The sequence below is a fragment of the Epinephelus fuscoguttatus genome, linkage group LG8 (genome assembly GCF_011397635.1).
Source record: "Epinephelus fuscoguttatus linkage group LG8, E.fuscoguttatus.final_Chr_v1".
NCBI lineage: Eukaryota > Metazoa > Chordata > Actinopteri > Perciformes > Serranidae > Epinephelus > Epinephelus fuscoguttatus.
The window spans coordinates 39,894,058-40,038,236 of record NC_064759.1 but is presented as its reverse complement, the minus strand read 5'-3'; the positions used below and the strand labels follow the sequence as shown (position 1 = coordinate 40,038,236).

Here is a 144,179-nt window from a genome sequence, read left to right as displayed (position 1 = left end):
ATGTATATGTATATATATACATTTGTGTGTTTAATCATGGGTTGGATCGGGAGACTTTTATTAACGGATACAGGCAGATCTGGCTATAACTTAGACATACTGATAGGTAACAGGTCAGTTCTGGTACTTAGCTTTGCGGGAATGGGTAGGTGGGTTTTCAAAAATGGACCCATGCCTTAAAGTGATACACATACCAATAGAGTGGCCTACTTCATTTGATAATCTTTTTTCTTCTTTATTTGATACTCATCATTGAAGCATTCAGTTACATAAAATGCCACCAGATGTCATACACGTTAAGTATAGCTGTTTTAATGGCATCTCGGAACACTGAACTGCCAACTCTGTCAAATACACCGCACTTGACTTCACCACACTACAGACTATATGGGTTGTGGCTGCTGTGGCAGTGGGCCAATCATGTCACATTAAATCAAAGATTGCTTGCAGTGATTGGCTGCAAGCACAGCCTTCAAACAGTCTTTTTTTCTAGATGTGTGTGTAAAAGAATCAAATAAGGGTATTGGTTCACTGGAGAAGTTTCAGTAATACTTGGTAGTGGGTTATTTTGGTTTACATCTTAAGGTATCAAGTACCGATACCCAGCCTTACACGGAGGTACTTCATTCTCTGCTAAAGATGCCATTATACCACAATATCATTACCTAACAAATAGCGGTTTGCTGCTATGTTAATGCTCTGAATGTCATTTGGAGCACCTTTAATCAAGTAGTTGTAGTTGGCTAAAGTTAACAAAACCTTCCCTCTTGAGATGGCAGATTTGGAAACATTTATGTGAGTCATATGGGTAGTTATGGATGCACTAGAAGTTGTTGGACCCTTTTTTTAAAAACCAATCAGTCTGCTTATTTGTTGTAGCAGGGCGATTCCTACATTCCTCCCATTTACATCTGCATAGCTCCTGCACAGCCATTTTTACCTGGCTGGTCACTGCCGCCCCACACATCACTTCCTGTTGTGTCTGGCTTTCACTTTCCATGTAAGGAAGATGCCAGCACTGCAACACGGCTGAGTTAACTGTCATATCCAGGCAGTCAGACTTTTAATACCCCCTTAATACCACACACTTAAAAAAAAAAAAAAAAAAAAAAAAGCTGTTTTCACATGTGTGTGGTTGCTGCCCTCCCCGATGCCGTTCAACTGGCAGATCGGGAGTTGGAATTCTTATTCAAGGTATGTGTATTGTGTTTGATCAGGTCCTGTGTTAAATTACTACTTGTTGGCTGTGTACTGATCTTACCACCTGTTGACGGCAGGTACACAAACCCCCAGCATTTAGTGTTTGTAGAGTTGCAGATTGAGAGTTTCCTTTTTTTCATTTTAGGACAGTTTGTTACTGTTTTGCCCTACCCTATTTTGCCTAGTGTTTTGTTTTGCTTATTGTGTCATTTTGCTGTGTCTCTTATTTGGCTTTATTTAGTATTTTGGTTTTGCCTAGGGTATTTATTTTGCCCTATTCTGTTCATCATTACTAGTAGTATTATTAGTATTATTTTTCACCTGTTGCTTATATTGTTTATTATGCTTTAGTGTATATATTTTTAGCTTATTCTGTGAGGTGAACCCACTGTACCTCTGATCCCATATGTTTTAATGCTGTTTCTGTGCTTATTTATTTAGTAATAGCATTCAGGCTGTACTGTTTCTACGGCTGGTCACTTGGTTTACCATGCACCTGCATGCAGATAAGTATCCCACAACACTTAAAAGTGTTAGTTTGCAGTGAAAGTGGGTATTTGTGTGTGTGCATGATCTGAGGGGAGCATGTGGTAAGGTGGAATTGGAAATAGACTAGCCCACACGCAGTCGGCCTGTTTTATTTATTAAATTTTTTTGTAGATTAATCATCTTTCTTTTTTCATTTCAGTGCCAGAACCAGCCTAGCATTTTTTGCACTATAATCTGTGTTGATTTGTAGATGATAAAATGTCTCAGGGGACCCAGGTTAAGGGTAGTTTAATTATGCACCAAACCAAAGTACAGCAGAGGGTGTTGGGATTGCATTAGTTTTGTAGGTAGGTGAAAGTGTGACTTGATGAAAAGAAAGTGAGTAAAAATATTCTTTGTTGTCGCCTCTCTGGTGAGATATTGTTTATATGTTTATATTTATGCATGCAATAAAGATCTTTATTATATATATTTTCTGAAATGTTTGTTGCCAACTGAGGCAATCGAGAAAAAGCATTGAGCCACAGCAGCCTTAGCTGTGATGTTTGTGCCCCACACTTCCTACAGATCACTTGTCACATTACCCACCCACTTCTATTTATTCCAGACAAACCAGATGTGTAAATTGAATGTGTGGGCTGGAGGAGTTTTTCCCTGAAACAGCCACTGGATGTTTAGAACCACACATACACAACAGTTTACTTGAAAAGGCATGACACTACTATCCTTGTGTGATCAGTCATATTGACTAACAGATGCAATATGAACATGTAAAGCGACTGATTCATGGCATCATGGAAAAAAAAACATGAAAACCAACTCATCTAGCTTGTGGATGAGGGAGGAAGTGAGAGCCAAGCAGATGGAAATGTATAGCACGTGGGTGTTTTCAAGTGAAATAAGCTCTAATTATGCTGTAAAACACAGCCAGAGGCAGCAGAGAACAATGCAGGACCTACGAAGAGAGACAGTGTGACTTAAACACTATCAGCTGTGCTCACACTGTCAGCTTATTCAACCACTGTTTACACCCCTAATCTGGCCTCCCTCTCTCTCTCTTTCTTTAAGTCATTATCACTCTCTCTTTGCCCCTCTTTATCTCACTCTGTGATAGTGAAGTGTGGGAGAGTACATATTTGCCTTCGAGAGGTGAGAAATTTCACCATCACTTGTTGGTAAACATGGGCCTCACTGTAATCACAAAAACTGTGGTATGAGGCGTCTCTAACAAAAGTGGCAAAAAATAAAGAAGTGTGCAAAATCTGGAGGAGTAGTGGGGAAGTATTCTGTTTCAGCAGAGCTATAGTTCTTTCCACAGTTACAAGTAAGCTAAAAATATCATAATTTAGTAACATATGCTGTGTCATTTTGAAGGCTCTTCTCATGCACTTACATGCACTTAACTACAAAAAGTAATGTACCAAAATCTGTATATCCCATGTAATCATGAACCAGTATTATCTAAATAATCCATGTATTTGGGAAGGCTTTGATCACACTCACTGACCAATGTGCTGACTGCAGTAAAAATGGAGGTAGTATTAACACAAGAAGTCCAGTGTCACAAGGCACTTTGGGGTGCTGTATGGGTCACAAAACACAGGACTTTCCCCCAGGAGACTGGTGATCGGAACTGTGTGAAACCAAGTGAACTTTGAGTCACTATAATGTGCGGCGTCACCATGTTTCTTTTCCTAAACATAACCACAGTAACTTCACTTACCTACACCTAACCTACATAACTTTATGTTAAGTACATAATGTCATTTGTAGGGCGATAATTCATTAGATATCATAAAACCATTGCATGAGGATAGTTTAATTTTGTCTTCAAATTATTATAAGTGCAATCTTACTGTATGACAATAACAACATAATGCAAAAGTTAAGGTATAACGTGTTGGCTATGTCAACGTGTGCATATACTGTTGAATCAATCAATTCGATCAATCAATTTTATTTATGAAGCCCAATATCACAAATCACAATTTGCCTCACAGGGCTTTACAGCATACGACATCCCTCTGTCCTTAGGACCCTCGCAGCGGATAAGGAAAAACTCCCCCCAAAAAAACCTTTAACGGGGAAAAACATGGTAGAAACCTCAGGAAGAGCAACTGAGGAGGGATCCCTCTTCCTGAGGTTTCTACCATTTTTTTTCCTGTTAAAGGGAAAGTTAAAGTTAAGGCGGCAAAAGTTGGAGTAGACCGGGCGGGAGGGGTCCAACAACCACCAACTTTCAAGTGCAAGGTCTGTGTTTATTTCCCATGTGATTGTAAAGCCTGTTCTTTTTTCCTAAACCCAACCACATGCATGCACTGGCCAAACATAACCACATAGGATTGTTGCTGAAGGAAAAAAAAAAAGTCAATTTGCAGTGTTGTACCGACATAGTGCTTTTATTTTGAAAGCATTTTGAAAACAGACAAAACATGTAACAGACTGGAGTTGACACAGCTTCCCAGAACCCAGAACTGCACTTCATATGTCGACGTGAAAAGTCCATGACCAAATGTTGATATGTGACGAGGTCAGAGTGAGAATGTGTTTGCCAATGGGGTAAGCCAATCAATGTTGCCAGAACTCGCGAGACAAATAAGCAACCAGACCTGTGAAAACAAGCCCAAAACAAGCGACTTTTTCTACGGAGCCCCCCAAGGTTCCGGTGAGAGCAAATTAAATAAACTGTGTGCACGGTTTTACAGTCCGTGGGGACGGATTTTAAACTGTGGGTACAGATTGTCAATTTACATCCATGTGGACAGATTGGTAAACTGTGCGCAGTTTTGCAAAACTGTACTCACAGCACACAGTTTATTTATTTTTCTCCCCTGAGCTTCAGGACAATGACCACAAGAGGGAGTTAAACCACCTTTTAACATTATTTAACATTAGAAAACAGATGGGATATCAAATATAGACTGATGTACCAAGTACATTATATACACAGTAAACCTCTGGTAATTAAAATGTGCACACACAAATAAATATCATCCTGAATTCACAAAGTCTTTATTTATTATTGCTTTTTATGCACTCAACTTCCTTTTTTCTTTTAGTTACAGGACTGATGTTTTCCTAACCAGAAAAAAAAACACATTACCCTGCTCTGCCTCTGATTGGCTAGTACTTGTTGCCAGGGTCAGAGCCAATTAGAAGCAGGATGTGGGTGGGAAAAAACTCTGCTGTCTCCTATGTGTATGGGGAAAGGGGAGGGACAGAGGTAACAGGCAAGACAAACTATCCTACGTTTAAATAACATACCGAAAATATCTGCTTGACAACTTATTATGGAGCAACTACGCTTTAGAAACAAGCCCAAAAAAAAACGTGACCCACGACTACCAATATTTGTAAGCGACTTTACAGAAAAACAAGCCCAAAGTCGCTTATAATAAGCGGACTTGGCAACACTGAAGCCGATTTTGCTCAGCTAGAATACTTAAAACTAGCACAAACTTCTAGCCACTGAAAGACCAAAATGGGACTTAAAACTAGACAAATATGAACAGATTCAAGCAAGTTGTGCTTATTACAAGCAATGAAAACTCAGTTATTTAAAACACACTTACTTAAAAGAAGTATTTTGGTCTCTCAATTGAGCTGACTTTAAGAATTTATATCTACATTTAGGGTAATATTAGCAAAAAAAACCCTTACGATAGACTAAATGTCTTCCAAAAGCACAATAAAATTAGTGACTTTGTCTTAAATTGAGGCACCAGAAGCATTCTCATTTTAAGCATGTTTTTTTTAGAACAAGAAATACTCTGAAACACAGCCGCTTCATTGACAAGTATTTGACAAGATTAAAGGGATAATGCACCCAAAAATGTGTTTTAGAGTCCTCACAACACTTACGGAAATCCAATGTCCGATGTCTCACAGTCTCGCACAAGCGCACACACGTCAGCACAGTGTACACAGAGGCAGTCAGAGCTACAGGCTACAGTGAGGCTAAAAACAGAGTTCAAATGGCGTTTTTCCAAACAACTTCTTATGCTGGGCTTCAGGACACTTGGATCACTACGGACGAGCAGTATGGAGATATTTTATGGTTTCAATTCTGTGTTCTTGGACGTTTGAATCTGGGTCGCCATCAGCCATTTGGTGTGCAGTTGTGCTGCTAGCCACTTCTCCCTTGGATTTCCGTAGGGAGAGACAACGGTAACCACAGTAGCTAAAAGATAATTTGCACTACGGTCTTTTAGCAAAGGACAGCCCAACATGTCTGAAGACTTTGAAACTGAGGAGGAACAGCATTTCTTTGTTGAACTGTATTTGTTTGAGCCCGTGTATACGGACGGAACTCAGGCTACTGGACGAAGCAGCCGCCGCAGCTCATGAGTCTCAGCCAGCCGCAGAATACCGGAGTCAAGCACTGGAAACCTGGTGGTGTAGTTGTTTCAAATGCAAAGCAATGCCAACGGATGAGGAAAGTCTTTGCTGCTCAGACTGGGAATTGGTGATGCCTGCACTTGAGAATCTGGACATCAGTACTGACGAGACTGCTGCTCTTCAGAGATCGCCGATCACCCTGAGCACGCACATATGAACGCAGAGCACAGAGAAGCAGTCAGAGCTACAGGCTACAGTGAGGCTAAAAACAGAGTTCATATGACGTTTTTCGAAACAATTTTTTATGTCGGGGCTGCAGCACACTTAGATCACTACGGACGAGCAGTATGGAGATAGTTTGTGGATTCAATTTTGTGTTCTTGGACGTTAGTCTGGGGCGCCGTCAGCCATTAGGTGTGCTGGCTGCTCCCCCCACCAATCTCCGCAAAGGATGTGAGGACTCTAAAACTTCACCAGGGCCTCCGTCGACAAATAGGTGAGTAGATAATGGCTGAATTTTCATTTTTGGGTGCACTATCCCTTTAAGGTGACCAGACCAGATGAAAATCGGGGACATTTTCAGTGCGGCGGTGAAAAATCATTAAATATTATCATTATGAAATAAAAAACGGGGACAAGTACTTTTTCATGTGTTTTGACCAGCTTTTATTACAAAAAAAGATTGCAATCAAACAAATGAGTGACATCACCAACCATCCATCCACTGAGGAAGATAAAAATATCTTAATCTTATTAGCTTGAGTTAGGATGGATTTTTTTGGTCAAAGGTTTCAACTCATAACTGAATACTGAACTGATATTTATGACACAAAAGGTGGCAATCAAAAAAAGGGATGACATCACCGCGATCCCCTCATTCATCCACCTCCGTGGCCTCTGCCTCAGGAGCCTGGGTAGAATAAGAGCAGAGGAGTACATGAGAAAAACTGCAAGAACAGAGCCAATAGTAAGTGAATAGTTTCTTAAAGAATTAACATCAGTTTTGGTAATATACTTATATAATTTAGTCATTGTGCTCTTTTTTATATGCTGTAATTACCTCTGTTTGAAATGTGCTACATCAGAGGTTCGTAAACCTTTCAGACCATGTATTACTATGTACCAAACCAAATTTCCAAAGTGCAACTTTCTACTGCAGATATGATTTTTTCATACAATAAAAATAACTGTATCCCCCATGCAACAGCATCAGTAAGGCTAAACAACATCAACAAAATGCTACTTTATTAAAATCAAAGAATAGCCTACATTTATAAAGTACACTCACAAAAAAAGAGATAATATTGTCATCTCATGGTAATCTAATATAACAAGTTACACCTTCACTAACAACAGTGACATACAAAACAGTGACATAGGGCATCATCTAATCAGATGGTCTGCATTTATAACTGCTAAATTCATTGGTTACCCACACAACAGTGACTGGTGCCAGCCCGACACAAAATACAGCAGTTAAGTTAACAGACACAACTATTAACCATTTACTTATTATTTATTTATTATTTTAACACAGTCTCAGGTCCCTATGCCTCCAGGAAAATCCTATGCTACCAAAGCAGTCTTCCACCTCCTCCTTTTCTAAAACAGAGCCACATAGACTACAATGTCATCACTTGGTAATCTCACGCTAACGTTACAGATTCACCAATGACAGATATAAAAACAGTGACATAACGTTAACGTTCACTGACTTTTATAACGTTACGTTAGGTCTTCAGTTCAGATTAAACAGACGCACTGCATGTTACAATCATACTTAGCCTACTTTACCTCACTTCACACACACACACACACACACACACACACACACACACACACACACACACACACACACAGAGTCAAGTCTACTGCCAGCTCACACAAAATAAATAAGTTCATACACAACATACCATTTAACGCGGCCGCTGGTCTCCTCTTCTGTCCTTTTTGCCGCCTCTAGATTGTTGTTGTTTATGCTGCTGCGTCTGGTTGTGCTTCCTGATAACATATGTACGTCATAAGACTGCTTTTCTGGCGATGTGTTTACTGACTACCGTAATAACTGGTGTTTGAGTCTGCACGCATTTTCCCCCCATTCAGTGTCAAAATTGGGGACATTTTCGGGGACAGCTTTTACCAGGGACAGGTCACCCAAATTGGGGGCTGTCCCCGGAAATCGGGGACGTCTGGTCACCCTATTGTGGATTCAATTTTGTGTTCTTGGACGTTAGTCTGGGGCGCCGTCAGCCATTAGGTGTGCTAGCCGCTCCCCCCGCCGATCTCCGCAAGGGATGTGAGGACTCTAAAACTTCACCAGAGCGTTCCTCAGCATGAGGGTGAGTAGATAATGGCTGAATTTTCATTTTTGGGTGCACTATCCCTTTAAAACAGGCTGAGTTAGGCTACTTAATGTTTCCAACTGTCCAGCATCCAGTACAGACAGTTGTAGGCTGTTTTTGTTTCATATTATGAGGAAAAATAATTTGTTTGAATTTCTGTCATTAAAAATTATTTTGTTTTGTTTTTTTGTAATGGTAAAAAAGAGTAAGAGAGAGAGAGAAATTCCAACAGACTCCCTGCAATGATGCTAACTGGCATGTGTTGATCACCTTCTTCACTGGGATGTGGAGGGGTAAAGTTACGGGGAGACAGGGCTGCTGTTTCTGACTCATCTGTTGTCGAGTCTTGTAAAAGGGGCAGGGACAACTGATTTAAAGGTAGGGTCTGGAGGATTTTCCAGTTGCTGTTTGTAAACACACATTCAAATTCGGCCCCCCTATCAGGCTCAACTCGGCCGGGTGTATGGAGCCCGGAGGTACAGAAGAAGGCTTCACAGAAGAGGTTCAGGCAAGGCTCGTGCTGGTGCACGCTCGGACACGCTTGGGCACGGCACCTGCGCTCTCTCGGAAATCTCCGCTCAGAAGCGGTCTGAGCTCACAAAAACATCAAAATACAGTTAAAGGGCAGGAGCTCTGCAAACAGAGTCACCACCACACATGAGTAGAAGCCCATAGGTGATGATTAAGCAGGATTTCATTTGTATATGTCTATATTTTGTTTTGTTTGAAAATCCTCCAGATCCTACCTTTAATATGAATATCTTGCTAAACATTTACCCGCACTGATTAAATGTAGGTTAAAAAGGAGTGAAATGTAGGCTAACACTAGTCTATAGCTAGCTTATTTCACTATGGACATTAAGCTAACAGGTTCATTTCTACCACTCAGACTATAGGCTATCCACCTGTCTTGGAGAAAAACTGGGTCACATATTGACACCCTTTCTTTTGCTTCTCTTCTCTCTCCTTTCTCTCTTTCCTTTTGTTAAAACCGGATTTTCTGTTAGTACTAGGTAGCATGATGATGACTGTAGCTTCTAGCGCAACTGCTGACTGCTGCTAGGCATGTCACCCTCAGTGCGCTAAGGCAGGACCAAACCATTTCATGCAGATACAGTGGGGGGGTCAGTCAATATGGATGTTTACTTTTTGGTCAGTGGAGATATTTAACTTTTACTGTATACAAGTATAAGCAAAGAAATCATTAATTTTACTATTTACTATTATTTTACTATATTTGAAAAAAAATTCTTAATGATGATGGTTTAATAATTTTATATTAATTTTTAGCTATTTTGGGGGCTCCTGTCAGTCAGGGGCCCTTGGAATCGTCCTAACTTTTCTCCCCTACACAGCGCCACCGTGTGTTGGATCAGAGTTGTTAGGGCAGTTATACTAGGGGAGGATCCCCCAACCCCCAAGACAGAGGTCCAAGGTAACCCCCAAACTTCCTTAATTCCTAGAAACTGGCTCCTGGACTCCTGTCACTTTGCAAAAGTGCCCTCTGGGCTAAGCCAGTTGAGTTACCCCACGTTAGCATGTGTACATGAATATCTCTGTCCTCATCATGCATGTAGATGTTAGAGTGTGTGGTGTCAGACTAAAAACAAAACTCAATCTCAGTTTGTAAGACATGCATCCCCCCTTGTTCAGATGTGTTCTGTAGTCCATTAGCATGTGATAAAGTGAAAAAAGTAAGCTGATTAGTTCTTGGAAAATATAGGCCTAATGAAAAGTCTCACACAAACACAGAAACTTTGGCTTAACTTCCACCAAGCAGAGTTGTTCCATGTGAAAGTTGAATCTACCAAAAGTAGACCTTTACCTGCCCATCGGTGATTAGTCTGTCTGACCTGACCTCCTGGGGCTACATGTGATATCATTAGCACCCAGTAAGCAGTAATTAATGAACCTTGTTCTACTTTATTAGTTCTGTCAGCGACAAGGCACGGATCAATTACTACAAGTATGCTACTTCCATTAATTACCATGAGTGTAGAACATTTAAGAAACTATCAAAGGTCAGACTCATTATGGAGGACAGTTTTTAGCGTCAGCTCTATTGTCTCCTGCTTATTGTTGGTGCTCAAGACAAATGAGACCTCTCAGGACAAATACTGATATTAAGCTATTTTTGTAGAGACTGGACCTGACAAGTTACATGTAATAAAGAAACATGGTCAAATATAGACACAAGTGTCAAAAAGTGGGGTCCAAGCACATCATTTTGGCATAAAATGGATCAAAGAACTTTTAAAGCACAATTTCACCAGAACAGGAGGATGCACACACCAAGGCTCCCAAGCTGGATTTAAACTTCCTGTTTTAGGAACTAAACACTAAAACAAACCACTGTAGCTTTTGGCAAACATTACTCAAACAAGGGGAAATTTGTTTATGCACTATATTCAGCTGTGCATTAATCCTCATTTGGTACTGGTGTAAGAGGAACTGAGTCAAAATAAACTGCAGTGTGTGTTTATAGTAATGATGGAGCATGTTGCCCAGTGTGGCTCTATGATGTTTAATAATTATTGGACATGCCAATTAAGAACATACAAAGGACAGTAGAGATGTGGATTATGTGGCAGGAGTTTCAGTTTGATTTGTTTTCCCCCACTGCAAAAAGATGTCATGACTGGAATGTCCAAAAACAATTAGACTATCTTGGTATATTTTGAGCGCTGCATGAATATTCAGTGCTTTCATATGGTAAATGGACTGCACGCAGCTAGGAGCTAACGTTAGGCTAACTTCAGCTAACATTAGCTAGAGATGTTAAAGATAACTTTATATTTCTTTCCAGCAAAGTGACAATATGTTGCCTCAAACACGATGTTGACTTACCTTAAAACAGACACTTTTCTCAGTTGAGATGTGGTTTAAAGTGTAAAAAATACACCTCATCGCCCAGCCTCTCAGGATACCTTGTGTCGGAGTTACATGTACCCCATGCACACCGTTTGACCATTGTTAAACTTCAAATCTCTGAAAAAGCTCATAAAACCGAACAAAACTGGCTTTCTGTAATGCATTTCAGTGGGGTCCATGTCACTGATCCGACATCCCATTAGTCCGACGGTCCGCGGTGCTGAATGGCTCCCGGTGGGCGTATTTCTACCTTGATGGTGCGCCGCGACCGGCTCTGGGTCAGCTGGGAAAGGCTTGAGGCGAAGCAGGCTCACAGCTTATGTGTTTGTCACTTTCTTTTTCATTTTAACCCACACCATGATCTTTTCCTGACCCTAACCAAGTGGTTTTTGTGCCTAAACCTAACCAGACCTTAACCACAGGGCATCATGATGATTTCGGAAGAACAGGACTTCGGAACAATGGGTTTAATATGGTCAGAACAATGGGATGTCGGACCAATGGTCTGTCGGACCAGTGGGCAGTTCCCTTTCAATGAACGTCCAGGCAGAGAATGTCTGAGTGTATGGGAATGGCTATACGCACTGTGATTGGCTCATTGCATTTGAGGGCAGGACTTAGCCATAGGTCAATTGGTAGGCTCACTATCAATGGCGCTGCTTGCAATTGCTCAGATAGGGAACTTGATACCTTTAATACTGATAATATGTGAAAACACTAATTTAACAGCAGTAAAGATATATTTTTATAGTTTCACATAATATATCAGTTTTGACATTGGTTTATATGTCTTCAGTTGAAAACTTAAATGTCTGCTGTGCACCTGATTGGACATGTGAAAAACTCCTTGCAAAATGCATGTTTAAAAAAGGAACTTTTTTTCACTGAAAACAAAAAAATCTTGATTGACCTAGTCATAATTCATGCATTAAAGGGTTGATTTTTCTCTTATTGTAAACTTGTACATACATAACATTCTTTTTTAAATTTCATTTTAAGAAAGCTGCAGATCATAAGAGAATTTAAAAAAATATAAGAAATATGTAATAAGATAAGTGTTTACAAAATATCAATTCATAGGATATAACTTAGTGATAACTGATATATTAAAGTCAGAGGATGTATTATACCATGATAGGAAACCACATTGTATACCATAAGTAACTTTCTTGAGTCCTGTTTTGGGATGAGCTGTACAAATAACTGTATTATTATCATAACTTTTAAGGCCAAAACACACCGGTAGCATGCGACACGCGTCAAAACAGCCGCCCCCATTATTTTCTATTTACAAACCCACACCGGTGGTGTCTCGACGCTCGTCAAAGTGCCGCACCGCGGCACTTTATGCTATTGTCCTATTTTTCCAGCGTTGCCGCCCTTGAAAAAGCGCTATTTTGTACTTCCCAGCCTAGCGGACTGGCGTGTGCAATAGAAATCCGGTTGATGCCCCGCAGCGCGACGCTTTTTGTGTGTGTTGGGGGCGGCACTTGACTCGCGTCAATGACGCCGCCGTCATATGACGCCGCCATCATATGACGCCGCCGGTGTGTTTTGGCCTTTAGGCTCTGTTGGAAGTGGAAGAGCTACAGCAAACACTTTCACCTCTGGGTATTTCACAGTGTTAGACTGCACTAAACTTCTCACCCTGAGGACATTATTTTGAAACAGAAGCCTGCTTTGACAGGCAGGCTCTGCTGTCCCACAGCTTTAATGGGCTCTCAGTTGGTTTTGTCCTGCTGAGAGTTTCTCCACAGGGTCGCTCATACTGCCCTCACACTGACAGGGCCATTCCTGCTTTTCCTCCCCCTCCTACTGACCCACCATGCTGAACAGGGGTTGCCACAGCAGCTAGGATGTATTGACATCTCTGAGTCTCAGGAGACACGACCAGACACATTCTTGGCCTTTAGAAGCAGTTTGACTGATGTCATTTGTACACTACAAAGCTAAACTGCTGTGATGACTGAAATGATTTCCATTTTACAGATTCACAAATGGATAGAGCTGCACCTCGCAAAACCAGCCTAAAACTATTAAAGGGAAACTGCAAAAGATAGTTTTGCATTTTATTTAGATAATTCCAGATTATAAACATCCAGCAAGTGGTGAATTTGATTCATTTCATATCACAGTGAATAAAATCAAACTTCCTTGAGTTGTCTGTATGATTTATTGGTTGCTGACCTGCTATGAACATGGATCTGAGTAAGACACAGCCAATCCTGTTGAGCAGAATCACTTCAAACATTTGGGGGAGAATCGATAGGCTGAATGATGAGTGAGTCCCTGAGCTGGGGTCAGAGGTAAGGGGTCAGCAGGACAGCCAGCAAGAAGCTGGGAAGCAGTGCATGTTCAAGATCTCACTTCTCACAAGAAAAGGGTATATAACAATTTAGAACATTACTGGACCTGATGACTATCAATGGAAGATATATATACTGTACTAGCAACATTTATCTAGCTGCTACTACTAACGGTAGGATAAAGGAGGATTTATTTGATGTTTTACATACTGCTCTCTGTCATTACCCTGGATTGCCTTCTCTGATCAGATATTTAAAGATGCACTAATGGATGTTTTCATATTAACAGTGGATCAAATAACTTTGTAGGGCTCACTTGTAATGATGAGCCCATAGAGAATTATCAATCAACAAACAGCCCCCTCAGCTCTACAGCTAATCATTTAAGTTTTCTGTACAGTGATTTTGCTTTTTAACCCACTGTAACCGATTATGTTTGTGACCACAAGAGATGATAACTGAGCCATTACTGTATGAACTGACTTGTATCTCCATCAGTATAATGTATGTATGAATGTGTAGGTGACCAAATGTTTGTTCTATGGTTTGTTTTTGTTTTCTATGCTGTATGTTGTGTTTGTTCTTTCTATAAAAATAAAGTACAAAAAAAAAATAAATAAATAACCCACTGTAACCATGCAGCACCAAATAGCAGAGGGACGGGTAGGGATAGGGATAGGGTATATTTAACTGTTTGCAAACCAAAGAATCACCTTTATCCAAAGGTGAAGGAGAGAAAGGCAAAACAAAAGAGAGAGCGAATATCAGACTTACATTCATCAGGTGAACTCAAATGCAACTCCACATTAAAGCTGAAATCAGCGATGAATGAGCCATCACACCTTGCCACATGTCAGCCGCTACTGCCCATCAACACAAACAAAGACAACTATGGTTAAATGCAATAAGATGAAAGGACTGGACAGAGGTGATCATCAAAAATGCTGTGCTTCTAATCAGGTCAGGGGAAATCTATTTACTGTTGTATGGATGAATAAAGTTATGTTTATTAAGGGTTATCATGTCCACCTAATCAGAAATTGAGGAGGTATTACAAGGAATATTGGATTTCTCTGTAACGCTAACTTTTTAGCGCACTAGCTAACATTATCTTTGATTGCAAAACAAAATGGAGGAAACCATTCAGGTTTCGCCCTCCTTTGTCAGATTGCCATAGTAATCAACCACAAAGCTGGCCATCCCACCTTCATCAGTCCTGTCAAATCATTCATTCACTGAGCGAGAGCAGACGGGTCGGCCAGTATGGTCCTGCTGGTCTGTGTTTACTTATTCAAGTAACACTCGCAGTCCCAGAGAGTGAGTGACCTGACATATGGTGCATTCGTAAATTCAGTCTGATGCTCTAAAATGAGAGCGCTGCTGGTCAAAGAAACAGAGCGTTCACAGAGCTGCTCCGTTTCCCACAACAGAGTGCTAGAGTGTGCTCTGCCACTCTGAGTGTAGTGCTCTGGATAATCAAACGATAAACAGCTAAAATTATGTTCTACTTCTTTCATAATTGCTTTATAATAATGATATTTTTATAAAGTTGGCTTTTAGAGCTTTTGAGGCATATATAAATCATCACTTAGTTGTAGGCCAGTGTTAATCCCAATTTAGTCGAGGACCTAATACATTGGTCCAAACTAGCTTTCATACTTGTAAATATAGTTTAAAACCAGGATGCCACATATGAGATCCTAGATGAAAATACCTTGGCTTTTGCAGTAATCAAGACCTTGATGTGAGAGATGAATTTAAACAGCTGCGCTCACAAACTGTAACAACTGATGTGTCTGGCAAATATTATTGAAAGTGTTGAAGTGATAACACCAAGTGTGCAGCACACAGAATAAAATGGTTGCCAAAGCCATTTGTTGATATCTGTCTCAGCTTCATGTGTTGCCATGGAAACTCTGTGTGCTGTGGCATCACAAGCTGTCTGGTCATCTGACCCAATGAAGGAAACACAGGCCAGTAGGCTATGGCACACATACAGCCACATGGCAGTGTGTCAACGACAGCAAACAGTCCATTGGGTGTGAATGTTTATGAGAAGACACTGGCAATAAGACTCAAACATGTAGAGGAGGAAACAGATGGACATTAAGGTCTAATGGGTTGTTTTTGGTCAGGCCCAAGTGTTTCTCATGCTGCCTGTCTTCACAGCTACAATGTAACATCCTGGCCCAGATGGAGAGTCGAGCAGGAAGTCAGAGGAAACCATTGTTATTTTTTTAGGATACCATACAAAAAAATAGCCTATGTTGAACACCATTTCTACTGGAAATAAAATCAGGAGAACTACTCAAATATGTCTTTCTCATATAGCCCAGTAATGCAGCTTTAATCCATGTGTATACTGTATACCTGCAAACAATAATCCTTCACAAGCAGCAACTTGTTGCTTAAATAAATGTAAAAGCTGAGCCTAGATGAGTTTACCTACTTCACATTTTGTATAGGGAATCATGTGGTCAGATTTCTGAGAAATTTGTCATTGTCCTGTATTTGGGGCTGATGTAATATTTTTAGCTCTAAAACATTGATTAAACAAAATGATTTCCACAACAAGAATGTTAAGAACAAAATCATAAAGTTAGTGTTATTTAATTATCACATTACAGGGTTCCTACATCTTAAGGGAAGTTAGATTAAAGACTTTTTAATGCCACTCAAAATAAGATTTAAGACCAATTTTACAATAACCAAAACTGAAGAAAAAGAAAACATGAACTGACATCAGTTACTTAAGGTTAGGTACAATGATGCCCTAATATTTATTGTAATGAAAGACATGACTTTTTTGGTGATGTTAATCCAAGAGAAATTTGGTAAATCTGTATATTTTAAAAATGAGCTTTTCACTTTGTTGAGATGTTAGACAGTAGCTCGGCTAAAGAAGTGGCAGTGATGTCACAGGCGCCTTTCTGAAAAGTTAGGAGGTCTTCAACTTAAAGTGTTCAGAGCAGTAGTATAAAAAGATAAAGTGCTCTGTAAAAATAAGCCTGCTCCACATCGTGAACAACTGCAAAAACAAAAGCACTGAGAAGAAAAGGCTATGTGGACACAGGCGCTGGGAAGAAAACATGGAGATATGACAGTTTTCATAAATGAGTGAAACCAAATGCCTTTGATTCTTAACTATAATTAACATGGCTATAACCAATATTTTTATATGAACATTAATTTACATGTGACAGCAGGCAGCCGTTTAATGATAAGCTCTAAAATCCCACTGTACAAACACACTGTGACGTCCAACTCATCAAATACTGATGCTTTGCTCAGTGGCCCTACATGTCAAACTATAACACTATAGGTGCCACTCCAGCGTAAGTTTTGAACACTCAGAGATGGCATCCCAGTTTATGCTTGTTACATGCATTGTGTCTTTTCAAAATAAATTTCCATTTTCACAGGAAATGTACAGTTTCTGTACAATAAATACATGCCTTCTTTTTTCATAAAAACTGTCATGAGTTTTATGAATACAAGCAGTCTCTCTTCAAAATAAACTTACAATCTAGGTAAAAAAAAATGTCTTTAGTTTTAGTTCCTCAAGTTTCCTTTGTTGTTGTTTGTAATGTAGTTGCATACATCATATATGTCACGTGACATATGTCAGCACACCACATTATTATTTAAATTACTTGATTGACTTTTGCTTTCACGTGGGAAACAAACAGCAGTGTCCTGGGTGAAAGTCCGGAGTTTGACCCATCCACCTCCCCTCCTGCTTGCCCTATGGGGACACACTCTTCATACAACAGCAGTTGCTCAGAGCATCAAAAAATCTCACCATCCAGTACATCACATACTGTCGCTAAAGGGTGCCTCGGTGCACCGGTATCTCATGCCCAAAGCCACTGACCAAGGGTCGATATTCGATGAGTCTGCTCAGCACTAAACAGCAGACAAAGTTAGGGAAAGTGGCAAATATAGCGAAGCATTTAGCATTTAACATTTAACATTGATCAAATGGACACAAACACAACTCCAAATGATTTCTAATTTTGCTTAGTATCTCTGGATGTGTAAATAAGAAACTGTTTGCTAAGAAATTTGCCATATCAACTTTAAACATGACAATAATTCAGTGTCTATAGCTTGTTTCTGCTGCCTCAAAGAATGCTAAAAGGTGATGTGACGGGGAACTGTAGAACTGTATGATAATTTTCTGTGGGTTTGTACTACAAGCAACACCTAAAGACAATAAATAACCATTGAATCCATTCTTAATACAAACATAAAAGCATACTGCAAGGCTAATTGGAGCAGGTGATTGGGAATGGCAGGAACAGAGGGGTGACTGCAGGACAGAATAGAGTGGCAGGATATGAAATGACAGGAGAGTTAGTATATGTCCAAGGAAGAGAGGAACTACAATCAGGTTGACTTGTAACAGAACCTTCCCCAGGGACAGCTCCTGACTCTCCCTTACAGACTCCATTGTTGAGAGATGAAAAATGGGGTGATTTTTCTGGATTCCAGCCACAGAGGTAAGTCCAGTGTAACCAGCCTGACCCTTTTTCTGGAAGGTAGTGATTGACAGGAGTGCGATACTCCTTTGGTCACAGTTGGAGATATGCAGGAGTGTGGCCCAGGCCCTTACTCAAGTCCAACAGCAGCAATGAACACACTAACACTGATGGTACAACCTGGTCAGAAATATGTGAAACAACCACAAACTCTTAACAGCATGGAAGCAATGCCAATGGAGTTATTAGTATCCTTTGTGGTGGTGGATACATGAATTCCCTGGTTCAACGACGTCACGTAATGGAGGGTGGTTAATGTTACAACCCTACAGGTAGTATAAAGAGCAAGAATGTCTGCGTAGGGAGAATGTTGGGGTGGTGGATGGACCAAACAAGCACAAGACTTTCACCCAGGAGACCAATGTTTGAGTCCCGTGTGAAATTCAAAGTCAGCATTGACTCGTTCGACTTAACCTACTTGCATCCTTTATGTTGTAATGTCATCTTTCGTAACATACTTAGGTACATCATACTTCTGTACCACACATAACAAATGTAGCTATTTAAATCAAAATCATGATCTTTTTCTAAACATAAAAGAGTAGTTTTGGTGCCTAAACCCAACTGTGCCACCATCATGTAATTTACAACAGGAAGGCAGTGTTAAGAGGTCGGGGTCGGGGCGTCGGCGGCTTAGTGGTAGAGCAGGTGCCCCATGTACAAGGCTGTCGCCGCAGCGGCCTGGGTTTGACTCCAGCCTGTGGCCCTTTGCTGCATGTCACTCCCTCTCTCTCTCCCCCCTTCACGCTCATCTGTCCTATCGATTAAAGGCTTAAAAATGCCCAAAAAAATATCTTTAAAAAATAAAAAAGAGGTCAGGGTCATTTCACGCATTTCTGTGAGATTGTGTTGGACAGGATGTGGTAAAAGTGTAATTAGCTACAGTAAATTGTTTATTTTGGACTGATTACAAAAATTGCATTGATGAAACATTTTTTCTGTGTTGGCACACACATCATTATCCATGGGTCATAGCCAAATCATCTGCTGAGGTCTCCTATCCCCTTAAAAACAAATGGACCAGGTGATTAAAAATGGTTAAAAAAAACAAAACACAACACTGAATAAAGTAGTTTCACATTTTTAAAAAAACAGTTTTTCCAATGCTGCTCATCACACAGCAGCTGCTGATTATGGTGGCTGACATGAAAATGTGAATGGCATTATCTAGAGCCAGTGTTTGATATTGGTATTTGGCTACTGTAGAAACATGGTGGTGCAACATGCTGATCTCCGTAGACAAGGATCCGCTCCCTATGTTGATATAACAGCTCATTCTAAGGTAACGAAAACACAACAAATTTTATTGTCAATTGATTATACATGAAAGAAAACACACTTATTAAATTATATTCCCTTTCTGCCAATTTATCCTAAATTCCAAACACTGGACCTTTAAACTGTTTTTGCAAAAAATGAATTTTAGATTTATTAAAATAATAGGATTTTTGTTTTGTTTTTTAAATGTAGCATGCTGCGCAAACTGCTGTACACTTTACTTATATTCCATCTATCCCCTTTTCATTGCTCAACAGCTATAGAGTGAAAGGAAAAATAGGCAGTTTTATAGTGTTCATCTGGCAGATAGTGTAAACTGATGTAGTTTATATGAAGAGAGGGCTTGCAAGGGGGAAAAACAGATTCAAAGGCCTTTTATCACCACTGCATGGCTGCTCAAGTACAATACTTTAGACAAGATAATGATGACAGTTAGTGGCTACAGTCTTTTAGGGCAAACACAAGTCTAAATGATAAAAAATCTTGTGTAGATTCACACTTAACACTCTGTCCACTAATTTCCACCCTGCTGGGTCTTGTGGAGGACCACCCCACCCCCAACCTCAGCGGTCTGGTGGCCCCACAGGGCAGGCTTGTGGTCCTCAGCCAGTGTTTGTGAAAGGGCCCCAAGCTGCCCCGCACCGTGGCAAATGAGGCGCGTGACTCATCAGACCAAACATGGGATTAGCTGGTAATGATCTGGCAAATGGTTTTGAAATAATAATTATCTGCCCCTGTGCTGGATCTACAGAGAGAGAGAGAGAGAGAGAGATAGTGGAGACATGAAGGGAGAAAAGAGGTGGAATACAAAAGAAGGCAAGCAATGGCAAGTGGAGGACAGTGATAGAAAACAGGACTACAGACACCAACAAACATGACACTTTTAGATGCACTTGTCACATCACTAGCAGAGTATTTAGATCCAATGTGTGAAAATGACTTTAAATATAGCCCTCTATGTGTTTGCAATGTCTAACAGTAACGGGGAAATACTCTGAGTTGGCTCATCTGTGCTCATGGAAGACAACAAAACATCAATCACAAGCAACAAAATCAAGGAAATGTTCTGGGCTGTTGAAGTGTTGTTGATCTTTGCTGCCATCTGCAGGAGGCTGTGTAGACAAACACTTTGAACTGCATGCTGTAATTCACTTGTAAGCCTTAAAGGTCCCCGTGGGGCTCTGGGTGATGGTAGCAGTATTTAAGCATGTTAGGACAAAACAGATAAAAAGAGTCTGTAGAAATTATAAATACATAAGAATGAAACAAAACAGGGAAAGTTAGGAGCTCCCACAGGAGTGGTTTTGATTCAAAAAGGAATCAAATCACATTTATTTGTCACATACACAGTCATACAACATGTAGTGAAATTATTTTATGGCAGAACCCCAGAAAGCAACTAACAAATAGGAATATTAGAGTAGAATACTATCAAATAATTTTCAAAAATGAACGATGAAATAATATAAGAAAGAGAAATTAGACAACTCGTCAAGTACCGCCACTTTGTCAATGATTTCTGTGTCGGATGCTGACATACAGAGCGACATTACATGGTGGTATGCTAAACATCGGGCAGCAGCTATTTCTGACACTGCCAGCCACGAATGAACTTGTCAGATACCCCCACTTTGGCAACTGATGTCTGTATCAGACACTGACAAGCAGACACTTCGTAGTGGTATAAAATGCACCAAATGACGACTATTTCCGACATTGCTGGCACCTATTGCAGTACAAAAAGCGATTAAGTCCCTCAAGGTTGGGTGGGAGGGGAGTTAGCAGCCTGTTCTCATTCTGAAGCTGTTGAATGCTGACACTTCGTCAGTGATTTCAGCGTCAGACACCAATGCCAAAAGCTACCTTTTGTGGCAGTATGATATGTCACCGGGTGATGACTGTTTGTAACGTGGCTAGATGGAACCTTTCGCGATATTATAGTATGCCGCCAGCTGGCCAGATCACACCTGTCCCGCCGGTATGATATGCAGACGGACAGCATCAGTTCATAACGTGGTTGGACAGCACCTGTCCAGACAGTATGATACCCCTCTGGACAGTGCTTGAAACACTGCTGGTAAAGACATAATAGAGCTGGGATGTCCTTATAAGATGGGTGGTGGATGGGTCCAACAAACCCCTTTCACCTGTGAGGCTGGTGTTTGCTACCTGTATGAATTTACAACCAAACTATGTTTTGTTCTTTTTTTTTTTCTTTTAACTTAACCACATGCTTTTGTTGATGTCCCGGCTTTGGTTGCAGCATCTCAGAATATCAACAGCAGATGAAGGAGGATACTTAGCACGTAATATGTAGATGTGACCTCAGACAAAGAGGTGACATGTAACAACTTGGGATGAGAACGTATTAGAGATGGATGTTACAAACAAACACTGACTTTTAACTTTTAACTGTTCATTTCCTGTGTGAAAGCAAGAGTCAGTTGAGTTATTTTAATAACAATGTAGTATGCTAGTATGTGTAGCATGCTACAGTAGTAACGTATGTCACATGATGTCACGTGACGTGGCATGATGTTGGTAAGAACCATGCTAATTTTAAAGGATCCGTGTGTAGGATTTAGGGGCATCTATTGGCAGAGATGGTATATAATATTCATGACGATGTTGACTTTAGTTTATAATCATCTTAAAGTAAGAATCTTTGTATTTTCGTTGCCTTAGAATGAGCCATTTATATCTACATATGGAAAGCGTCCTTTTCCACAGAGTCCGCCATGTTGTTCTACAGTAGCCCAGGACAGTCAAATCAAACCTCAAATCTACATAGGGCCATATGCGATTTTGTGTCAGCCACCATAGTTCTCCTGCACACTTGGTACACGGAAGAAGTTTCAGTTCTGCAGCCTCACCACTAGATGCCACTAAATCCTACACACTGGACCTTTAAACAGTGCTCCTTTTGTCTTTCTTTCTCATTTGATCACTGTACCAGATTTTGCACGATATTATTAATAAACGTGTGTTCTTCACCATATAGTTGCCTTGAGCATCATATCTTTTTGATTGTTTAATTCCGACATCTGACACATGAAGTCATATGAGATGCAGCCCTTACCAATGAGAACATCACAGTTTAATATGATGGTAGAGAGTTTGGACTGAGGGTTATGCAACACTGTTTTGTTGTCTCCCTGGTTTGGTGCTGTGATCCTACATGATTCCGTATGATGTGGACATTGTTGCATTAAGCTGAGTAAATGTAATGATGCTTTAAGTTTTTTAGTATATCTGTGTCAGTGCATACAAGCTGTACCAGAATCCTCTCTGTTGTCAGATTTGTATTGTAATAAACTCATATTCAAGTAAGGACAACTGAGGCTCATTGAGTTTGTTCTATTATTCAGCTAAGACTGACCTGAAGTACAAGTTTTCCACATCACCCCCATTTCATATGTTCTATAATTACTGCAGGCACATCCCTGTGAGCATCTTTATTTAATTTGAATTATAAAAAGGTGTCCAATGAAAGCCACAGTTGTGTAGATTTTGTGTCATTTGATAGACTGTGACTGGTGGAAGCACTGTGCTTTGGTTTCTATATTGATATGACTGGGTCAAGTTTGCAGCAGGTAGTTCAGTGTACATAAACATGAATGTGAAACATTAGTGAAAAGGTCATCATTCTTGAACATATGATTCACAAACAAAACACTGTATCTACACTGAACTTAAAAACCTGACATTTATGGTCCATGTAATCTTCATATTGTAAATTGATTTTATGTTCAAAACATACATTAAAGAAATATTTAAACATACAATTTGCTTCTGCTTCAATTTTTCACTGGTTTAAATTAAAGATCTAAAACTTTTTCTGACCTCAAAAGATATATTTCTCTTAGCTGCTAAGTTGTTAAAATGCATGCCAGCATTAGCTCTCCTGAGGGAATGAACTTTCAAAATAAAAGCCTCAGTTGGTAAGGGGTTTACAGAGAGGCCTGGATGGAGCTGGAATTTCAAACTAAAAGCCCCCACATGGTAACAAGAGTTTACTAGGAGGGCATGGGAAAAGACTTGATTTTCAACATAAAAGCCTCTAGATGGTGACAGGATTTTACTAGTGGCCCTGAACAAGGCTGGATTGGCTGGCCCAGGCAAAGCAGAATTGTCAATATAGTCATAATAAAAAAGCCCTTATATTGTAATATAATCGAATTTGAATTTCAATTTTTTTTATTTCAATACTTGTAGTGACATAACACAATATTTAACTCTTCAGTGTACTCTACTGTAAAATTCTGTTACTCTCCATGCTTTTATCTACAGACTTCATTTAAGCTTTAAACAGGTCACGAAGTAATTCTGCTTCTCCTGTAGCCCACATTTTTTGATTGACTTGTGCATTCTTTCAGCTACAGAAATCATGTAAATGTCAAAATGTTATGCTCTTTAAGGACATTTTTGTTTGTATCAAACTTTTTTTAATGTTGTATGCCTTTTAAAGTACAAATAATTTTGTCGCATCATGACATCAACAGCTCTGTCATGTCTTTACTAGCTGCATATGGACTTTTATTTTGAAGTCAGAGAACTCCTGTCCTTGAATCCTATTAGCAGATTAGCCTTTCATAAGCAAACCCTTCAGTTGCCCTGGAGAAAGTCTAGACGGGTATCCTGTATTACACTGTAAATGAATACAACATCATAGCTGTGTAAGATACCATGTTTTCACAATGTCAGATGGAAACCAGAGAGATTCAGAAGAGGACGACGATGATGATAATGACAGTGAGAGTGGACGAAATGGTTCATCTTTAATTGCCGTATTCAGTAGTTTCATTTCAGGTGGGTTACTGGCCTGTTTCATGTAAGTTTAAATTAAAAGCATAGAGCAATTAACACTGTTTATAAGGACTGTGCTCAATTTAAGTATCTCAACCATTTTGGAGAGCCAGCATGCACAGTAGTCTACTAGAGCATGATTGCACACCTGGAAGTAGGCCTACTGCAGCCATTATTATTAATATGAAACCTGTGCTACTCCTGCAAATTATCTGCGTGATAAAAAAAAAGACCATATTCCTCAAAGAACTTGCATTACTTTGTTGTTACTTGAAGCATTTGCTAAGTGCCGGCTTCCTTCTCTCGTATCCTTTGCAATGTATGATACGAACAGTAGAGGGCAACGGAGGGCCGTCGCAACTTGATGACAACATTTGTTGACGTCGTCGTCAAAGTCTGCGACAATTAATGTAGTCTTTACACCGTGCCGAAGCACGAAGGCAGGAGTTAGCTCGCAATTTATCACTAGACAGCGAGTAGCTTATGAATTTGCTTGTTAATCATTTTATTAACACGGTAAACATTAATTTTAGTCGACAGTATATAACTGGTTGTTATTAGTTAGCATGGTAGACAGCACGCAATGCCATTTTAGCTTAGCTTAGCTTAGCCGTTTGGTTAAGCAGCATTGCTCAACACAGTTTCAACAGAGATGTGTCAAAGAAAAGGAGGAACTTGTTACGTTGTCGGTAACTTTTAACAGCTGGGTGTGGCTACAGCACTGTCGTTCATGTACCATTGTAGTGAATTCCTGTTGGTTAAATAGGTTTTCTTCGGAACTGGGGCTGCTTCAGAAGCGTTCACAATATGTTGAACATTCCGAGCCAGTCGTTCCCTGCGCCCTGCTCCCAGCAGCGGGTCACTCCGTCCGGACAGTCCGGGAGGAACAAGGTAAGTTATCACTCTAACCACAGCAGAGAAAAACAGTTTACCTTTATGTAGACTCGGTATCAAACTCTCTATCTAGGGACTGTTACTCGTCAGAGGAGGTGGGTGGCTGAAGTGTGACTTGGTGTTTTTTGCCCCTCTTGAAGCTACAGATATTTTTCTGAGCCTCCCTAAGGGACCGGTGGAAAATGCACGACCCCCCCCCCACCCCACTGTAAATTGATGATTAGACTTTAAAACTTATCTTGTGATAGTTGATAGTTAAAAGTTTAGGAAGAAGTGCTGGAGACAGCCTCAGTTTTTCACTCTTATCATGCATACTGGTTTGTTCATGCAAAGGGTTTAATTTTGGCCAAATTTGAAATGAGATGTGTAGAATAAAGTGCTATTGGTAAAATATAACGTACTTTAAGCTCAGATTTTGTTAATGTTTTTTTTATGATAGGCAGTTTCTGGCTGGTAAAAATGATGTAATTTTTGTGATTTTTAAGAAATATCATCTTATGTAATTTTTCTTTAAATCAGCTGTAAAATAAAACCAAAATACAACCAGTTACAGTTGTATGCCCCTTCCCAAAGTCAAAATAAAAAACATGAGTCCATCCCCAGTGCTTAAAAGATATTTGACATATGTCCCCCTTTTTGCACCACCCCTCCCCTCTCATTAATAACAAACAGTCCCTAAGCTAAATTCCTCAGAGATAAAATCATACATAAAATCAACAGTATAGCATCTGATCATTTAAAATAATAGCAACAATAACAGCTGGTCTGTTATTTCACTTTCTCTGTATTGCTTTGGCTCATTTCTTGAAATAGTGTTAACATTCACATGTGTTGAAACAGATTTTATCGTACTTCAGGGATGGACAAAATATTGGAAGGAACACCATCACCATCCTCTGGTTAACAACAAACCATTCCCCGATGACATGTGCATGGTGGAAGCTTACATTATTCCACACAGTTACAAAAGTTAGCAGGTCATGCCTTACCAAACCTTTCTCAGCCTCAGAGATGAGATCTTTGTATAGGGTGTGCAGGAGTTTTTGGTTGTTGTATGGACCAATTTAGGGAATATTTGTACTCACACCATTCTCAGATATTACAGGATACATAGTGATCCAATAGCATATCCACCTGGGCTCAGTGGCCTGTAATATTTTGGCCAGATTGAAAGCAGCCTCATCCACAAACACAAGGGTGTGAGAGATTTCACTTCCCTCCTCCATTATAATGTCAAATCAGTATTACAATAGAATCATAATGCCTTGAGTTCTTCTCTGTGTCTTCAATAACTGAATACAGGCCTATATATTTTAAGTATATACAGGCCATAATGAAGGAAAACCACCACTGCTTTACTGTACATACTGAAAAGTGCAGGGCAGACAGTGGGTGCCTGCTTAGTTATAAAACTTCAAAAGTTTATTACCATGCATGACTTTCTGAGTCTTTCAGGGTCTTGTGTTCGACACAAAATACGTGTCGCTTGTAGACTACAGCAAGCATAAACCTGGCTTAATATTCTGTTACCACATTGACTCAGCATGACTTTGCACTTAGTTAAATTTGGTCCTAACATGCCTTCACACACCCTCCAGAGGAAAAATAAATAACCAGATTATTCTCTGATTCTCCCCTCCTTAATCAGGTGGCCTTAAAGCCCGGCCACAGTTTAATGGACTGGATTCGGTTCTCCAAGAGTGGCAAAGATCTGACAGGGCTCAGAGGACGCCTGATCGAAGTTACTCAGGAAGAGCTGCAGAAACACAACAAAAGAGAGGACTGCTGGACGTGCATACGAGGTGAGCCTGCAAGGTGGTCTGACATGGGACAAGGGCTCATTCACATTCAAGGGGAACACATGAATAAGTTAACCTGCATGGCAGCTGCAGTATTTTTTTTTTTTTTTTTTGGGCTTTTTAGCCTTTAATGTATAGGACAGACAAGTGTGAAGGGTGAGAGAGAGAGGGAGTGACATGCAGCAAAGGGCCACAGGCTGGAGTTGAACCCGGGCCGCTGCGGCAACAGCCTTGTACATGGGGCGCCTGCTCTACCACTAAGCCACCAGCGCCCCAGCAGCTGCAGTATTTACCAGGCTGGAGAATAGTTGCAGTAGTGTTTTGTATATGTGATGGCCGGCTGAACTGGCACGGATAGTTTTGCCCTCAGGGCGCAGTCTTTAAATATAAATGTCAATCCCTAAATTGACAGTTATACAGGTTTTTCTACTGTGGTTAATAGTGATTTGAGTGGCACAAAATCACTCTCCAAATCAAAAATTTATTAATATCAGAACATTTTTAATGTCATTATTTTAAATCGGTGTCTGTGCTGTTACCCGTCTGTCAGCAGAGGGCACTGGATCATGATACAAGCTCTGTATGTTTTCAGGTATGGTTTACAATGTGACCCCCTACATGGACTACCACCCTGGTGGAGAGGACGAGCTGATGAGGGCAGCTGGGATAGATGGCACTGACCTGTTTGACCAGGTATGGAAGGTGATGGAGAAAGCAGAGTTCTGTTGTTTCCATGTAACTGTTAAAATCTAAAGTTACAAACGGTAAAGATGCAGTCCTGCCTTTCTAGGTATTAAAGTTAGAACAAAATGACTTGTTTACCTTGAAGGTTTTAATAATCCAATAGTTGATATTTTTTAAAGACACTGCAATCATTTTATATATCTGTGAAGTTTACTTTGATAAAATTCCAGTAGGTATAGTTTTAACAATGAGTGAACACAGTGGTCTGCCAGTGCACAAGTGAAGAGAGCTTCTCTGCTAATGAGCTGCAGCTCTTACTGAAGGCCACAGGCTTACCAGTTTGTGTAGCCATCCATCCGAAAATCTTAATTCTAGTTTGCTTTTCTTTCTGTTTTCATGTTGCTCTTTTTCAAAATACGTTTTTCATTTTATACAGAATTTGCTACTAATAAAATATGTTTTTCTGAGCTTTGAGCTGATAAAAACATTCCTCTGCCTGCTGTTTGTAAGTCATCAGGGCCGAATTAAAGGATGTCTGCCTGAGCAGTGAATATAACTTGCCCTGAAACATGCCCCAGGATCTTGGGAGGACTAAAACATATTTTGTTTTGGCTGTGGGTATGGGTGACTTGATTGGTTTACATGTGTTCCCGTGGTAACGTGTGTGTTTGTACATAGGTTCATCGCTGGGTGAACTATGAGTCCATGTTAAAAGAGTGCCTGGTGGGCAGGATGGCAACTAAGGCCACAACACCTATTAAAGGTACACACACACACACACACACGCACACAGTGAGCACTAAAGGCTGTGCTTTACCTGAGTTGCAGTGGCAGCAGATCAGTGTTCCATTCCCACTAATGCAGTCACTGTGGGTTCACTGTGTATGCCACTGTGAAGTCAAATAATACAAGTAACTAACTTACGTATACATAAAAAATATTATTCAAAAATAAATATTTGATGATATTTGATAAATTATTGCCTTGAGCACAGTTATTTAAATAAACAAATTAATTTTTATCAAACATGATTTGTTATGTCGTGTTCATGCATCAAAATACTGTACCTCCTAGTCCCAAAAGTAGTACCCAGTATGTGTCACTCTGAGAGCTTCTATAAAGTCAACTTGTTCCTGTCAGATGGTTGATAAATATGGGCCCTGATGCTGCTCTGAACGTCTTGTGCACAGAAATATGACAAATGAAGATAAAAAGGGATTTACAAAAACACACACCTTTATTTGTTTATTTATTAGGATCCCCATTAGCTTTGCCCTAAAGCACAGCTAGTCTTCCTGGGGTCCACCTTATAAACCTGTTACACATTAAACCAATTTAAAACAATGCAGTACCTAAAAATAAACACACGCCTTACTGATGTGTAGGGCAGCTTGATTGTCATATAGTATCAAAAGGAGTGAAAACCCAGTGGCTGCCTGGAAATCTTTCTCAAGAATTATGATATGTCTCAGTGGTGGTTAGCATTCATTTGTGTTTATCTCTCCAGCTATCATCTCTCCTGCACCTCCGACTGGCCTCGCCCCACCCACGTCAGTGGCTCCTCCTCCAGACAAAGACGCTCGGCCTCGGTATGGAAGAACTTACGAGAAAACAAATATTGTACAGATGTCTCAGAATGTCACAAACTACATACTCAGTGACATTATTATTATTATTATTATCTACTATCTGTTGTGTAGATTCGACTGGTTCCAAACTGATGCGACTGTTCATCTGGTCATTTATGCTAAGAGGAAGGTAATTACCCATCAACCATACACACATCCATGAGGCATCATATCAGTCACTTAGCTCTGGTAGCATACGGTGAAAACTGCAATTGAAAATGTCAGTAGGTGGTAATGACCCGTCTTGATCTTCACCTTTGTCCACCAACCATGTGAGGTTTGGGAGGGGATGATGATTGAGCTGCCTTTCTCTGTCTAATCATTAAGCATAACTTTGGTCAGAATTTTTGATGAAAGCTTCAAGCCTGTAAAAGCTACTCAACTAGTCGATTGTAGTAAATGTTTGAAGGGTGAAGTTACATTTTAATAGAAGTTTAAAGTTGCCTGGTTGAAGATGGCACATTGATGCATATTGTTTTTTCCTGTTAGATTCCCAGCTCAGGCTGTACCATTGTTGACCTTAAGGCGGGTGTTCTACGACTGGAAGTGCTGTTGGGGAAAATGTCCTACCTGATACATTTATGTGAGTAGAGTTATGACTTCTAAATTTTAATGTGCTGTCCTCTGCAAGAACATAAGTGAGACACACTGAGGTGCAGCACATATAGTTTACTTCTTTGCTCTTGCTCCTGTAAAGCTCTTTGTAACTGCTGTTTTTGAAAAGTGCTACACTGTACTAGTGTATAAATAAAGTTTGCTTGCTTGCGTGCTTGATAGTAGCAGGATTGCAGGCAGCAGAACATGCACTGTATGCATAAAGAATGAAAACTGGTAGATGCAGACAGAGAATAATATCACATAACTCCATATAAAGATCCTTTCAGAGTTATGTGCCTGCTCCTCATCAGTGAATATATATATATATATATATAAATATATATATATATATAATGTGTGTATATATATTTATATATATATATATATATATATGTGTGTGTGTGTGTGTGTGTGTGTGTGTGTTTGCATTTGCATTTTTTTGCAGTGATCCCTCAAATGTGGTTATCAAACACTTGTGACAAAGATATGTAATTGGAGATGTGAACATTAATGGTGTCCTCCTCAGCTGTGTTGTAACATTAGCTAGCTCAGTGGTACTTGGTCAGTTAGGAGTAGCTGTATGCATCCTTCTATGCAGTGTTATGGTTGGGGATACGGGTGTAGTTCACTGCACTCTGCCATATTTTTATTTACACAAAACAAGCCCATGTTGTGTGTCTGAGAGACTGTTGCTAACTGTGAGTTTTTTAAAATGATAATACTAGGCATTTGGAATTTTATTGTAAAACCGGACACTTTTTCACCCCTATTTAGGACAAAGTCAACAAACGTGAAAATCTGCAGTAAGATCCTGCACTGTGCTGGGTCACCAGAAATTTAGGAGGAGTGTAACAAACACTACCATTGCAAAACGTATAGTGTAATTGTTATTTACACTGTTTAGATTACAGTCTGTTATATATATTAACACTAGTTTGCTGTATTATTATGTATTAATAGAAGATGTTTCTTTTATTGGAATCTTCCATAAGTGAGGAGGACTCTATGATTCACTGACTGTTTTACTGAAAAATATGGCTGCTGAAGCTAAGAAGCATTTGAATGTTGTATCTGCGTTTGCTTTCAAAGTATGCTGTCAGACAAGGTGCTGACATCATGGCACCAACCAGGATTTGCATGCAAGTGTAATAATGGACATGGAAACACTGTACACTATATTACACTGCTTGGCACATGACTGGTTGTAAAATCTACTGATTTTAATGCTCTTTCAGGTCTAGCTGATGAAGTTGAGGAACAGGTCACTGGTAAGACAACAGCTTGATTAGATCAAAAAGAGAAAGATAATATCTGCAAAATCTGTGTTACTGTCATGTTATTGTTTTTAAATTGTCATTTCTTCCAACAGTCCACACTGCCTTCTCAGTGGGAAAGATCCAGGTCAGCATACGCAAACAGAATAAAGGAAAATGGACAAGTCTTGGTCAACCACTGGAATTTCACAATACATTTCTACGCAAAAAAGACAGAGGTGAGAGCCGCTGTACATCTGGACATATTACGCACTACAACTAGCTTTTGTCTTAAGTGGGAAAAGTTACAATCAGCATTCACTCCTGGCACAAATTTTTTACACAGAGTGCACTATAGCGCCACAACAAAGTTCCTCTGTTTTGCTGCCTTTGCATTTTTACACAGAAGCAAACACCATTGGCATCATGCAGCTCCAATATGCGATTATAGACAGCATGCCGTCATCCCAGATGCAAAAGAGCCGTGACGGCGTAGCATTTAACACAACAGCGTTGGCTTCTAGTGTGACATCAAACATATGTATGTGTCAGCAGAGCTTTATAAACAACAACAATTGCAAAACAAGGCAGTAACAATCATTTATCATCCCTATATGGACGCTGATCTTGACTCCATGATCCCCGTGCAGAGGGTGAGGAGCTCCTAATTGTTTTCCCAATTTGTGGACATTTACAGCTGCTGTTCTTCCTCAAGTCAGCAGCTAATTCTTTGACTTTTTAAGTCACACACATAATACATTGTTTAAACGTCACACTGTCCTACCCATGGTCCCGTCCTACCCATTGTCCTGCCCATTGTCCTGTCCTGCCCATGGTCCTGTCCTGCCCATCGTCCTCTCCTACCCATTGTCCTGCCCTGCCCATTGTCCTGTCCTACCCATGGTCCCGTCCTACCCATGGCCCCATCCTACCCATTGTCCTGCCCTGCCCATTGTCCTGTCCTGCCCATGGTCCTGTCCTGCCCATCATCCTGTCCTGCCGGCTGTCGTGTTTATACGAACACCATTGCGGTGCTGTTACTACCATCCATGGCAGCTTAAAGGCAAGACCACTCTGTATCCCAGCTGAGTGATCGTACCTTATATACAGCAAGGTGAGGCGGGATAAGGACATGATACTCCCACCTTGGAAGGGCAGTGTAAAAGCAGCTTAGTAGTCCCAGGTATTTATCGGCTCCATCTCCCATCAGCAGTGACGGAAATATGACACCCCGGTGGAAGTGCTAATTTTCCCCTCTTTACTGGCATAATGCAATAGCCATCTCTGTCCAAGCAGCACACAAAAATCATTCCAAATTAGTTCGTACCAAGTTTGAAAGAGAGACTGAATAAGTAACAGATATACAAAAAGAAGTAATTACCGTTAACATGTTGTAAGTTGATAATGAGTCTAAATCAATGATCTCCTTTTTACAGCTCTCTACTATAGGGATTGTGTGTTGGTGTCTAAGACTGCGGTGAACCACAACACCCATGTGTTCAGATTGCAACTTCCACGTGGGACTGTCATGCATGTGCCTGTTGGAAAACATGTCTACCTCAAAGCCCTCATTCAAGGTAAGGAACCAGGCAGACAGACCACACTACTGAATATAGTGAGTGTTGTCCTCTATACTTAAGCAAAAACAGTTGTTTTTCAAACAAATTGAAATAAACTTCTTCATATTAACAAGAAAAACATATATGCTGCTACCTTCAGTCGTGAATGTGAAGTACACAGGATTCCAGTAGGACCCTGCCAAAGTTTCATTGTGATATACTATATCATCCACAACCACCAGGCACAGCAGGTCCCATTGCTGCCTCTTAAAACAGTCTGCTTGGAGCTCCTAGAGATATCTAATGTTGCTACCTCTCTGGCCTAGATCTGCCCTCTAATCCTTGATACTAAGCATATGAGTCGTGCTACTCTGCTAAGGCTATGTGTTTCATTTTCCCTGGGCAATGAAAGCTTCACAGCATAACATGCAACAAAGGTCCCAGAATTACTTCATTCGGCATGTGCAGTAACCAGTTGTCTACCAAGGCACTCCAATAATTTTTTTATCAAAATGAAATGAAATTTTATCACTTGATGCATGTTGTACGTGTAAACATTCAGGTTTTTCATGCAATGATAAATAAATTAGCTTTAAAACAAACGCAGTGAAATCATGATTTAAGATATTATGGACACCACTGTCAAAAAGTTCTGTCACAACAGCTTGATTGGGTCCAGTCAGATGGCTGAGACAACCACTGTATATTATTTTAATGGTCTTTGGTCCTTTTAGATTGTAAAAAGTCCTCTGTACAAATAGATGTTATTTTGTGCTGGGGTTTTGTAAATGGTGAACAGAAATGGCAGAAAGAGACAAAGATCCCTCTGAGCAAAATAAGCATCTAAAAGTTTTGCATCAAATGTGTGCAGATTTAAATAGAAACAATTTCCTGTTTCAGTGTCAAGTGCACAGTACTGCCTCTAACAATTTAAAATGAACAGGCAACGCGTTGCTCTAACAAAATTATTCTTGAATATCTGGATGTAGAAATATCAGACGAACATACTGCCACAGTTCAAACCTATTAAATCTAAGTACTGAGTAGACTGCAGAGGGCCCCAAATGAAAAAATGGACTAACTCAATATTAAGAGCTCATTTTCACTGGTGTGTCTCAATAGTGGTCGAGGGTCACTGACACTAGACTGGAAAACAAAGTTAAGATCCAGGTTCCAAAAGTATTTTTCTGTGATGCAGCACTGTTGTAATCATTTAATTCAAATCTATTTCAAATGTAAATGATACATTTGGTGTGTGAATTATACTGTTTTTATCTCTTAAATAGACATTATTGAAGGAAAGAGGAAAAACATCACTACAGCAACTGACCCCAAACTTTTGAATGGATGTGTATATGTTGTATTATGATGTCCATTAGGTGGCACCAAACAATGTCAAGTAAGTCTTAAATGCCATGGAGAGAAAATACTGTAGGAAGAGGAATATTACTCCATTTAGACATTAATTACCACATCAGTACAGATGCATGGAGGATCTCTACTGAGACACCCTCAAAGCACTGTTAATGCATTGAGTGAGGAGGACTGAAGCTGCTCTGGAACAGACTGGAATTAGCTAGATACTTTATTTAATAATATTATAAGAAGTTTGATTGAATTGTTATTTTTGTCCATATCCAGACACAGAGGTTGTGAGGCCATACACTCCGGTAGATCAGAACCTGGCAGCTGCCTCCCACCAATCCTCACAGGAATCAGACCTCTACCTCATGATCAAAGTTTACCCTGACGGAGTGTTCACCCCACACCTCAACAGCCTGCACATTGGTAAGTTGCAGCCAACATGTCACAGTGTGTCATGAGAAGACAGGAAAGAGGATGTGTGAGAGAGTATATTAAATAAAGATGAAACGATGAAAAAATATTGAATGTACAATATGATAAGGCTAATGACTCACTGAATTAACAAGATGCATGCATATGCATACCGCCACTGAATATTTAAAGGGAAAATAATGTTGTTTTTTTTTCAACCTGGGCCCTATTTTCTGATCTCCTTTTGTCTAAATGAGTGATAGGATGTTCCATATTTGACATTTCTCCAGTATGAAGCTAGGGCTGACCTGCCTGCAGCCCGTGAGCGTGCGCTATACTAATTAATAGGGCACTCAGACAGTGTCAAACAATGTCAAAATATGTCCACTAAAAGTCCATTTTTTTCACACAGATAGTCTCGGATTGTTAGTGTAATTATCCGACAACATAACGGAAAGGAGACATGAACGTCTGTGTTTACCTTTAGCTGGCTGGCTGCCTGCTAAAGCCCACATTCAGAACCAGTCATGGCCGCACTTTAGGCCAGAAAATAGATCTACTAGCAAATATGCAGTTGTAAACACCACTTTGTATGTTTATTAATTGCTTTTAACTCGTTCCAAATTGCCTCTTAATCATCCGGCTCCGGACATCTCCCTCTCTCCCCCAGCCACTCCCCTGGGAGAGAGTCCGGTGGTCCCCTATGAGCCCAGCCTTCGAGACCTGCAACACTTCGTTAAATGTCATTCAGTTCATCAAAAAATATCCCAATTAAAATTAGTAGCATAATAAGCAGATATGTTCTAGAGGAGAGTGGGCAGAAGCTCTGTGTTTACTTTTTGCCTACTTATAATGAACAGCTGAAGATTTAGTAAAATGTTTTTTATCTTTCTCTTTATGGTTCTGGTATTCATCCGGCTGGCTTAATTGTCCCTCAATGCACCCTCTCCTTGTTTCTCTTTACTTCCCCCTTCATGCAGAAGGACAGCTAACAGCTGAAGGAAATGGAGCTCTTAATTGAATCACTTAATATTTTCACCGAACTGATCGCTCTGACCCTGAAACATGCCCGAGTTTCTATTTAAAGAGTCATAAACATACCCACTGCTCTGCTGCCATCAAGCATAGCAGGTATTTTCAAATACCTGCATCATAACGGCTCAAATGACAATTATTTTCCATTACTGCTCTCCTGGTGATGTTACATAATGCTAACGTCCTGCTCTACCTTTATATGCTCTCCATTAGGAGCTACTGTAGGCTAGTTTTAGAGGTCAAGTGGAAGTGCACTTCTCTGTGGTTATTATGTAATTTCTAAACTGTCACTCACATGTAATGTCCCTGTATAGGCCTATAAGGGTCACACTCTCTTGGATGTTCTAATTGTTTAATTCAATTGATATATTCATATTGACATCACTGAATCACAGTTTTTAGGAATGTTCACATCAATCAATTAAAAAGTATAAACTGAATGAAAAATGTTGCCAATTGTCAGTGTGTTTTCACTTCTTTTCGACACTCTTAACTTTGTTTAATTTTTGCTTGCACTGTGTGACCTGTAACTATATGCTGTTGTTCACTTATCTGTTGTCACTCTCTAGGTGACTGTATATCCGTTAGTGGTCCAGAGGGTCCCTTCAGTCTCCGGCCCCTTCGTGATGTCACATACCTCTACCTATTAGCAGCAGGCACAGGGTTCACGCCCATGGCTCGCCTCATCCAACTGGCTCAACAGGACATTGACACCATCAGGTGGGAGCTATCAGAAGATTCAGATCAGGAGGCACAACACTTTAACCATGATTCCACCAAACACTTAGGATATGGTACCCTTACAACCGAATGTAACCCACATGCACATGCATCTAAACTATAGATCTGTTTTGCGTCTCCAATGTATACAGTGCTCTTAATGTAGGTGGGGCTTTTACCTGATGGTAATAGCCACTGTTACCTGATGGTAATAGCCATGTCACTGCTCCACCCAGCTCTCGCTGCATTTGCTCTTCACAGACAGGGGAGAGGATCGTCTGCACCTCCCTAATTGTCCACAGAACAGGGTTGGCAACATTTTAAGAACCAAAAAGATCAGGTGGGAGTATTTAGAGGAGGATTTTGCACTGCCAAAGTGCACAGGAATGAGACTCTTTTTTTTCAAAGTGAGGAAGTAGAATTTGCAGTTTGCATAAAACAGGAAAAATTCATATACATTTGTTCAACGCTTGAAGATCCAATCTCTACCAGCACGGTGAATTCAGATTTTTTTTTCTCAGTCTTAAGCTGCTAACTGTTAACTAGTAAAGATCAAAAGGCAACAAAGCATCCTTTAATTTTATAGTTATAGTCATTTTATAGAGTTGGCTTTAGTATGAACACTTTCATACAGTGGTTACAGTGGAACGGTTCTGTTGGTACCATCCACAACTTATTCATACTAATATTTTTTTTTTTTTTTTTAAATTGTCTTTCACTATATTGCCTCTGTATTTACACGTGGAAGCCCCTTTACTTAACATGCTCCCTGGGCACTTTAACATAAAAGTCACAATGTCAATCTTACGAGGTTGGACCAGGAACATATCTGTATCATCTTCAACCGAACACAAGTCTGAATTATATGCAGTCAAATTACCATAAAGATTACAGCAGGACGAGGGGACACATGCCGAGTGAGTGAGTGCGTGAGTGAGTGAGTGAGTGAGTGAGTGAGTGAGTGAGTGAGTGAGAGAGATGTGTATGTGTTTTTAAAGAAGCAGTAGTCTTCATCAGTGCACACCTAATCTAAATGTCAATGTTAAATTTAAGTATTGTTGTTCTAGCTTTAAATGTGAAGTTAGAATTGAGAGTGTTGTAGGACTGTGAGGTGAAATATCTCTGTGTCCCTATGTGAAATGGTCATATTAAAAGATGTTTAATAACATTTAATGACAATTGTATCTACAACTCATAGGAAGAAATGTATTTCCCCTGTAGAGAAAAAAGACTCCTTGTCCTCACTGTTGTCGTCAACCTTTCCCATCCAAAGCACTCAGTACTGTTTGCGTCACTGATTATCAATCCAAGGCCCTGCCTGATAATCCACAACATGTTTGTGTGTCCTCAGAACAATCAAGCTGCTCTTTTTTAACCGACGAGAGAAGGACATTCTGTGGCGCTGTGAACTGGATGAACTGGCTGCAAATACTGAGAGGTACGGCAGCTGTGTGTTTGTGTTTAAAGCCTCATAGTGTTTGTCCCTGTTACACCACAGCCTGCAAATGTTAGTTGTTAGAAATGAAATTTGTGAAGTGTGTAAGGGAGTGGTGTGAGGACAGCACAGTGTGGGCTGCTGTGAATTAAGAGATTTCTGAGAAAGAAGCAGAGGAGAAGACAATTCACAGGCAGAGAGAAGGAGAGAGAGGGGGAGTTGTCACCAGTTCACCTGTTATTGATTATAAAATGATAATTAGTGTCTACAAACATTTCCCAATATGCCTTTATAACCATTTATATTTGGGGAAAATATATCTGTGTCTTTTTTCAGTTGTATTTAGGTGCATCCACTTTAATAATCCATGTGGAAACGCTGATATGGCAATACATTAAGATAAAGTGCACCTATTACAATATACAAACTATAAATAGTTTTGCATTGACAGGATGATCCCACGAGGCTTCTGGTTGGTTGCTCCTAACTTTAAGCAGATTTGATAACTACAGTCAGTGGTAATTTGGTTGCCACTTTACAATAAAACATTATGTGCTGCCTGGTGCTAAAACAACACGCTGCATTGTATGCATTATAACATAATTTTAAAAAGAAGGAGAGATAAATTGGAAGTGTATGAATTGCCGATTAGCAGAGATGGGGCACTCGAGTCACAAATTTGAGGATGAGAGACTTGCTTGACTAACACTGAAAAAGACTCAACTTGACTTTGACTTTCTGTTCATGACTTGAGACTTGACTTTGACTTGAGACAGATGACTTCAAAAGTACTTGACTTAATTTAATATTTGTATTTTTCTAGATATTGAGAAGTTATTTTTCATTTCTAACTGTGATGACATATATGTCGCAGCGTGGGAGGACCTGCCGGCTGATATCCATGCCCACACTATGACAGCACTGTTCTTCTGCCTGCAGCTCTCCTCAGAGAAATGGCAGTACATACAGCAGCATCATGAGCATGAGGTTCTGACACAGCCACAGTGTGTAACGACTCTTCCTGCCTGCTGTCCTAACATAGGTTCACTATCTTTGAGAGTGTGTGTCAATTGCCATGCGCATCCGCGCGCCATGAGATAGTTTCCCCAGTGATTTTCTTTTTTTTTTTGGCCTCCCGTCCTTGCTCGGCTTGCATTCGGGGATTTTAACAGTGTTATTATCTCACCTGCTGTTGCACAGCAGCAGGTATGTTATGTAAGTGGAGTCTTTCACCCTGACCAGAGGGCTTGGAGCCGGAGAGGAAGTATTTTAATCTTTTACTCTGATAAAAGTTACAAGTTAAAATCCTACATTTTAAATATTAGTTAAATAAAAGTGAAAATGTACTAAAATTGTTAGAAGTAAAAATACTGTAAAAATGTCCACTGTGACTGTTGTAGTCTACTACTATGTATGATCTCATTAGATGATTCTGACTAAGCTTATTTGTTTGGTGTGGGAATAAAGCACGGGAGCAGCAATACATCGTGTGCGACAAATCCTGATTTCTCAAGTTTTCCCTTTGATGTCAGCACCGATTGAAATAAGTTGATTCGGAGGATGTGCATTCTTTATATTTGTTTCATTTTTAACTATAAACTTATAATTATTTTTTTTACAGGTTAATCTGCTGATTATTTTCTCCATTAATTGATTGGTTTGGTTTGTTAAAATTCTGTGAATAGTGAGAGATAGTGTTACACTTAACAAGAGCCCAAAGTGACATAATTTCATCTTCATAATTTTGTCCAACCAACAGTTCAAACCTCATCATAAAAATTGCTAAATAATAAAAAGTAAAAACATCCTCACATTTGTGAAGCTGGAACCATGAAATGTTTTTGCTTTAAAAACAACTTAAATGATCATCAAAATGGTGAAAATTTTCTGTCAACTCATTACTTGACTCATAATTCCAGCAGTACTTGAACATTTTCATGTGTTTCAAGTGCAAAATTTTATTTAAAAGTAGGATTAAATGTAACTGGGATTAAAAGTAACTAATAATTAAAGCTGTGAGAAAAATGTAGTGGAGGAGAGGTAGATGGTGGCATGAGAAGAAAAGACTCAGATTTGTACTCACAGTAGCTGAGTTAATGTGTTTAGTTTAGTATCTTATATTATCTATATGAGTTTCTGAGTATGACTTGACCTGACTTACCTTGACTTGCTTGAGACTTGAAGGTTATGACTTGAGACTTGCTTATGACTTGCACATGTGCGACTTACTCCCACCTGGCGAATAGACTCCACCCATGTGAAGCATCTTCAGGAAGTGTACATAGGCCCAAGGAGGACAGGAGATAGGACAGGATCCCCTGGATGCTGGTAGTAGAGCAGTATAGCCTTAGTTAAATGTAGGTCTTAAAAACAGAATTAATGAATTCAAATTTTTTTTTAAAAAAACAACATCCAGGGATTGATTAGGTTGAGGAAAGCAGACAGTAGGTTCATTGGTCAGATTCACAGAATTGTGAATGTGGAGACGTTGACAGCGTGGAAAAGCTGAAGTGTGATGTAAAAGATAAAAGATAACATTTGTGTTGAGGCAGTTAAATCATGAGAGACTTATTTTAAAGTGAAAAGTAATTTATTACAAAACACACAATAAGATGAATAGTGAAAAGTTCTTTGGTGATTAGACCCTGAGTATTTAGGGGGTAAAAGACAAAAAAAAAGACAACTGACAGCAACACACAGGAGAACAGCTTTAAAACTTGACAGCAACGATATGATTATCTTAGAGAAATTGTGGCAAAATCTGGTTGGATTATTTTGGGGTGACACCCATAGGAGCAGAGAGAGTTGTGAATGAAATTGGAGTGTAAAGAGAGTCTGTCTGACTGAACTCTGCAAAGCATAATGTGTGAAATGCAAATAACTCTCAGTTTTACAAATTTTTCTGCTAAATCTGAACCTCAGTGTCTTAGTATTTGTGTGTGTGTGTGTGTGTGTGTGTGTGTGTGTGTGTGTGTGTCTGTGTGTGTCTCAGGTTTCAGGTGGAGTACGTCCTCTCTGATCCGTGTGAAAGCTGGACAGGCCTGAAGGGACGGGTGGATGAGTCCATGCTCAAGGATTTCCTCAAAAGGCCAGATGGCTCCAAATGCTATGTGTGTGTGTGCGGCCCCACTGCCTTTACAGAGCTGACTATAGGGTGTGTAATGAAACCTGTATCATTGTTTTAGTGCTCTGAGAAAAGAGTGCAGTTGAAATTTTGACTGGGAAATTTCAACCTCTGACTTTGATGGAAATACAGTAGAAGGTTGTGGTGACAGAACTACACAATCTTATTAGGTAACTGGTCTGGGCTCCAGTATAACCGACATTTCAGCATACATTTAGAAAGGGCCTGTCTGGTTCAAGCTTTGTGACGTTTTGTTGACCAACTAAAAATCTTACATTTTTCAAAAATTGTTATAGTGAGATAGTCGCTATTCACGGATAAGAGTTGTGAGCCACAATATCTCCATATTGGAAATTTGCCGTTAAAGGTCCAGTGTGTAAAATTTAGGGGGATTTAGTTGCAGATTGCAACCAGCTGAAATTTTTCCAGTTAGAATTCCATCAGTGTTCAGGAAGTTTTTACCAGGAGCTAAATTGTCTACAGATGTCTCCTCCTCTCCAAACAAACACACCAGGTGAATCAAAACCAGTTAAAACACTGAATAAAGCAGCTTCATGTTATATACCAGTGTTTCTTTGACGCCATTTGGCACGTCGGAGACGGCCAGCCTTCTCAGCATCTGCAAATGTTTGCTCACCTTATTTTTGATCCAGAGGTTCAGTAGGTTTTTACCATGATCTGAATTATCCACAGAGGTCTCTCCCTCCCCAAAACAAATGGAGCAGGTGAATCAAATCAGTAATAATACTGAATAAAGCAGCTTCACATTAGAAATAAGTGTTTCTCTGTCGCTGTTTGGCATGTCGGAGATGGGCCACTAACCTAGCACCTGCTAATCTGTGCTCACCTTGTCTGTTTTTTTAACTGGGAGCTAATTTATCCACAGAGGTTTCTTCCTCTCAAAAACATGATTTAAATCAGTAAAAACACTGAGTAAAGCAGTGTCACATAAAAAAAATCAGTGTTTTCTGACACTCACATTGCTGAGGGGCTGCTTCTTACAGTGGCTGAAGCGAAAACACAAAAATGTGAATGGCCCTATCGAGAACCAGTGTTTGTCCATTTTTGTCCATTCTGGGCTACTGTAGAAACATGCTGATCTTCATAGATGAGTATCTGCCCCCTAGATATAAATAGGCTCATATTAAGCTAACGAAAACACAACAATTCTTAATTTCACAAAAAAATTATGTGAGTATACCTTAAAGAAAACAAACATATTCCATATCTGCCAATATATCAGCCTGAATCCTCCACACTGGACCTGTGAATGGGTGTGATGGTTATTTGGAGAGACACATAGTAGTTACGGATTTATGGCCCAGTCCCAGATACACAGCTTGAAAAACTATGTATAGGTTGAAGCACTTCACACCGCAGACTTGAGTGATTCTTGATTGTACCATCTTTGTCTTGCACTCAGCAGTTTCTTACCTTACTCTCTTTTCCTGTTTGTTTCTCTTTCAGGTTGTTGAAGCAGCAGGGCCTCAGTGAAGAGGAGCTCCACGCCTTCCAGGGCTGATGTGCTCGGCTCCGACCCAGTACCACTCTGCAAAGACTGTGTGCCTGTGAGTGAGTGAGTGAGTGAGTGAGTGAGTGAGCGAGACCATATTTATAAACTTGTGTTTGTGAGAAATGAATGGAACATTGTATTTCTATGCACCAAGGACCTGACGGTGCTTATAGCAGGCATCACACCTCAGGCTTTGATGGGCTGTAAAAAATCTTCTGATTCTGGACAGTTTGGTCAGTGTTTGTTAATATAACTCTGAAATAAAAGGTTAAACATTGTAAAGGTGTAGAATAAAAGCAGGAAATGTGAGAGAAATGACTGAGATGATGTAAACTGCTGGTGTATATGCAATAATAAAATAGAAATAAAATGACCAGAGTGTAGCAAAGGATCTTGTGAAGTTACAGTATTCATGGGTGTTAACTGTTCAGTTACATGGACGCAGTTGCAGGAGAGTTATAACCACTGCAGTGAAATAAAATGCATTAGTGTGACATTTTTAAAGGTTGCTGTCTCATTCATTTATCCTGGGCCAGTTTTCATTACTATTCTGATTGTTGTCTTGACTCACCACAGTTTAATTTTGAGTCATCAAATTGACCTTTATGAGAAGAGATTATTTGTTTAACCCTTTTTAAGAGCACCCACAGGCTAAAACCTGCTTCTGCTGCCTTATATACAGCGAACATTGTCACACACAGAAAGGAAACACTGTGATGTAACACTGTACCATAGTGTGGTGTTATATGACTGTTCAGATGTGGTGAACAATGCACACGTTTCACAGTTAGCAATCTGCATAAATCTGACACCTGTCCACCTTCCGAACCAGAAGTTCACTGCACCGCAATTTCCCAGTAAAGATGGCATGGAGTTCCCTAGGGACAGCGGGTAGACAGTAACCTTGTATTTTAAGGTTCATAAAATATGCTGAATTCATGCATATGTAGGAAATGACAATAGTCATTCCTGCTAGCTTACATCATAATGTCTGCTGTGGCGGCAGATGCTGTATGTGCTCATGTCAGTGGCCAGGGTAGGCACCGTTTTTCTCTCCTGATGATGTTACACTGTGATAATGTGATTGTGCTACTGATCGATACTGTACTGACTCATTTTAATGATAATCTGATGATATTTTATTATTCAGGGGACAAACTGTGTTGAAAAAATATTTTTACCGGTGGCTGCCATTTTCTTACTGCATATATTTGTTCATAATCTCAATAAGCTAAAAGATAACATAAAAACTCTTCTCAGAATAACAAAGAATAAGTATATTCCTCAAAATGTTGAACTGTGAAATTTCTACAATAAGTTTTTTAGGATTATTCAAAGAAATTCTATGTATAATCCATAAAATGATCACCAGTCATTCCCGGGGACTTAATTGGAAATATCTTAACATAACTGCATTTCTTTTTCTTCTTTTTTTCAAATTCAGTGTACATTGTCTGGGCTCTATGTTAGCAGCACAAACCTACATCAGAAAGACATTAAAACACAGATTTTTTTTTTTTTTAAACCTGCTTATCTCAATGATTTTACAGGTTTAAATCACTGTCTGTCTAATAGTAGAACGAATGCCATAAAACTTTATTATTATTATTATTATAATCCAGTGCTGACACAGATCAAGACACAGGTTAAAGTGCAGCCACAAAAATTGGTAAAAAAGACATTTGACATGAATGCTTTTTAAACTCCGCTCCGTTTCGTTTGCCTGTAGCAAGTGTATGCGTAATGACGTGAGGCATTACATGGTATCGGATTGGTCATAGGCTGTACTTGGTGATACCTGATACCGCATTTTAGGCAGTATCGGAGGCATTTCCGATACTGGTATCGATATCGGTACTGAATGAAATCCTAACCCTCTGAAGTAACTAGTAAATATAATTCATAATAAATAGTAAAGTAAAATATACAGAATTCCCACTGAAATGTAGTGGAGTGAAAGTAGCATAAAATGGAAGGACCTAAAATTGCTCTTAAGTACAGTCACTGAGTAATGTACATAATAACATACAACATAGTGCTTTCCACCACCAGTATGGTTAGTTCAGGGAAAACTGGATGTGCAGACCAGTCAAGAATATGTTCAAACGAAGTCTGTTAAACTGGTCGAAATGTTTTACTCTTCAAGCGCTTTTTAGATTGCAACTATCAGAAGTACATTACTGACACAGCAGAACATTCGCTTGCATTCTGAAGCAGAAAATGTTTTTAAGCCTTTTTTATCCAGAGGACTGGTCGAAGGTCTGCTGAACAACAGTTAAAGGTTGAGTAACAGCAGCTACCCTGTGAGTGAGTCATGTATCTGACCAGGCTTTTTAATATTCATCGCAGCTGGATGCAGCAGGTCTAATATCTCAGAGGGGATTTCTGTAATGCACCTGTGTTTTCCCCAACGTGCTCAATTAGATGAACCCAGCTGCTGCTGTGCATTAATCACTGAGGAAGAGCCCAGCAGGAGCAGAACATAGCAGCAGCAACTCAGTGTCATGATTACAGTTCATACTGACTGAGCTGGAATGGACAAGTATAAACACTTCTGCATTCATTGATGACCTGAGCATTCAATAATGTAGTAATGTAGTGTGTACTGACTGTAAGCTGATAAACTGAAGCTACATGGTAAAAGCGACGTTTTTTTTTTTTTATGTGATCTCAATCCACCAGTCTGTTTCTGAAAGATGAGCAACTCAAACATTTAATGTTTTTAAGGGAAAGTTCAGATTTTTTTTTAAGTGGGATTGTATGGGGTACTTATCCATAGACAATATATTACATAGGCTACAGTAGATGACAATCAGGGCACTCCCAGTTTGGAGAAGCAGGCAGGACTACTGCCACAAAAGCAAAGCAATGTACTGCTGTGAATGGGAGGAGCAACACAATGTATTTTAGCTACTTAAAAAAGTCCCACCTAAAAAAACCACACAATATCAGTTTAAGTGTATGCTATATTTAGAATATTTTCACCGCTTTATCTTACTGTCAGCCAGTAATTTACAATGAGAAAATGAAAAGTGATATCGCGCCTTTCAAAGCCAGACTCCATTGAGAAAAACAGTGATTTAACAGTGTTGAACAGAGGAGCTGCTGGTCTACCACTGCCCCTTCAGTTATTTTGTTTGTGTTATTATGTGACTTTGGTTGGTTTAGATTCACCAAAGTCCCACAATTACAAAAAGTAACTAACTGATCAAGGCAGTGGTGGACCAGTAACTCCCGTGCTCAGCAAGCTACAATTACTGTTTTTGCCAATGGAGTCTGGCGTCTTTGACGAGATCAATCAATCAATCAATCAATCAGTCAATCAATTTTATTTATAAAGCCCAATATTACAAATCACAATTTGCCTCACAGGGCTTTACAGCATACAACATCCCTCTGTCCTTAGGATCTTCACAGCGGATAAGGAAAAACTCCCCAAAAAAACTTTAACGGGGGAAAAAAATGGAGGAGGGATCCCTCTTCCAGGACGGACAGACGTGCAATAGATGTTGTACAGAACAGATCAACATAATATATTAACAGCAATCTGTATGACACAATGAGACAGAAGGGGAGACAGAGACAGAGAGAGAGAGAGATGCAGGACAGACAATAATGTTAATAGCTTACAACAACATTAATTAAAGTAATAATATTATAATTATAATTCTGGCTACTGTGGTACAATATGTTGAAAGTATATATTAATATCTGATGGTATACATATGTGACAATAATCATATGTGTATAATAACAGTAGAAATGTGACTAATGATAACAGCAGGAGGAGGCATCTGGCAGGACCACGGCAGCAGCACAACCACACACGTCACGCTATCTAGGCACCGCTGCAATATGAGTTAATCTGAGAGACAGTGGAGCACAAAGGCTCCAGAGAAGAAGCCGAGTTAGTGACATGCAGTTACAGGACATGAGAGAGAGAGAGAGAGAGAAGGAGAGAAGGTGCCCGGTGTATTATAGTGGGTCCTCCGGCAGACTAGGCCTAAGTCAGTCTAACTAGGGGCTGGTACAAGGCAAGCCTGAGCCGGCCCTAACTATAAGCTTTAGAGGAAAGTCTTAAGTCTAGTCTTAAATAGTCACAAACATCTTTATAGATGGATCATTAATAAGCAGTTCCCTAATAATTCCTAATGGTAGGTAATCAAGAGTTAGTTTTTAGTTTTTTGAGAGTTTTTCTTTTTCTTTATTATTTTTGAAAATAGCAACATTTGTCCTCCTCATCCTTTTCCATGCTTTTCATCCCAATTTCTGACAGACAAAGGCTAGATAATCAGAATCCAAACACAATTTTATTATTAGAGATACCAAACTTCAACGTTCTATCAAATAAAATTATTTGGTCATATATGTAATTGTTGAATTTGTTGAAGGTTTAATTAGTTCACTCATGAATGAGGTCATACAGGTCAGTTGACTTAGATAATGTAAAATCAGGCAAAGGCTGTTCACCAGCATTATTTAACCTGGAATTGTGTTTAAATTTGGATGTGTGTGACTTTTGATCTCATAATGTCAAATATATTAAACCAAAAGTGAAATGTCATCTTAGTTACATTCCCCACAATGTATGACTCAACTTTTACAGAATTGTATTCCTTTTACTCTCAACATAATCAATAATTCCAGCTTTACCCAGCACATCCTGGCCCTGAATAACAACATCACAGAGACTCTTATAGTAACACCTAGACACAAACCCTGAGGGAAAATCTAAAGATCCTGCCAGCTGAACAAGCAAGGCCTCCGTCACCTCCCCGAAATGCATCTCAGGACAGAATAATAATGATATACAGGGGAATAGATAATAGAATCCTCTCTGGCACAATATATAGTAGAAAAACAAACACACATTATTCGGGCTGTGTATTGGCAGAAATCTGGCGAAACAAAACATTTCATAATACAGGGTTATGATTCAATATATTGCGATATATTGTGATACAGTAAGCAAATGGATATATTGAACATTTTTAAAATCTAATTTCAGGAATACTGTCACTGTATTAAGGACACTGTTGCTAGTATTGTCATCTCACAACAAGAGGGTTCCTGGTTCGAACCCCATGATGGGCAAACCCCTCTGTGCAGAGTTTGCATGTTCTCCCTGTCCCGTGTCAGCGTAGGTTTTCTCCGGGTGCTCTGGCTTCCTCCCACAGTCCAAAGACATGCAGGTTAATCGGGTGACTCTAAATTGGCCGTAGGTGTAGATGTGAACGTGAATCTTTGTCTATCTCTATGTGTCAGCCCCGGCAACCTCTCCAGGGTGTACCCCGTCTCTCACCCAATGTCAGCTGGGATAGGCTCCAGCCCCCCCCCGATCCCAACAGGATAAGTGGTTCTGGAAAATGAGTGAATGAATGTCACAGTATTAAGGCCACACCACCATACACATAAAAAGGTTGATTTGACAACTTTTTGTGCAATCAAAGCAGAAGGAACATTTCTCTATGTCAGTTTTTGAGAATCAATACAGTATACCAAAAATCGTGATACTCAAGTGTGTTGATACTTTCTTACACCCCTATACATTTGCACTGTTCAGTCACAACACAATCACACATTCCGAAATGTAAAATGTAAACAAGTACTGAAGCTTCAAGTGTGTGTGGCTTCTACCAGCAGGTATCTATTTATGTGAATAGAGGAAGGTTGCCAAATGATTGAGCGGATACACACTGTACTGTCAGGGGAAATATAAAGTGAAATTTATTTCCTTCTCTAAAAGCTGTCAGCTTCCTGTCACCTAGTTTTACATGGACAAAGAGAGGAGAGGAGATAGAAAGAGAGAGAGAGGGCATGCGCAGGTGGGGTGGGGGTGGGGGGGGGCTCCACAGAGGGAGAGAAAGAGAGTGTGTGTGTAAGTGTGTGTGTGTGCGCGCATGTTGCTTTGAGGCTCAAAACCAATGTGTGCCATCACATGCTGAGATGATGCGAGATGTGAGTCAGATGCTTGGAGGAATCTCAGAGCCTCAGAGGAAACTGTCTGTAGCTCAGTCTGGTACCCAACTCTCTCTTTTTCTCTGAGATGTCAGGTGCTGACAGTCCAAATGGCACCGGTGCGTCTCCAGTCCCGGACTATGAATGGAGATATGAATACTATGATGACGAGGAGCCAGTATCTTTTGAAGGACTCAAGGCACACCGCTGTGAGTAGCCGTTTGTTTGTACCTCTCTGTAAAACTGAAGTGAAAGTTACCTTTGTCATCTCACTGCCATAACCTACTGTTATGTCATCTCTGGAATTTTAGCAGCAACCATGTTTCCTCACTTAGATGACCATTGTAATAATAATAATCATCATCATCATCATCATCATCATAGTCATAACAATAACTAGAATTACCACCTCGTTGTTATATGCCTCTGTGAACCAGTCAAGTTTCTCTTACAGTTTACATCCATGTCTGTGAAAACATGGATGTTTCGCACACATCTTCCCCTCAGCAGCACAGAAGATACAATCAGCACAGTTACAAGATTAGTGTCGCCAATTCAGTATCTAACAAACAAATTAACAAATAGATAGATAACAAATGTCCCCCTTCTGTTCCTGAGATATGCTGCTGTGGAATGTCCAAAAAAATGTCACAGTAAAGTTGGCCTTTGACCTCTTGTATATAAAATGTCATCACTTTATCATTTTATCCTAGTAGACACTTGTGTGAATTTTGTCATAATTAGCATATGAATCCTTGAGTTATGGCCAAAAACTGGTTTTGTGACATCACAGTGATTTTTGACCATCAAATCTAATCAGTTCATTCTTGAATCTAAGTGGATGTTTGTGCCAAATTTGAAGAAATTCCCTTAAGGTGCTCTTGAGATGCCACATTCACAAGAAAGGAACAACCCAAAAACATAATGCTTCTAGCCATGGCTATTGCTGGTGTGGAGGCATAATAACATTGATAATAATAATAATAATAATAATGATAATAATAAAGAAATAAACAGGACCAGTGTTGTATCGAAATGTGTTCCCCCATCAATATGTGTTTTTTTCTCTGTTAATTCGTAGATCCCACCTCGGTGGTTAGAGTTAGGGCTGAAAGATCTTTCCCAAACCAAGTAGTTTTTAATGCCTAAACCTTACCAGTGTTTTTGAAATGTAAAGTTTTAACATATCCACTACATATGACCATGGTTTGTGGAAATGCACAATGCCAACATTCTTTCTGGCAGTGGGTATGTGATACTTGAAGTGTATTTTGCTGATAATACTCATACTTTAATTAAAGAGACACTTTTAAAGCAGGGCCTTTACTTGTAATACAGTATTCTTACACTGCAGTACTTTACTTTTGAGTAAAGGATCTAAATATTTCCTCCACCACTGTCACTGAGCAGATGTTTTGGAAATTGGTCACATCACGAGCTATATCAGCATATGAACTTTGCTAGTTGTCATGACATTGTAAACACTTTCATTTTGTCTGAGCACTTTAAGGACTTCTTGTCTATGTTTGCTTAATAAACGGTTCATTTGTGTTTGGAGCCTGAGGTCCAGAATGAACTTAATATGAACCATCTACAATTACATTGCAGGAGTTCAACCACTACTGCACTGACTGAATCAGTTATCCTGAATGTTTGAGAGATACATAATGCATTCCCTTGAAAGCATGTTAAATTCTAAGTTGTTAAAGATGGAACACATTGTCAAACACAACTTACAGTGACATGTTTATTCATGACCCTATCCATTACTTTACATATCTGCAGTGCTTTGCCTAACTGGCTGTCCATCCATTCATTCATCCAACATTTTGGTCTTAATAAAAATCTCAGCATCCACTTGTTGCACTTTTGCCCTTAGATTAAGATGAATGTCACTGGGCTTGGTTTGTATCACAGTATTAGGGTATACCATTGTATTTGGAAATCCTGACAGTATGATTTTCAATATTGTCAAAAATACAGACGCTCCCCTTTCTATTAAACTGATGCTGAGATGCCCTATTAGGATGTATTATATGTAGTGCACAGTACGTGCCACCAGAGGTCAGTCTGGTGTAACAAGCAGCTGAGCAGAAAAACACGTGACTGCGAGTGGTGGGGATAACATGACAGGACTGTTACAGCCACAGCAGCAGAGAGAGACTGCAGGGGGAAACAACATATTTTCACATCTAACTCTGTGAATTAAGGGTTTATTTTTACCAGGCCAGAGATGGTGATTGTTGGAAAAAATTGACTAACTATATGACTACCAAGGCTAACTAAGATGAAAGTTTTATTTTGTTATATTGAGCATGAAAGTGTTTTACCAGGAGTTAACAAGGCAATAAAGCTAATATTAATCTCAGTTTGGTGAAAGAGAGAAACTTGAATTCTTTATTTAATAAGGAAAATGGGTTTAGGAATATTAACTTTCTTGATGTTTTGTGAGACTATATTGTTTATTTATCAAACTTATGGGGGGTGGGTAGAACAGCGACAAATACAAATACCGTCATGTGACATTTCAGGAATATATACATATATATAGATATATATATATATATATATATATATATATATATATATATATATATATATATGTATATACACATATATATATATATCTATATACATATATATAGATATAGCATGTTTAAGCTCCCCAGAGGAAGAACCCTTCCCATTTTGGACACTCCATCAATTTAAGAAAAGCTCTACCATCAGATCAGACTGTCAGCTTTGATTACAAAACATCCAATGGCTGACTTGAAATTTGTTGTGAATATTAATGGTCCCCTGAGGAAGAAGCTTATCTTATTTCATTACATGTTCTCTAGTGTATCTGTGTGAATTTATGCACACAATGTGGTATTTCACTTCCTATCACTAACCTGAGGGAACATGTCTGTTGTGTCTGGGGTGCAAGCTATGTGATTACCTCTCAATATATGACTGTAACTGCTGCAGGATATTGATTTCATTTAATATGTGTGTATCATCTCTTTCAAATCATTGTATCATGGTTACTACGAGTATGAGTTTTGTAATGAGGTTGTGTTGTCAGAACACTGAGTCAATTTATCACCACTGTCATCAGGGATCATATCCTACATCTTTTTTTGTTTCTTTTAATCTTATAGACTCTATAGTGATTGGCTTCTGGGTCGGCCTGGCTGTCTTTGTCATCTTTATGTTTTTCCTCCTCACGCTTCTGACCAAGACTGGAGCTCCACATCCTGAGTGAGTCACTGCAACAGTCACCACTGTTAAATTCAAAGTATTACCAAAACACCTAATACAGTAGAGTAAAATTTGGTAACAATTCCAACTGAGAGAATGTCATCACAAAGATATGAAACCTCAAGCAGAAACAATGGTATCAAATAATAATATGGAAGACTAGCATTATGAGAAGGTCTCTGTTTTTCAGACTATGAATTGTCAAGGACTCACAGCAAGACCAGCAGATGTTTGGTGTGTGACGGATGTAAAAATATTGTATAGCTCAAAGAGCACACATGTAGGTTTACAGTTTATCACAATGGCTAACTTAAATTGCTCTCTATGAGTTCACCTTTTCAAAACTCCACAGTCAGCACAACAGATCTCACAGTGGACTTAAGTGTGGATCCCTTTTTATTGCTTTGACAAAATGCATTCAATCACCACATTAGTCAAAATGCATGACCTGTTCTTGCTCAAACTCAACCACCACCAAAACTCTGTGTATTTACACTTCATTATGTTTGCATGCTATTGTCAGTACTGTGAAATTTACATTCAAAACATACCTAAAAAGATATTTTGGGACACTGAGTGCCTATTTTCATTCCTTTTTCATCCACGGAATGGGGTTGCACACGAACATTGTCGGAACCAAAAAGGACAGGCTGGAGTGAGAGTCTGTCTCAATGGGATATTTAAAAAAAAAAACAGGTTTGTGCATTGTATCCTTGTCGAGTAAGAGCAGGTGTGAAGTGCTGCTGGAGCACACAGGAACAACTCCCCAGCACATTTATCTAAAAATGACAAAATAGAACATTTGCAGTTAACATAAACCGATTGAAATTCACATCCATTTTTAAAGTGCTTGCAGATCCAATAGTCAACAAAGCATATGTCATGCAAGAGAGAAAATAAAACCAAATAGAATGATCAAAGTTGTCATATTGACATCTGAAGAGTGTTGATAGATTCATGGCCTCTACTCATACATTGAGTAACAGGCAAGAAAACATTCCACCTTAAAAGCTGACGTTAGCTGCATGCGGTAGCCTTTGAATAGCACAGTGTATTAAATTATATTTTTCTCAGTTTCTAGCTGCTGTTAACTGGTAAAGATGAAGAAAACACCCTTTCATTTTACAGTTATATAGTTCACTAATGTATGAAAGACTTGCTACAGATCAGTGTGCTAGGTAACCCAAGTATGAAATGGTTCTATTGGTACAACTTTTCACCATGGAAATGGAAAAATACCCATTCTAATGTGTACTGAGCTGAACTGAACTGAACTGAACTGAACCTGACGTCTCGGCGGAAATGGGGCTTTATTCTCCACTGGTCAACCCCCTAAAGGAATTGTTTTCCTGGTGAAGATGAAAAGTTTATGACCACCAGCCACATGACCAGATGTCCCTCTTGGATACAATGAATGCTGGTCACCTAGACACATCTGCTCAAGATTGTTGAAGACATACAAAAAGATTGTCTCCTGGTGTGTTGCAACAGAGGACAGAAGGTGTGATGTGGATGAGTTCTTGTGGCTAAATGAGGGTTGACTGCTGTTGGACTTCTATAGCTGTCCTATACAGGCATGTACAGTGAACATGTAGTTTTGTATTGTTACCGGAATTACTTCAGTTTCATTTTGTGTACATTGATTTACTCCATGCAACAGTGGCAAAACAAACTAGGAGCCATCTTGTGCTTTGATCACTCCAGTCGCTCACAGCAATCTGTGACTTAAAACAAATGTGAGCCAGGGGTCTGAAATAGAAGGGCAATGGCCCCTTCCCTACTTCCAGCGTCCCGACCTGGACCTTACCATTTTCAAACTCGGCTTTCTTTGTAATCTCTGCTGCTGTTTGGCTCTGTAAATGTAGAAAATTGAAATGTGTATGTGCAGCTAATGCTGATGGAGGGCATCATCCTGCTGGCTTATTAGGAGCTCCAGGAATGAGAGTCAATATGAACTCTGCCACCTGGGTGGTGATGTAAAAATGAAGCCACTAGAGGAGGAAATATATTGTTTACTAAGCCAACACTGACCTCATGCAGAGTTTAGACAGGTCATGTTTGCAGATGTAAAAGGGGGGAAAAAGAGAAGGATTCTAGGGGCCCATGATTAAGAGGGGCCCAGAGAGGCCCCTAATAAAATTATAATACTGACAAAAAATAATATGACACTAAGTTATTAACTAACTTATAATCACAAATATATTTTATTTACAATGTACTGGTAACAATAACTTTATTTGTTTTGGAAACATTAACACCCCCCCCCCCCCCTCTCTATTTATGTAAAATGGTTCAGTCGACTGAATCAGCTGCAGTGCATCATAATTTGTCACAGACAGCGAGTAAGGAGGCAGAGACGGCAATATGCCTAAAAAATCAGGTAGCCAAAAACGGAAAGAAAGGAAGCTAAGAGAGGAGAAAGAAGCAAAAGGTCAACAGTATGTCACCCAGTATTTCAAAAAGCAAGGTGGGTTTGTTAGTGGTTCATGTGGTGGAAAGTTATGGAATATTAACTTTGTCCCTGGTCTATAGACCAGGGACAAAGTTAATATTCAGAGGAAGGTGATCATTTTAGTTAGGGATGAGCAAGCAAACAATATTTTTAATTTTTTTTTTGCTGAGCGAAAAAAAAAAGTCTAAAGAAGTTAATAACTTACAAATTATGGCGAAAAGGTAGTTTCTTGCAACCCCAGAATTAAGATAAAAAGATTCACAAACGAAAAACACTTCTGGTTGCTGATAAGTAGTGTTTAACTTTTGATTTAACACTAAAAATTAAAACCCTCTGCACGAACTGCAGCGCAAGCAGACAGATGCTCGACTCAGAGCAGCATGTGTCACTGACACCAGACTCAGAGTGCAGCGGACCGATGACCGACCACCATCAGCATATTATCTTACATCAATAAAATCTATTTTATCATTATTTTGAGTCACATTGTTGAAAGAATTTAGTTGTCTGTGTTCAAGCAGGATAATAGGTCTCCATTCATTGCACGTCGGGCTTTCTATTTCCTTTTCGGATATGGTGTTGTGTTCAAGGCCCCCCCAAAAAACGGGAGAAAAAAAAAGGCCAAATATTTGATTTTTTTTTTTTTTCACAATCGAATCCCGTGCCATTGAACGAAGCTTCGAAGCTTAGAATTTTTTGGGTCAGCCCTATAACGTACACTCTACAAAGCCAGGTCCAGGATCCTCTTCAAGTTTGTCAGGGAGGAATGTGGAAGTGGAGGAAGAGATTGTTCTTTTTTCACAAATATGGGAATGATAGTCAAAAATACCATGAAAAAGCATAGTTTTATGTAAAATAGCATCAAAAAATTTTCGGCGGCCTCCCAGCTGGCTGTGTATTCAGCACAGTAAACATTATTTTCATGGGGCCCAAAATCCCTGGCGGCGCTCCTGCTGATACAGTCCTTTTTCAAAACTGTGTGTTCACTCATAGATAAGCTTTATCCCTATCTTTATTCAAGAGAGTGGTCTATCAGTTTGAGAGCATTATTTATTGATTTCACGCTCAAAAACCCTGCCCTTGCACTCAAATAGCATCTGCTTGCGCTTGGATCTAATCTGTTTCTGCTCAAACTGTGTGCTTGCACTCAGATACCATGTTGCTCGCACTCAGATACCATGTTGCTCGCACTCAGATACCATTTGCTCGCGCAGATTTCCTCCTCCAGCTTCGGCTTTTCTCCCTTTCTTCTTAAACTCTTTCTGTGTGCTCGCGGAATTTCTGCTCTCAGATTTCTTCCCTGCACTTGGGTTTTTTTGTGTAACAACCCTGTCAAAATCCCCCAACCAACAGAATGCCAGATTTACTGTTGACCAATGAAATGATCCCTGCCTCCTTGTGGGCGTGCTCGCTTTAGTATTAGAGCGTCCCGTCCGGACGGGTACTCTTAAACCGGGTTCATCCACTCCCACCCTCCAGGGCTTTATTAAATGTTCTTCTCTTGCTTCCTTTACAACTTTTGGAATAAAGGGACTGTTCATTTACACACGTGTGTCATATATATATATACATACATATATATATATATATATATATATATATATATGTATATATATATATATATACATATATAGATAGATATAGATATAGATATAGATAGATATATTTAAGCAATATCACACGAGAGGGTGTGATGTTGTAGCCTACTGTATATCGTCACGGCTGTGATTCGGTCATAGAAGACAATTACAGACATGACGATACAACATCACGACCTCGAGTGTGACATTGCTTTTATACAACAGTTCAACAACAGCTTAAACAGCAATGCTGAGTAGGGAAATGTTAACAAAAGGTGATGAAATAAATTATTTAAGTATGTTATGCAGCTCCTCGAAAAAAAAAAAAAAACAGTTCCCCCAGTCTGTTGCCAGGCAATGCAGCACACACGCCAGGAACTCACAAGCTACTTTGTATTTACATTGATCTGCAGCTGTGTAACTTCGTCCAGTTCGGCTGATGAAACGTTGGCAAACCTGGATGTTGGCACAGCCGGATTCAGCTTCCACTCTCCCTCATCCTCATCAGTACCTCATCAGATGATCATTGACAATTCCTGACCGTGTTCGCTTCATTTTTGCTCCTCGCCAGTTTGTCGAGGTCAGCTGATGTTACACAAACATACGAGGTCTGCACAGAAGTCCTGGCTTTCCTTTTCCTCGTACTCTCCTGACGACCTCTCATAATTTAATTCAAATGTAATTTGGGGGAAAATATCCATCTTCTTGGTGTAACGCTATAGTGTCAGTTTGCGTCAATGTAGCAAGTGTGACAGTTTATTTATATTTATAACACCTGTGAGCGGAGTGATTTTACTGTTACAAGTCCCAGTGATGTCATACTCTACATCTGCACTCACGGAATGCCTCTCGTCCAATCAAATTACTCGGTCAGAACTAACTGTTGTATAAATAGATACATAGATATAGATATGTATATATCTATATATATATACTGTATATATGACACACGTGTAAATTAACAGTCCCTTTATTCCAAAAGTGGTAAAGAAAGCAAGGGAAGAACATTACAACAGTAAATCTGGCATTCTATTGGTTGGGGGATTTTGACAGGGTTGTTACACAAAAAAATCCAAGCACAGGGCAGAAATCTGAGAGCAGAAATTCCGCTAGCACACAGAAACAGTTTGAGTGCGAGGAGAAAAGCCAAAGCTCGAGCAGGAAATCTGTGCAAGCAACATTGTATCTGAGTGCAAGCACACAGTTCGCTAAAGTGATCTTTTTTATTTAAGAGTTATCCCACTTTGGCATTTTTTAACCTGGGCCCCGTTTCCTGTAATGGAAGCACACACGTTGATTAAAAATTGTTATTTTTGCAGAACAGCTCAGAGTGTTGTTTGGCGAAAGTACAATAACTGGAGTGGTTTACAGAAAATGTATTTCAGTGTTGTCTTAAAGATTATTAATATCATGGATGGTTATTTACCCGATTTCAAATGAGCCTCAGGCCTTTTAATTTTTACACCGACATTATTAATGACGGAGTATACGCATTAAAAGTGGACGAGGACAGAGAGATAAAAAGGCAGCAGAGGTTTTCATTATACTACATATTCATCACATCTTGCTGATGCTTCTTGTTATCACACTATCACCTTTGCGGCTGTAACACCACAAACTTCCCTATAGTAGTAATAACAGATGATTATCTTATTAGAAAAGAGTGTGTATAGTAGCTTGCACAGGTCAGCGCGAGGCGGATGGCGGCGGCTGGCAGGGGAGAGCGAGCGCGGACTGTGAATGGACAGGAGATGGCAGAGGGAAGTGACGGGTCAGGAAATGATGGGATGGAATTAGGTGGCAGGAGAAGTGAAAGTTGGAAGGTTGTGAAAGGGGGGAAGGCGAAGCGTAAACGCAGGAATAAGGGACAGGGAGGAATGAGCTCAGCGTCGGAAGAAACAGATAGCGAGCAAGCAAGAGAGGACGAGGAAGAGCATAAAGTAATCATTAGACTGGAGCAAGAAGGTGCCTCGTTTGGTGAGTGGAATCCTGTTCACCTTACCAAAGCAATAAATAAACAAGTGGGAGATGTGAAAAGTGCGAGAGTGTTGCGCAATGGAGCACTGCTGATTTTTTGTAGAGATAGTGCGCAGCTGGGGAGAGCCATCAGGGTGGATAAAATTGAGGGGAAGAAGGTGGTAGCAACGCTGGCTAGGAAGGGAGGAGGGTTCACTCGAGGAGTAATCTTCGGTGTGCCGTTAAGTATATCTACTGATCAGATAAAAGAAAATGTAAAGGGAGCGAAAGTGAGGGAAGCAAAGCGCCTGAAAACAACCCGTGAGGGGGAAAGATGTGACAGTCTGTCGGTTTTGGTTACATTTGACGAGGAGCAACTCCCTGATAAAGTGTATATAGGGTATATGAGTTACGGTGTGAGGCTCTATGTGCCTCCGCCATTGAGGTGCTTTAAATGCCAGAAGTATGGGCATGTTGCAGCAGTGTGTAAGGGGAAACAAAGGTGTGGGAGATGTGCTGGGGAGCATGAATATGGGAAATGTGAAAATGGAGCCAAGCTTAAGTGCTGCAATTGTGGAGGGAAACATACTTCTGCATACAGGGGATGTGAAGTCAGTAAGAGAGCAGCAGAAGTGCAGCAAATTCAAACATCACACGGGGTCACATACGCAGAAGCGGCCAGGAGGGTGAGGGTGCAGGCAACTGAAAGTAATGCCAGGGCGACAGAAAGGCATGAAGTGAGAGCACATGAAGGCTGTAAAAGAATTAAGGAAGACACGATTATTGTGGGGAAGAGAGATTTCGTACTGTTTATGGTTGAAGTGATTAACTGTACAGCACAAACGGACAAAAAAACGGAAAAAATCAAAATAATAGTGAAAGCAGCAGAGAAGTATCTGGGACTGGAGGCCATCGGGTGGGAGGAAGTGGAGGACCTTTTGAAAGGAGGGGCACTCAGTTCACAGATTCCGTCACAACAGTCATCAATATGGGGTGGGGGATCATCATGGTCCTAAGTATATTGCAATGGAATGCAAGAAGCCTCATAGCTAATGGGCAGGAATTTAAGAAGTTTATTTCTGGGTTACAGGACAAACCCAGTATAATCTGTGTTCAAGAAACATGGCTGAGAGTGCAGTGGGATTTTGTACTACATGGGTACACGGCTGTAAGAAATGACAGGAAGAATGGGACAGGTGGTGGGGTAGCTACCTTTGTTAAGGATGGAACATGGTTCAATATTGTTCAAATAGGGACAGAACATGAGGCCATACAATTAAAATTTGGACAGGAAGGTATGAGGTAGCGGTTATTAATTACTATAACCCATGCAACAGATTGAGTATGGATACACTGAATACGGTACTGGGGGATGTGCAAGGGAAAATAGTGTGGTGTGGGGACTTCAATGCACATAGCACTTTATGGGGGAGTGAGAGAACAGACTCAAATGGTTCAATAGTGGAAGAATTTATAGAGGATAAAGGGTTAGTATGTATGAATGATGGGAGGGGCACTAGGTATGATTGTGTACGAAGTAAGGAGAGTGCAATTGACTTAACTTTAATGTCTAATGAGATGGCAGGTGTCACAGATTGGGAAGTGCGAGATGAAATATTAATGGGGAGTGATCACTATCCAGTCATTAGTTAAGGTGGGAGTAGAAATGCAGCGAGAGGAGGAAAGGAGGGTGCCAAGGTGGAAAATTCAGAATGCTAAATGGGATGTTTATCAGGCAGTGAGTAGAAATAAACTTGAGGAGTTACATGAGGGGCAAGGGATAGATGTAGATGAATGGAATGAGAGAGTGGTCACAGCTATAATACAGTCTGCTGATGAGACAGTTCCAAAAGCGTCAGGGGGCAGAAGTGTAAAAAGTGTACCATGGTGGGACGATAACTGCAAACAGGCAATAAAAACACGCAACAGGGCATTCAGATTGTTGAAGAAACAGCATACAATGGAGTCATTAATCCAATATAAAAGGTCACAGGCAGTGGTGAGAAGGACGATCAGAGCAGCTAAACGGGCGTGCTGGAGGAAGTACTGTAGTGGAATAGGGCAGGAGGTACAGCTATCAGATGTTTGGGGAATGATCAAAAAAATGAGTGGAATAAGGAGAAGTATAACAATCCCTGGATTTTTGAAAAAATCAGGGCAAAGTGGTACAGGAGTTACTGTGCAAAGATATATTGAACAGAACTATGCAAACAAGCTATTGATATTTACGGATGGGTCAAAGGATCCAGAGACTGGGCGCACAGGGGCAGCAGTCTACATTGCAGAACAGAGACTGGCAATTAAAGAGAGAGCTACAGATCATGCCTCGGTTTATGCGGTTGAGCTCTTAGCTATTACACTTGCCTTAAAGTGGTTGAAGGAAGGCAGTACTGTGCATGCATTAATAGCGTCAGACAGCTATGCAGCCCTAAAAAGTATTAAAACAATGAAGTCATGTAGACAAGACCTAGTTATGGAGATACATCAACTGTTACATCAACTCCATAGCAGGGGGGGAACAGTCAGCTTTGTGTGGGTCCCAGCTCATGCAGGGGTTGAAGGCAATGAAGAGGTGGACATACTGGCAAAACAAGCAGTCAAAGCGCAAACAATACACAACAATATTCCGCTGGGCAGAACTGAAGGGAAATCAATCATTAAAACACATATGCAGAAGGTGTGGCAGGAGTACTGGGACAGAAATGACACAGGGAGACATTTTTACAGTATACAGAAGCAAGTGGGGGGAGGGCGGGTGTTGGGCAGGAGCAGGAAGGAGGAGGTGGCCCTCACCCGCCTCAGGCTGGGACATACAGGGCTGAACAGCACATTAAGAATAGTTGGTAAACACCCTACAGGTAACTGTAGAAGCTGTAATGAGCAGGAGACAGTGCAACACGTGCTAATGGAATGCAAATAGTATGAAAGAGAGAGGAGAGTGTTAAAAGCAGGCCTGGAGAAAGAGAAAGTAGGATTCACACTAGGGAATCTGTTACAAAGATCAGACGATATTAATAAACATGTACGAAGATATTTGAGGAAAACTGGTTTAGTTGAGAGGATCTAGATTGGGTTTGGAGCGGGTTCCCCCCTCCCATTTCTTTTTTTTTTTTTTTTTTTGTTATTTTTGTTTTTTTTAATTTACTGCTAGCCTCCTGTTCCACACTCCAGTCCGGTAGGTGGCGGCAATGCGCCTAATAGTAGGATGCCAGCCGCCAATCAAAACCAAAAGAAGAAGAAGAAGAAGGAGCTTGCACAATAACTGTCACAGCTCCACTCTTCCTCTCCCTCAGTAGTTTTCCACTCTCCCCGCCTCTGCTCCACTCTACCTGCCAGCCACTCCCACCTCATTAGCCCAGCTCAGCTACAATTTTTTTTGTCTTTGAAGTCTGTTTGAATTAGAGCATGTTACATAGGCCTACAACATTCAGCCTTTCTAAGCACAAAATAGAAAACATGGGATTCGAACTCCGTTGTTGGAAAAAGAAATGAAGTGTGGCCCACCAAAACACCTATGGTATGCTGTAGTGCTTTTGCCTAAAGGCCCTGACACACCAAGCCGACGGTTGGCCGTCGGTCAAAGTCGGGCCGTCGGTGAGCATCTGTCGCCCTAGTTTTTGCGGTGTGTCCCACACCGTCGGCTCTCCGGCGGCGGCGGCTGTTTGGCCAATGGAGCATGTTGAATCAGCGGCGGAGCTTGTCGGTGACAGAGATCACTCTGATTGGCTGTTCAGGTTTTATTTCCTCGCCCCTGTAGCGAGTGAATCTGCCTGTAGTGAAACCGGTGCTAACCGGTGCTTCCTCCTCAGGCTCCACTTCACTCAGCTGCCCGACAGATCTGCTGCTTCTTCCCACTTTAACCTGAATAACAAACCGGGGCTAGCTGTGAGGCTAGCGGAGCGTTAGCCGCAGCATGACCGGAGAGAAGCACAGCCAGTTAGCCTCCGCTAGCATCCCTGCTAGCCCCAGCTCTCCGTTTGGATCCAACCGGACCACTGAGCCCCGGTTTGTTATTCAGGTTAAAGTGGGAAGAAGCAGCAGGTTAGTTGGGCAGCTGAGTGAAGTGGAGCCTGCAGAGGAAACACCGGGACCGTCAGGATGTAAACCACTCTCTCACCCTGCTCTCTCTCATGTAGGCGCAGAACGTATGTGCTACTTGGCCGTCAGATGTAGTCTTTGTAGTGTGTTCAAATGCAACTGACACAGGGCGATGTGAGGCGACGTAGACGACGCAACAGTTGGCTTTCGTCGCTGCTAGTTTTTTGGTGTCGGTTTGGTGTGTCTGCACCTTAAGTCTTTCAATTTGCGTCAGCACACAGCCAGCTCTGTCTCATACACAGGCAGCCAGATGAGCTTATGACCACACCGTCCCTGCACATAACCCTCTATGGAATTATGTTGTCTGTGGGTAACATACCCATTTTTGGCCGTTTACACTCACACAATATATCCTCAATTATGATGCCATACTTTAAACATGTGCCAGGGACCTAAGGAAACCAATAGCACTGTTCATAGACTCCTATATTTCCAAGAAATTTTCTCAATACAATTTTTGGTCTTTCAAGTTTGTTTGAGTTAACCTGTTACATACAACATTCAGCTTTTCTAAGCTCAAAGAAAGGAAAAGGGATTCAAACTCACTCTGTTGTGGAGAAACAAACTATTAGCCATCACTTAACCCACTAAACCACTGACATAACACTACAGTTATTGTTCCTAAGGTCCCCTAATTTGCGTCAGCACACAGCCAGCTGTGTCACACATAGGCAGCTAGATCAACTTGTGACCACACCGTCCACATTCTTAACTCTGTATGGTATCATGTTGCCTTTAGGTAACAAACCCATTTTTAGCCATTCACACTCACATCCTTAATTATGATGCAATACTTAGAAAAGTGTCTGTGCCCTTCTGTACCCTAAGGAAACCAATAGCACTGTTTGTAATTTGAGTACGTTAAGCCTGAGATGAGGGAAACTGAGTTTTACGTTTTTGTGTGGATACCTTATGCACCTTGTGCTTTTAATATATTTAAGGATTCCCTGGTGCAACTGGCTGCATTGATGGGACTCACATCTTCATCATAGCTCCATCTGAGAATGAAGGAGATTATGTGAATCCTAAATCAATTCACAGCATCAGTGTGCAGGTAGACAAGACAATAGGTACTGTCTTTCAAAATTTTCACTTCATAATTAAAAAAGGCCATTTCAGATTATAACATAACATTTCAGTTAATAAATTACATACAAAAGCACAATAACATCATGAATTAAAAGAAAATCTATTTTATTCTCATGTATGAGATTAAGACATATGTCTTGTAAGAAAGTTTATTTTTTGATTTTAAAATTTGGGCAAATGTCTCTACAGTAAATTGATTAGCCAGCAAATACATTTATCCGTGAGATTCCCTGGGGTTTTTTTTTCCCCATTTTTTTTTAAGTAATGACTGCAGCCACAAACATTTTGACTCTATACTATCTCTTGAAGTCTCTGCAAGCTTCCTTTTGTGTAATATACTGCAACTAATGATGGTTATTAGTCTGCACTGAAGGTGATATGTGATGCAGCTCACATCATCACCAATGTTGAAGCCAAATGGCCAGGCTCTGTCCATGACTCACAGATTTATCGTGACTCTACATTGAGCCATACATTTGCACAGGGTAAGTTAAAATTTGATTTTCCCTCCTTCAATAATTGTGGAATTTAAATTTCAAAACTGTAACGTGTACCTCCACTACTCATTTTTACAGGACAGTTTAATGGCATCCTACTTGGTGACAGAGAGTACCCCTGCCTGCCCTCTCTGATGACCCCTTACCTGGACTCTGAGCCTGGACCACAGCAACACTACAACCTGGCTCACTGCAGAATTAGAGCAAGAACTTAGATGACTATTGGCATTCTCAGGGCCCACTTCCAGTGTCTGTTGGCTCAGGGTCACGCCAGAGAGGGCATGTGACATTATTGTGGCCTGTGTTGTGCTCCACAATATTGTTATATTGAGAGGAGAGCGACAACCTCACAGAGACATGACCCAGAGGAAGACCATCCCTACCACCCCACTGATGGGCAGGATGGAAGAGCAGTCTGAGATGCACTGTCTCGCAACCATTTTTCTTAGTAATCCCCTCGTTACCTCCCACCAGTCCCCTGTCAGATGAGATGACAGTGCATTTTTGTTTCCTTAAGCATTATTTACTACTTTCAAATAAACTGAGGACAGACATCATTTATTTCAGATGAGATTTATTTTTCTGTATTCTTCATTTCCTGCAAATAAAGAGACAAATGCTTTAACATTATATATTTGTATATTAAATTGATTTTCCAACAGTAAGAGTAACAGCATGTAACATCGTCCATCTTGAGGTTTAGTAATTTGAGGGGTGTCTGCATGTACCAGCATGTCATGGAGATTGCAGCCTCTGGAATAGACAAAATGTTTTTTATATACATTTTTTGTGTCTATGGTTGTGTTGTTTATACATTTGTATGTCTTGCTATCATACATTGGTATTTGAGGAGGCTGCTGTTTTATCACTTTATTATTAATTTTTGCACTTTGAGAACCCTTCTTTTTGTTGACATTTTGGTATCGATCTCAGCTGGCAAACAGGCTGGACATAAAAAGTTGTCATTTGTGTTTGGCCTTGCCTCACCCCCAGTGGAACCACAGAGAGCACATTAAGCTGTAAATTAAATAGCCACACCACCTGGATTAGCAACGACTAACGGATAGCAAGTTAATAAAGTTACATACACAGTAAACCGCACAGCTACTTGCTCAAAATACTGTATATTTCCAAGCACCAAACATCATCACAGAACATAATTTATGTTTTCAGAAGCTTTTATGGCAAATAAAACACACATTTAAGCATAAAAAGTAAAGTAATTTTTGGCGGAGCTTAGCGAATTCAACCTACCACGAGTCCAGACACAGCAGTGTAGCAGCGCACGGGGCGCATGCAGGGGCACGTCAGTGTGGCGTTCAAGTACACACCCAAAAAAATAATAAATCTCTGTGGTAACATAATACACGTCAACAAACAACAAAATAAGACAGTAAATAACATAATAATGACACAAGTTGACAATAGATTAAATTAAGTACACCTTCCATAATGACAGAAAACAGCTTTTAATGGTAAGTGGGATCACCAAATTATTAACTCGGTTACAAGTGCATGGATGGCGTGGTCACAAGTTGATCTAGCTGTCTATGTGTGACACAGCTGGCTGTGTGCCGACGCAAATTAAACCTTAGGAACAATAACTGTAGTGTTATGACGATGGGTTAAGTGATGGCTAATAGTTTGTTCCCCTACAACAGAGTGAGGTCGAAACCCCTAAAAACTGTTTTCCTTTGGGCTTAGAAAGGCTGAATGTTGTATGTAACACATGTAAACTCAGACTCCAAAGACTAAAAATTGTATTGAGGAAATTTATTATTGACAAAACTTAACAGGAAAACAACTTGCATCCTTCCTGTTTTCAAAATATTCCATCACAACAAATAAGGAACAAAACGTGACTGGGTAATCGTATGCGACATGTTTCCTCAAACACAACTCAAGAGATGACTCAGGCATGTTTTGTTTTGACACTGCAATGAAACAGTAAACAAACTAAGAGGCATTCAGGTGGACAGCTACATATTCTCTTTCTGGTTGAAAGAGATTTGCTGAAAGTCGCCAATTAACATAGTCACAAATAAATCCAGGACGCCAGCCACTGCTAGCTCGCTCAATCATTTCATTTAAAAAATTGTTGTCCACATCAGTGTCTTTGATCAACTGGGGAAATAGGGTCCTGGTTGAAAAATACAGTTCTGCATTTATAAACATAAATTATTCTTTAATGTGCTTGGATGATGGTCCCCCTAAGAAAATCCTGACAAGAGCCAAAACCAAGACAAATTGGATTTTACAGTGCCGAGGTTACACCTAGCAGACAGCCTGTCACTCAAAACAGCCACAGTCTTAATTATGAAATACATTAAGCCTTGATAAATGTAATAAAACACATAGAAATGTCATTTGTACATTTGTCACAAACAGGGAAATTAGGCAAAGAGACCAAAACATGGAGGTCTATGGGGTTGACTTGCTCTTGGAGCCAACTTCAAGGGAAACTTCAGCTTTTGGCACTTCTGTGTTGGCTTCATTTTTGATCCCTGGAGGTTGTCACTTGGTGTAGTCCCAACTAATGGCTTCCTCTTTGAATTGTTCTGCTCCTTCTTTAAACAAAGAGGGCAAAGATTACCATGGTAAGTTTTTGTGACTTGTTTTCTGTTGCCGGCTTGGAGCATTGCTCCAGGGTTGTCAATGTTGGTCTGTCAGTCTGATGGTTTACTACTTGGTTCAGGCTAAAATATCTCAACAAATACTGAATGGATTGCCAAGAAATTTGCTCCAGATAACCATGTCCACCTGTGAATGAATTGTAATAATTCTGATGATCCTCTGACCATCTTGATGTGCCATCATTCAAGATTCATTCAAGTGTCATTCTACATTGCAAGGTTGCACAACCATGCCAGTTGCAATGTTTCCAGCTAGAATGCTTTCTATTGCTCCACTGTAAAAGTTGACAAGAATTTGACATGGGAATTTTGCTTTATTAAGATTCCTTATAACTTCAAATCCAGCTGTTTCTGAGCTTAATGAGCTTTTATGGTAAACAGTTGATTGGAGTTGTTTGGAAACAGCTGCTTATTTACAAATTTAGCGCAAAGGGAGCAACATTATCCATTATCCATAAGTCCAATACTGTGTTTTAGCTCTGTTTTTGGTCTCCACCTCAGGGAAATATCTGGCCCTAGAGCTGCTTAATGCTCCACTGTGTTCACCAGCTAGTCTCTAACTGTGTTTGCCTGCTTTTTGCTAAGTAAAGTTCAGTGAGTTTACAGGGCTTTCTATTTTTCTGAAAACAAGTGCCTGCTGCAGCAGAAAACAACACAATCAGAGTGGTGATACCGAGCTAAAACAGTAATGTTGTGGGTGAGCAGATAAATTAACAAGTGAAATTCACTACAAAGCTCTGTAGAGCAGAGGGGAGCTGCAGATTCAGCTTGTTATTCTCTGTTGGTTCATCACTACACGTGACCCCTTTCACATTGTTTTCATTTGATACCATATTGAGAACAGTTCCTTTAATGATGTTGCTGTTTTTTCAACCCCTTGCAGAACAATGAATTCTCAAGTAAATGTGCTCTGTATTCTCTCTGTGTGTCTGTCTGTCTTTTCCTTTTCATGCAAGCAGCAGTGGACAGCCATGTGAGAAGCAGCCCCGTATGATTGGCTACATGGACACCAACCTCAACAACGGAGCCTCTTCTCCCCACTCTATTGGTCTGGACTCATCCTGCTCTCTCTTTCAGTGCTATGTATCCAAGGAGGGTCAGATGAGCTCCAGAGCCCTGTGGAGCTCTGCTGCTGGTGTGGGTGTGGGTGTGGGTGCATCAGGAGGCAGCCACAGGAGGCCCAGCAGCAGTGCGGAGGAGGGGGGCGGTACACTCCTGCAGGAGTTAACAGTGACAGATAATAGGACTGAGAGAGAAGCCATCTTGCTGGCCCACTTCAATATTCCTAACTGTGTGATCTCTGAGCAGAGCTCAACTGTAGGGGAGGACGACCTGCTGCTGGGGGCAGGATCGGAGCAGCAGGAATGATAATGACCACAGTTATTTGCCATAGGCCTGGAGAGCTGAGAGCAGCTACTCATCAAATGTGATAACTCAGGTGAGAACGGTACTGGTTTGATTTTCACAAAATGTGGATGGATGATGCGTTTACACTTCCATACATTTAAAACATTCACTGACTGGTCCCACATGTCACTGACTTGCTTAAGCAGAAGTCTGTGCTCATCAGAAAATCTTCATCCTCCACCTTATTTATGGACTGTATGTCTTTAATGGTGTGAAATTAGCTGTTGTGTTTGGTTAGACTATTTGGTTGAGAACCACTGATCTACTCTGACCTCACTCAGACTGTCACTATAGTCTTCATCTTAAATGATGTCATCTACCTATCCTTATGATCCAATATCAACAGTGATGTTACTGACCTTAGGAGACTTGTCTCGCCATCTGTAAGAACATCTGGGTGACATACCTCCTCCTGCCCCACCTTTCTCATCTCATGCAAGACCATAAGATACATTTGGTAACTGTGTTCAGTGCAGGTACCTTATGTCCCTGAGATTCCCTGCTGTATATGCTGGTAATGTACGCAAAAGTGCTTATGTTGTTGCAAACCCCTTTCTTTTTAAGGTGGCTTAATTGACTGCATGTCTTCAAGGATGCAGCCTTTTATGTCTCTACACTGCCGACAGTTTTCGGGTTGTCCATACATACGTACCTCCATCCCACTGTTGTGAACACGATATCTCAAGAATGCCCTAAGGGAATTTCTTCAAATCTCGCACAAACGTTTACTTGGACTTGTTGGGATTCACAGGACCATAGATGATTTATCATTTGGTAAAATCATCACTGGACATTTAAAGGCTTTTTCCTCTGCATGCTCTTTGTCTTCAAACAAAGAGAGCAAGGTGACACCCATCTCCACAGGAGGTCTCACCTCCCACCTCAGTGAGACACAAGTCTCACAACTTGATTGGACAGGACTTTTACAGTGACATGTGACTCTGTGATGTCACAGGCATGTAGAAGTTCTGCTCCCTCCAAGCCTTTTCTCTCTCTGGCTCCAGCTGTTGAACAGCTGACACCTCTTCCCGGCTGGGCCTGGAACAGCACAGAGGCCCAGACCCTTGCTCCTTGCCCCAAACCACTAAAGGGAGGGCAATTGATCACAGACTCTCTAACCTGAACTGGAAAGGTAGAGGTGCAAGCACAAGGTTTGCAACTAGCTTTCCAGCAACAAAGAGAACCAAGTGAGTTAGCACCCGGCGTCTAGCTCTGCTAAACCCTGAGCGACCAGCTTCCTCGGAGTTTCACCTTTGGAACAAAGGACCCAACAAAGACTGCGCCTGGAACCATCTTCCCAGCCTTCTTCTGCTGGCTAACAAAGCAGTACGCCACCAAGTGACTCTTTCTCCCATCCACTCAAGGATCGGTAATGTAACAACTGGGCAAAGCTTTATCACAGCTTTACAGGCTAAGCAAGACTGTTTAACTTGTTGTATGTGATTTAATGCTGTTTACTGAGTTATTGTTGTGATAGTTTGCAGTTAGGTCATTGATTAGTTGGCTTCGCCAAAGCTAAGTGTTTAGTTTGCTAATACTGTTCACAAACAGATTCTTGCACACAACTAAACAATCTCTGCACTAATCCAGACGGTTTGCAACACACGTCACATTGACATAGACTCATTAACAAACAAGCTTTCAACAGAGCTACATCCAAACAGGCATCTCAGAGTTCCCGCTTCTTTTCCTTTGTCTTTGTCCTGACCACACGGTCAGACAAACACCTCCCCCGAAACTGAAGCCAGTTTTGATTCGGCCATTTTGGTATTTCTCCGTTGTCAGCCATTTTGTTTTGTAGGCCAAACAGCTCTTTGATCACCACACCCGCCTTTGTCTTTCTCTTTTCTCTCTCGCACACACAACACGCACACACACACACACACACACACACACACACACACACACACACACACACACACACACACACACCAAGCTTGTATAGTTAGTTAGAATTTGTGTGTTTTGGTTTGCTTTGCTAGTTTGTAAATAAATATAATTCTTTGGAATCATACCTGCTGTGAATAGTCAACCTGTGCTGCATCAAGAAATCTGAAATCCTTCAGGCATTACCATTAATTTTGGTTGTTGTCATTAATTTAATTATCAATCAAACTCCAAATTAATAGTTTAGCCTATTTTATGAGACTGATACCTTTAACTGGCTATCATTTTTCCCTTTATGGGAATGGTGCCCCATGAGTTGATTTAATGTTAATTAAGTCACATTATTTAACATAATTAGTAATTATTAATAATACTTATTAATTATTTCCGATAGCCAATTAAATCCCAACATATTTGGTGTTCCTTGGTGAGGCCTAATGTGTTGACCCCAACATTTTGGTGCCTCCCTGTTAAGCCCGAATTTAAATCCTAACAGACTCAACAATGAGCTGATTAGAATTTAGTGGTCATCGGGTCAAAGCTCACTGTGACCTCGTCTGTCGCATTCTTGTAATTGCAATATCACTAGAGCACCTTGAATTTCTCAAATTATATGCATTTTACCTATACTTGCTCTCTGCTTGTACATACCAGCTCCTGTAGCAGCTTTTCTTCTCTGCTCCTGTGACAGCTTGACTCCTCTCCTCAGCATGGATGCATGAAGAGAACTCTGTTTCTGTTGCTGTTGCTGTCTCGTGTGTGACAAAGACAGGATGAGGAGATACCCACTGAGGTCGAGAAACGTCCTGAGGTTAACAACCCACAATCCCAACATATAAAGACAATGGTCAAAAAGACATTGCCTGGCGAGTCATAGCTCTGGAAACATGCTCTTCAGGTGAGAAATTAAAGTTTGATTAGGGGCTGTCTACTCATGATTTCAAGGTAACGCAGAGGTGGAAGAGGTACAGATCTTTCAGTAAAAGTAGTAACTACTTTGTGTGGTCATCGGTTAACGAGCTGCAGTGCGACACATGCGGTGTGTGCTAGGGGCAGCACTTGACACACGTCACATAATGCACCATACCACAGCTCTTATAAAATTATTATATTTCAGCACCATTCCACATATAACCATTGCTGCTATTGTATTGCAGCCATCAACTTTAAATACTCTATATGAACTCCAAATGATGGAAATCCGTCATAGCGACGGAGAAGTTCAATCCCTATGGCCATTACTCAAGAATTCATATGCTAATTATGACAAAATTTCACACAGATGTCTAATAGGACATAATTACAAAGTGATGACATTTTATATCCAAAAGGTCAAAGGTCAACTTTACTGTGACATCATAATGTTCTGCAAAAACAGTTTTCTTGCCATAAACAGAACAGGTCAGATACTGAATTGGTGACTCTAATCTTGAAACTGTGCTGATGGTATAAATCTTCTGTGCTGCCGGGGGAAGATGTGTGTGGAGCATCCACGTTTTCACAGACATGGATGTAAACTGATGCTACAATTTGGCTGGTTTGTAGATGCATACAACTGTGAGGCAGTCACTCTAGTTATTCCACAGCTTTGGGAAGTGAAGTGTCTATTTTGTGAATGTGATTTGCTGTGTTTTTCCCCAGTAGCTCCCTGTTCACAGTGGGTGGTGTTTTGTTGCAGTCTCTCCCCATGGGTTTGTGCACAATGAGTGGGTATTTTTACATTACCTGTGATTGCAAGGCCCCAGTAGTTAAGCCTTGAATAATGCTCAAACACAATTTATTTCGATATTACAGCCCTTCCCAAATGAAAATACAGAATGAAAAAAAATAAATAAATAAAAAAAATAAAAGGTAATTGAAGGAATGGGGCCCCTACTAAGGGGGTTTCAGAGATGCTGAGGTGCCCTTGCACTGGGAGGTTTAAGATGGTTGTCACTGCAAATGTGCCTAATATGAGTGTCCGTCGGATACCAAGCAATTGCCTGGTTTGCCTGTCCTGTCTGGGCACCCCTGAACCTAATAGGTGTGAATCACTGAAAATACGTTCGGGGCTAGAGTCAAAACATCCGGGGCTTCAGCCTGTTAGAGCTCTTGGTGACGCCACTGCTCTACACTGATGACTGCATGTCCACATAACCCAATTGTCACCTGGTGAAATTTGCTGACACAGTCCTGCTCTCTCTGTCCCCAACCTACACTACAACTCTGTTTTTCAGGACTTTATCACCTGGTGTGAGGGTGCCTGTCTCCAGCTGAACTCAACCAAGACTAAAGAGGTGATTGTGACACTCTCCAGCAAGCAGAGACAACTGGCAGAGGCCGTTATTACCACCATCCGAGGGGAGCCCTTGGAGGTGGTGGGGGAGTACATTTGGGGAGTATATTTGGGCACAATTTTTGATGACCTTCTGAGGTTTTCCTCTAACACGGAGGAGTGTTAGACGTGCCACCAGAGACAATATCTGCTCAGAGCTGAGATTGTTTGGAGTGAATAAAGACATTCTCCTGACCTTTTACCACTCCTTCATCAAGAGCGTGCTAACATTATCATTCATCTCCTGGTTTTATTCCATTAGCCTGCAAGTTGGGACATGCTTTTTTAGCATCACCAAAGTCTGCTCCAAAATCATTGGACACCCTGTTAGAGCTCTGTCTGCTTTCTGTGACCAACAAATAATACGCACTGCTCACAGGATCCTACACGACCCCTCACACACTCTGCACTCAGTGTTTGAGTGGCTCCCATCAGGACGCAGGCTGCCTTGTCCACACTGCAGAACACAAAGGAGGAGGGTGGAGTGTGCTCTAATGCCCTCAGGGTGGTCCACCCCAGATGAGAGATATGCCTGTGAAGCAGCCTCACACAGCCAGTGTGACAGGTGCTGTGCAGAGGAAGCCCCTGAGATTGCTCTCTGTAATCCTTGAACAGACGCTGTGAGCGGCGTGAGGCAGCCATGTGCTCGACGTAGATGGCCAGCACACGTACTGGGCAGAGAAGGTGAGATGTGGCCTCCTCCACAGACTTGTGGGGAGGGGGAAAGAACCCCTCCAGAGTTATCACTCTCGATCTGAACGAGCTAGAGATACTTTTAGGCGTGAAAGCCGGGTTTGGACGCAGGATAGCTGAGCTGCCATCTCCCTGTATCCTGACCAGCTGCTCCACCTCCCAGACAGGAGGTGGAGCAGCTGATCCTCTGGTGCAGTCAGAAGCAGGTTCAGCTCAGAACCACTTGGAGCTGAACCCGCTTCTGACCGTAGAAGCTCTCGGGACCTGAAGTGGACCTCCCACATAGACGCTGTCTGGAAAAAGGCTCAGCACAACGGCAGGCTAGATGTAGACATCCTTGTTAATCTTATTCACGTTGAGCTGATGTTGTGGTCTACTGTTACCGCACAACTTTATCCAAAGGAGACACTTTTCTCGGTTGAGATATTGTTTAAAGTGTAAAAAAATACACCCCGTTGCCCAGCCTCTCAGGATAACTTGTGTCGGAGTTGCATATAGCCCATGCACACTGTTTGACCATTTTTAAACTTCAAATCTCAGAAAAAGCTCATAAAACCGAACAAAACTGACTTTCTGTAATGCATTTCAATGAACGTCCAGGCAGAGAATGCCCCCGCGTGTATGGAATGTATGTATGCACTGTGATTGGCTCACTGCGTTTATGGGTGGGGCTTAGACATAGGTCAATTCCGCCAAGGCTGCATGTGCTCGCTTCCCTCTCCTCTGAAGGCCTCCTCTCTCCTCCAAGCGCATGTAATGAATTGAGACGTCCCACAAGATGGCGAGTCTCGATCGAGGATAGAGGACAGAGGAGTCAAGGAGGGATATTGGGATGAACCCCAGGAATTGTGTACAGACCCTTGCAACATGGGGTTGTGCATTATCATGCTGCAACACAAGGTCATGGTGGTTAATGAATGGCATGACAGTGACTCTCAGGATCTCATCCCAGTATCTGTGTGCATTCAAACTGCCATCAATAAAATGCACCTGTGTTCACTGTCTGTAGCTTATGCAAGCCCATACCATAACCCCACCGCCACCATGGAGCACCGTGTTTATAATGTTGGCATTAGCAATGCCAGTAGTGGCTGATTTCACAAGATCTTGCAAATGAAGACACTGGATGTGGAGGTCCTGAGCTAGTGTGATTACAACAGCTCTGGTGGACATTCCTATGGTCAGCATGCCAACATCACGCTCCCTCAAAACTTGTGACATCTGTGGCATTGTGTTGTGTGATCAAACTGCAAGTTTTAGTGTGGCCTTTTATTGCAACCATCCCAAGGCACACCTGTGCTGATGCTGTTTAATCAGCATCTTATTATGCCACACCTGTGAGGTGGATGGATTATCTTGGAAAAGGAGAAGTGCTCAGTAACACAGATTTGCAACCTAAATGTGAGAGAAATGTATCTATTGAGTGCATAAAAAGTCTTAGAAAACTTACCCCTGTGAAAACTGAAGGCAAAAACAGAAGTGCTGCATTTAATTTTTTGTTCAGTGTAAATTCTGTGAATGAATTGCATGAGATTCCTCAAAACGTTGACTCTGTCTGGACTGAGATTCCAGTGCAGAATTCATAAAGGGAGTATCTGAGTAAAATTTATGACAGTTTAGACTTGATTTTTTTCATTTTTTTTTATTTTCACAACATCTTAAATAAGTTACAAAATTTTAAATAAATGAAAAATAGAAACTAGCTACAAAATATACACACAATTATAAGACACAGGTACATGTGTAGAGAGACATTTTGTGTTTTGGCTTCAGCAACAAAAACTGACTATATTAAACCTTTATTTCTATGCGTATGTGTTAATAAGTTTAGCTGATGAAAGCAGCTGTGTATCTCTGATATGTGGCATACTGACAATTATTCTACTAGCTGTGGAAGGAAAGCTTCTCAGCTAAGACATCGATTGTAGCTTACGTTGTCTATCTTTGGCTTCAACACACAATTATCAGCATGAGCTTTCACAAACAGGCGTTAGTCAAACCTTATGTGTGTATTAAGTCCTTTGGGTGAGGGGGGATGTTATGGAGGGGTCAGGAGTGGGGAGGACTACTCCCTGTCTCTGGAGATGTCTCAGGATGTCCAAGATGGAGTCCAGCTCCTGACGGAAAGCCTCCAACTCTCTGCTCTTGTCCTGAGCCAGACGCTTCCAGGTCTCCACTTCTGACTCCTGATCAGCCTCCAACGTCTGCCACGATCCGCCAATCACCTGCAGAGAGGGACGGACAGTTACTGAGGTCAGCCAGTATCTTTGTTCAGTAAGGTTAAGGTGAAGATCACGAGCCACCTAACAATACACTGTATATCTCTGATACTGTTCACTGCATCTGTCATCTACTGTACATCACCACTGATTCATCAAAATATTGGTCAGACCTTTCCCAATACAAAATCTTTAGTGGAGCTTTTGTTTCCACTGTGCTCCACCCTCTAAACCAAGTTCCTGAACCTAAATTTAAACTCTGCTAAGGATGAGGTACTAAATCCAAGTCTAGGCCTTTTTAGATGGGCATAACAGCTGGATTCCAATTAATAACACAGGACAGTAGTGGGGCAGTGTCACCAAATGTTTCATTACTAGATTTTATATTGTCTTAATGAAACAAAGAAAAGTTTAGGAATGATTTTCTACCCCCATTTTAGCACCATCATGTCCTCATCTTCTAATTCGGGACAGAATCAGCCTGATGATGATAATTGATGGAATAAAGCAGAGAGAGCGGTGACTGACCTGTCATGTAGGATGCATCCACCTCTGGCTCTGTTGGTCTAAAGTCAGTCTACTTTATTTTTCTTCAATTTTGCCAAACTCCTACTCTGGGTGTAGCTTCTATTAATTCAGCAATACTGATTTTTTAGAGTCACTACAGCTCCTGGTTACAGGTCCCTAAGTTTCTATATCAGAGAGTCCTCTGTGGAACTCAAGAGAACTCTGAAGTGACCCCAAAACCACCTCAAATATGACTTTTCACAAAGAAGCAAACAATAACAGGGTTACACAGTGAAGGTCAGGGGCCCGGGGCCATTAAAGCATTATACAAACAGTAAATTGTGCCATCATTTGTACCTGCTGCAGCTCCTTCTCTCTGTGTTGGTGTCTGAGCTCCATGTTGAAGATCTTCCTCTCCAGACTACACAGGAGTTTCACTTCTGGGCTCTGAGCTTCTTTAGCTTCCTTCAGCTCCTTCAGCAGTCGGGTTAGCTGGACACAAAGCAGCGACTTCATATTAAAATGATAAGAAAAATACTTAAAATCATTTACTTTCTATATTCTTTCAAATGAGATGTGATCACCCAGTACAGAAACAGATTCATCTTAAAATATGACTATTGATGGAGGGGAGCTCTCTATTAAAGTCAAAAGATACACATAAAATATCCCATCCAGAAGACATGTTTAATGCCACTTCGCCTTGTAATGACACTTGTATCATCCCTGCACTGCAACTCAGGTACCCAATGTTACTGAGGATGTCCCACTGTGAGGACTTTTTGGAAACATGTTCTCAGGTTTGAGTTACATCTTCTATGAACCAAATTACCAAATTATTGCAAACTAATGATTCTGGAGAACACATTTTCTTTAAATCACTCAACCTGGCAGAAAACAATCTTGCTAGCTGGTGTTACAGCTGCTAAAAAGATGCTGGTAAAGGATTGGAAAACTGCTGTCATGCCCTCTGCTTCTGTCTTCTATCTCTCCTCACCTGGAGCCTCTTGCCCTTTGTGCATTCAAGAAATGCTATATGACCTAAGTGGGTCTAAATACTGTGTCAATAAGTACTTTGACATGCACGGTTAAGCCGAGGTACGGTTATAGCTCGACTATTACTGTCCTCGTCCCAGTATACAAGCGCAGGAGTCTTGTGGCAGGTAAGAAAGGGGTTTGGTCACTACTGGGGTGAAGGTGGGATGAAATTTTATTGCTTTTAAAAACAGAATGTATCACAAATAAAAATCCTGAGAACAAACAATGAGCAAAATAACCTTTAAACTATAAAAAAAAGTTTCTTGCATTAAAAAGACTAGGACAACCCCTACCTGCTTCTGCAGAGCATCCTCTCGGGTCCTGGATATTGCCAGTGCCTCTTTAGCTCCCTGCAGCTCTTTCAGCTGGTCTTGCAAATGTTTCACGACAATCTGCAGGTAAATGTAAAAGTTAAACAGGATCGTTTGTAGCACTTCCTGTTGACATGAGACTGTTTGGTTGGTGAGCCAGTACCTCCTGAGTGTTGAGCTTATTGGCCAGTTCAGCAACCTTTGAGGATGAGTGTTCCAGGGCATGGGTGGCACGCAGCTGGTCTAACACCCTGAGGTGCTCTGCTTTCATGGAGGACAGCTGCTCTGCAGAGCGCTCCTTTAGCCTAACAGAGCACACTGCACTCAGCTGTTTGATGACATTAATGCTCTGCAGAAAATGTTGGTCCACATGTGTCCACACTGATACCTGCACAGCTCCTCCCTGGCTTGTTGAGCATCAGCCTTTAATGCGTCCCTCTCCTGCTCACTGTGCAGCTCCAGCAGCTCCAGGCGCTGCTTCAGAGCCTCGTTCTCCTGCTGAACCTCTGAGATATGACTGCCTGTCAAACATTTTAAGCAGGATTAGTGTATTATTTTTGTTTTGTTTTTTTCATTTTAGAGTGAAAAAATAAACATTTTGGGTGAAAAAAAATAAAGGAGCACAACGCAAAAGTTTGGGCACCCCAAAACATTTGAGCTCTCAGGCAACCTTTACATTGTCTCAGACCCTGATTAGCTTGTTAGGACTATTACTACTCCTGGAAATTACAGGAATTTCTGGGGTGGTGTTTGCAGGGGTGACTGTTGCTGACTGGTCAAACACACAGAGTGCCACTGCTTCAACTTGTTCACCGCTCACAGGCGTCACTGGCCAGTATCACAGCCTCTCACAACCAGGGTGGTGGTACTTGAGTCTGGTCTTGAGGCCTTTCTTTAATATGATCTTGGACTCATGGGTGTTACAGAAAGCTGGAAAATGCACCTAAGATTACAACTTATGTCCATCTGCATTGCTTGACATTTGGTTTGGGGTCTATATCTTTCAGTCTGACCCATGTCCAGGGAAGTCCCAATTTAAGTAAAGGACAGTAAGCACAGCTGAAGCAGCTTTGCTCCCTCAGCTGTTTTGGATATCAGGGCATATACAACATATTCTCATATTCATCGAGGCGTGCAGAGGAAAGTCAGCCAGAACAAAAGGTCCATACCTGTAAAGACAGTGGGCTGGTAGGTCTTCTCATACTGAGCAGCTGGAAATGTTTCTTCCTCTCCATTTGTCTCTCCTGCAGTAGCAGAGCAGAGTGTTTTGGCGGGGCCTGGCTGTCGTTTGGTCTCTGTAGAACGGGTATCTGGTCGTGGGCTGGGAACAGACAGCATGTTCCTCCTCTCCTTCTGCAGTCTCTCCACAGTGCGGGACAGCTCCTGAATGGTCCGTGTCTTGGAGGCAAGGTCTTGGTTCAGCCGCTCTATCCGGGCACCAAACGCTGCCTCTGCCTGACGCTGATGTCGGCCTGGACTTGGTTGAGCCTGTAAAGTACAATAAGTTTCATTTTCTGTCCTTGGTTTTGCTTTATCACAGACAGACCAAAATTTTGCATTGTCCAATGTGTCAAAATCAAAGAATCTCACATTTCTGTGAGTTGTGTATAGTTACTGCACCTTTTACTGACACATCTCCACACACCAGCCCGTGTTAGTATGCTACAGCTAACAGTGAGGCTAAAGCTAAATTAATGACTTGGGGAGCTCCTATGCTGACCTCGTGTTTGAGCTGCTGCTGGAGAGACTCAATCTGGTCCTGGAGGGAATTTTCTTTCTCTTGATGGCTTTCTTTCACATGCTGCAGCTCTTCCTCCAGTGTTTGAACCTGTGATGTCCATGGCTCATTCCCAACTCCACAGTTTGCTGCTTGTAGCTGCTGCTCCAGCTCTGAGATCTGCTGCTCATAGCGAAGCTAAACAGAGCACACAGACACACACATTGAAATTTCACATTTTCTGTTTTAAGCATTTCTGTTTGTACATCTTCATGAATCCATTTCTAAAGCAAATAGTTTTCAATTACAATTTTGGTGCAGTTAATCACAATGTTCTTGTTGTGCATCAATCTTTTTTTCAATGGCAGATTTATATACAAGACAGACTGGCATACAATCTTTTATCATTGTGATGTAAATTTCAAGGAAACAATTTCCCAACAGTTTGACCTAAATCAGAAGAATTTTTTTTCTCATTTACCTCTAGTGAGTGTTTTTAAAAAATATTTTTTGATCTTGCTTTGCGTTCACTTGCATTTCTTCAACAAATTAAGGTTTGAAAGTCATTTGCTGATTTTTTGCTGTCATAAGATAGAACTCAAATAATAGTTCAAGTTTACTGAAGCAAAGCAGCAAACAGCTCTGTGAATCTTGGGTCTTGTTTACTTGCTCAGCTTTTTTAATAAGTTAGAAAAGTTTTAGGTATTGTTGACAGATAACACATTAATACTGTTTATGTCTTGGTTTTATAGAGTTTTCTTGGCTGTATTTTCATCACACTGCTGAAAGAGACATTTTGGTCTCTATTCCTACTCACAAATGCAAGAATAAATGCAATCCATAAGATTTCTTTTGACAAAAAGTCCTCTTAAATGTATCGGAATACTCTATTTTCTGAGGTAATATGTTGAGTTTAACTATTTGCAACATCTGATAGAATCCACCACTTTTTTTGCATTCCTCAGGCAAACAAACAAGAATAAAGCTGGCATTTATTTCATGTGCAGTCAGTTTCCATGCATCTTATTCATTTATTTATTCATGAATTCATTTAACAGGGACAATGAAGACAAACACTGCTATATTTGGGGAGAAGTAAGGCATCAGATGTAATGTAGGGTGTCTCGCTGAAGCTGATTTGCAGCCCTTTCACTGTCTTCATTGTTTATTATTACATGTTTTCTCTGGTATACTTCATTAAATAGCAGCAGACTCTTCTCTCTTCTCCAGATGGTGATATTTGTTTCTGTAATAGCCACTGGTTCTATCAAACTTGCAATAACTGTTTTTTAGGCTAATTAGGGCAAATATAATTCTTACATTTTAGCAAAATGACAGTCCTGGTTATGAAATTGTAACTCAGTGATAATATATTTTCATTGAACATAGGTTACATGTTTACAGTGTAAAAAGCATAGTTAATAATGTTAATATATTAACAAAAAAATGTCATTTGGTTTCTTCAGTTGTACCTTGATCCTGTGGAACTGTTGCTCCATGGCTCGTAGGCTGCGCTTGGCCTCCTCATCGTGACCCTCCAGCTCAGCCTCCAGACGCTGAATCCTGCGCTCCAGCAGGGTGTTGATCCTGCTGGGTGGGGCCGTTTTGGCAGACACATCTTCTTGACTGCCAGCCGTGGCTGCAGCGTAGATCAGAGCAGGCAGGGAGTTTGGGTTTCTTCGTCTTAGTATCTGCTCCAGCTCTTTCACCTGGTAAAGAGACAAAGACTCCTAATCATGAAGAGACATAAACTGGATGGGATAAGTTTGATTAATTAGTTAGGTTTTTTTGGGGTGAGAAACCTGTCGCTCCAGGTCCTGCATCCTCTTAGTGTCTGATGTTTTCTCTTTGGCTTTTCTCTGCTGCTCAGTGCTTCGTCTGCCCACATCCATTTTCAGTTTTTCTACCTGAATTGGAGAAGATTTGTTAATTCATACAAAGAAAGAGACACTTCACTGGTAAAATGTAACTGGCTTTCAACACACTTTCCTCCTCACATCAAAGCTGCAAACCCTTAACTATCCAGCAGTGTTAGAGTTTAAAGACTTAGCTCCAGTCTGGAGCCTTCTCTGGAACAATTTTGTCTTTTTGGAGAGAATTTTTGTAATTTTACCAAATAGACAAAAAACACCAGAACTCTGATGCTGCCTTGTACTCCATGCCCCCAAAATACGAGGCAATACAACACTCACTCCAATCTGGCTCACATCCACCTATCAACACATATCAAAACAAAGATCAGCTCTCAGTCTAATTCTTTCTGACCACCACAGAGGAAACTAGAAACTATCTTGTGATGAGTTCACACCAGCCAAAGTGGGGGGACCAACATCCTTCTCAACTTCCTGTCCCCCTACTTCCAGTCCCCTTGCTAGGCCCATACTCATCTTCAAACTCAGCCTTCATTAACATTGCTGCTGGTTTTGCGTTCACCTTGTGTGTCTGTGTATGTCATCATGTCAAAATGCGGTCCAGGCGACAACAATTGTAACTACAACTATCACAGAAGCTATTTAAAGTGTTTTGACAGGTGTAAGTCTCTCTGTCTGTGAACATATTTTTGGTAACACAATAGCTTTGGAACTGTATAAGATGCAGTCATGAAACTTTACAGGTGTGTAGTTGAGATAAAAATAAAGTCCGAGTTCAGAGATTGGTGTGGTCCGAGCAAGGACACTGGAAGTAGCAGGAATGATTCCCTCACATCCACTTTGTTTGAATCGATACAACAGCATCCAATCAAGTTGCAGGAGAGAGCCATGAAGAACTTGCATCATGTTACTCAGTAACTCAACCGCAGTTGCAAAAAATGATATCACAGATAAATTTGTCACCATGCAAAAACTATGTGGTGGTCAGGCCAAAAATTACAGCTGAAGATGCAACTTCAAAAAAATGTGTTTGATAAATAAGCACAAATTTTAAAGGGCATTGATGATTTTTGTAAATTTAACATATTATTTCTGTTGTTAAAATGTCATTATGTTTAGTGAGGAGCGCATCATGACTTGTTTTGGAATTAAAACTCAAAGTTCAGGACAGTGGACTTTCCTGTCTTGACTTAGTATTTTGATGTGGGGCTTGGACACAAGGATTTGAGACTTTCTTGAGACTTGAAAAACAATGACTTAGTCCCACCTCTGTTAGGCGCACACTACTTGGGTGGCTTTTCAAGTAAATATTTTTATCCACTATTTAAGCTTAGATAAGATCCAGACGAGCATGATGATGGGTAAGCAGGCAGATGATTATTTATCATTATGAAGTCATCTTTTGAAGTTAATAAATGCTATGAATTAATGTGTTTCCGAAAGGTACAGAACATAAGATGAGAGGAGCTTTCAATACAGTAATATATGTACTGTAAATAGTGATGGTAAAGGAGGCTCACCTGCTCGTTGAGTCGGCGTATCTCAGCTGTAGCAGCTTTCAATCTGCCAGCGTCTCTGTCCAGCAGCTCCTGGTTCTCAGCAAACCACTGCAGCTTCTTCTTCAGGGCCGTCACTTCCTCTCTGTGCTTATCCTCCAATACACGCTTCTCAAAACTCTTGTCACCTGGCACGTTCAGGGTGGATAAATTATGTCAGAAAAAACAAGGATCACATATAAATGTACAGTATAAAACTTAGGAGCTTACTCTAATTGTTTGATAACCGAGTTTTCAATGGTCCGTTTAAATTCCACCACTAGCACTGTTCTGAAGACAGTTTTTACCTGAGACAGACATGGCCTGAGCTTTAGCCAGGTCCCTCTCTTTTTTCATCAGCTGCAGGTCGACCTCCAGAGCCTGCTTCTCCTGCTTCAGTCTGTGAATGTCCTCAGATAGCTGGGCCTCATTGCTCTGCACACACAAACATATCTTTCAAGAAACTGTGGGGGCTGAAACAGAACTTCAGTCAGAACTTGGGAAACAGTGTTTGACTGATTGTAGTCTGAGTGGGCGGAAGTTTGCTGCATAGATCAGCCTCTCATTGGGCGGAACGAGCCACCCGCTGAAGTCCTGCCCTACCACCTCCAGTTGTGTAGCAGTTTTCAACCGTTTTCAATACGTCCTTTACTAACTTTTGCAGTGTTTGATCTTGCGGGGATGTAGCCATTTTTCTGCCATGGTTCTCGTCCTGTAGGCGATATTTTTGTGGGCGTGTTACACCAAAACCTGTTTCCCCCCAGCAATATTTTTGCAAGTGCACCGTTGCTGTGGCACTGCCCAGAACGATTGTGATTGGTTGAAAGAAATACAAGCAGCCGGGGCGTTTTTTTTTTTTTCTTTTTCAAATCTTAAAGTGAGAGTCGGCGCAGCCAGACCTAAAGGTCTGGTGAGCGAGACTAGGCTGATTGTTATACTCACCTCAAATGTTTTTATCTGAGCTAACAAGTCTGTAATTCTTTGGGTGTGATCCATTAAGCAGACACTTCTTATGGGCCTTGAGGTTTTATTCAGCTGCTCCCTGGTGAAGATGGAAAAATGCCAGAGAATACAAATGTTTAATAACACATCTTTTTGAATAAATACATTTCAAAGGGTGATGATGTGAAGTTTCAGAAGCAGCAGCAACATTTATTTTAAATGGACATTCATATCTGGAAGACATTCACAGACAGAAATGGATTCAAATATTGAACACAGCTCTGATACACAAACCTTCACTGGACCCACCTTGTGAAAGCCAGCTCATTCAGCAGCCTCTGGTTTTCATTAAACATGGCCTCCTCGTTGGCTTTACTCTTAACCTGCTGAGCTTTCATCTGCAAATACAGCTTCTCGTTCTCCTGGAAAAAAAAAAAACCCAACATATACTACAGTTCAACAGCTCTTAAATTCACAACACAATGGGAAGAAAAAAACAAACAAAGCAAAGAGGAGGAAAAGGAAAGAAAACTAGTAGTGATGATAATTTAAGTAATGAGTAAGTAATGATTTTTGGTGGCAGCCCCCTCATTCACTTTAAGAATTGATTAATTCAGACTACTGAGCTGGCACAACTTGGTGCACACACACAGTGCGTTTAGTTCACTGTCACGGGAGAGTGTGTAAAGCTGCCAATATCTGAACGTAAGAAGCTGCAGTAAGAGTATTTTGGGGTACTTTTATAGTACTTTTCTATGAAAAATGACTCAAACCGATTAGTCAACTACTAAAATAGTCACCGATTATTTTAATAGTCGATTAGTCATCGATGAGTCGACTAATCGTGGCAGCCCTATTGCCAACACACTGCTCTGGCCGGTCAGACTGTATCTGTGCAGGTGCACATTCCAGGTTCACAACAAAGTACAGTAATTCTAGGCTGTGAATGAAATCCTTCCCTCGTTCACACATTCACTTCTCCCTGTATAACACATACTTCATAGTTTACTCTATAGTGAGCAGCAAATGGATATTTTTAGTCTCTAATAAATTCATCATTTTGTATCATCACTGACAGCTGTCAGCTTGTCAGCCTTCCTGTAAGTTTTGCACCTTTAAAACGCAGAGCCGTGCATTATGGGATTTAATGGGACACATACCATGGACACTACTTAAAATTTGAGATGGAGGATAAATGATTGTCATTGTCAAAATCACTCAAACTAGACTTCCTGCACTGTATTTCATCTTACTGTACTAAGTGATCAGCTGATGACATTAAGCTTATTTAAAGTTTGTTGTGACAAAAACAGAATCATTTCTGAGACTGATCTCTCCTGAGAAACCCAGAGCCTCATGCTCTCAGGAGAAAGCAGCTGTGCAACAGTGCTAATTCTGGGAGGAGCAACGGTTTCAGCTGTCATAAATCAAATTTTGATCACTATTATGTGACAAATTGAGGGTCCTCACCTCAGTGAGAATCAACTATGTAACCTGCATAATGAAGGATTTCTCATCTTAATAACAAAAGGTTATGTTTAGTATAGGGTCGTAGACATAAGACCCTGTATTAAATTAAGAGCTTATTATTTTTTACTCATTATTTCAAACCAGACATGGGGGAAAGTCACACATGTGCAAGTCACAAGCAAGTCTCAAGTCTTTACCTTCAAGTCCCACGTTAGTTGTGGTGAGAATCAAGCAAGTCAAGTCAAGCCCCTGCTATAAGTCAAGCAAGTCAAGTCGAGTCATTGCTCAGGTCAAGCAAGTCACAAGTCAAATCATATGTCACATACAGCAAACATCTCCTCACGATCCGCTAGTTACTAGCAGTGCCCATGTCTCACAGTCTAGCACAAGCACGTACACGTGAACGCTGAGAGGCAGTCAGAGCTACAGGCTACAATGAGGCTAAAAAAAAGTTCAAATGACGTTTTTCCAAACAATTTTTTATGTCGGGGCTTCAGGACACTTGGATCACTGCGGATGAGCAGTATGGAGATATTTTGTGGTTTCAATTATGTGTTTTTGGACGTTTGGATCTTGGGCGCAGTAAGCCTCCATAAGGTGGAGTTTTGCTGCCAAGTTACCTCCACTCCCCTTGGATCTCCACAAGTGTTGTGAGGACTCTAAAACTAGCTAGCTCCGTTGTGTTTGGTAACATTGTTGAATGTAAACAGAAGTGACGCCCAACTGTGCTTAGCGTGCCTTTAATACTGAATTAAAGCCAAGTCTTTTTGAGTCATCTGTCTCAAGTCATGAATACAAAGTCAAAGTCAAGTTGAGTCTTTTATCAATGTTAGTCAAGCAAGTCTCAAGTCATCATATTTGCGACTCGAGTCTGACTCCAGTCAAGTCATGTGACTTGAGTCCCCCCATCAGTTTCAAACAATAATGGGGCACCAGTGCAGAAATGAAATTTTTCATGCATGTAGGTATTATAAATTTGGTGTAACTTGATAGATGAATTGGGCAGTGGAAGAGAAGACTGGGCTCCAGACAGAAAGTTACCTACCTACTTAACTGCTATTTACATTTACATAGAGGCTCCATGTTTTTTTTAAGCAACATGAGTGTTTTGACAGTTTTTACCTGCTGTCTAAATGGCACACTTGTAAGCATCAATGTGAGTATTCATTATGTCGTCATCATATTCTTGCATATATAATAATTATGTAACCTTACAAAGCTACCTAAGTTATTTTAATTGTACCACTTTACCGTCACTGTCAGACAACTACACATCATCAAAACTCCTACTTTGCAGCAGTTTGTCATACAGCAGTGACATCACACACTCACCCAGGAGAAATCCCTCTCCTTGCTGAAAGCCAGGCTAGAAAGACTCATTCTCAGGTCCTATACTGAGGAAGGAGTGTTTTTACTCCTTGGTCAGGTCGACACCTGCAGTCATGACTTCATGCTTTCCCCCAGACCCTCCTACCAATAGGAGTTGGTGATGCAGAAACAAAGACATGATCTCTAGGCAATCTTCCATTGCCTACTGAGTTTGACAGAGTGTCCATCCAAACCAGAAGTTGCCACAGCTGGGAACACATTCTGAATCATGGGTGTGGTGAAAATCATTTTTTTGTCTGCATCCCAGCACCCTAACAAAGTAAGAATATTTCTCTGACCCCTAAAATTCTGTCATGTCAGTGAGCTTGGAATTATAGTGATATCCAAGAACAGATTTGATTAAATGAAGATCAAAGGGAAAACCACACAAATTAAGGACAGCTATGAACAGTAAAGACAATCATTAAGAGGTGAGTGTTCAGAGAAACAAACCTGCTGGTAACCTTTTATGAGTGTCTCCTGCTCTTTTATTTCCTTATCAATCTGTCGGAGCTTTTCCTCTGTGGCAGAGTCAGAGGCCTCGGCCCATCTCTTCTTCTGACTGGCTTCCTCTGCACTTCGCAGCTGAGGAGAGCAAATGAAACAGCCTGTTAAATACTTAATGATGTATTAATGGCTACTTTCACATGCACAAATTATTTTGGTATTTGGCCTTATTCTGAAAAAGACATTATTCCTACTAAGCTGTTTACATGGCTAGAGAATACATATTCCACTATTATTTCCTTTTACATGCAGCCCTCCGTACACTGATTAAGCCCTAACATGTCCTTTATCATGTCAAAATATAGAGAAGTGGAGTGGCTTGTCATTTTGCTTCTTTGCATGAAAATGTGATTTTTTTTTTTTTTTTTTACTGTTTGTGAGTTGGTTTGTGAATGTATCCATGACAATGCACAGATCCAGCCATAAACAGGCAGGAGGCCATATCGCAAACTGCTGTAAAACCCCATCTAAGACACATATTCTGAATGCACTGTATACATGTCCAAAGAATGCTCCTTTAACCTGAATAATACTGGCATGTCCCACATTTCTTAATCAGCAAATGCTACATTTGGAAAAAGGCTTAATTCGGAATATCTAAATGAAATATGTTGTTTGCATGACCAGTATCAAATTCAGAATATTATCATATTCAGAAAAATAGTGGACTATTAGTGTGCATGTAAACATACCCATACAGATGGCCTGATCTTTTTGCATCTAATTCCTTCAATACTGACCATCTGCAAATCTGAAACAACATATTTGTCTACACACAGTACGGCAACACAGTACACACGATAAGCCTACATTAAAACCATGAGGGAAGTTTGTTTGACAACTAAAAGCTGTCCTTAATTCTTGCTTCTATTTTGTCCTGTAGTGTTTGCTATGATTTCCACAGAATAAGGGATGTTGTTTGGAACTGTGACAGGAAAGTTTGGACAGTATTTGGACACACTTTCGTCATCTGCACTGTGAACAAAACACTGTTCACCTGCAGTGTCTAAGCAACAGCAGCTCTTCATGGGCGAGGCATGCTGCACAAAACTGAAAATAGACATAAAGAGGCCATTTCTAAACTCAGAAAAGCTCTGCTCCAATCACTCGCTGACTCACTCTGATATAATTTATCTTAACAACTGGTGGTTATGTTGTACAACCAATATTACTAATATACTGGCAGGGCATTAATTATAACTTTGAGTTGTTTTTCTTGTTTCTCAACCTTTAAGTTCTACAATTTTATATACTTGATGGACACTTCTGTAATGGATTTACATAATCGAGTGGAAGGCCAGGAGGTGTTTTGTACACAATCCCATCCACACTAATATGTTCACACAAAACCTGACCTTGAGTCAAGTCAAGACCCTGGTGAGGAGGACGTGCATGCAATGAGTTTCCCTGAGATGTTTTCTGCAGAAATTTGTTGGTTGTGTAAACTAATTGTTGCTGTTCGGGTGGCTTGTCTCAGACCATTTTGCAGGTGAATAAGCTGCATATAGAAGTCCTGAGCTGGTGTGGTTACACGTTGTCTGTGGATGTAAGGCGGCTGGTTGGATGTACTGCCAAATTCAGGGAAATAACATTGGAAATGGCTTATGGTAGTGAAATAAACATTCAGTTCATGGGCAACAGCTCTGGTATTTACATTCCTGTGGTCAGTGTGTCAGTGGCACGCTCCCTCAAAACTTGCGACATCTGTGGCATTGTGTTGTGTGATCAAACTGCATATTTTAAAGTGTGGTGTTGTGTTTAAATTTTTGTTCAGCATGCATTTGTTGCTCTTCTTGAGCTCACCCTTCATTGTGCTTTTATTCATAAAACAGGAAGCAGTCAAAGCAAAGGCAAATAAGAGTCTACAGCCTACTGCCCCCATTCTCAATCACCCATGTGAATGGAAGTAGTACATGCATGCAACAATAGCTAAAAGGCTGGGAAAAATGTTTTCTTTCAAAAGCTTCTGTGTTGTGAGTGTGTTTGTGCACCTTGCTTTGCAGCAGGTAGTTCTGCTGCCTGAGTGAGTTGAGCTCCTCTGCACCTTCTTTCATTATCTGCAGCTCCCGCTCTCTCTGAGCTAGCTGGACTCTCAGCTCCTCCACCAGAGAACTCTCCTCCTCCCTCTGCAAGTCAGAAACAACACTGACATCAAATGCATCATCAATCAAACCTTAACATAATGGAGTTTGTAAGGACAAATGATGATAGAAGAAAAGCATTTATACTCTGTTAACATGTACAGAGGATCACACTTTCCAACTCACATTTCAATTGTTTGGGTGCCCAAACATCCAGTAGGATTATTTAGCACAGCAACACTGACACATCCCTCACTGGAATCCCATCTGCAAACACAGATAACTGATCCTTTCTATAAAGCTTCTCCAGGGTTTCCCAAACATTCCTTCATGAAGCAAAAAGACGTGCTTGTTTTGAATCAGTGACGTGTGGTGCTGTGTCAGTGAATAAAGGTATGGGACCCTGATGCAGATGTCATGACTGTCAGCCACTCAGGGCTGGTTGTGAATCAAGACAAATCCATTCCATAATACCTCACCCCACCAGCTTTGCAAACTCACAGTTTGACATCCATATCCACTGAGCTGCTGAGAGCCCTTCCCTTTTCATGAGCCTGCACATCCCCCCTTCACTGGAGGATGTCCAACAACTGCTGGGCAGGTGAAAACCTGGCAAGGCCCTAGGACCAGATGGCATCAAACCTATGGTGCTGAAGCTCTGTGGCACAGAACTCTCTCCCATCCTCCACTCCAACCACTACTGACTGGTCACACTCACTTTAATTGTCATAAAACGCCTGGAGAAAAAAAAGAAAGAAAAACTGATTCTGACCCCTGCAAGGCCCCCACCAGTGTGCCTGTAGGGATAAACAAGGGACAAAGCATAATGTGGCATGTCTCCACCACTCTCTCCTCCAACATCTGGAATCACCAGGCAACTTTTCTTAAATTTCTTTTCACTGACTGCAGCTCTGCCTTCAACACAATTCAGCTCCACAAGACTATCAAGAAACGTCACCATCTCAGTCCTCGTCCGCTGGGTTCATAATTTCCTCAGGATCAGACCACAGTCTGTTAGAATAGGCACAGTAACATCTATAACCATCATAACCAACACTGGAGTCCCCCAGGGCTATGTCCTTAGTCCTCTTCATCCTGTAACCTATCTCCAACAAAACTAATTTAGCAGAATCACATACACTGCCCCCAAAGTCATCTGCCTACCTGCACCCAATCTCTCAGACATGAATGACAGAGACATCACTCACAATAACAAATGGCACAGATCACTCTTTCAATCAACACTTCACATTACTGCCATCTGGTTGGAGATATGGGAATTTAAGCAGGAGTTTTGTCCTTTCTATCAAAGCAGTCCTGAACAAACTGCCTAACTGACACTATTGTGAGCTGGGACACTGGAAGAATGTATTCATGAAGATGTACTGACAACAAATCTCCCCCGGGACAATAAAATCTTAGTCTAATGAGCTAATCGAAGGTGCTGAGTTAGCTTTGTATCATGTACTGTGTTACATGTAAACACCAAAAAGTCATCTGGAGATGAGGCATTTTTACTTACATTGTTATCAGGCAGATGATGCATCAGTCTGGTTTCTTGGGGACCTCTGACTATAGCATCTGTGTCTGTAACATCCTGGTGACTGCTGGTGTCTATCTGCTGTTGGAGGACAGCCACTAAGGACTGAACAGATGCCACCAGCTCACTGCTCACCTTCAGACCCGCCTCTGCTAATCAAACCAACATAAAAAGTATTCAGTGCCTTTATATCAATCACACAGACGGATTAAATGTAGCTCCAGCATGTAGCTCCAAACATGACACATTGATTCCACGTCTCCACACCATGCTCCTACATTGTGAAGACATGAAGGGATTTAGAAATGGGGCAAAATTAAGTTTGAAAACCAGCTTTCATTGATAACTGTAAACATGACGAGGATAGAAAACTTTGCATAGATTTATAAGCAAAGAAATAAATGTATAAACTTTCTGTAGCACCCGTTTCATTGTGCAATTCATAGTGGTATTACTGGGGAAAGGCACAGCCTTGTCTTACACTTTCTGAGCAGTTTAATTACTTGAAATTTTATGTGTGAGTGCCTCTAATAACCTGTGTAGTCCTCTTTTTCTTGGGTCTTTGTGACTTTGATTTTCTCTCGTGGCTGCTGTAGAGGACGGGAAACAGAAGAATGGGTTTTGGCTGGAGCAGCAGTTCTACTCAGCCCTGACAATCTGGAGGTCACTGCTGCTCTCCCCTCCACTCTCCTGCCTCTCACAGAAGCCACAGTGGGTTTCCTCACTGAAGATGTAGAGGAATGAGAAAGAGTGGAGCCACGGGAGGCCTGGGGGAGCAAAAAAACAAAAAAAAATTCATCACTTTTAAAAGCCCCTTAAATACATGGAACAATTTTACCTCACAGCACACGGGAGTTGCTTGTCTACCTGCTGACTCTATCATTTGTTTGTGGTATTGTGCGACTTTCAGACCTGATTTCTGTGGCATCCACAGCAGTACATGAGTTTATATGTAGCCATGACATCGTGCAGAAGTCTACATTGGGTCATAGAGGAAAAATTTTTAGCAGGGCTTGACAAAATAGTGTTGTGACGCTAAAACATGTATACTATGACCAAAATTTGAATTTTTGAATACATGTGGAGCACTACTGCGAAGCTACAGAATGCAGCTGTAAATTTTGCAATACGGCACAGCACAAAACATTGTCACAGTTCTGTTTGAAATATGTTTGATCAGGCTGTCCTGATACACTGAATATACATAAGGAAAAAAACTGTGCACTTTGATTAATGTTGATTAACATTAATTTGCTCTGTTGGATCTGATCCCACCACTTACTGCTGCTGAAGGGTTTTGTCTGATCCAAGCATTGCTGAAATGGAGGAAAGTTTTTAGGGTTTCCTCACCTGTTGTTTCTTAGCTTTATCAGCCTGAGAGGATGTGGAAGAAGAACATTTGTCCTGATCCTGCATCAGCCTCTCTACTTCCTGTCTGATGCTCCATGTCAGGTTGAGAGGCTCTGGGGAGCTGGATGGGTGGCTAGTCAATCCTCTGGCTCCCTTTATCCCTGCAGCAGGTTCAGCCTTTTCTGGTCTCTTCAGTTGTGACTCTGGAGAAGTCACATCTGGGAAACTTGTTTCCATGAAGCTGGATGTCTTTTCTTGATAAAGACCTACAGCACTGTAATCCCAAAATGTACATAGAAAACAACATTCAAACTTAAGAAAAACATAAACCAACATTTTGTGTTACTGTTCACCAGATTTGGAGGTCGAAGAAAGCACAAATCAGATCTGTGTCTGATGTTTATGGTACAGACTGAACAGGTGTCATCCAAAAAAAAAGCACTGAACTGCATGTAGATGATAAATATTCTTGTTAATTGCATATTGAATAACCCACAAACACACAGGCTTGTGGTGCAGAGGCAAAAAGGTTTCTCTTGTTCACAGGTAACCGGATAAATTAGCTCTGTTGACAGTCCTGTCTGGGCTGGAATACAGTGGTATTTATATGCATGTTTAATACATACATTATACATTAATACTTCTGTCATGACATGTTTTAAGTAACAGTCTGAGTTTGAGAATAACTTTTCATAACACGGATTTCCGCCTTTATTGTTATATTTAAGTAAATGCTTTAATGCAGATTTTAGTCCTTATTAGGGGTGACCCCGAATAGTCTGATTCGGTAGTCTCGTTCACCAGACCTTTCTCAAGAAAAGAAAGGTCTGGCTGTTCACTTTAAGATTGGAGAAAAAAAACGCCCCGGCTTTTTTTTTTATTTCTTTCAACCAATCACAATCACGTTGCAGTGCCACAGCAATATGGCGCAAATATTGCCGGGGGAAACAGGTTTTGGTGTAACACGCCCACAAAAATATCGCCTACAGGACGTGAACCATGGCAGAAAAATGGCTACATCCCCGCAAGATCAAACACTGCAAAAGTTAGTAAAGGATGTGGTGAAAACTGCTACACAACCGGAGGTGGTAGGGCAGGACTTCAGCGGGTGGCTTGTTCCGCCCAATGAGAGGCTGATCTATGCAGTGAACTTCCGCCCACTCACACTAATGATTCAGTGATTCAATTCAGAGAAGTCCGATTCGACGGCCAGTCTCGACATGATTTGATGATTAGTCGGCTAAAGGAAAAATCCGTCAAATCAGATTTGACTACGAAAATTCTTAGTCGGGGACACCCCTAGTCCTTATTTACTATTTTACCATTTACTCTTTTTATATTATCAACTGCAGTTTGCATAATTTAATATCCTTGTTCTGTCTGATGTAAACTTCTGATTTTATCATACTGCATACAAAGGGCACCCATATTAAGGAAATAATGCCTCCAACTTGATGGCACTGTATAAATAAATGTTTAATAAATTAATGAATTACTGAGGTTATTCATCAGAGCTAAATCATATGCATAAACATATGCATAATGTCCCCAAATGTGTCAAAATAAAAAGAAATTACATGCAAGTCAGACCAACCAGTGAGCAGTCAAAATAATTAAACTATTGGCAGTCTGCTGATGTTTTGTGATGTCTTCATTCCAGATAATGGTAAGTTAGATTTTGCAATCCTTTCTTTTAGCCAGCGCAAAGCGGTGCACAGCGCAGCCAAACTAGTTACAGACCCCATAAAGTTGTCATTTTCAAGGCCAGCGCCCACGTTGCAAATGTTCTTGTGCCAATCTGTGCATCTATGGGCGTCTAGGTCTTAAAACGAGGCATGTTCAGGTGCGTTATTTGCGTATTGGTATTTCGGCAGCAGAAAGTCAGAAGTCAGAACGTTGCGGTATGATTTTGCTATGCAAAGGGCACATTATTCAGATTGTAGGATGCACCTACAAAGGCAGGTTCACAATTTGCGTACACTCTGCTTGTTACACACACAGGGAAACAGGGATGGGATGGGATGAGGGTGGATGAAATAATATATCATTAACAGGGAAAGTATTCATTAAATTCTCTAAAATGTGAACATAGCAGAAATCAGAGCAGAGCTGCTGCCCGAATCCCCACTAAGAGAGACACTTTGCACATTTACACAAGGAGCAGTTTAACTTCATGACAGAGGATAAAAACAGGAGATGATACTGATTGGTTGAATTCATGTTACGCCCAGAACACATCTATGATTAATCAAGGGACTAATTACAGCCCCTTTGCCTCTTGTGTCTTACTCTGCACCAAGATTTTGCACCATTTAAGCAGAAAAAGTGGAGTTGGACACACCCTGAATGCACTTGTCTATCATTTAAGTACGACCTCTAACCTGACAGGCTGGAGGCTGAAACCTCTGATATGGTCCCTCTCTGGCCGGATGGGTTTCATTAGCTCCTCTGCAGTAGGTAGCTCTAGATACAAAAACAAATGAATCATTCAGCATGCTTCAGTGTTGTCATGAAGATACATATTTTACCAGTGACGGTTGACTTTCAGAGGTGACAAGGACTTCCTGAATGTATCACTAAACAATTTATTGGAGCATCATTCCTCCAGTTAGACCAGTGAATTATAAAGACAAACAGAGGAATTCCACTATTTACCCAAATGCTGTTTACAGTAAGGTGGTGTCTGACCTGACTCATTGGTAGAAACAGGCTGAAGAGACTGTCTGGCATGTTGAGGAGGAGAGGATGGAGACACAGGTCTGTTTATTCTTCCTCTCCCTTCCAGAGACAAATAATGGTGATTATGGTCATCTGAATCTTCCACCACATGGATCTGTCTGTAGGCTTCACGGAGAGCCTCCATCTCTGAGCCTCCACTCTGCACATATGACTGGCCTGTACAGAAACAAACTGAGTTTACTTTGTGTCAAAAACAATGCAAGATGAAACGAACATTTATTTGGGGCAGCACTGGTGCAGAGGTTAGCACTGTTGCCTCACAGCAAGAGGGTTCTGAGTTCGAACTCATCGACCTGCTGGTGCCCTTCTCTGAAAAGTTTGCATGTTTTCCATTGCCATTGTACTGAAACTATTTCAAGTGTTCAGAATGGATATGTATCCATAAATTGATATTTTTGACAAGACTAGGTCACTTGATGTTACGGAAACCATGAGCACCAAAGCATAATTCATCCAGATATACTGGCATGGTAAACAAGAGAGACAAAAAAGGGGGTGACTCCCTACCCCTAAAGGGGCCATTAAGTCTGAGTATGCGTCCATTCCTTGAGTTATGAATATTGTTGGGTGAAGTCAATCGCTCCCTGTCTTTGTTTGTTAAACAAATAAAGCAATGTAACTGATATAAGCAATAAACACAATTTTTTTAGAAACAATATTTTTTTAGGATATCTATGCGACTACTGCACACAATCTGCTCATTATCAGGTATTGTGTCTGGATGCTTTAGATCTAGAATCTGGGTGCTCCATCTTCCGAAAGAGTTGGATGGCCATAAATGATTAATTATTGATTCAGATTCGGTGTTTAGGGAGCCTCTGCTGTGGACCTCAACCTCTTCTCTTTGCATTTCTCAGGATACTCTCTGTTCTTGAGAAGTTCATAGTCTTCCAGACTACCTGGAAGAACTTTCTCCAAGAACACGCACTGACTGTTACATCACAATGTTTAAACAAACATGGACACACAACTAACTTTAGTGAAAGCTTGCTCGCTACACTTGGAATTGTTATTGTTTTAAATAGAATACAAATTCCATGTAACATCTATTTTGTTGTTGTTATTTGCTACTGGATAACACTCTTCTCTAACTTCCCTGACGCTGTATGTGTTTGTGTTACCTCTGTCCAGAGACCAAGGCTTTTGATACTGTTGCCTTGGGAGATTTGGCTTTGGTACATATTCTGCAATGCATTTAAAACCCTTTATGCAAAAGGAAACAGCTCTGTGAAGTTAACTGGTTCCTACCACTCAAAGATTTTGTCTCGAAAGAGGCATACGGCAAGGCTGCCCAGTATCTGTTTATCTTTTAATTCAGTCGTTTGTTACAACAAGATTTATCCTTGAAGGGTTGTGTCCTCCTATCAAAAGCTGAAGGCATTTCATGGCTTATTTATATTGCATACTCTCTGTATCTTGATAACAAAACTGCCAAAAGAATTGATAAAATGTTGTTTAAGTTTTTGTGGAAGAACCGTATACATTATATCACAAAATCTGTAGTTGTTAATTCTTGTAAAAATGGTGGCCTTGACTTTATGGACTTCTCCACATTGAATAACGTGTTTAAGATAAACTGGTTATAACACTTTCTAAAAAATGATTCCTCCATGTGGAACTTTATTCTGAAATTTGTTTTTGACCAAATTGGGAGGACTCCAGTTCCTATTAGTTTGCAATTATAAGATAAACAAGATACCTGTTAAAGTGTTCAATTTTCACAAGCAGGCTTTACTGGCATGGAACTTAATCTACAAGCACAATTTCCCTCCACAGTGTTATTATATTTGGAATAATGGAGACATTCTGTAAAAAAAGAAGAGCATTTTTCTAAAGAACGTGTTTGACTGAAACATGTTTTTGGTGAGTCAGCTGATTAACACTGAAGGTCGTCTCATGAGTTATGATGAATTTATTTCTTACTATGATTTCCCTGTCACAGCGAGGGAATTTGCTCTAGTAATCGGGGCTATACCATATGGCTCTGTGACTCGGTGCAGGGGATCATTCCCAGTTGATGTTTCTATTGTTAATCTTGATGATACTCCATGTGGAAAAGTGTGTTTTTCAGCATGTAAGAAAAATAACAAAGCTATCCGGTCTCTATTTCAGAATGAAGTTGTTACAAAACCTTATGTTTTCTTATTGGAATAATTTTGTTAACAACATTCCCTGGATAAAAGTGTGGACATTGCCCCATAAATACTTAATTACTAGTAACATTAGGGAGATTTCCTTTAAAATTGCACAATATTTATCCAGCTAAACATTTTCTTAGAAAATTCAAACCAGACATCAATATAAACTGTTCTTTGTGTGCAGCTCATCCAGAAACTGTCTCATCTAGGGCTGCATGATGTATCGTTTGAACATTGCCATTGCAATGTGCACATGTGCAATAGTCACATCGCAGGACACTTTTTTTTCTTCTTCTCTGTTTAATGACTGTATTTGCATGATGGATGCTATGTGCAACTGATTGTACATGATGTGCAATATGTTCAATATAGATTTAAAAAAATAAAAATAAATAACCTCTGTCCAGAGACCCTGCTGTGTCCTTTCCTTTGTCTTCTCCACCGGTGTCATCCAGGGAATCATGCAGAGAAACTGAGACAGAAGTTAGAGCAACCGTATTTAAGACCAACTCCACAACATGATCAGCTATAGGTCAATATTAACTTCTTCAGAGAAGTATTGCAGTAAGAGATTAAATATATAGACTGTTTGCTGATGAGGTTTGTCATATAAACTAAAACTAATGAGACATTTGAATGAGATCACACACACATACTGTATATGCTGTTAGTAGTGAATTCGTTATTAGCATTACTATGGTTTCCCCTGTATTGCTTCATTATTTAATGGTCGAAGTGCTGTGCATGGGTTGTTCGTCTCAGGCTTCCGAAACCGTCAAACTCTACTCCATACTCTCTTTGACTGAACACATTTATTCCTCCAAACAACCACCCAACACCTCAGTGAAACATTATGTCTTCTTCTCTTACCTTTGGCAAGAATTGGAGACATTTTAGGCTTCTGAAAAAAAAAAAAAAGAGATAGTAACATTAATTACTGAAGAATGTAGCAAAATGTCAGTTTGAGATATTTCGGTGTAAACATAGTTAAAGCTTACAACATGACACCTCAGCGACGTCATCACACATTGTATTGAACATTTGCAGATCTGAAACCATCCCGCAAGTTACAAACATGTCACACTCATGTTATTTGGGTTTTGCCACCCTGAGATTGTTTAACAGATTTACACTAATGTGTGTTTTTTTCAACTCACACAACTTTGATGTTTGATTGACAAAGACTAATTAGTGTTGAAAAAGGGGGCTTTCTGACTTCTCAGAGTTGTTGAACAGTGCTATGTGTCAATTTGGCTGACTTTTTTTACCTTGAAAATTTGAAGGAGCATATTCGTCTGTATGTTGTAGTGTACTGATTCTCCATCAATGTTGACCACAAACTGTTTTTTGTTAATTTCTGGTCCTTAAGGGCTCCCACAGCTCAAACATACAGTTTATGGCTGTGGGATTCCTCTCTTGCCTTTACACTGAGTGCCATGTTCACATAACTCCTCAACATATTAACCCATGGATTATGGATGTGTGTGTTTTTTTTTTAGATTTCATTTGTTTGGTTTTGATGATGTAATATTGTCATGTATATACCAGGGTCTATCTTTATCAGCCACTCTCTTTAAACCACTGTGTGTTAGCTGCGAGGGTTTTAACCAAAACAAAAATACTCAACCAAATAACACCTGTGCTGAAGTCACTGTACTGGCTTCCAGGACGTTTCAGAATTTATTTTAAAATGTTATTGCCTGTGTTTGAGGTTTTACATGGTCAGGCACCAATATCTCTCTGATGTGTTTGTGAGCTATGAGCCAGCTCAACCCCTAAGGTCATCTGGAACAGGTTGCCTGCTTATTCTCCAGGTCTCCATGAATACAGGTGAAAGTGCCATTAGCTTTTCAGCTCCAAGCTGCTGGAACATGTTACCTGGTGATATCTTTTTAGTTAAGTTGGCGATATTCCTTTTTAGCCACCGATTCCAGTCGTCTGGTTCGACTATTTTAGCTATGATTTTATTCTATTTTATTGGTTTCAACTCAGGTGTCCTTTAACTTTGACTGGTTTATTGGTTTCTCTATAAGCTTATCTTGTTGATTTTACTCATGTGTTTTAATCTTGTATTGGTCTATTCATCTGATTTTATTCTGTTTTTAGTATTTATTTTAATTCATATGTATTATACTCCTTTAATAGTCTACATTTAGTATTTTTATCTTACTTAATTTAAACATTTTTTTATCAGTTCTGACTCTCGTGTCTTTGTATCTTTAATAGGTTCCTTTTTCTTCTCAGTTATTATTTCATGAGGATATATTCTGTTTTAATGGATTTGATTATGATCAGTTGCTGGCTTTGTTTTGTGCCTACAATTTCTACCTCACACTTTGTGCAACACATTGCGCTTCTACCTAGAATCAAATGTCCTACATAAATTAAGTTTTGCTTGCTTGCTTGGATTCCTGACATCTTGATTGACATGATTGACATCTTAGCCCTCGCTCGGGGGTCAGCCTACTAAAACTGAGAGGAGGATTATACATTATTCATAAAATAACCTGTGTGTACAAGTTATACAGGGGGTATAATTTCCCACATTGAAAAGGTGCAGCAAGCATTTTTTTTACTAGTGGCATTCAATTACAAAAAAAGGCAGTGTGGTGCTACTCGCGTTTTGCAACCTGCAAAATGCTTACGGTGGTATCGGGGCCTCAGCCAGTCATGAGATGTAGTTGAAAGCTCTTAACAAACTAATGAATGGGCCTTTTAGTAGAAATTATTTTCTCGTATTATTTTTCACCAAGGTCCTAATTTATCATAGAAGAGTTTAATCATTATAGATTTCAACTACAAACCTCCTGCAGTGGCTCTTTTCCATTCTCCTCTTCATCAAAATCCTCACTGTAATGTGGAGATCCTGTCAAGGCTGAGAGAGAAAAGACCTGTCTGAGACACACAGAAACAGAGTGATGAAGAAAAACAGAGAAAGAGAGGTTTGCTGAGGGCTAACTGCTGATACCTGGAGACTCTCTGACAATCTCTGTGACTCTGGCCTTCCTTTGATCATCATCACTCTGCTCCACTGCTTCCTCAGCTTTCCTGGAGGGAGGACATTAATCCTCATTACATTAAAGTCACAACCTCAATCTTCAAGAGCAGCAGCAAAGACACTGTATCTGAGGCCCCATAAGAGTGGTGAAACAAACGTCACCTTCAATCAAACCTTAAAAGTCTAGGAAAACGACATGTTGTGTTGGCACCAAAACATCTTCCATTGTGTGTGTTATTGTCTCTAAAAAGGAGCATCGAGTGTGGTGTGATACATTCATGACTGATCTGCTCAGACTACTTCTGTCTTTTAGTGCTTAGTGGGTGTAATATTACAGCATGGCAGTTTACAAACCTGAGTTTGGTATCGATGGTAGAACTTGTTGAGTCCAGCTCTCTGTTTAGCTTGGAGTAATCTATAGTTGATAAAGCCCCTGCCTCTAGTTGGGCAAAGAACCTGGCTTTTTCCTCTTCTTCCTCTATAGTGTCCAAGCCAATATTGGTCGTGTTCTCTGCTGGTACCATCACTGAGTCTGCACACAGATATTAAAAGAGCACACACAGAAAGCACAGCTATGATGGTTCTAAACTGAAAACAAAAACTGTGTGTGAAGATGAAAGAGAAATGGAAGGTTCAATGTCCCACTTTTGGTTTACAGCTTGTTTGGACTGGATGTAGAACACCAAATACAGGGGCTAAAATGATAAAATCTTAGTTACAGTTGTACGTAGACTCTACGCAGAGAGGCCTACGACATTGTAAGCAGTTATACTTGTGCAGTGGTGTGTCTGTGTCGCTCTGCAATTACACCTCCAAAATGCTAGTTGGCAGTAGGGTTTCTATGCCACTGTGTTGAGTTTCTGATTCAAAAAACACACATTAAACATGGCTTAATAGCAACAATATTGATCACAAGGAAGACATTCTGCTGTATTATAACTCACGAGGTTCAGTGACTAGGTTCTGTGTGGAGTTTGCATGTTCTGCCCCTGTCAGTGTGGGTTTTCTGTAGGTTCTCGGGTTACGTCCCACAGTCCAAAGACATGCAGGTTAGGGTTATTTGGTGACTTTAGATATCCATAAGTGTCAATGATTGTCAGTGTGTATGTGTCAGCCCTGTCATAGTGAGGTGACCCACCTCTCGGCCAGTGTCAGCAGAAATAAGCTTCAGCCCCCTTGCGACCCTAAGCGTTTATGGATAATGAGGCTCACAGACAAAACAACTGTCTTTAGCTAGATGTGTTATCCCCAAAAATACAACACACTAATGTTTTTAGCACAAGTCTATGATATTTTACATTACATAAATTAGTCTAGCGGACTTTCTTCTACTCATATCAAACCGGGATAAATCACTCACACGACTTAAAATGTTATTTTGTGGGGGTCTTTATTGTCCTCACATTTCTTTTTCGAGAAAAAGAAACGTGCAACATGTAGTTACATTTCTGGGGAGGTGCACATCATACTATGGCAAATGTACACGTCTATGCTGAGCCCACGCCATAGGTACTGCGTTGATTTGGCGCAAAAGTATAAATCCTGCTTAAAGGCTGCTGTGTACTTCGAATGACTTGCTATTTAAAATACCTGTTAGTAGGCTTGGGTAACATTAAAATATTACGGCATACTAGGGTATTTAGAAATCCTGAAGGTATGATTATTAATGCTGTCAAAAACACAGATGCTCCTCTCTATGTTAAACTGATACAAAGATGCTGTATTGAGGTGATGTGCTGTAGAACTAAGTACATGCCACCAGGGGTCAGTCTCTACTGGTGGAACTAGCAGCTGAGCTGTAAAACAAGGCAACTGTGAGTAGTGGGAATAATGTTACAGGCCTTTTAAAACAGAAACTGCCTCTGCCACCTGCTTGGGAGTATTTTGTCAATTTACCACAATGTGAACAAATATAGGCTGAAAAAACAGCTGACTAACTAAGTAACTGACTATTGGAACTGTAACTGCAAAACTAAGAGCCTGATTATCCCCCAAATAGAAGTGAGATTATCAATAATGGGAGTTTTGTCTGTCTAAATAACCCTGCCATAGACAACCAGTGTTGTTTCAACTGTACTATAAAATATAATCCGACAAACTACTGGCAGATGCAGGTTTTAAGAAGAGTGTTTTGCCTCCATATGTTAGTCTTACCCTGTTCAATACTGTCACTGCTGAGAACAGCTGCTGTGAGCCTGTCTCCTTTCAAACCACTGTCTCCTGGATCCTCATCCTCCTCTTGAATGGACTGAGACTTCCTCAAAGACTTTCTGAAAGTCTTCCCAGATCCCAGCAGTCCTGGAAAGAGATGTCACAGAAAAGCGCAAGTCAACCCTGTTTCAATTCATGCAGGTCACACCACATCAGCTGACCTACTGTAAGCCACTTGACCCAAACAATCTGAGATGACTGATGGACTGACTAATGACTAGAGAATTTATTATACTTACAGGTATTTATTCTAGTGTATCTGTTTCTCTTGTGCCAACTGCCATTCAACACTGAGGACATCCTGTTTTTCATATACACACTAACAGTACTACAAGTTGTACATGTGGACAAATACAAACACCAAACTGTGGACCCAAAGAATTATATGCAGTGGATTCAACACCTGACACAAGCACAACAAATTATTCACATCATAACTTCAAAAAGGTAATATTTATCTCAATAAATGTACTGCACAGGTGTGCTCAAGTTGCTGTGACTTCACCACATCAGTGCAAAGATTTTCTAAACGTTATCCTAGCAGGAATTTTATACATTTCTGTTTTCACTGATTGACAATTGGTAAATTGTCAATCAGTGAATAGCAGCTGCAGGTTGGTTTGAATTGTGAGTACCAGTTGATGGAACCTGTGTGAATTTGTGTTTGACTCAGGCCTTGGTGCCTGACAAAGATCTATACAACCAGAAACAGTGTGTGGAATTAGTGCATTTTCTGAAAATGAATATCCTTCCCTTCTGTACCCACTTCTCCCCATCTGTCACTGCAGTCATTACTTACTTGACTTTTGTGTCTGCCTTTCCAGCTTGAGACTTCGAGTTCTTTATAAACCACATGCTCAATGGTGAAAATGTCACAATATCCTTATGCGTGCTCATTAGTGTGAATGCTGATTTAGCTGCATTATGTTTAGATAGACAATAAATGAAACTCTTACAAGCACAGTGTAATGCTACTCATGGCCCCATACTGCCACCTACTGTTGATTGTTATGTGTGCATTCTTCCACTGGGATTTTGAATAAGTGAACTTATATGGTTTCTGTTTTGCAGTTTACAGAGGCTCACCTGTAAAATTAAAGCTTTGTTTTGTGTGTAAAACTATAGACACTTAGCTGAAAAATGTCTCATCTGATACTATGTAAAGATACATCTAATACACCAGTAAGAAAACATACAAAACTATGAGTCTTCAGGTCTATGTGACAGGTAGAAAAACTATTACTTTAACATACAAACTACAACCTTAATACAATGACAATACTTAAGACAACTAGTGGTGCTACTGATGTCAATCACTGTACTGCTGGGGGACTAATGCAACACAACGAAACGTCTGAGGGTTTGATTTCAAGTTACCGTCATTACTGTCCCCCTGGGAATGACTATCGGTGCTGGCTGGTGGAGTGTCATCAGAGTGTGTCTCATCAGGGCTCCTCTCTCCTGACACACACTGGAGGTTTTCATGAGTCGGACTGCTCTGACTGTCAGAGCATGAGCCATAGGATGGAGTTCTGTGTCTCTTCACAGTTTGGGAAACCTCCAAAACTGTAGCTTTGTGGGTCTGGTCCAATTGAATTGGTTTATCAACAGCTTTGCAGCGAGGTTTGGGGACCGGCTTATAAAAGGGCTCCGCACTGACCACTTCATACAGCAAGAAGAAAAATAGGGTAAATCATTTTGGTGCACTGTTCAATTAAATATGGCATAGCTTTTTGAATGTGACATCTAAACTACACACTTCACACACTGGCCATCATTCACTGAAATTTCTTGCAATCTATTGTGTTTTAACAATGGAGTGTTGCCCATTTCAATAGAGTTTGACAGTGAGTGTGTCCAAAAAAATATCTGTCTCACTTTCAGTTCCACTTCAAACAGCAAGATGTTACTGTTGTGACCTTATTTGCTTCCAGTGTGAAACGATGGCGTGTAGCGAATATATACTTCTTACACAGGAAACTTTGAGCTCTGGGTCTGAGAACGGCCTGCCTCAAGGTAGGACACTAATGGACAACTGACCAAATTATGGTAGGTCATACATGGCAGACTTTGCACCAACACCTTATTAGAGCCAGTGTCCTACATTCTAGGACATGGCCTGCAAAGTCACACACAGCACTGCGAATTCTGGAAAGGGAGAACAAAGGGACTGACTTTTCAACGCAAAATTATATCTACGTTAAATGATGTGTTATGTTTAATGAACATACAGAAAATATAGAAATTTGGTAACATGCTGATTTTGATGCAGGACCCACTGACACTAAAAAACAGGAACTGCTTACACATCCCCATTAGATAAACACGGAGTGTTTGGTCTCATTAAGTAGATAAAAATTAGGGGAATGGGATAATATATAAATCCTACCAGTAAATTTGTCATACCTTGTAAGAAGTCAAAATGCATCCTGAGAGGCTGATGCTAACTTAATCCCAGTTCAGACCAAAACATGCAGCGAAATAAACTAAAACTTGCAATGTGTCTCTGACGTTCTCAAAACATGCCTGTTCATACTAACGCGAACAGACGAGCCACGTATAGTCTCCATAGCAACAACTTTCTGTACTTCTGTTCTAATTTCCAGCTTTTGCAGGCTTATTTTGTAGCTGAGTATAATGTGTAGCTTCTTAAATTAACATTGAGAATGGTGATAGTAAGATATTGGCTACAGTTGCATTTCTAGTAGTGATGAACAGCAGAAACATACAAAACAACGTTCAGATGGATGGATTCATAAATTGGCCAAAATAATTTAAATAACCTACGCCAACTAATCAGTCGCTGAGATCGTGTGTGTCACATGGGTACATACAGCTAGCAACAGCAGCGACCCACCATCCAACACCGACACACCGTGAGGACAGACACTGACATGCGTGTCATCAACCGCAGGGATGTAAATGAGACAGACTTGGGCCTGGCAGGGACAGAGGGCTGTTGTCAGAGAGTATCACAGCAACGATCGACTGGCAGTTGAGACAGGTGATGATGTGCCTTACGTTCTTAAACCAGCTACGTTTGACCTGACAAGCTGAGATGCAGGTGCCACCATCACCCGGCTTGAGTCGAGCTGAGACGTGGCAGTTCACACCGCTGCAACTTTTCTCTGCAACGTCCTAAAACAGTTTGGCGTTGTTGCAAATCTTTGGTCTGAACTGGGCTTTTGTGCAAGTCTGTTCAGGGACGCTATTCCCGCCCCCGGACACATTCCCTTAACACAGACACACACCACGGACACTAACCTCATGTGTTGTACAGCAGATGTTTTAACATGATTGCCATCTATGAGCCTGTGTAATTAATTGCATATAATTCTGTAAGGTTTTATTCAGTGGTTGATAACGGATGTCTGGAATCTCTCAGCAACAGTGAAAGCCAAACATTTAAATATGGAGGAATTATACGTGAAGCAAACATCATTCATTCTTTATAAAGTTCAGTAGGAAAGACTCAAAAAGGAGAGATTTATTAATGAGAGGGCTACATTTTTGCACCAGTGACACTGGTGCCATATATAGTGTATGGTGCAAATGTATTCAGGGCATGTCCAAAAAGTTTTGCTAGTTAAACAGCGCAAAATCTGGGCGCAAAGTAAAGTTCAAAGGGCAAAGGGGTTTGATTGAATGAACCATCTTAATGTGGACATAATCTACAGAACTCCTTAGTGGGACTTTTTCTCAGCTTGTTCTCACCATTGTTGTTTTCAGGCTGAGACTTTTTGGTTTTGATAAATCTGCTTCTGGCCGTCTCTGGTAGGGAAGGAGGAAAAACAGAATAGGACAGTCTTTCAAAAGAGGAGATAATTAACAGACAAATACAAAGCTGTGAAATGTACACCCACATTTCTGCAGAGTTGCACAGTTTTTTAAGTGAACTTGATATTTCACAGTAGGAGTGAGAGATTTGTGGACCAGAAGTTGCTACATAAATGACTATTATCACAATATCTTGCATAGGGCAACACTTCCCAAAGACTAATTAACAATATCAGTTGCATGGTTCAGCTCAAATTGACTCACTTTTGGTACCAGATGCTTCTGTTTATTTTTTTCACCTGAGATAGTAACCCGTAAATGTAGGCAGGATTTGTAGCGTGACGTCACCGTCAATGGGATACAAACACTTGTTGCGTGATGCTTCATGCAGCTCTCATCAGCAATAAAACAGTGGAATGTCCACACTTCGTCGACTGACCACAGCATGGCTTTGTCAGCTGCTAGTTTTTAAAATCTGGGTTGAGTTAATCAAAAAAATCAAGTCATAACTGATGGCAGCTTGGCTATTTAAAAATGGTGAGTTTATGCAGGATTTCTCATGTCACACAGATGACAATTCCCTCTGACCAATCTGTGGTCTGCAGTTTTTTAATTCTCCTTCTGGTATCAGCTCAGCTTGCTTGGAACCTCGATTGAGGAGGTACCAAAGAAAGCACCAAGTACTATCCACAACTTTTGCTAATGGAAAAACCAAAAAAGAACGGTTCCAAGTGATTTGAGTTGAGCTGTACTGTGCTTAAATGAGTCTAATGTTGGTCACCAGTAATCTACATTTTAGACCACACACAAGCATGCTGGGTATGTGTTTCAATGCTCAGTGAACATAAAAGAGGAAAAATCAGGGAAAGATCATATCCAGCAAGCCAGGCAGACAGGACAGTGTTATGAAAGAAGCAGGAAGAAATGAAACAGTGAAGCATCATTTTTAAAAACCATCACACTTGTCCTGCTGGAATTGATGAATAAGGAGGGAGATGAGTCAAGGAGAGATCAGTCAACAGTGTAAAGTAGAAGAATACAAGTTAGACAGAGAGGCACTCTAACTTGACGAGAAGGGTGGAGAGGCGAGAATGTCCAAAAAATAATATTAAAGAATTTAACCTGAGCAGAGGATAACCTTAACAAGAGACTCGATAGTGGCTCTGTGAGGCTTATTCAATGACACGACCCAAAGATCATTTTTTTGTTAGATGTTGTTGACCAAAGTTCTTAACAGTAACACCAACAAAAGCCTCTGGAAAACCATTCTCTTAGTGAAGCGCAGGTCAACACTTAACAGCTATCATCAAGTTTATCATACGAACAACCAAACTGTGCCAACAGTTACTTCCATGCTACGTGAGTAAAGCTTAAAACTGCACTTGTGCCCTTGTCAGTTCTAAATAATGGTAACTGTACAGTAGAATAGTGACCATGTGTGTCAGTGTCATTATAAATGTAAAAGGTTGTAGTCTGTCACTGACAATGCACTTCTAGAGTAACCTAAAATCAAAGAAGCTTTTCCTCCAGGTCCATCATCAGTCTCTGCCATCCTTCTGACCACTCTGCCCTGGCAACAGTAAATATGGTGGGATTCCCACCTGCTTGGGGAAGGTATATATCTTAAGTTACAACTTAACTCTTGTAAGTTGTAACTAAATGTATGTTTTTACTAAGTCACAGTGTAAGTCCCACACTACATTCAGGATGGAAGTTGATATGATTTTAATGATATCAATGCCATTATTGATGGTCTGACTCCTGATCAATTTCTTGTGTGAAAAAAAGTCAGCCTATGCAGGTTTTCTCTGTCATCCCAACAGTTTTATTAACTCTGATTTTGAACAGCGTAGCAACAGTCTGACTGTAATTATCTTAAATGGGAGAATGAAAGAATATTTGTACAGCATTCATTTTTATCTAGGTTTTTGTTAGTCCGAGATAAAACCTGCTAAACCTGCCTGCTTGGTGATAATGTGATCATACCACAGACGTGCTGATTGGTTGGGAAGCAGTGGCACTCGTGTGCAGTCAGGTAGCAACGGTATACTGGGATCAAAGTATACCATGATATCAAAATGAAGGTTATCATTTCATGTACATTTGCTGATGTACAATATTGAAAAAAAAAATACAACTTGACAGAAAATCTCAACTTTATTTTAGTTATTTTCAAAAGGGAGACTTTTTACATGTACTCCCCTTAAAATTTGGTTTCATCTTTCAAATACAACAACAAAACAAAAAATAACCCTTACGTTTTAATCGCTTTAAGGATAATTCTGACTGGTAATAATAGTTATTCTGTAAAAGGTTCTGGAAAAGGTAGTTTATGAGCAACTGCAATCACACATTGATTTAAATGGTATCTCTGAGAGGTTCCAGTCTGGTTTTAAATCGCAACATAGCACAGAAACAGCCCTTTTAAGAGTTTTTAACGACCTGCTTTTAACTGTTGATTCTGGCAACTCTGCTGTCCTGGTTCTTCTGAATCTATCTGTTGCCTTTGACACAGTGGATCACGACATTCTCCTGTCACGTCTTGATTCCTGTGTAGGCATTAAAGGCACAGCGCTAAAATGGATCCAGTCTTATTTGTCAGATAGGAGTTTCTCTGTTCATCTTGGCCAATACTCTTCTGCTGCGTCCCGTACCGCAAGGCTCCATTTTGGGCCCCATTTTATTCTCGTTGTATATGCTTCCCTTGGGGTCTATTTTTAAAAAGTACAACATCTCCTTCCATTGTTTTGCAGATGACCTTCAGATCTATCTGCCCATAAAAACAAACAGTGATGCCTCTATCCAGGCTTTGTTGAACTGTCTCAATGATATACAATCATGGATGGAGATAAACTTCCTTAACCTGAACAAAAATAAAACAGAGATAATTTTATTTGGAAAAACTAATTTGTTGAATGGCTATAATAGTGCCATCGGTCCTTTGGCATCTTACTGTCATCCTGCTGTGAGGAAGCTTGGCGTGATATTTGATGCTGTTTTTAACCTGGATAAACAGATCAGTTGAGTTGTCAAGACGAGCTTCTTTTAATTAAGACTCCTCAGTAAGGTGAAGGCCTACCTCCCTCCACATGACTTTGAGAGAGTAATTCATGCATTTATCACATCTCGTTTAGACTATTGTAACTCTCTGTATGCTGGACTTGACTAGTCTTCACTGAGCCGTTTGCAGGCTGTTCAAATGCAGCTGCCCGCCTATTAACAGGGAAAAAACGCCGTGACCACATCACACTTGTACTGGCTTCCTTACATTGGCTTCCAGTCTCTTTCAGGGTCCAGTTTAAAATTTTATTACTCGTTTTTAAAAGTCTTAACGGCCTGGCACCATCCTATCTGTCTGAGTTACTACACCCCCACACCCCAGTCAGAGCAATGAGGTCTACCAACCTGTTGCTGCTGGAGGTTCCCAGATCTAGACTTAAAAGTAGAGGTGATAGAGCCTTCTCAGTGGCAGCCCCCTCTTCTCACTAGCTTTCAGCACTAGTTATTTGTTTTTATGATGTTTTATTGGTCATTTTATTATGTTTTATTGTTTATTTTTACCAGGTGTTTTAGAGAGGGATGTTTATATTTATTTTATTTCTATTTGTTTATATGTATTTACATGCATAGCCTGTACAGCACTTTGGTCAACTGAGGTTGCTTTTAAAGTGCTATAGAAATAAACTTGACTTGACTTGACTGTAATACTGTGATAAAATGAAACCACAATATTTTCTGAGACAGTTATAGCACTGTGAAAATCTCATACAGTTGCAACCCTAGTGTGTAGAGTGTCAGACACATAGCATTATTAGAATTTAAGCCCATGTTGTGTCCAAAAATGTTTTAGCATATTGCTTGTATTTCCGCTTTCACTTCAAATGATTATTTTAAAGACACTACAAGCAGTACTGTTGCCATCTTCCTTTGTGAAATGCCACACTTTGGAAAAAATCTTGCTGTCTGCCATGAATCCTTGTTGCAAGTTTTCAGCAGCATAGATGCATGAGTTTGATGTCACTGTTGCAGTTAGCAACCGTCAAAAAAAGATGCCAGCATCAATAAAACAAATGGATAAACTCGGAGCCACGTGTTTCTGACAGATTGGACAATTTGGAACCTGTTCTCATCTGGAACCCATTGATCCCATCCCTACACTTCATTCCAATTAAACTACATTTGCACATACACAAAGCTGGTGCAACAGCCTGCTTAAGCTCTGTCCTTTTAGTATTAAAGCCCTGAAAACTTGCCTACAAGTTCTTAATATTTCTGCTTCATGACATCAACTTTTTCCAACTGAAAAAGTGACCAAAAATGTGTTAACTTCGGCAGAAAAAAAAGCATGCTATTGTAGGATCCATATATCACAGTGACAAGCTGTTTGAACAAATTTGTTTTCAGGTCCTTTACACCTAAATTAAAGATTAGGCTACATAACAAAGACCAGATCCACTGATTTCAGACTGGGATGTAAACAATTTACATTAAACTATTGTACAAGTATACTAAATATCAATATAAATAGTGGCACAACATGTTAGTATCAGTTCAGCCACACAGATTCAACTCGTAACAACATCCATATTGTATATAAACTGTGGCTGGCTATATGTCTGCATACCAATTTTACACAATGTTCCTATGGCAAAAAGAAGAATTATAATGCTGCTCTCCTCTCTCTGAACATATTCCCCACTGAGCCAGTGACCTCTATTTAGTTTTTCTGCTACAGCCTACTTTTATGGGCATTTAATTACTGCCAGCTGATAACTGCAGTCGTAAAATCCTCTAACATATGCCCAAATCCTCTCTCAGTTCCTCCCTGGACTGCAGAGCTTAAACACTGACACAACTGCAGCCACTGACACATTCTAAACAGCACCAGGCTAACAAAGATGGATATGTCCAGTGTGATGGGTGTTATATCCTGGAGAATCCTCTCCTGTCCTCATTATTACCTCTCCCTGTTCCTCTGCCGCTGTGTTCATCATCTTGCCACCAAGACACTGTTGGTTTCTGACTGCTTTTAGCATCGGACTGCTTGTCAGAGCCGCCCAAATCCACCGAGTCATCTGAAACAGACTGACAGGAAATCAGGTTTTAGTAAAGAGAGATGCCTCCAGGATAGACTGTGTCAGACTGCAAACCATGTGTCAGATACTCATTCTTCTATCAGGCTTACAGCACTTTTAAATAAGAAAAGTTAACATCCAGTGTGTGTCATTATGTGTAAGAGAGTTTGTGTGGACTGGACAGATAGACATGTGCTTTCAGTCAGCTGCCATGTTTCTGCTGGTGAGAATTCAGAATGACTTATTCCAGTCTAATCTCTTTGCGACTCTGAAGCTGTTTGGTTCAGACCTAGAAACATTTTCATGATACTGTCAACCTGGAAAAAGTCTAAATTGAATGCTGTCAGATTAGGAACAAGACCATAGCAACACATGCAGAGAAAGATTTAGGCATGTGACTGGCAAAGGACAAAAAACAGTAAAATATACAGGAGAAAAATCTTTACACATGATTGAACCAGTCAGAGCGTCATTTCCCATTCTGTTTAAAAGTCAGTTGTGCCTGCACCTGGCACACTGCTATTTATGTGGGGAATAGGACAAATTGTAGAAGCGAGCGGTTTTCTGCTGAAAGTAACAGTGCATGCCGGCTACATACGACCAGATATCCTCTCCCATTCATTGAGTATTTGAAGCAACTGATTCACAAAGCCCTCTGGGATACGAATCAGAACTAAACTATTAGCTTTTAAACCAGTCAGTGAAATTACGCTGCTCCTTGTGCGTAAATGTGCACAGCATCTCTCTTAATGTGGAGTCAGACAGCAGCTTTGCTCTGATCTCTGCCACGTTCACATTTTAAAGAATGTCATAATATTTTCCTCATTATGATGAATTATTTCAACCACCAAAAACTCATCCTGACCTCCCTGTGTGTATAACAAGCAGAGTGTACATCAGTTACAAACCCGCCTATGCAGGTGCATCTTACTATCTGAATAATCAGATCATATTTTAGACCAGGTTTTAGTTGGTTAATGGTGCCATCGCTTTCTGCTGCCTCAAAAGAGCAACACGACAACAATGTGCCTGACCTCACCTCATTTTAAGACTTACACGCCCATGGGTGCACAAAAAATACATTTGCTACTTACACTATGTGAGCATTTGCTTGAAAATGACAACTGTGTCAGTCTGCAGCTAGCAATGACCATCACGCTGCACTGTGCGCTGCTTTGCACTGTGTTTATGATATGGCCCCTATATGTGTCTTGCCTTCAAAAATTACTGTAATATGATTATTTTTATTCTATTGTCATCTCTTATGCACACAGAAAAAAAATCAATAAACCAGGAAACACTGTGAAAGGACCAATCTTTAAATGTTTTTTTTTTTTTGTCTTTTTCCCATCTCAGTGTCACTGAAGTAAAAGAGGTTAAAAAAGCCATCATACTAATCTGACCTGTACTCTTTCTTTGTATGAATATACAGCAAAACTCTTAACATACAGCATGCCATCATATAGGAATCACGTGAGTCCCATCTTAAGCTCCTGTCATTCAATGCATGTGCACTGTCAGTTATTATTATAGAGGCAGCAAAATGATGTGGAAATGTATTAGTGGATTCACTGTGAGGAGCTGAAGTGAACTTCCCTCACACTCACAATGGTCATTAATTGAGGCTCCAACAGAAAATTCTCAAAATCCTCCAGTGATGCAGCCTCTTCACTGTTCTGTCTTTCTCTCTCTGGTTCAATCCATAAGTGTCCCATCATAAATAGAGGTACAAGGAACATAAACCTAAAAGCCATCCATGTCTACAGTAAATAACTGAAAGGCACTACTTTAACAGACAGATGACAACAGCACTGTCGGCGTGTTTTATGTTTGAAAAGGGCCTACGAAGCACTTTTAGAGATGAATCACTCGTTCCATAACGTGCAACCCTAAATAGAGAGCATGATAATCTATAAACAGTACCACAGCAGCCTGCACATGATATTACATTACCTCCTTCAAAAACAGCTCAAACTGCTCATCCAACTCCTTCTTAGTCAGTCGGCGAGACATACTGATACTTTCCACTCCATCAGCCAATGGGAACACAGACACCTAACATAAAGACAAAAAATAAAATTAAGATAAAATATTGGGGAGAGAAATTATACTTAGTATGTGAAGCATATTTTAACACAGGTATCATCATGTTCTTTCCATCATGGATACCAATACAAAACACTGGCAATCAAAGAGATGGACAGTCAGTATCTAGTGCCGGTACTCAAGTGGGTTAAAGAAGAAAATTTTAGTGTCTGAATTAACACACGTTGATTTAAACAGTACAACTAGTACATACTACAGTTAAATTATATATATATAACGTTACATTGCTTCACTGCTGTAAATCAACCTTCACAGGAGCCTCAAAGTTCATACTGACATTGGAAAAAGTAATGTGCGAAAAATGGCCATTTGTATATCAATTACAGCGTGTATGAGCCGCTGTTATGACATTTTTCAAGTTACCATTTCCTTCATTAGCTAATATGCAACACACCAAGGAGCACCTGCTACCATTACAGGTCTAGTTCTAAGAGGGATCCCAAATGTTGTGAACTCAAAATGCTGCGCCTTTGATGCTAGCGATCACTGTAAACCATTCATAAAAAGATCAAAGATTACGGAAATAGATGGCTGCTGGCTCATACACATTATGCCGAGTCTTACCGATCAATAAAGCAAAAGACAGTGCACCATAACACTGCCATATCTTCTTGTTGGAATTTGGAAAAAGCTTTTAAGACAAAACGGGACGTTGTCAGACTGACATTGTACAGATAGGATGAAACAGTGCCACTTCCGGTTGAGGCTGTCAAAATACAGCAGTACCCAACTTAATCGACATATTCGGGGTGCCAACCTATCTCTTTCTCGACAAATATTTGTATTCACCCATTGTCAACAAGATGTGACTTTGTCAAAAATTTCATAGTTTCCCCTACTGTCAGTGTGTAACTTGGCGCAGCACAAATGGTAGTGTTTATTTTGAAGGAAGTATCGCTCTACTTCCGGTGTTTCTCTGGAAAAAAATTGACACAGCTAGCAGTTGCCAGTAGCTAAGTAGTTTATCTCCTTAGCTAGTAACGTTAGCTGGCTAATAAAGGGAGCAAACTTTTGCCCACTTGATGCGGAATACGCACAACATTTTCATTAGCGTACACGTATCACTCTTACACCGACAGGACTCACATAAAAGACTCGACGTTGGTGACTCTCTCAGCCGAACACTTGTTGAACGTCCCTTTCTTTTAGTTTGTCGATTTGAGTGTTTGGCAGTTCCCGCAACACCAGCCGGGTGACAAAACCAGCCTGATTGGCTAGAAAGAACTACGTCAGGAGAAATGTTAACCAATGGGCTGACGGATAGGTTGAGAGGGGTTTGTGCGTGAACTGATCAGAAGCTACATACCCGCCTCACGGCCAAAAGTATGTGGACACAGCCGCAGCTCTGCTGGTGTGCAACACACACACAAAAATACTTTGTTTTATTCACTCCGAATGGCCATTATCATGCTATTCTGATGGTGGAATACATTTATTTAATATAAACCAGAGGCGGTGACTTGAGGCACATGACTTGGACTGGAGTCAGACTCGACAGTCAACACTTAATTTCCCAGATCCACTTTGAATCAGTCCAACATCATCCAATCTAGTTGCAGGAGAAAACCATGAAGAACTCTGTTAGAAAACAGACGGAGGCTCAACAACCTTGATTTAGCAAATAAATCCAGATTTTAAAAAGCATTCATGACTTCAGCAGATTTAATATATTGTACTATATTATAACTATGTTATTAAAATGACATTACATTTGGTGAAGTGTGCATTAAGACTTGTTTATGACTTGAAATTTAACTCTTGGCCTGATCAGTTTTGACTTGAGACTTGACTCGGGACTTCAGTGCAAAGACTTGCTTGTGACTTGCAAAACAACAACTTGGTCCAACCTCCAATATAAACTGACCAACAGAACCCAAATTAATAACACAGAGATAGTTCTAGATATTCCAGAAAACAGGAGGACATTCAAAATATTGCCTGTATTTTAAATGAATGAACTGAAATATTACTGAAAGGACCACCAATCACCACAGTAGTATGTCTTTTTGCAATTTGTCTCCTTTTCTTTTCCTTCACCTATGAGTGTTGCTGTTTATGCATTTACTTATGAATTTACTTGTAAAGTTGATGTGACAGAGGTGACATAGAGCTGACAATAATTGTTGGTTGCAGCTCACATTCATAGTGTGACCAATTGATAATCGAATGACTGGGCATATTTCTTCATATGTATGCTGTCAGTTACCCAATTTAAAGATGATCTGTGACATCATCACATATTTTCTGTATAGCTGTGTGCTCTAATGTCACCTTTACCTGCTGAAGACCATATGTGATCAAAACAGTTTTCCATCATGTCCACGTGGACTAAAAGGAGAACTGACAACTAGCCAGAGTGTGAAAGTACTTTTTAAAGCCTTCTTGCAGATAATAAGAGTTGATGATTGCCTTTACTGTGAAACTGTTCAAGACTCATACACGAAATTATACTCTGCTATCACTCTGACCTAGGCTGACAGGTCTTTTCATACAAGGACAAAAACAAGTCTAAGTTATTCTGATGTTGCCAATTCGTTGCAGCCTGATACAGCTGCATTTTTTCCTCCTGACGAGTTACACAGAATCAATCATTGGTTAAATCAGTGATTTAGCCAGTATCAATTATTTAGCAGTAACTGTGTGGCATGGGGGCGGCACGGTGGTGTGGTGGTTAGCACTCTCGCCTCACAGCAAGAGGGTTGCCGGTTCGATCCCGGGCGTGGGAGCCCTTCTGTGCGGAGTTTGCATGTTCTCCCCGTGTCAGCGTGGGTTCTCTCCGGGCACTCCGGCTTCCTCCCACAGTCCAAAGACATGCAGATTGGGGACTAGGTTAATTGGAGACTCTAAATTGTCCGTAGGTGTGAATGTGAGCGTGAATGGTTGTTTGTCTCTATGTGTCAGCCCTGCGATAGTCTGGCGACCTGTCCAGGGTGTACCCTGCCTCTCGCCCGATGTAGCTGGGATAGGCTCCAGCCCCCCCGCGACCCTCAAGAGGATGAAGCGGTTAGAAGATGAATGTGTGGCATGGACTGCAGTTCACAGCTGTTGCAGGAGTCATATTTTCTCCACTTGGTGGCAGTATTGAGCTGAGGATCAGTCCATCTCTTCCCTGTGTCTGTGTGCCTGGAAGGGCAGTCCGTCACCAGAGATCAGTAGTAATCTAATAAACTCTGCCCTGCTCGCTTTTCTCTTTCTTTCAGAGGTCAGGGCGGATCCATATAAACTCTGTTTTCACCTGCTGCCTCTCTATACGGCTCTGTCCTTTATAACCTTGCACACACACATCCAACACTCACACTGTGTGTCAAGCATACAAGGAGGAAAAGAGACATCATATAGGTGGTTCTGTTTTTTGCTGATCTGTCTTGTGTGCCTTAAACCTCTGAAGGTCAGGTATCTGCAGATCACAGAGCAAACATAATGTCAGACAGCCACTACTCACACAGTGTCTGGTTATTTTGTACTTTTTGGAAATGAAGCTCATGTGTTTGATGGTTGTCATGATCTGAACATAGAATAAAGACAACGGAAGCTGAATATTTTCTGAGCAACAAGTCCTTTAACCCATACAACAACATAAATGGTTTGCTCCTACCCTCTAATATGACCCACAGAAATGTTTCCCTTATTGGTGCCTCAACACATCCTTATTCCTTAACAACAGAATAAGTCATAAGGAAAATGTGACAGTAACACATTACAGTAGGCTTTAGCAGTAACAAAGTAATATAACCAACAGAATTTTGGGTGATATTATTACATTTACAACGTCACGTAACACGTTAGCACCCGAAAAAATGTTCCTTTATCCACACTGATTCACAGTGCTCCACTTTCACCACTGTGCACCCAGAAAAAAACATCCCCCAAAGGTTGTTGTGTCTTGCCATGTCACAACAGACTACATCATAGACGGGTGCCAGTGATCAGCAAAGCTGGGTCATGCTGTACTGTGTGTTATCATGATTAGTGTGTTTCCATTAATATCATGATGTAGAACATCTCATTTTCCTTTTGTGTTCTAAGACTGCTAGAAAGCTTTGGGGATTAAGAGCTGGCCTCTGGCTCATTTTTTTCCTAGTCCCAGTGATCAACACATCTGACCTGGATGATGTTAGTATATGTTGGATGTTTTCATAGGCCCACAAATATTGATCCATATCTTCTAATAATCTGACTTTGATCTTCTGCCTGACCCTCTCTGCGTCAGAGTCTATTCATTTATTTTGAATGGTCTAGGCTATTTATTTGTTCTGTATTATCATGCTATTATTAATATAAGCAGGGGTTTTAATACCAAGTGGTCATCACTGTGTGTGAATGCATGAATGGGTCAAACCTGCACAGCACTGGATTCTTCTGAGGTCATTTTGGGGAAGTAACACAAAAGTAAAGTAATAAGTAACTTATTACCTTTCACAGAGACTAACATTGTAGTGTAACTAATTACTTTCAAATAAAGGTAACTAGTAAAATGTAATGAATTACATTTTGAGAGTAACTTGCCCAACACTGCAGGTTACACAGTACTATCCTCACAAAATGGCGTCCTTGTCCAAAAAATTTAACATGGTGTCATGTCAACTTCACATTCTCCATATGACTGTAATGGTCACAGTTTTAAACGTGTAGTTAATACTGTGTCAGCATATCCTCATACAACACATGATCATAGATCAAAGATCATAGTCTGGCTTAAAATAATTACTGGTTATGTTAGTTACTAACATTTTGTGACATGCTTCTTAACATACTACATTACGTGGTAAAAATAACTCATCATTGATTTTTCCCCGCTGGCCACCAAGGTCATTAGATGTTAACATTTGGTTGCATTTAGATTGTGATATCTGGTGACCATAATTCAATGTCAGGACATTGAATGCAAATGACAGTTGGATGTAGAATAGTGATGGAAGCTGATGTTAATACTTTGCTGGTTGTTACGTAACCAAAATATGTCTTCCAAATATCTCAACCCAACATTATCTTGAAGCAAAATAACAACATTAGTCATAAGATATGGAGAACAAAACCCAACATTTGCAAAAATTTGACTGACGTCCGGTGCCAGCTGGGTTGTTTTCACACTGGACACAAACAGATGGGTGAAAAGTCCTTTTTGATTGACGCACCCATCCACCCAGCCCTTCTCCTTACGTGGACTCTCTTGCTCTTTACACTAATTTACCTGACATCCTTCTTTGCTCCTGTCATAATTACGACATCTATTGCACGTCTGTCAGTCCTGGAAGAGGGATCCCTTATCTGCAGTTTTTCCTTATCTGCTGTGAGGGTCCTAAGGACAGAGGGATGTTGTATGCTGTAAAGCCCTCTGAGGCAAATTGTTATTTGTGATATTGGGCTTTATAAATAAAATTGATTGATTGATTGATTGATTGATTGATTGATAATTACTATGGCCACTAGAGGTCTCTGCCTAACAATAAATGTAAATGTGGGTCGTAATGAGCAGCTTGTATAATCGACGATGTGGTTGTATTTTGGAGGAGGACGGTCTCTTTGCTGGGGAACTAGATAACAGTACTTTTTCAATTTTGTGAACTGTATGAATGTCACAGCAGGAAAAGCAGAGCAGTAAATATGTTCCATTTCAGGGTCCTCAGTGTCACACAGCTTAAGGTATGGCCAAATTGTGTTTCCTGTCCTGTCCTGTCATTGTGATGTCCAGCCACCTCATGCCAAATTGCAGGTCAGACTTCATCTTTGTTCTCTAACACAGTGGATGTGCTCATTCGACCAATGCTGCTGCAATGTGTTTGGAAAAGTTGTTTTTATTAAGTTATTCTAGCATGTTTTCTCATTATATTTATTATCATGGAGACACAAAATATGTTGGATTTCTACAGATCTTCTACACATCAGCACCCAGGCCACCAAATGCTGCTGACAGGGTAACATCATTACTGTAGCACTGGCATCTGTACACTTTTACATGGGATATTTAAATATATATTAGTGGTTATATTCATAACTGGAACTGAAAGTACTCAGTAGTGATTTTATTATCACATCTCCACAAAGTTGGTGGACTCACATGAGACAGCACTTTTTAAAGTTAAACTCCCTTGTAGTTACAACTTCCACTAACCCTAAAATTGAGCTGAGATTAGATTTTGGGTCAATCCAGTTCACAGGCAGCCTCATGGAGCTGCTAGCATGGCTGCAGAGTCTTGTTAGGAAAAGAGGTACAGTTTATTAAAGAATGAAAGACAAAGAAAAGACAATAACTTTGGATTAACATACATCAGGAAACAAATGAACTTTTTTTGCATAAATAGATCTATAATTTATAATTACTGTGCTTACACACTGACCTGAACACTTAAATTTTAATCGCAATAGTGTTGATCTGTGACCAGTTCTTAAGTGCAAATGTGCATTGTGTAGTTATGATAAAATACTCCTGACCTTTCATTCATCAGAAGGAGTCAGATATAAATATATCCCCTGCACTTCCCTTGACTGTTGTAAACTCAAATGAGGGAAGAAGGGGGAGGAATAACAGTCAGGGATTAGAGCAGCGAAGAGGGGTGCTAACAATGATCAACATTTTCCCCAATCAGCCAAATGAATGCCTTTCAGCTTTCATGATTGCATGTTAGAGCTCAATAGGACCATCAGTGTTGGATCAGACTGTGCCCAGCCCAGTTGGCACCAAAAAATGTTGGCATTGTACGTTTCTACAAACCATGGATATGCTACATTTGCATGTTTTATGTGAGCTGACTTTGTCATTACAAGGTGGAGGGCATGGTGGATGGCATGTCATCTAGGTGAGACGGCTGCCAAGCTCCCAACCACACCTTGAGATCAATGAACAACAATACCGCTTGTTGTTAAGTAAGTCATTGCTGTGTTTCCAGCTGCTTTTTTTTAGGCACCAAACATGTTTTTTAGGGTCCCACTGCTCTTTTTCCAGTGGCTTTGAAGCCCCTAAGTGTTTTTTGGTGAGTTTTTCCAGCCACTTTTCAGTCGCCAAATGTGGCTGTTTTTAGAAATGTGTCACTGTTTTTCCAGAGGGAATAGTACCTGCAATTTTGTTTTGTTGTTGTTGTTTTTACCGAGACGTTGCTATTTTTCCAGCAGGGATTGTGCCCCCAAAACCAGGTATTTTAAGCCAAATCATGATCTTTTCCTCACTATAACCAAGTTTTTATGCCTAAACCTAATGACACATTAACCACAGCACTGCTGAAACATAAAGTTTCAGTGTATCAACTACATGATAACATGCAAATGTAAGGGATCCAGTGTTTGCAGAAACATACAGTGCCAACATTTATTCTGCCGATTGAGTTGCTGTGCAGCTCTAGGATAACTGGTTGACTGATTGAGATGGGAATGCTGGTCAGCACACTCCCTTTTTCATGTGCATCTCTGATGTAAATGCACTGGTTCCCTGCCCTAATGAAGGCTTTGTCCTCTCCTGTCATACTGACTTTGGGATCACCATCTCCACTGTGAAAACTGGACAGCTAACATCATCCTCCCACCAACCAGCTCTATTCTGATCTATATTCCTGTGAAGATGCTTATAGAAAAATAGTTCATGGGGATGCACTTCCATCACAGATAATTGGAGTGACTGTCAGAGATATATAATTGCACCTTATGCAGCTGTCTATTTCTTTATTTAGGGTATTAGAATCCAGAGTGGATGCTGTATGTTTGACCAGACTGCAGTTTAGTTGATTATGCTTTACCCCAGATTCCCTCACAGCACTGGGTTCATTTGATGGCTCTGGATTGGATTCTCAGGTTGGCCACTTCAACTTTGAAGTTTACCTTTTAGTCTACTGAAACAGGGGCGTGGGAAGAGTAAAGTAGTTTGAAAATCAGTGGAAGTTGAAAACCCACACAAAACGGGGGAATGGGCTGTGAGGCATGTGGGGAAGTTGAACCTACTGAATTTTCACAGCAGACTGAAGTGATGCTCGAGACATGTTGACCTCTGAAAGAAAATCTACCATGGTGGAGTCTCCATTTGAGGCAATGTCACATCCAATTTTATACAACACTACCCTGGCTGAATACAGAATTAAAGAAGAGATGCAGTATGGCTCCCAGTAGGCCTAAGTCATACTGTAAGTCATGAGGCAGGACTTTATGATGCGTGCATGCACATAATAACCTGGCACATTTTCAAGTTACACCTGTTACATAAAAAATAAGTTAATATTGCCCTCCTCAGAGGTTGATAACCCTGCCTTAACATCAGGATCAGAAACACAATACTGGGAGTCGAAAGCAAAATCTAACGTATTCCTTATCTTAAATGCACCAATTCAATACAATTCTGCAGCTTCCCTTTCTGTTCTAAGCCCTCCCACCAGATGACCACATGCTCACGCTTCATACAATAACCCAGTGTTTCCTATAGATTGATTTATTTAGCCATTCGTTCGGCCCCTCGCCCTCTCTCTCCCTCTCTCTCTGCTTATTGGATCATAAATGAGGCAAGAATTAGATGGTTCTTCAGTCAGCTAAATTTTAGCAGTGCAAACCCTCAAGTGTCAGTGTCATAGCAGGCTGGTGGCCAGTGGCAACGCCGGGTAATGACAGCAATACAAAAGTCTGCTGATCCGGCGGGGAGTCGAGGCTGTCCGTTCCCCTGGAGCTGGGGTTTGTGCTGTCTGGATTCAGGTTGCTGTGGCCACTGACTGGGAGTCTGTCACTCCAGAGCTGCTGCCTGCTCTCCTCCCGGCGAGGTGGTCCGTAGTGGTAAGCGCTGGGGGCAGCACAGTAATACATTACATTTTAGCAGTAATGAAGTAATATGATGCGTTACCAATGGTATTTTGGGTAATATTATTATTATTGATATTAATGGTAACGCATTAAATAAACTGTTTATTGTTTGTGTTTTTCATTCATCCACACATATCCACACCACACCACCAGAGGCAAAACATCCCCCAAAGGTTTTTGTGTCTTGTCATTACATTATAGAAGGGTGCACATCTGGCTCATGCTGCACTTTGCGTTATCATGTTCAGTGTGTTTCCATTAATACACTTGCAACGTCTACAACATATCCTGTTCTGCTTTTGCATCATAAGGCTGCTAGAAAGCAGCTGGTATAAGTGGCCTTCCGTTCGTTGTTTTCCTCGTCTCGATGATTTACATAGCTGGGTGATGTTAGTACATGTTGGATGTGTTTCCATTTACATCACCTACAACTGCAGAGCAACGCCAGCATACCATCCCATTCTTATGGATAACTCTCTCTCCAGTGCTGCTGTAGCTGACCGGCAGGTGAGTCCTCCAGCTCCGGTGTATTCATTTCAGTCATAGTGGCTGACCTAAATATTTGTTTATTGTGTTTCATATCATAGGCCCACAAATATTTATCCAATCCAATAGTTTTGGTTATTTAATTGTTCTCTATTATCACACTATTATTAATATAAGCAGGGGGTTTCAATCCAAAGTGGTAACCACTGTGTGTGTGAAAGCATGAATGGGTCAGACCTGCACAGCACTGAATTTGAAATGAACTATAATAATATGGTGCTTTTGCGCTTTGTATACTTTGATAGATCAACTGTCCAGCAGCTCATAAAAAACAACAACCACACTTCCCCTCATCAACAACAACACAGTGGTATTAAAATAGACATAACATTTAAAGTGATCATTAGCTAAACGTGAACTACTGGCAACATTTTCTCTCCATCTCTGAAACACTTTGCTGATACTGACACGTTTTGTTTCATTTATTGTCAGACTGTCTCTTAGACTTATCTTTTTGATAAGTCTGCCTTCCTTTTTCAAGTTGCTTTGCACTGTAAGCAGTTGTTGCCAATGCTGGAATATTAACTTTATCGTCTGATCCTTGGCTACTGAATCAGGCTTTCAACAAAAGGATGTGCATGTGTATACATTTGTAGAACAGCCAATAGGAACGCCTTCTCTCTGAAATGAACTGTGATTTGTCCAAAGTCTTCCCTCACAGGCTAGATTTTCTAAAACCCGAAACAGAGCCAAGAGGAGGTGCACAAATCTAGTGTTCTCTCAGACCACTTATGTTCAAACTTAATTAAGGGATTTTTGCTGAGTAATGCATTGAACTGACACATTGATGTCTGCGATGCAAGATTTACCTTAGGTTTGCAAACATTAGCCAAAACTAGTCACCATAAGCTACTGGTCATGTTAGACCAAATAAGTTGTGTTTTGAGTTGAATAAGGGTGCATTTTATTGCATATGAATTCAATGTTTCATATTTTAGAGGAAGGTGTTATCTCTTCTTTACAAGTAAGGATAGGTGGAGTGGTGTGTTTCAGTGTTCATGCTCTCACAAAATGTGTGACTGTGCAGGGGTACACTGAAGATGGAGATGATGCAACTAATAGGAAATGACACTCATATCATTTTGATATCAGAGAGTGACAAACAATAATAAACAGCTAACAAGTAGCTCTAGAGAGGAATGTGAAGAGATGTGTCTCTGTACTTCAGGTAAAAGCTTAGCTGTTTCATTTAGGCACCAATATGAGAAATAATGATCTTTGAGGTGAGGGATAAAATTAAGATGAATGAAACAAACGAGAGATAAATGGGCAGGGAAAAAAGTGTCACATTGGAGAACTAACAATCTGTCTAAACCTCATCAACCTGAAGCTCATTCCAGTGATTGATTAGTTCTGTCTGCACTATTCGCTTTGATGGGAAAAGCTCAACCCTGGTGAATCCTCTCCATCACTTTCTTCTTGGGCAAACCACATAATGTCTGCTTAGAGCAAAAAGATGATTGTCAGGAGGCTCAACACTTCCCTCTCAGAGACAGATCTCTCCTGTGCTGCCTGTTCTTCCTCTGGGCTGGATGTTTGATATGACAGCTTACCCGATGGCCACTGACGAGGATGACATACCCTCAAATATCCTTGTGTGCTATCTCAGCCCTTGTTGTCGTGTTGAGAAATCTTCCCGATGCTGTCAGTCATAGTTTTGTGCCGTGCCCACACAGATAAAGCTATGCCAGATAGGTCAAACGTTTATTCAATTCAATCCTCACCAATCTGTGCTGTGTGTCAAGAACTCTGTCTCGTTTGTGTGTGTTATCCAAGAAATTACAATTTGGAATTTTATCAAAAGTAGATCAAATTCTCTCTCGCTATCTCTTGCCATTTGTAATTCATATTGGCGCCTGCCAATGCCATATGGGGAAGGGATTAGCTTCATTTTCCAAAGGGAGAGTGGAGTGGTTTAACACAGTGGAGAAGTGGTGCCATTCGCTTCTCATTTCCAGAAAACTGTAATCAAAACCACTCATGTGACCACACATTTAAAGTGTCCTTCATTTATTTAATTAATTAATTAGAGAGGCTCAAAGGAAAGGTAGAAAACATATATAAGGTTAAATATGTCCATTTGTAGCCAATTGTATTAAGGTGTAAGGACTCTTAAATGTGAAGAATAATGGACAGATTAGAGAGATAATATGTAACCTTTCCACATTAAAATGTCTAAAAACATCTGGCTCAATGTTATATGTTTCGCAAAGTTGTGTACTTACATTATCCCAAACGTTTTCAACAATATTCAAACCCAGAGAAACACAGTCAGTGTTGTTTGGTCGTTGTCACCCGTCAGTAGGGTCATCTCTCCTCTGCACATGCGTCATGGTTGAGGTTGTTTGCCAGAAGCTGTCATAAATTGACATTTTATATTAGTTTTAAGCCACATTTTTATGATACCCTTTTTAGGTCTTGGTTGTTTTTTCTTCTGGATCTTAAGTTATCAGAAAGACAATAGAAAATCCACAGAGATAAGGGGCTCCACCACCCGGGGGTTTGAACCCCCCACACATTGTTTCAACCAGGACCCCTCTTGCAGTGAAACAACATTGCTAACCACTGCACCACCATACATTTTATACATTTAAAGCTAAATCATATTTTTTCTCCACTGTTTGTACAGTGTCTTTATCAGAGCTTTTTTTTGCTAATAAAAAAAACAGTTTCCTGCTGTGGCTCAAAGTGTGCTTGATTGAGGAAATCAAAAGAGCTGAGGGGTCTGCAGAGTCCTCTGTGGGTTTGTCACTCAGAGTGACACCTTTCACATTATACTAGTTATTTGATTCATTTGTCATTCATGGTCTTGGTCAAAGCATTAAACAGGACCAGTTGGCTTTTTAAATATTTAATCAAAAGTACAATTTTTCTATGACCTCAACCTAGATATTTTATCCTAATCCAAGCAGCATCTATGTTTCCTCCTAACATATTTGGCAAAGCAGATTAATAGTGCTAAAGGGTATTTTGCTGGAGAAAATGATAGATAAAGATTCAGTTAGGCACGTGTGGACTCCCAAGCAGGCCAGGTATGTAAAAAGGACAGTTTAAACAGACACCCATAGTTTAAAAGGGTATGAGCAGACAGGCAGAATTAAAAAAAAATAGTAAGGTAGGCAAAATAACAAACAGGGGTGTCAAGATTTTGATTCTCATTTGAAAATCAGTTGAAGTGAGCTTTCAATTTCAATCATCAAATTCAAAGGTAGGATTGGCGACATCATGGTCGCTGTTGGAGTCGGCGATGATGGAAAAACAACAATAGCAGGGATGCACGATAATATTGTCACAAGAGTATGCATGCATAATATGATTTTAACTCCGCTACAGAAGAGACTCGATGATCACTAAAATTAGGTGGGGGGAAAAGGTGGATATATCAATATCGGCTATCGGCCAAGTAAGTTATTATATATATTGGTTTATTGGATATCGGCAAAAAATCTAATATCATGCATCCCTAAACAATAGAACTAAAAAAATCCTCAAGTCACTGGTATGGAAACATTTTGCCCTTGTTGTGAGTTATATAAACAAAGAACGCATTATTGACAGAAAAACTACAGATTAGGCTATGATCATATGTGAAAGCGACGCACGGATCTGGTGGCTTTTTGCAGGTGAGGAAACTTAAAGGGAAATTTCAGTTTATTTCAACCTGTCTCCTATCGTCCTAAATTTGTTTCAAGTGACTAGTGACATAAAAATAATAGTTAGCATGTTAGCTGTTAGCCTAGATACAGCCGGGGCACATAGTGGCGTCAGACCTGTTAAAATGTAAGTGAACGGGCATACTTCAAGTACAAAGTTAGTCCACTAAACAAGCTTTTTTTCCACAAAGACCGCCTCATATCAGTAGGATAAATGTCAGGGAACATATAGAAAACGACATGTAAACGTGTTGTCTTACCTTAAAGGTGTGGTGCCATGTTTGTTTACCATTTAGCTCTGCTTTCCAAAGCGCGGCTGAAATATCGCGAGAACAAGCAGCGATCTCATACCTTGCCTGAAATCTCGTGAGCTCTAGATAAAGCCCAGCTGGCTACTACTCCAGGTGGAGGTGTCTCGTCCTCGGTCACATCCCGACCTTGAAAATAAGGCTGCAACCGGTCCCATTCCTCGCAACAGAGGCATTCCTCACAGGTACACCACCAATCTCCAGAGCTACGCAGCCTTGCAGCAGCCATTCGTCCTCTCTCGTCCTCTACCTGTTGCGCCTCTCTCTCTCTCCTCCTCCGTTCTTCAATTTCACAAATTCTGGCTCAAATAAATAAGGGCAGCCATCAAACTCTGCAAAATCAAATTCCTCCTCCACAAAGTCAAAGTCTGGCAAAAAGTCAGCCATTATTCTCTAAATCTTTCATAAAATAAATGAATGAACTTTTCAGGCTACTGTCCACTGTCTACATTCCAGCTGTTGCTGCTTGTTCTCGCGATATTTCGGCCGCGCTTTGGAAAGCAGAGCTAAATGGTAAACAAACATGGCACCACACCGGTAAGGTAAGACAGCACATTTACATGTCATTTTCTATATGTTCTCTGACATTTATCCTAATGATATGAGGCGGTCTTTGTGGAAAAAAAGCTTGTTTAGTGGACTAACTTTGCACTTGAAGTATGCCCGTTCACTTACGTTTTAACAGGTCTGACGCTACTATGCGCCCTGGTTGTATCTAGGCTAATGGCTAACATGCTCACTATTATTTTTATGTCACTAGTCACTTGAAAAAAATTTAGGACGATAGGAGACAGGTTGAAATAAACCGAAACTTCCCTTTAAGCTGGGGTTGTAGTAGAAGTGCCATTCTGCCATCTGGTGACTGTTGTATTTCCTCCCCCTTTGACCACATGGTGTTAGTGTGGTACATTCTAAAAAATGTGGCAGTTATATCACGCTTGATGCCACGCAGCCTCTTGTAAAGCAGAATTTGAAAATGTAAATGACAGTTTTCAGAGCATGGTCTCACTCTGAAGTCGTCAAAATCCAGTGCTTTGGCTGTGATTTCAGTAATCAACGACAAAAGGCGTCTTCTAATGTCGGCATGATACGTGGCCGGTTGCCATTTTAGTTTAACGGAAGTTAAGGTGCTGAAAGTCCGAGTGGGGCGGGTGGGAGGGGTGGTGGATGCGTCCAACAAACGACGACTTTCAACCTTGAGCGCAATATTCGTGTTCCATAAGGTTCTAAAGCCAAACCTTGTTATTTTTTTCTAAACCTAACCACTTCCTTTTGCTGCCTAAACCTAACGTGCTTTTGTTGTAATAGAAGAAAAGATCAATTTGCGGTGTTGTACTGATGTACAGTAGTGTGTTTATTTTGAAAGAGACTGTATGTAAATGTTAAATTTCCTGTGAAAACGAAGTGTATCTTGAAAGAAGAGAACTTGACATGGCGTCCCAGAACGTTAACAAGCAACGCCCCCAGGGTACCTTGCACATTGTACGTGGACATGGAAAGTCCACCAAAACATCAGTATGTGACGAGGTTGAGGTGAGAATGTGTTGGTTTTCAGGGCATAGAAACAACAGTCTGTTGATCTGATCAAGACTCCATAGACTGACAATGGCATAGCTTTTAGTGCTGAAAAGTAAATATGATTAAATTGAAAATAAAATAAATTGTGGATTTGGAGAATTGTGACATCCCTAATAAGAAGACCCAAGAAGACTGCAATGCTGTAGCTGGCACAATCGATGATCTTGCACCAGGGTCTTGGTATTGCGCATTCTGACTCACTGTCACACCTTCATGTCTTACCAGAACCCTTGACTAGAACAGAACCATCATTAATATTAGTGGTAATGTCTATGCTTCTCTAAAAATGCTTTTACACTTAGTTACTTCATGCTTCCTGGTGGATCAGATAGTTAACTGATGTCAAAAAGCACCCCAGTCCAACACATTCTCACTCCGACCTCATCACATATCGACGCTTGGTCATGGACTTTCCACATCCACATACGATGTGCAAAGTACTCTGGGTGTATTGGTTGTTGACGCTCTGGGACACTGTGTCAACTTTAGCCTGTTACATGCCTGGTCTGTTTTCAAAATACACTCCTGTTTTCACAGGAAATGTACAGTTTACATACAGACTCTTTCAAAATAAATGCACCACGTCAGTACAACACAGCAAATTGACAAATTTTTTCCCTTCAACAACACGCACGTGGTTATGTTTGGCCCACACATGCACTTGGTTGGGTTTAGGCAACAAAAGCACGTGCTTGCGTTAACAGGGTTTTGCTTACAGGAAGCCAACACCATTCTCCCAGAGATCTGTGCACTGTTTCAGCCTCAGACTCTCACACAAGTGTTGTAGACACCAACCAGGATGACAACCAGCCAGCAGACATGGTGGATGGTACAGAGGCCGAAAACAACTTCTGCTGGAAGTGTGAATGAGGAAGACACTGAACCTATCAGAGAACAAGACTCTGCTGTTATTACTCCTACACCAGCTCCTCTGATCGTCAACACTGAACCTCTTGGCAAAGTTTAGGGCAAAACGTTATGAGACAGTATGTCTCGATTGTGTGCATACTGCATGCAACAGTACCCACTTTTTAGGGGCAGCTGCAGTGCATACTATAAGTAAAAAGAAAAAGTGGAACGCACCCTAAGAGTGCCTCTAATATTTCAGTATAAGACACCGAGGACCACTGACCAAGCATCAGTATTTGAACACAGTTCTCTGAAATACAATGAATATTTACTTGTGGTCATTGTTATGATATTAAACATTGTGCAAAATATTGTCAATCAGAAGCTTCAGTACAAAAGACTCTGTATCTGTGCTCTATTTGTTGACAGTCATCAGTTGTTTTTATAAGCCATGTTAGAGTCACATTATTGAAACAGTAGAAGTCAAACGTTACATCTGCCCCCACATGCATGGGCGACTGTAACAACACACTCAATACTTTTGTATACATTCCAGTTTGAGGTCAAGTGTACGCTATTATGCTATGTATTTCAATACTTTAAAATGTTTTAAAAAATGAAAAAAAAAAAAAAAAGATATGAGTGTTTTGTACAGTATATCACTGTCCGTTGTGGTTGTTGTTGTAAATTGTTGGTATGTCATTAAAAAAAGTCAGAAAAACTTAAAACAATTTATTAAAAAAAAGCATAGTTCAGTATGTCATGCCTAAAAATAACATAAAAAAAGTCAGTGTTCACTTCTCCTGTGCGACCCTTAATCATATGCTGGCTCTTTAAAATGGCACTCTAAACTCTGAAGAGTCCTCATCCAAGAGTTTTCCTTAAAATTGTTGTAAAATGGTCAGTTTAGCTGTAAAATTAAAATTTCACCTGAGGGGGTTAGTGGTGATTTACAACGGTCCCCCCCAATGTTAAATAAGTATTACGGCCCTGCATCACAGCGCGGCTGGCCAGCGTTTCACAAACGGCAATAATATGTTGGCGCACACACACACACACACACACACACACACACACACACACACACACACATTGATGATAATTATAATTTGAATAATTAAAGCAAATACCATATCATGTAGGCCGGTTTAATAAATCGCCACACACTAACAGATGCTATTGTTCCTGCAGTAGAGGACTGGCCGGTGTGGACGTAATGACAACTCTGAGGTCAGACGTGTTGTTACGGACCTGATGGTTCCATGGTTGCTATGTTGTCTCTCAGTGCATCTTTTCACACATTTAAACATTTCAATCAGAACAAACTTTGCATTGGAGAGAGAAGCAGCAACACAACTTGCACACGACAATTTTTCTGAAAACCAACCCACAAACTGAGACCTTTTGCCTCTGGACCTCATCTTAAGACCTGCTGTGACTCACAAACGGACTCTTTCAAGATAGACGAGAGTTTTTGACACTTTTTTAAAGCCCATGTTGGTTTCTGTGTATTTTACTGTTGAGACCTCACAAAAAATGTATTCATGTAGGCAAGTATGACCAATATTGGCCATATTTTGCCTACATCAGTACTTTTTTAGTGTAAATGAATCAAACTGGACTGACGTTTGACTGTTACCAAGTTTAAATAAGTAAATCCAAAGCTACTGTCTTTGGTTTACCAACTGTCTGTTTTATCTGTCCAACAAACAGCCCAGCATAAACATGCTAATAAAAATATATCTTATGTATTTTTGAACTTCTTGGTGATATAGGCCATCAGTGCTGCAAGCAGTGACACAAGCATTGAAGCCTTATGATTTGAATATGCTCATAATTCAACCTTTTTCAGTATTTTACACAAAACGTCTTTTAAATATTATGTTATGATACCGTGAGAGTAACAGAGAGGTTTGTATCATGGAGATTTTTCTAGGAAAAAAAATGTTGATATGGCACTGGCTTTTTCTCATTCAGCAAGAGAGCTTAAAATTGGCATGTTGTTGAACATCTGGCAAAACTGTCCCTCTGTAAAAGACAGCTATGTCTACTGTATGCATGAGTGTCTCTAAAGGACATTTTATGTCTCTTTAAGGTCATGTTGTGTCTTTTTAAGTCTGGCTGAGGAACTTTTCTCTTTAGGATCATTTTGTAATTTTTTCTGCCATTTTGTCTTTTTTGAGGCCCTTTTGTGTCTCTCTGAGGTCAATTTGTGTCATTGTAGTTCTTTTTTGTGACTTTGAGGCAATTTTGAGTCAATTTACCACATTATAGTAATTTTGTGTCTCTCTGACATAATTTTGTGTATCTCAAAAGTAATTTTGTGTATTTTAGAGTTATTTGATGTTGTTTTAGTCATGTTATGTGTCTTTCAGGCAATATTTTGTCTTTCCGAGGTCATTTAGTGTCTCTCTGGAAATATTATGTCTTTTTAAGTCATTTTGTGTCACGCTGAGGTACTCAATCTTTTTTTGTTGTTGCTTTTTTAGGTTATTTTGTCTTTTTTTTAGGTCTTTTCTGTCACTTTGAAGTCAACATATGTCATTTTAGTCTTTTTGTGTCTTTCTGAGGATATTTTGTGTCTCTTTAAGGTAATTTTGTGTCACTCTGAGGTAATTTTATATCTCTCCGAGGTTATTTTGTTTCTCTCTGGGTAATTTTATGTCTCTCTGAGGTAATTTTATGTCTCTCTGGGGTCATTTTGTGCCTCTTTGAGGTCAATTTGTGTCTTTTTTCGTTTTTGTATCTGTTTGTAGTTGTCTATTTTGTAATGATTTTGTCTCTTTGCAGTTCCTCAGCATGTTTTTGTGGTAATTTTGAGTCTCCTCCTGGTCAGTGTTAATTTGAGTGACATTTTGCAGGTGAAGGACAGAGGGGGCCCTGACACTCTGGGGTCCCTGGGCCTGTGCCCAGTAGGTCCATTCAGTAATGCATCCATACTGTCAGAAAGCTTTCAGACTCTTAGAAGGACAAACTGGGTTTAGAAATAACACAATTATTGTGACTAAAAGAAAGGCTATAATTTGAGTTAGTTTTCAAAAGTAGGTTGTGACTGAATTTTCTGAGTTTGGCATTAAGATGCAGCAGTGTTGACTGTGTGGTAGTGGGCCAATTTATTATGTGATGTGGTTTCAGGGTCGGATTTTTTTTACTTCAGATGGACCAGGGCTACACGTGGATCAGGGAGCTGATCCCACACCCAGATGAGGGTGGCATTCCACGGGTCATCCTTCGGAGGGTCCCTGCACCTACCTCCCCCAGTGGCTCATCATCTGGCTCCTCAACCGGGGACTCGGACACGTCCAGTCTGCTGGGAGACACGGTAAGACACTGTATTCTAACCTAATCTAGTCTATTGTCCAAAATGAAAAAAAAGAAAGAAAATGTCTTATCAGTGCACAATCATGACACATGTGTTAGAAACTGAAACAATGGAGCAAAACTGAAGTTGTTAACATGATGTACAGCAGTAGTCTGATGGCTGTATTTGTTGTTACCTACAGATGGACCAGGACCACACGTGTGCCAGCCTCCTTGGCTCAGTTTCTGACTCCTCAACCAGTGACTCGGATACGTCCAGTCTGCTGGGAGACACTGTAAGACACTGTATTCTGACCTAATCTAGTCTATTGTCTAACATGAAAAAAAAGAAAGAAAATGTGTTGTCTGTGCACAGTCATAACACGTGTTAGAAACTCAAAGAATGGAGCCAAACTGAAGTTGCTGACATGTTGTAGAGCAGTAGTCTGACGGCTGTATTTGTTGTTACCTTCAGATGGACCAGGGCTACACGCAGACCAGTGAGTTGATCCCACAACCAGACAAGGATGGCATTCCACGCTGTGACCCTGAGGTGAGCCCCTCTGACCCAGGTAATATTAAGTCATTGCCGGGGGGCCCTAAGCCAAGGTGGGTACAGACCCTGTTTAGAATGATGAACCAGGTCGGCAGCATCCGGCGTAAGAGGACAGCCAAACTGGAAGGTGAGTCTTCAGGTAAGCTCTTCTGTCCAAATACTTGATTTTGATTTCAGGTATTTTCTCATTCAAATGAACTGAGATGATTTTTTATCACATTTATTTAGATTTATTTGTATTGCATGATTTTTACTGAAACCTCCACTGATGCCGTCTACCAGCATTTCTATCAGTTCCACCATGTCAGAGTGCTGAAGACCAATGTTCGATTCGCACCTGTGTCAACCTCCATCTAAGACTCTGTCTGCCGTCTTTGTCCTCGGTCAGACTAACACCTCCCCTGAAACTGAAGCAGCCTTGATTCGGCCATTTTGGTAGTTCTTTGTTGTCAGCCATTTTGTTTTGTAGGCCAAATGGCTCTTTGATCACCACACCCGCCTTTGTCTTTCTCTTCTCTCTCTCTCTCTCTCTCTCTCTCTCTCTCTCTCTCTCTCTTTCACACACACACACACACACACACACACATATACGCACCAAGCTTGTATATAGTTAGTTAGAATTTGTGTGTTTTGGTTTGCTTCACTAATTTGTGAATAAATTCTCTGGAATCATACCTGCTGTCTGTTTAATGTTGCACAAGGGTGAATGAATAGTCAACCTCTGCTGTGTCAAGAACTCCGAAATTCTTCAGGCGTTACCGTTAATTTTGGTTGTTGTCATTAATTTAATTATTAATCAAACTCCAAATTAATAGTTTAGCGTATTTTATGAGACTGATATCTTTAACTGCCTATCATTTTTTCCTTTACGGGAATGCCTCTGTGTGAAGCCTAATGTGTTGACCCCAACATTTATGGTGCCGCTGAGTGAGGTAAATATATGTTGACCCCAACACCGCTATGTAAAGGCACTGAGGAAGCAGCTTTTTCTCAAGAAAGGTTGAAATCATAGAAAAAAAAAAAGACATTAGCTGCTGAGCAAACTGTCTATAAGATTCAACTGGAAGACCATCCAATCCCGGTTCATTGCCACTCTGGAGAGAGTGCATAGCCTTCAAAATATCTTCTGAAGTTATTCTCAGGTGTCAGGGAAGGTAAAAAGATATCTTTCAAAAAGGAGCTAAGAGTTTCCTCACTACAATAACAATTAGATTTATATAAACCACTATAAAATTCTTTGAATGTCTCATTAATTTGAGCTGGATCCATTGTTACACCACCATCAGCCCCCTCAATCTGCAAAATAGCCCGATCTTCAGATTCTTTCTTTATTTGCCACGCCAATAATTTCCCTGCCATTTTGCCTTGTTCTACAAACTTTTGTTTTGTTTTTAAAATAGTCAATTCGATAGAATGTGTGTTTATATTATTATATTTCATTTTCAGATTATCAAGCTGGCAAAGTATAGCAGGATCTTTGGATAGATAGTGAAGTTTCTCCAATTTTCTAATTTTTTGTTCAATATGCTGTAATTCATCTTTGGATTTAGTTTTAAGGGAAGAAGAAAATGCTATAATGATCCCTCTAATGTAGGCTTTCAACGTGTCCCATACTATTAAAGGGCATACTGTTGAGCCCTGATGCACAGCAGTGAAAGTATCTAAATGGGCATTTACAAATTCACTGAACTGCTGGTTGGCCAACAATGTTGTATTAAACCTCCAACTTTTAAATGATGCAGGAGGTCCATCAAAATCAATTGAAAACAATAGCGCAGAATGATCTGATAGTAGTAGAAGTAAACACATTTTGATATTTTGGAAACAAACGCTAATGAGACGAAGAAGAATTGTGCACGGGGGAGTAAAATGAAAAGTCCCTGTCATCAGGGTGAATAGTTCTCCAAATCTCATGAAGGCCCAATTCCTGAGTATTATAAGCCAAAGCAAAAGACATATTAGATAGCGAATAGTAATACTGGCATAGTAATAGAGGATCTGCCCAAATTTGCATCCAAAATACAATTGAATCTGCCCCCCCAAAAGATGGGGATCTTGAATTGTGTGACCATCAATGTGAGATCATTAATGAATTTTGGGTCATCATAATTAGGGCAATAACAGTTTAGTAAAATGATTTCAATCTGGACAAGGAGACCCCTGACAAAAATAAATCTACCATTTATGTCAGACTTTACTTCTTCAGGGAGAAATGGTACATTCTGCCTGATTAGAATCGCAACACCTCTCAAGTTGGAAGTAAAAGCGGAATGAAACACTTTTCCTACCCATCCAGATTTGAGGGGGGAAGCACCCCACATCCTCCCCACCCACCCATTTGATACTTCCTGAGTACATCCGGGGATGTAAAAGGGACGACGCTCTCTCCTACATTTATAAATTATTTTAAGGAGATTTTATTTTAATCTAATAAAAAAAGAGAAAAAAGAAACAAACAAACAAACAAAAACAAAAAAAGAAACTTCAGACAGGCTCCATTATTTTGTATTTTTGGGCATATGACCACCAGGAGGGAAAATTATTTAATAGTAGCTACTAAAAAGAAAAAAAGTGGCGATATTCATCATAATCCATTTTCACCATGATTTTCACCATAATTAGGATAGTAGCCTGATTTTACATGGTGCAAAATAAAATAATAATAATAAGTTTGGTCTCTAATTAGGCTCTGTTGTCCTCTACTGAACACTTTCTAAATAAACATCCCTATTAACATGGCCCACCTAAAGGAACCTGGGAAAAAAAATCATTTAATTATAACCAACCCCGTTTGTTTTTAAGTCCTTTTAGATTGCTTCTCCCCACTTTCTCTTCAAGAATTGACCGCAGTGATTTCTTCATCTAAATCATCAACGTGTCTCTTAGACCCCATCCCAACTAGGCTACTTAAGGAGGTCTTACCTTTAGTTAACACTCATATATTAGATATGATCAATATATCCTTATTAACAGGCTATGTACCACAGTCTTTTAAGGTAGCTGTAATTAAACCTCTCCTAAAAAAGTCCACCCTGGATCCAGAGGTGTTAGCTAACTATAGACCAATGTCTAATCTTCCCTTTCTGTCAAAAATCCTTGAGAAAGTAGTCGCAGACCAGCTGTGTGATATTCTCCATGATAATAATTTATTTGAGGAATTTCAGTCAGGATTTAGAGTGCATCATAGCACTGAGACAGCACTAGTTAAAATTACAAATGATCTTCTGATTGCTTCAGACAAAGGACTCGTCTCTGTACTTGTTTTATTAGATCTTAGTGCAGCATTTGACACAATTGACCATAAATTCTGCTACAGAGACTGGAACACTTAATTGACCTAAAAGGTTCTGCACTAAGCTGGTTTAAATTTTATTTATCTGATCGTTTTCAGTTTGTTCACGTTCATAATGAATCATTACGTACCAAAGTTTGTTTTGGAGTTCCGCAAGGTTCTGTGCTCGGACCAATCCTATTCACTCTATATAGGCTTCCTTTAGGTAACATCATTAGAAAGTAGTAGTAAGTCCTTAAAAACTCTCCAGCTAATTCAGAATGCAGCAGCACGTGTACTAACAGGAACTAAGAAACGTGATCATATTTCTCCTGTTTTAGTTTCTCTGCACTGGCTCCCTGTAAAATCCAGAACTGAATTTAAAATCCTACTGTTAACTTATAAAGCTCTAAATGGTCAAGCTCCGTCATATCTTAGAGAGCTCATAGTGCCTTATTATCCCACCAGAACACTGCGCTCTGAGAACGCAGGGTTACTCGTGGTCCCTAAAGTCTCCAAAAGTAGATCAGGAGCCAGAGCCCTCAGCTATCAGGCTCCTCTCCTGTGGAATCATCTTCCTGCTACGGTCCGGGAGGCAGACACCGTCTCCACATTTAAGACTAGACTTAAGACTTTCCTCTTTGATAAAGCTTATAGTTAGGGCTGGTTCAGGCTTGCCCTGTACCAGCCCCTAGTTAGGCTGACTTAGGCCTAGTCTGCTGGAGGACCCCCTATAATACACCGGGCACCTTCTCTCCTTCTCTCCTTCTCTCTCTCTCTCTCTCTCTCTCTCTCTCTCTCTCTTTCTGTCTCATTGTGTCATACGGATTACTGTTAATTTATTATGTTTGATCTGTTCTGTACGACATCTATTGCGCGTCTGTCCATCCTGGAAGAGGGATCCCTCCTCAGTTGCTCTTCCTGAGGTTTCTACCATTTTTTTCCCCCATTAAAGGTTTTTTTTGGGGGAGTTTTTCCTTATTCGCTGTGAGGGTCCAAAGGACAGAGGGATGTCGTATGCTGTAAAGCCCTGTGAGGCAAATTGTGATTTGTGATTTTGGGCTTTATAAATAAAATTGATTGATTGATTGATTGATTGATATATGTGCAGCTAAGTTAAAAAAATCTGCTGTTTTCATTATTTTGAGATGATGATCTTAACTTATTTTGACTGAAAAGTTAATGTATCTTTAAGGTTTTTTTTAAGTCTTTCATTAATGTTAAGAGAATTTTCCATTTTGGGATTTTACAATAAAAATTACATTTAGACGATAAAGGATGGCCTTTAGCACATTTTCTATGGCGGCTTGTAATCTTGCATCAAATAGTGAATTGCATACTGTATGCAGACTGTTGCATGTACAACTCACTAGCAGTAAATATTGTACTGGCAAGACAGTTGCGAGCCTTTAAAGTCAGATTTATGTAAAGCTTTTAATGGGTCAGATAGGTCCTAGAGATGTGGTGACAACAGCTGTGCAGGGGGGCCCAAGGTGATTTTTTTTCATGTGGCCAAAAATTCCTGGCGCCGCCCCTGCCGCTGTTTGAGATCAACAAAATAACAAAACCAGTTTTTATCTAGCAAGTCATTGCTGCGCTTTCAACACCCTTGCAGCAGGGATTGTGCCCCCAAAACTGTGTATCTTAAGCCAAAATATGATCTAACAACACATTAACCACAGTGTTGTTGAAATGTAAAGTTTTAACACATCGACTTCATCATGTGCAATTGTAGCGTAGTATGCCAAAATTTATTGGTGGTTGGTGATTGGGTCACAAAAAAAAAAAAAAAAAGCAGAGTGTATATGCACCAAAAAATAATTTAACACAGACTGAAAGAGGTTTAAAACACATTCTAACCCACATGTTTTAAAGGTGTCAATTCATCCTTGTCTCCAAGAAACACATGTGAGCTGTATTCCTCCCAGTTGTAACTATGTCAGTAAGGAGTTGCTGGACATCGCCACACAGAATATATCCTTTGTGAATATGGCAGCTAAAGTTACACTGGAAAAGCATTTCAGGTGCAGAACCCCCAACCTTTTGAGAGGAAATCCAATTTGCAAAAAGACAGATTGCAATAAGATTTATGATCTGGCCAACGGAGACACATATGTCTTAAATCTTATCTGGATTTTATTTGGATACAACAAACTTGAAATGACAAGTGTAAATGAAACCTTAAACAAGACAAATTGAAAAAAGGCTTATTGTGTAAGATCTGTGTACTGTATTGTATTTTCCCCTTAAAATCCAAATGCTTAAAATTGTTAAAGCTTGTTAAACATAGAAACAACTGTTAAACATCATTTTATCCTCAGCTTAACCTTCATTTGGCACTAATCTCAAACCACTGGCAATTTTTTAGTTTATTTCACAATAGTCTGATAATTTCCAGAGATGCACAACATCCTGAAATACCAGCATGAGTCATAGCATCCTGTAAATATCTTACTTGGTGACATCGCTGTTATCGCTGTAAACATTCTTCAGGTAAAACTGGCTGCTCTGACCCCGCTCTCCCCTACAGCCCATTTCCTCCCAGAGGAGAAAACACTCAAGTGATAAACCCAGTGCTGCAGACAAAGTGGATATTATGTCTGTGCGTCCTGTCTTGTGCGGTGTGTGTGTGTTCTAGCTCCGAGGATCTACATATGTATGCTGTCTGTGTCATATTTACTTCCCGAGTCATATGGAAGGTGTCTGGATTGGTGTTTGAGAATAGTATACCCCACTTAGCTCTGTATTTATATTAAATATTAAATCCAATTTAAATACAAAATTACCATATGAAATATTAACCGACAGTGTAAATATTTAATGCGAGCCCTTTACCATAGGCCTGGTATTCATTACCATGCAGTGCTGGATTTTAATGGGCAATTTCCCCAGAGACTGTGTGTGGGTTCCCTTTTTCCCCTGCAGCTGCAGCAGGGGACGCTGTTGCTCCGCGTTGCTTTGGTGAGCTCACCCAAAAATAAATACATTATATAGACAGGAGGAGACGAACTGAGAGACATGTTTTGAGAAGCTAGAAGATGCAGTTTTTGCTCAGTAAATTACTGTGTGTTTTTATTCTCTCCTTCCAGTCATAGGTCTGTAGCTGTTTGTTTATGGAAAAACGAATGGGAGAGATTGTATAACAGGGCTTATCAGCTGTGTGATGTGAGTGGCAACTGCCCAGTGTGCTGTCCACTTAATGCATGCTGGGATAAACTCCAACCACTGAGGGAAAACCAGGTGAGGAGTGAAAACATAAGTCAGACACGTTCCTGTTTATTCATCTTATGCACTGAAAAGCAAAAAGGAATTCCACTCCGACTCTGCCAACAGGGGTCAGGCACACACTACTTGACAGAGGGTTTTCCAGGTGTTCCTCTGATTACAGTGAGGAGAGAGAGAAGCGCCTGACTGTTTCTATTTGTTCCTGTCTATGATTGATCCCTTCAACACACAGTCTGAACATCTATAGTCTTGCCATTATACAGAACAAGGGGATTTCCATTTAAAACCTTACACCACAAATTAAACTGTTTGTATTGTCCTTCAAGTCCAGTGCATCCGTAGGGAAATGTATGTACATATACTGAATTTCTATATATGAAATGTATGTACATATAAAGTAAACATTTAAGCTTGCTTGTCTAGGCGCTGTGTATATGAATGGTAATTTAAAAAAAAGATGTAGGATATATGTTGATATCATGTATCTAAATATAGAAGATAGACACATGTTAAGAATCAGTACAAAATATATATATACAAGAATACAGAGATTTTGTATATATGTTGTTTTAATGAACTTGTAAATGTTAACCATGTATCACACCATATAATACCATGTAAATATTTGTATGTATGAACATGCTTATATTGTAGACATATATGTTATGTACATATATATCCACCCCAACACCAATATATGTTGATATTAATGTAAGACATAGATTTATATGCTAAAAATGAATGACATATGTAGGCAAGCAGGATTTTTGTATATATGGTGTTTTTATAAACTTGCATGTATATGAATTAAACACATATATATGACTATTAGATTATATTAATTGTATTAACTTATATTATATCATCTTATATTATTGCCACAATATTGTATTACCATCCACCATATAGATGTTTTGAATGTTTGTAATGTGTTTATACTGTGGACATATATGCATACATATTCATTCCAAAAATCCAAATCCATATGTTCACATTATATATGTAAATATAATAACATATCATACTATACAAAAATCAATCATATAAACATTATGAAAGTATGTACATATATAATACATGCTTTCATTATTATGTTCCTACATATCCATCCCAAAGCCCTTTATTTGTTCATATTATATATGTAAATATAAAAGAAAGACATGTATGTAAAAAAATGCTCATATTGTAGACATATATGTTATTTTTCCAAATATCTATCCCAAAGCCAAATATATGTTAATATTATATATGTAAATAAGAAATATAGCATTTTTGTTTAAATGTTTTTGCATAAACTTGCATATATAAATATATCTTTAACATATATTGTTGCAACATATAATACCGTATAAAATTCCATCATATAGACATTGTTAATGTTTATACATGTATATATTACGTGCTTAATTTATATTACGTGCTTAATTTTTTTTTTCAGTTTTTCTGTGCTTATATTGTTACGTACATATATATCCACCCGAAAGCCCAATATATGTTATTATAGATGTAAATATAAAGACATGTATATCAAAAATAATGAGAAAAACATATTTAAGCATACAGAATTTTTGAAAATATGTTTTTTTTCATAGATTTGGAAATCAAATCTGAATGTTAATTGTTAACATATACGGTACGAACATAATACCATTTAAAAATTCATCAAATAAATATTTTTTATATATATACATAAATACATTTACTCTTGGTGTTTCAAATACGTTAAGCTTATAGCTAAATAGATTCAGAAGATTTATGTATGTCATAATAATATATTTTCTTATAGGTAACATATATGGTAGCATTTCTTTTGGTTACATTTCCTCATGGGTACTGAATGGAACAGAGAAAAAAGAAGATAAAAGAAAAAAGAAATAAAGACATTTATCATTTGGGTAGGTAGCACTTCTTTCTAATTTCTCCCAAAACATGCAAGAAATTGAAGTTGATGTTTCTAGCGGGAGAAATATAAAAGATGAAGAGGTGAGATGAACTTAGAGAAAAGACAGAGAAAGCTGTGAGTTAAAGAAATTAGCTTTATAGAGTGCCGGGGAGGAGGTGTAGGGTTAGAGATGCATGAGCACGCAGCTCCTCTGAGGCAAGGCGGGGAGGAACATTAATCATTGGGAGACATCTGTTCATTCTGCCGCTTTACAATTCTGTCAAAGAGCTCGGACTCCCCACCCCACCCCAAACCATCCACTCAGAGAAAACCTGTCCTCCGTTAAGCATGGACAGGCAGAGTGAAACATCAGAGCCAGACTCCACTAAGAGCCGCCTTCAATTTGATTTCCATTCAAGCCCATTTAAGACGAACAAAACAAGGGGACAGGGAAAGGAGTGCAGTGTGTAAATCAGTGCCATTATCTGCATTCGGCTGGTTTTATGGAGCAAGAGACTTGCTGTCATAGAGGAAACAGCAGTGCATGTACACATGTCACAAGTTGACACACCCACACACACAAACATTTGCATATGTCACCTTTGGGGACATTTCATTGACTTACATTTATTCTTTGGAGGATTACTGTGAGCTTAACTGGAATTAATGCATGCCCGACCCCTGCTATAACCTCAAAATAACATGAATGAAATAACAAATCAGTTAAACTTGTGATGACTTTCAGCAGAGCTATAGTGGGAACAACCAGATGTGCTGCACCAAATATGAAATCTTTCCTCAGAAATAATTTAGAGCAAAAATATTTTGGAAAGAAGCCTAAATTTGAAACATATGAGCAGTATATGTGCTGTAGAAATGAGTAATGTGAAAAATGATGTTCCTCGACCATGAAAGGATTATGAGATAATAAAATGTTATAGAGGGGTAAATGCAGGGAAATTACATGAGGAGTAAAATTGTGCCATTATTAATATGTATCAGTTTCCTAAAATGTTGTGGTCTGAAATGATATGCAGTGAAACTTAATACCGTTTTGAATGTGAATTTTTTGTTTCATTTTTAAAACGATCATAATATAAACCCTATTTGTGTACTATTTATGGCCAGCACTTGCTCAGCAATAGCCATTCAATGTATTTGCAATGTGTAAATCCCCCTCCATGTCATAATTTTATAATCTATTAAATGTACACTGGTGAAAGCTGCCTATGCTGCATGGGTTTCAAATACCATTAACAAGGAATTCACAGGAACAGGATCGCTACAGTGTAACTCAAGTAAGATTCAAGACTTCTTAACACTTTTAATACTACTTGGAATAAAAACAGATAATTGTACAAATACCAAAATTGCAGGGGAAAAAAGCATTATTCAGGTTATTCAGGGAACATTGTGTAGAATAGTTCTCCTACTCCATCTGACTTGTATGATTGGTGTTATGTCACCGTGTTCAGACACCACAGTGCCACTGCTTCTGTGTAGGTATACACCAGGATGTTGTTCAGAGATCTTACCGGCTGACCCTGGTAAGATTATCAGATATTTGGGTAGAGGTCTGGTATAGATGAGGGTGTAACTGGAAAATATGTGGCCTTTGTTGGTAGGTTCTTTGGCCATTTCATTTTCTTAATCTGCACGTGGGATTCCACTGCCTTGCTTCCCATCGTGCTGAGCTTGGAAAAACTTTTTGAATAAAATGAACCGAGCGTCTTATGCATTTAACTTGTATTGGTAACAGCCATGCCGCGAAATCTTGGCTAAGCAGCCAATTTTTGTTGAATTTGTACTTCCCCATGACGTCAAGGGTACAGTGACAGTGGATCCTCTGCTCAGAGCATCCCTGCTGAAACGATACATAATGGCCAGTGGTTCTGCTATCCTGATCTGTATCACATTAATACAAGAGGCATTTGATAAATTATATTTTAAAAAAAGACAATAAATGATAGGAATGATAATTTTAGGGTTGTACAGTACATTGTGACAGAAATCTTGTGAAAATTTGATTTAAGACATTTTCATACCAATTAAGACCTTTTTTTTTTTTTTTTTTTTTCATTTAATGGCAGCACGGTGGTGTAGTAGTTAGCATTGTCACCTCACAGCAAGAGGTTCCTGTTTTGAATCTGGGATGGGGAGTTCGGACCCTGGAGTGCGGGAGCCCTTCTGTGAGGAGTTTGCATGTTAACCCCAGTGTCAATGTGGGTTTTCTCTGGGTGCTCCAGCTTCCTCCCACAGTCCAAAGACATGCAGGTAAGGTCAACTGGAGACTCTAAATTGGCTGTAGGTGTGAATCTGAGTGTGAATGGTTGTCTCTTCTCTATGTGTCAGCCCTGTGATAGTCTGGTGTACCCAGCCTTTTACCCATTGTCAGCTGGGATAGGCTCCAGCCCCCTTGTGACCCCTATTGAACGAATGGTTAAATTCCAATGCCTTTTAAGACTTCTTAAGAATGTCTGTGGAAGTGATGTGGAAGTGATGTATGCATGATACAGAATACAACATCCAGTGAATGAGCACTTTTCATTTATAATGCTCATTTCTTATTTACTGTCTTCTTTAGTGTTCTTTAATAAAATGGGACGTGACAAATTCTCTAAACCCGGTTGTTTGGATGCATTTTAAACAGATCCAACAGACTCTTGAGGGACCACTACGATGTGCAAAGCAATGGTCATAAAAGTCACAAAAGCAGCCAAAGTCACAATAAGGCTTTTTTTTTTAGCAGCCTCCTTGCTACCTGGGCTACATGTACAGTAAACCTCTCGCTGTAATGGGGTAATTGGCACAATAAGCACACAATACTGCTGTCCTTGAGAGTTTTAAATTACAGCCAAACTTTCTCAACTTTATTTAGTGTTGACTTCAACATTACACCTTTTATGAAAAGTCATACACAGATGACTTTTACTCTATTAAAGTTTGAAAAGCACATTAAAGGACACCTCTTATAGTTAGTTTGATCTGTAGCACAACTATTATCCTTATTTTAAGTGTGGGTAGTAGTCCCACAAAAGAATGGGATGAACCGCAACTGGTAATGAAAAAGGCACCAATTCAGCAATAACAACAATGCTTTAGCAGAATCATATCAGACTGATGTTTGTCCAGTTTTTTAAAACATTTTATTAAACTCCAACATGTTTAGTCATCCCTTTTTGAACGCAAAAATAATGGGAACATGTTTTTATATGTATTGTTTAATGTTCTTTTATTATTAAAAGGAAGAAAAGAGTCTATGGGGAAATCAGAAATGTTCTTCTTCATTTCAGCTGGCTGAAGAGACTGTGGGTGTCTGTTTGATTGACAGCAGCTGGCAGGCTGCCGGGGTGCCGGTGTTACACCGGAGAACAGGAGACAAAGTAAACAAACCTGTGCTGTAGCTACATCATGGCCAGACCATGTTTTGTGAGGAGTGAGGACGACACCAGCATCTAACTGGACTAAAGTGACATTAACAGGTAGGTTTGGATGCTGTTTAATGTGCTGTAGCTGAGCAGCTAATAGCCTGTAAAGTGACGTTAGCAGTACACTTTCCCCCAGTGAAAATGGTGGCTTGTTCAACAAGCTAAGGTGCAGCTGAGTTCATGTTTGTAAGTTAAATAAAAAGGAGGCTTAGGCATAAAGCTCATGTGGTTGTTGTTGTTCGGTGTCTGTGGCTATTGAGTTATCATTTTGAAGCCTTGAGTCTAGCATTTTGGCCATCGCCACGTTTTTTGAAGCCTGAAGTGACCTTAATTGGACCAGAATTTGGAGCTGTGGAGGAGTGAAGGGTGGATCTGACTGAGAGCCTGAGGACGTCGCTGTGGTTGCAAGTTTTCAATTACAAGGTGGCCACACCTTTAAGCATACCCTTTTCTATTTCACTCTACATAGGACCATACTTAGCAACCTGACAGTCAGTCAGTGAATTCCAGCTTTAAACACTGACAAAAAAAGCCATCCTTTGACATCAGCATGATATGCAGTTGGTCGCTTTTATTGTTTAACAGCGGCTGTTGGCGTCAGTGGGAACCGCACTGGGACAACGACAAAAGTCAAGGTGGTAGAAGTCCAAAGGCAGGCAGGCAATACCTGACCCAAGTGGGCACATGTCACACATGTAACTCACAAAATTACATGTATTATTAAAACTCATTTGTCATCTCCAATGATAACCACAGGTGTAGCCAAATTAACCAGGACTGAAATCTTAAGGATTATAGCTTTAATTGTGCCTAAACACAACCATTCAGTGTTGAGTTTTTACACATCACAGTAAGCTGAGCGGACATCTAGGGGGTTTTGAGGCATCTGTGGATAGTATAACAAAATCAGGCGTAGTGTTCCACATATTTCTGTACAATGAAAGGACCCTATAAATCTCTCTTATCTGCTAAGATTGGTCCTGCTTGTTCACGGGCCCTTTCAAGAGCCCTGGTATATTTTCAGTGGGAGTATCAAATCAAATCTGAATTCAACTTGTGAGCGCACAGCGATCCAAATGGTGTCCTCCCATTGGCAACAGAGGAGAGCAGAAGATGAATGAGGCCTTTCTGTGGGTTTTGAGGACTGCAGGCATGAGGGTGCTTTGTCATCATAATATTGAAAGTGAGTTTTGCAAGAGTTTGTGCCTTTTGGCCATGAAGGTGTGTGCTGCCTTGTTTCACAACTCATTAGAGTCAACATTTTGATTGACTGCCTGCTATTCAAGCTGATACTGGAGTTCATACAAATTTCTAAA

At 40.2% G+C, this 144,179-nt stretch overlaps 3 protein-coding genes across 6 annotated transcripts; 2 read left to right on the top strand and 1 right to left on the bottom strand.

The window, feature by feature from the left end:
* The first annotated feature begins 24,155 nt into the window (after positions 1-24,155).
* LOC125893635 (cytochrome b5 reductase 4) lies at positions 24,156-42,678 on the top strand. Of its 2 annotated transcripts, XM_049584406.1 has the most exons (16): positions 24,156-24,174; positions 24,938-25,062; positions 26,714-26,867; positions 27,457-27,557; positions 28,227-28,311; positions 29,056-29,137; positions 29,249-29,306; positions 29,666-29,759; positions 31,009-31,041; positions 31,143-31,265; positions 32,463-32,603; positions 34,227-34,373; positions 35,966-36,116; positions 37,468-37,554; positions 40,544-40,705; positions 42,143-42,678. In XM_049584406.1, exons 2-16 carry the CDS (start codon positions 24,979-24,981, stop codon positions 42,195-42,197), a joined length of 1,557 nt encoding a protein of 518 aa, XP_049440363.1. In that variant the 5' UTR covers positions 24,156-24,174; positions 24,938-24,978; the 3' UTR covers positions 42,198-42,678. The 2 variants fall into 2 exon arrangements, with proteins under 2 accessions (XP_049440363.1, XP_049440364.1); XM_049584407.1 differs by lacking the exon at positions 24,156-24,174 and having other exon boundaries at positions 24,562-25,062.
* A 5,371-nt stretch (positions 42,679-48,049) lies between these two features.
* On the top strand, positions 48,050-69,004 carry mrap2a (melanocortin 2 receptor accessory protein 2a). Its single transcript, XM_049583835.1, has 3 exons — positions 48,050-48,355; positions 51,290-51,389; positions 66,654-69,004. The coding sequence occupies exons 1-3, from the start codon at positions 48,235-48,237 to the stop codon at positions 67,060-67,062; spliced, it is 630 nt and encodes a 209-aa protein (XP_049439792.1). The 5' UTR covers positions 48,050-48,234; the 3' UTR covers positions 67,063-69,004.
* Positions 69,005-73,708: 4,704 nt separating this feature from the next.
* Positions 73,709-112,675, bottom strand: cep162 (centrosomal protein 162). Of its 3 annotated transcripts, none has more exons than XM_049584538.1 (29): positions 112,582-112,675; positions 111,343-111,444; positions 109,276-109,399; positions 100,481-100,624; positions 98,681-98,858; positions 98,297-98,376; positions 98,133-98,203; positions 96,199-96,229; positions 95,726-95,800; positions 93,140-93,346; positions 92,833-92,914; positions 90,452-90,725; positions 89,637-89,868; positions 89,084-89,253; positions 87,472-87,606; positions 85,427-85,558; positions 82,445-82,557; positions 82,136-82,235; positions 81,502-81,628; positions 81,179-81,342; positions 79,590-79,694; positions 79,260-79,496; positions 77,791-77,985; positions 77,240-77,558; positions 76,459-76,591; positions 76,234-76,375; positions 76,053-76,151; positions 75,079-75,213; positions 73,709-74,220 (listed from the first exon to the last, which is right to left on the bottom strand). In XM_049584538.1, exons 2-29 carry the CDS (start codon positions 111,400-111,402, stop codon positions 74,008-74,010), a joined length of 4,077 nt encoding a protein of 1,358 aa, XP_049440495.1. In that variant the 5' UTR covers positions 111,403-111,444; positions 112,582-112,675; the 3' UTR covers positions 73,709-74,007. The 3 variants fall into 3 exon arrangements, with proteins under 3 accessions (XP_049440495.1, XP_049440497.1, XP_049440496.1); XM_049584540.1 differs by having other exon boundaries at positions 89,084-89,250; XM_049584539.1 differs by lacking the exon at positions 112,582-112,675 and adding an exon at positions 112,060-112,175.
* Positions 112,676-144,179: the final 31,504 nt, after the last annotated feature.

What these genes read in the sequence shown, in the direction of transcription:
- mrap2a (XM_049583835.1), top strand. Translation starts at nt 48,235, where the DNA reads ATGTCAGGTGCTGACAGTCCAAATGGCACCGGTGCGTCTCCAGTCCCG. An exon ending in AGGACTCAAGGCACACCGCT is followed by an intron (nt 48,356 to 51,289) that starts GTGAGTAGCCGT and finishes TTAATCTTATAG; the next exon opens with ACTCTATAGTGATTGGCTTC. An exon ending in ACTGGAGCTCCACATCCTGA is followed by an intron (nt 51,390 to 66,653) that starts GTGAGTCACTGC and finishes TCATGCAAGCAG; the next exon opens with CAGTGGACAGCCATGTGAGA.
- cep162 (XM_049584538.1), bottom strand. Translation starts at nt 111,402, where the DNA reads ATGTCTCGCCGACTGACTAAGAAGGAGTTGGATGAGCAGTTTGAGCTG. An exon ending in ATCATCTGCCTGATAACAAT is followed by an intron (nt 87,607 to 89,083) that starts GTAAGTAAAAAT and finishes TCTGACTTGCAG; the next exon opens with AGGGAGGAGGAGAGTTCTCT. An exon ending in GCCAGGGAGGAGCTGTGCAG is followed by an intron (nt 76,376 to 76,458) that starts GTATCAGTGTGG and finishes GTGCTCTGTTAG; the next exon opens with GCTAAAGGAGCGCTCTGCAG.
- LOC125893635 (XM_049584406.1), top strand. Translation starts at nt 24,979, where the DNA reads ATGTTGAACATTCCGAGCCAGTCGTTCCCTGCGCCCTGCTCCCAGCAG. An exon ending in TCATTTATGCTAAGAGGAAG is followed by an intron (nt 29,307 to 29,665) that starts GTAATTACCCAT and finishes TTTTCCTGTTAG; the next exon opens with ATTCCCAGCTCAGGCTGTAC. An exon ending in TCTACGCAAAAAAGACAGAG is followed by an intron (nt 31,266 to 32,462) that starts GTGAGAGCCGCT and finishes TCCTTTTTACAG; the next exon opens with CTCTCTACTATAGGGATTGT.